General features: G+C 41.2%; 19 protein-coding genes across 29 annotated transcripts; 11 read left to right on the plus strand and 8 right to left on the minus strand.

The window, feature by feature from the left end:
• Window positions 1-3208: 3208 nt before the first annotated feature.
• Window positions 3209-17612, minus strand: LOC122617336 (dual oxidase maturation factor 1). 3 transcript variants are annotated; one of them, XM_043793167.1, is made up of 8 exons: window positions 17578-17612; window positions 13837-13968; window positions 12233-12432; window positions 11624-11681; window positions 11379-11513; window positions 4692-5123; window positions 3962-4553; window positions 3209-3816 (listed from the first exon to the last, which is right to left on the minus strand). In XM_043793167.1, exons 3-8 carry the CDS (start codon window positions 12395-12397, stop codon window positions 3774-3776), a joined length of 1425 nt encoding a protein of 474 aa, XP_043649102.1. In that variant the 5' UTR covers window positions 12398-12432; window positions 13837-13968; window positions 17578-17612; the 3' UTR covers window positions 3209-3773. The 3 variants fall into 3 exon arrangements, with proteins under 3 accessions (XP_043649102.1, XP_043649109.1, XP_043649118.1); XM_043793174.1 differs by having other exon boundaries at window positions 17335-17602; XM_043793183.1 differs by lacking the exon at window positions 17578-17612 and adding an exon at window positions 17548-17566.
• Window positions 17613-25684: 8072 nt separating this feature from the next.
• LOC122623121 (dynactin subunit 5) lies at window positions 25685-26701 on the plus strand. Of its 2 annotated transcripts, none has more exons than XM_043802091.1 (4): window positions 25685-25818; window positions 25903-26202; window positions 26280-26510; window positions 26584-26701. In XM_043802091.1, exons 1-3 carry the CDS (start codon window positions 25771-25773, stop codon window positions 26499-26501), a joined length of 570 nt encoding a protein of 189 aa, XP_043658026.1. In that variant the 5' UTR covers window positions 25685-25770; the 3' UTR covers window positions 26502-26510; window positions 26584-26701. The 2 variants fall into 2 exon arrangements, with proteins under 2 accessions (XP_043658026.1, XP_043658017.1); XM_043802082.1 differs by having other exon boundaries at window positions 26601-26701.
• LOC122623117 (ankyrin repeat domain-containing protein 49) lies at window positions 26558-27518 on the minus strand. Its single transcript, XM_043802069.1, has 2 exons — window positions 27300-27518; window positions 26558-27238 (listed from the first exon to the last, which is right to left on the minus strand). The coding sequence occupies exons 1-2, from the start codon at window positions 27433-27435 to the stop codon at window positions 26727-26729; spliced, it is 648 nt and encodes a 215-aa protein (XP_043658004.1). The 5' UTR covers window positions 27436-27518; the 3' UTR covers window positions 26558-26726.
• A 651-nt stretch (window positions 27519-28169) lies between these two features.
• Window positions 28170-28895, plus strand: LOC122622486 (protein Dr1). The gene has a single exon (XM_043800946.1). The coding sequence runs from the start codon at window positions 28273-28275 to the stop codon at window positions 28822-28824; it is 552 nt and encodes a 183-aa protein (XP_043656881.1). The 5' UTR covers window positions 28170-28272; the 3' UTR covers window positions 28825-28895.
• On the minus strand, window positions 28845-30063 carry LOC122622478 (probable tRNA(His) guanylyltransferase). The gene is made up of 2 exons (XM_043800932.1): window positions 29792-30063; window positions 28845-29737 (listed from the first exon to the last, which is right to left on the minus strand). Exons 1-2 carry the CDS (start codon window positions 30015-30017, stop codon window positions 29022-29024), a joined length of 942 nt encoding a protein of 313 aa, XP_043656867.1. The 5' UTR covers window positions 30018-30063; the 3' UTR covers window positions 28845-29021.
• A 273-nt stretch (window positions 30064-30336) lies between these two features.
• On the plus strand, window positions 30337-32202 carry LOC122623176 (mRNA cap guanine-N7 methyltransferase). Its single transcript, XM_043802164.1, has 2 exons — window positions 30337-31593; window positions 31651-32202. Exons 1-2 carry the CDS (start codon window positions 30393-30395, stop codon window positions 31731-31733), a joined length of 1284 nt encoding a protein of 427 aa, XP_043658099.1. The 5' UTR covers window positions 30337-30392; the 3' UTR covers window positions 31734-32202.
• Window positions 32203-37958: 5756 nt separating this feature from the next.
• Window positions 37959-56146, plus strand: LOC122611917 (gamma-aminobutyric acid type B receptor subunit 1). Its single transcript, XM_043785340.1, has 16 exons — window positions 37959-38915; window positions 42709-42963; window positions 46784-46918; window positions 46994-47164; window positions 47227-47443; window positions 47588-47753; window positions 47816-48059; window positions 48123-48272; window positions 51061-51203; window positions 51263-51386; window positions 51453-51569; window positions 51628-51835; window positions 51894-52150; window positions 52210-52347; window positions 53472-53652; window positions 54140-56146. Exons 2-16 carry the CDS (start codon window positions 42712-42714, stop codon window positions 54160-54162), a joined length of 2526 nt encoding a protein of 841 aa, XP_043641275.1. The 5' UTR covers window positions 37959-38915; window positions 42709-42711; the 3' UTR covers window positions 54163-56146.
• On the plus strand, window positions 48239-51009 carry LOC122611909. Its single transcript, XM_043785328.1, has one exon. The coding sequence runs from the start codon at window positions 48317-48319 to the stop codon at window positions 50969-50971; it is 2655 nt and encodes an 884-aa protein (XP_043641263.1). The 5' UTR covers window positions 48239-48316; the 3' UTR covers window positions 50972-51009.
• Window positions 52397-53145, minus strand: LOC122611927 (angiopoietin-related protein 1). Its single transcript, XM_043785351.1, has 2 exons — window positions 52586-53145; window positions 52397-52520 (listed from the first exon to the last, which is right to left on the minus strand). Exons 1-2 carry the CDS (start codon window positions 53143-53145, stop codon window positions 52397-52399), a joined length of 684 nt encoding a protein of 227 aa, XP_043641286.1.
• Window positions 56147-57006: 860 nt separating the features above from the next.
• LOC122618662 (protein yellow) lies at window positions 57007-59415 on the plus strand. Its single transcript, XM_043795256.1, has 3 exons — window positions 57007-57335; window positions 58163-58568; window positions 58624-59415. The coding sequence occupies exons 1-3, from the start codon at window positions 57103-57105 to the stop codon at window positions 59299-59301; spliced, it is 1317 nt and encodes a 438-aa protein (XP_043651191.1). The 5' UTR covers window positions 57007-57102; the 3' UTR covers window positions 59302-59415.
• On the minus strand, window positions 59330-60443 carry LOC122618675 (anamorsin homolog). Its single transcript, XM_043795257.1, has 3 exons — window positions 60202-60443; window positions 59617-60113; window positions 59330-59558 (listed from the first exon to the last, which is right to left on the minus strand). The coding sequence occupies exons 1-3, from the start codon at window positions 60335-60337 to the stop codon at window positions 59445-59447; spliced, it is 747 nt and encodes a 248-aa protein (XP_043651192.1). The 5' UTR covers window positions 60338-60443; the 3' UTR covers window positions 59330-59444.
• Window positions 60444-61004: 561 nt separating this feature from the next.
• On the plus strand, window positions 61005-64822 carry LOC122618655 (suppressor of hairless protein). Its single transcript, XM_043795243.1, has 4 exons — window positions 61005-61838; window positions 62649-63529; window positions 63588-63795; window positions 63863-64822. The coding sequence occupies exons 1-4, from the start codon at window positions 61455-61457 to the stop codon at window positions 64169-64171; spliced, it is 1782 nt and encodes a 593-aa protein (XP_043651178.1). The 5' UTR covers window positions 61005-61454; the 3' UTR covers window positions 64172-64822.
• Window positions 64823-66567: 1745 nt separating this feature from the next.
• On the minus strand, window positions 66568-79504 carry LOC122615024 (myosin-VIIa). 3 transcript variants are annotated; one of them, XM_043789860.1, is made up of 12 exons: window positions 79316-79504; window positions 75069-75173; window positions 74086-74346; window positions 73397-73746; window positions 73130-73330; window positions 70671-73065; window positions 69164-70614; window positions 68312-69098; window positions 67681-68246; window positions 67475-67621; window positions 67289-67409; window positions 66568-67170 (listed from the first exon to the last, which is right to left on the minus strand). In XM_043789860.1, exons 2-12 carry the CDS (start codon window positions 75084-75086, stop codon window positions 66964-66966), a joined length of 6504 nt encoding a protein of 2167 aa, XP_043645795.1. In that variant the 5' UTR covers window positions 75087-75173; window positions 79316-79504; the 3' UTR covers window positions 66568-66963. The 3 variants fall into 3 exon arrangements, with proteins under 3 accessions (XP_043645795.1, XP_043645808.1, XP_043645803.1); XM_043789873.1 differs by having other exon boundaries at window positions 75069-75170; window positions 79154-79504; XM_043789868.1 differs by having other exon boundaries at window positions 79154-79504.
• Window positions 79505-80002: 498 nt separating this feature from the next.
• On the plus strand, window positions 80003-80570 carry LOC122611385. Its single transcript, XM_043784407.1, has 2 exons — window positions 80003-80368; window positions 80415-80570. Exons 1-2 carry the CDS (start codon window positions 80003-80005, stop codon window positions 80568-80570), a joined length of 522 nt encoding a protein of 173 aa, XP_043640342.1.
• An 857-nt stretch (window positions 80571-81427) lies between these two features.
• LOC122622676 (transcription elongation factor S-II) lies at window positions 81428-82867 on the minus strand. The gene is made up of 2 exons (XM_043801325.1): window positions 82573-82867; window positions 81428-82510 (listed from the first exon to the last, which is right to left on the minus strand). The coding sequence occupies exons 1-2, from the start codon at window positions 82636-82638 to the stop codon at window positions 81635-81637; spliced, it is 942 nt and encodes a 313-aa protein (XP_043657260.1). The 5' UTR covers window positions 82639-82867; the 3' UTR covers window positions 81428-81634.
• A 332-nt stretch (window positions 82868-83199) lies between these two features.
• On the plus strand, window positions 83200-96354 carry LOC122614697 (ATP-dependent RNA helicase vasa). 3 transcript variants are annotated; one of them, XM_043789358.1, is made up of 9 exons: window positions 83200-83299; window positions 87554-87637; window positions 90660-90700; window positions 90755-90986; window positions 94414-94667; window positions 94727-95470; window positions 95526-95739; window positions 95800-96071; window positions 96142-96354. In XM_043789358.1, exons 3-9 carry the CDS (start codon window positions 90680-90682, stop codon window positions 96193-96195), a joined length of 1791 nt encoding a protein of 596 aa, XP_043645293.1. In that variant the 5' UTR covers window positions 83200-83299; window positions 87554-87637; window positions 90660-90679; the 3' UTR covers window positions 96196-96354. The 3 variants fall into 3 exon arrangements, with proteins under 3 accessions (XP_043645293.1, XP_043645445.1, XP_043645369.1); XM_043789434.1 differs by lacking the exon at window positions 83200-83299 and adding an exon at window positions 83795-83813; XM_043789510.1 differs by lacking the exon at window positions 87554-87637 and having other exon boundaries at window positions 83235-83299.
• Window positions 85538-92406, minus strand: LOC122614886 (plasminogen activator inhibitor 1 RNA-binding protein). Of its 2 annotated transcripts, XM_043789641.1 has the most exons (5): window positions 92251-92406; window positions 90358-90469; window positions 89197-89938; window positions 87226-87492; window positions 85538-87007 (listed from the first exon to the last, which is right to left on the minus strand). In XM_043789641.1, exons 3-5 carry the CDS (start codon window positions 89876-89878, stop codon window positions 86493-86495), a joined length of 1464 nt encoding a protein of 487 aa, XP_043645576.1. In that variant the 5' UTR covers window positions 89879-89938; window positions 90358-90469; window positions 92251-92406; the 3' UTR covers window positions 85538-86492. The 2 variants fall into 2 exon arrangements, with proteins under 2 accessions (XP_043645576.1, XP_043645662.1); XM_043789727.1 differs by lacking the exons at window positions 90358-90469; window positions 92251-92406 and adding an exon at window positions 90163-90294.
• LOC122614993 (sister chromatid cohesion protein solo) lies at window positions 91012-94109 on the plus strand. Its single transcript, XM_043789856.1, has 2 exons — window positions 91012-92208; window positions 92510-94109. The coding sequence occupies exons 1-2, from the start codon at window positions 91106-91108 to the stop codon at window positions 94107-94109; spliced, it is 2703 nt and encodes a 900-aa protein (XP_043645791.1). The 5' UTR covers window positions 91012-91105.
• A 517-nt stretch (window positions 96355-96871) lies between the features above and the next one.
• LOC122613089 (anoctamin-8) lies at window positions 96872-119566 on the plus strand. 3 transcript variants are annotated; one of them, XM_043787109.1, is made up of 18 exons: window positions 96872-96940; window positions 97562-97939; window positions 110031-110283; window positions 110404-110774; window positions 110946-111238; window positions 111304-111459; window positions 113819-113954; window positions 114018-114148; window positions 114214-114504; window positions 114576-114905; window positions 115053-115415; window positions 115486-115577; window positions 115831-115968; window positions 116343-116604; window positions 117201-117299; window positions 117749-118283; window positions 118457-118602; window positions 118666-119566. In XM_043787109.1, the coding sequence occupies exons 2-18, from the start codon at window positions 97693-97695 to the stop codon at window positions 118900-118902; spliced, it is 4080 nt and encodes a 1359-aa protein (XP_043643044.1). In that variant the 5' UTR covers window positions 96872-96940; window positions 97562-97692; the 3' UTR covers window positions 118903-119566. The 3 variants fall into 3 exon arrangements, with proteins under 3 accessions (XP_043643044.1, XP_043643026.1, XP_043643035.1); XM_043787091.1 differs by lacking the exon at window positions 115831-115968; XM_043787100.1 differs by lacking the exons at window positions 115831-115968; window positions 117201-117299.
• Window positions 119567-121517: the final 1951 nt, after the last annotated feature.

Consider the following 121517-nt stretch of genomic DNA (forward strand, 5'->3'; position numbering starts at 1 on the left):
AAGCGGCTGAGTAAAGAGAACGAAATGAACTGTAGCTCTCTGCGTTAACAGAATTAAATTATTTAAAATGCAATCACACACTTTTGCTAATATGGCTTAGTTAATTCAAAATGAATTTCATATTGCAAGCACAGAAATGAATAAATAAATCCGTAAAAAACTTATTAGCAAGCTAAAAAAATGATTTATTATTTTCACCAACATAAGCTAAGGAAATAAAATGTATTCTTTAATATTATTTACATTATTACATATGATTTAAAAAAAACCTTTTCTAAAATAGGTATGTATATATTTTATTTATCTATTAATCAGGTATTTTCATGTATCTGTTATCAACCGCCCATTATTTGATCGGTAATTGTGAGATTTGGAAATTATAGATAGGCAAGTAAGAGCACTTTATGTAGTAGCTGAATTAAAAGTTCAATTTAAAATCAAAGAGTAAAACTCTTATACTTTCCCCAATTTTGGTATAAATGCGGTTCCGTGTCTTGGCTAAGTGCGGACTCCATCCACTATGTAAGTATGTAGTGTAAGATGTAGAATGTTGTGTAAAATCTAGTTGCTGCCTATACTAAATAGTTTCCTGAAATTAAAGTTACTTAGGAAGGCTTTTAACAAAAAGGTAAAAAAATTGGTGATGGAATTAATTGCAAAAAAGACAATACAAAATAATTGAACTCCTTTATGTAGCTGAAAGGAATAGCGAGATTTGATTTCGACTTTTTGCTGTAGCTCTTACCATTCCATCCGTCACCAATTACTGATCAAACCCAATCAAAACTACGGACTACCAGCTAATTAACTCCAGACTGACCTCATCCCTTTGCCGCACGGCTCCTTCGAGTTTTATCAACCCTCGCCTTCCTTTTAACTGCAATCACTCAGAGTAAAAATTGTCGTCAAGTTACGTACAAACTCATACAAGACGCGTAAAAAATGGCAAGCGACGGAGGCAGACAGAAAATAAAACCCGAAAATGAATTGCAGCGAAATGTTCAAACACACTCTGCGAAATTGACTTAAATAAATAAATGGCATAAAAACAAAGACAAAACACATGCGCAGCAAGAAAGTGAATCGAGAAGCAGGGGACAGCGGCGCATCATAGAAACAAAGTGCATTCCCAGTAGGAAAATTGGGTGGGAAATTCCGAAAGAAAAGGAGGTGTGGGATGGGGCGTGGCGGGGCCGGGCTTGGTTGTTGTGTTAGCTTGTTGCAACATTTTCATTTCATTTTATTCAGTTTAGTTCAGTCAATGCAATGCAATGCAACGTTCGAATGCAACAATTGCAACGAGTGCAGCAAAGACAACGCTTAGTAGCTCATCCATTTTCATTTGTATTACGCAAAAGGCAAAGGACATGACCAAGTTGCAGAGGAATCTCAATCTCCTCGCGCTTTCCGCTCGCGTGAAATAAAAGCGTTGGCATTACTCAGCAAATACTTGTTTGCTTGTTGCCTTGACAAAAAGTCTATAACCCCCATAACCTCCCATAACCTCCCATAAGCCCCAAAAACCCCCTTCGTTCCACCATTTCATGCTTTCCCCGGGGCTGCTCGTTAGCACAGCTGCCAAGAGAATTTATCTTACTCTCCCACGAATGCAACTCGATTGTATTTTATTTTTTGTATTTACTTTATATTTGCCCTCATTGTTTCTGTGTGGCATATTGGACGTATTGTTAGCCCCACAATGATCGATGCAAATTGATGCGTATTGTTAATGGAATTTCTTCCATGCGCAAAACAGTATGGCGAAAGTATGCAACGCAAATTGGGCGGAAAACAAAGGGAAACCAAGAAAGTATATATTGTCAAGCTCACATTCGGCTTAGTGTGTCATGCAACTCTCTAGCGATTTTGACATTGCCTCGACTTAAAAGACAGAATGTGGGTAAAAACCATTGCATTTAGATTTTCTTGATTTATGTATGCAGCTTTCAAGCATAAAGTTACAGCTTCACTATTTATCCGATTACTTAACCGCCCAAAAATACCGTTCTCACTTCGAATGCTTTAAAGGCAAGTATAGGAAAAAAGGACCTGAGGACGCCGAGGAGGTAAAGGAAAAAATGTCATAAATACGAACGTTTGCAATTTGTTTATATTAAAATTGAGAGTCAAAAAGCATCCTAAGGTGCTGGGTGGCACGGTGTTCTTGTATCCCGTGCCCAGATTCCCATTGCATTTGGCTCTGCCAACTGCTCCATTCCCCCGCTGCTCCTCCCCTTCAGTATCGCCTGCTGTTTTGTGAATTATGCGCCTTCCGTTGCATGCGGCGGCATTTCCCAGCCCGAGCCCAGGCGCAGGGCAGTGCACTGAGAAAAACATGCTGTGCTTTCACTGCAGATAGTTGGAAGTATAAATAGTATCTTCCTTTTTATTGAACGGGTAATTTCAGATACGGATATATTTTAGGGCTCAGATGTTATGGTTTCTGATGAGCAATAAATACCTTTCCTTAGCTAAGTCACTAATATAAGTCATGCCAGCAATGTTACCAAACGGCATTACTCCTTTACAACTCTTGCTTGTTCTCCTGATATTAATTCCTTACTCCTAATCCTCCTCTGCAGTTTGCCGTGTAGCTGTTGCCGCTTCCAAGGCCCAAGTCCAAATAATGGCTTGACGCGCCTGGCTGCATATTTTTGAAGTCAGCGCAGTGGCGGAATGTGTGTGGGAGGAAAGGGGGGCGGGGTGTAGGAGAGCCAGTCCGCCCACAACTAACTGCGCTCGTTTTTGTAATAAAAATGTCATAAATCTTGATTCCTTGAACTCTAAACCGAAAAGCGTGCGATAGCGACACAGGACATCGCTCTGTCCTTCTCGCTCGCTCGCGCTGCAGAAGTGGGTGGTCGAGGTGGGTGGGCAATATAACTGTCTATTTATGCTCGCCTTGCATATGAAGTACATTTTATTTGTTTTTATTTATTTGCACTCGCTCGCAATGCTTTGTCCTTCCCTTTGGCGCTCCGCAGGGCAGGATTCTCTGCTGGGATAATTGATTTATTTGACTAGTTTAAGTGAGAATAAAATCTGGTTAGGCGGGCTTAGAAATGCACACTTAACTCAATTTATGCTATAAAAGCCAAGGGAAATCTAGCAAAACGTTTGCGGTTTTCAGGGAAATCAGAACTTTGGTAACTCCTTCAGATTTCTTCCTTGAAATACTAATCCCCCGGAATAATTAGACTCGAAATGATTTACGTCATCGTGTTTCTTCCAATCTTATCGTTTTTAAACATGGTCAGCTTAAACATTACACTTAAACGGGTTTTTCACATATTGTTGTCATCTTATTCGTCATAGACACTGGCATTGAATTCAAATTACAATTAATAAATTACTTTAAAAATAAACATTATTTTTTGCCATATTTCTCGCTCCTGTAAGTGTCGATTTCAATGTGCGCGTGTGGCAGGATTGTCTTATCACAAATAAACATCACTAAACACATTCTTACATCTAAATTTGATTCGTCGATTGTTGTTACATGGTTAGCTTAACATTTAAAATAATTTAATTAAAAGTACATTTAAGTTTAACATCGCTTTCGTATTTATGTTATCAAAGTTAAAGTATGTGATTTAAAGTATGTCAATTATAAAATATTTGTCATCCTAATTTGTGTTGATTTGTTTTGTTTAAATTAAGAAATTATCACAAATTGTTTTGTTTTAAGTTTTCCTTTAAAATTATTTCCAATTAGTCAAGATTGAATTAAGCCCAATAAAAATATACGATTTTTATGGTTTGTCCAATGGCAATCACCAGTGATCCATGTCACGAATGCGCTCCACGGGGGGATTACTGTAGGCAAAGAAATTAGATATTATATACCAGCTTGTAATTTTTTGCACATATTTACATGTTTTCAAGGTATTAGCCAAGTGAATATATCTATTTATTCCCCCTAATAGTGAAAACGTGATTTTATGTAAAACTGGGAACTTACGGCAACATCCGCGCCAGAGCATGCTTGTGCAGCGGGGAGATTTGCACGGCTGCCGAGGCAATGCTGGATCCTGAATCCTGCGACATGGTGCGCTGCATATGATGCATGGGGTGCTGCACCACAGGGCCGCCCACGAACTGCAGCTGCTGCTGGTGGTGGTGCTGGTGGTGCTGATGGTGCTGCTGCAACGGATGCTGATGCAGTGGATGCGAGTGCTGCTGCGCCGCCAGTTGCTGCGACCTTCGGAAGGGATATCTCCAAGGACTCTTCGGTGCATCCGACTGGAAGCCCTTGTTCTCCACTCCCCCGCTGCTGGACACTCCGGCCGGACTATCGCGTCGCGGTGCCGTGCCCGGTTGCAAGTCCCGTGCCTTGGAGCTGAGGCGACGCAGGATGCGCGAGCCCAGTCCAGGTGGATCCTCCAGGCTGCGGCTGTTGCGCGGCTTGCGATAGCGCACATCGCTGGACTCCTCCAGGATCACATGGCGATCGTATGGCGTGCCGTAGTAAACCTCCAGCACAGTGGAGAAGGTGTGCGGCCAAACCAAGTCAATAATGGAGATCAGAACACCCGCAATAAAGCAGAGAATGCCTAAACAATCAGCGGAATAAATATTAAGAAAGTGTATCTTCAGGGATTACAATTATTTAAACACTCGTTAAACTAAATGAAATTTTTTAAGCACACCCCTTTCCATATTATAAAATCAAATTGATGGCAATTACTCACCTGCCACCAAGACCAGCCAGTAGCACCAGCCGAAATGAAACTCCAGACGTCCGCCTTCGAGGTGAATGGACAAAGGTCTCTTCGGGAGCAGACAATGATAGCCCACCGTGGTGCAGACCAGCAGGGCACCCGTCAAAGCCTTCATATAGGCACCATATCGGGGCACCGCTATCAGCAGCAGGTTCATCAGCAGCCACGAGGCCAGAGAGGCCCAGAGCATTATGCTCGCGAAGTATCCTGCGGCTCGATACTGTCCACCCCACGAGAATCCCTCACGGCCCAGACTAAAGTATTCGGCCACGGTCAGGATGGGAAAGGGGAGTCCCCGCTGGAGGGCGTGGCGGTAGTTGGCACTCATGTCATTGGCTCCCTCCCAGGTGAAGCGCTCGTTGTAGTCGATGTCCGGTGGCGTCCAGTTTCCAATGGGAATCGCTGTTGACAAATGGAAAAAAAAAGAAAACAATTTTTTATACAACATGTAGTCTCAGCTATTATTTTTATTATTTTGAGAAACACAAGAAAAATCAAAAAAAAACATTGGTACACTTTCAGAGAGAAGGGAACGAATATTACATTCGAAGTAAAAACCATTACAGTCCTAAGTCACCAAGGAAATCGTTTACTAATATGCACTTGGACATGACCACTTGACGACCACTCGACAAAAACAAGACAACCATCAACCATTTGACAGTCAGAACCTTTTATTGCAATCGCAAAAGTGACAACACCTTCAAATGGCACTCAATCAAATAACCTTCACAGCAATTACAGGCAGAAAACTGACAGAAAAATAAGCAAAAATCAAATAAACATTTCCTGTTGCAGGCGGAAATGTCTGCTGCAGTTGCGTTCAAGCCCGCGGCACACTGCGTATGCGTAATATGTTGATTTTCATGCCGCTCCTCTCACTCGGCGAGCAATTCATTGTCAATGGCTTAAACGCGCTAACCTTACACAAGCAGCCTCAAGTGAGCGGCTTAAGAGTGCAACGCCAACAGCGAAATCGCATAATCAATGTGCAACAAGTGCACCTTTCCGTCTTTTTTCCTCTGTTTGCATAGTTTATTAGGATTTGTCAAAAATTTTCCGGTTAGCAGCGCACGCGCTTTTGGCCCGTTTTGCATTTTTTTTATTTATTTTGCCCACTCTTGGAAGAGAGTGAGCAAGATAAATGCTTAACAAATACGCAAAATCATTTGCATAATTTATAGACAACTTTGCACACCTCTCGTGCGGCCAAACAACTTAGCCATGTGATTCCGCATTGGTTGATTCCATTATAAAATACAACAACTGCAACCAAATATACACTATACACTATGGTATAGAATTGTGTGACGCATGGGCATATATGTACATACATATGTACGAACCGAGATTTGACTAATGGGCTTTTGTTTGGAATGGTTTGTGAATGGAAGAGAAACTCAAATGTGATTTCCTTTCCAAAATCTATAAAACAATAAAAGGAACGAAATGCTAATTAAAGTGTCTGCCCACCAAAATCGTAGGAATTGGTGACTAAATTCTAAAAGCCTTTTAAACATTTATGCAAAAATCATTAATCTTATATTTTTGCTTTGCTTTGAACAGCCAAAAGGGGTCTTCGTCGGCAAGAAATTAAAAATGATATATGATTGGTATGGCATGGAATTATCAATTGCCAGGGTGTCTGGCACCGACAAACAAATATGCAAAAACAAAAACGTATATATAGTATATAAAATCTTAAGACTAAAGTGGTCTAAGAAGCTGCTCAGCGTTTTTTAATTAGAGGCTAACGAATTAATATGCAAAAACAAGAATATGCAAACAAAGATTATGTTAATTTGTAAAGCTCAATAAAAATGCTTTTACGAATAAAATTACAAATAATTCCATACTTAAGCCCCTTCTTAAATTTTAAAAAGAAAAGATGATAATGACCTCGAAGACTAAAAAAGTAGGGAGTCACATATATATTTTACATACTGTGGCCAATAAATGTTCTCAGTAGTTTAATAATTGGTACGTCTATCGACGTAAGCAACTAAAACCCGATTATTTATACAAACATTCCCACGCTCCATACTATTAAAATAGTTTACCCAACCGAATGACTCACCGGAGAGTTAAGCCGGCAAACGGTCTGAATTTATGCCCAAAGTTGGCTACCTACAGCCGAAGTAAGCTTACAAATTACAAACGCAGCGCCACGAAAAAAAATGTATATAAATTACATAAATCGTCAGAAGTTGTCATATAATATATGCTTTGGGGCTTGGCCTTCGACGCGGGACAAGGTTTTGGCCTGTCCTCCGGCTTCCCCTCTACATCGCGATTAAAACTGCACCGAAAATGGCAACCCCGACCTAAGCCAAGTCCACAAGACAACAAGTCTATGAGTCTACGCACCGTCTACGCACATTGTGGATCGATGGTGGAGTCATTAAACTGACAATCGTTATGATTTCCCAGTTCGCGGTGACCGGACTGACTTGTTTCACCTGGGGTCTGTTGAACGTGGAAATGCTGCGAGTTGGACCGGTTCAATTCATTTTGACCATTTGAAATGGTAATTGCAGAGCTCTTGTGATTTAAACGTTGCTTTATAGTAGCAGAGATAAAGATCTAGCCTAGGGGGAAGTAAGAGTTGCTTTTAAATACTACAACCAATAAAATCCCAGATTGGGCAACGCGGTAATAAAAAATTTGAGATTAGGCATGGGACGTTAAGCAAAAGAATTACGGATATAAACTATTTCACTAAGCTTTATTGTATATGATTTTGGAACAATTTAAAAGTGTCTATTCCGTAGGTGCAAGTTTTCTGTTCATCATACTCGTACTTTATAAGCGAGTATCATCAAACCACTTGGATCGTTAACAACTTACAATGGCCCATTGTTGTTAGCGCCCAGAACGAAAATAAGCTTCCGCAAACTTCAAACTTCGTTAATGGAGCCCAAAGTTGATGTATTGAAAATAAAGCGTTAAAACAACAATAGCAACATTACAACAAACACAAATTACCATATCTACGTATACGAAATTGACGTTTCTCTACGAGATACTTGAGGTGGATGACGATGATGTTGGGTAGCTCGCGCTTAAGTATGGGCATCCGTGGCAGCAACAAAAAATATAAATATGTGTAAGTATTTTTATGCCTTTTCATAATTTTAAGTGATGATTATGCTGATTTTCGTGTTTACTTTGGCACACAGCGTGGACCAGAGAGGAAAAGTGAGGCGTCTTGCTGGGGGTAAAAACAATTTAGCAGCAGTAGCGGCCGCGTTCAGAAAAACCTAAATTAATCATGACTTAACAATAGACAAAGGCACACGACACACAAGACACAGCAGAGAGACAATGAATGAGCTCAACTGTATTTTTTCAAATTGTCTACTCCTCAACCCCATCAACTTCAAGAGCCGCCATGTGTCTGCACGAATATAAATAAATGTTCCATTTCTGTCATGTGCTGTGAACAACGCTGGAGTGATTAGCCCATGTCCATCTTCATTAGGAAATGAGAAGAACTCTCCAAAGGCGAATGAAAATCAAATCACAATTAATCTTGTCTATAAATAGAAAGGATTTGGTATGCAAACATGTATGGGGATGGACCAAAAAGGGTCGGTGACATGTCTTTTTATAATTTGCAGTGTACTTTGTAGGCTCACTATACTCATTAATTCTTTTTGATTTATTTATTAAGCGCTTTTGTAGCTTTTCATCACCCAATACCAATTGTTCTTGATAATACTATAAAGCATAAATAGCCATATCCTATCCAATCAAACGTTTTCAATGAGCTACAGAGAAGCGAGTGCATTGAGAATTAAAACAAAGCTGATACTAACAAAGCCAATCGTAATTGCCTGCAACACCTGGTACCCTTAATTCCCCACTTCAATTGGTTTCTAAGCTTACTGCACACACTCCCACAATAGACATAAATGATTGAGGCATATACATATAACCATAAATACGTAAGCCGTAACCTATTCGAGTCAAATAAATGCCAGACCGCAACGAAGAAAAACTGCAACTCAAATGGCGGTGCACAAAAGTCATAATGATACATAATTAAGTGCACAAAAGTCACCGCAGATTGGGCCAATGCCTACAAAGTATAAAAGAGCACGCCACAAGGCACAAAAAAAGTAATCATTATTATAAAAAGATCATCATCATTGGGTTATTTGATGATTGGGCTGCATAAACCACGGGTACTCAAGCTTTGACACCCGAATTTGACATTTGCCTGACTTTGATTTGGCAATGGAAAATGCTTCAGATCACAATTGAAAAACCGCGTGAAAAGTAACTTTAAGCCATGCTCATAACGAGTGCAACAATTAAGTTGTCAGGCAAAAGACTAAGCCGTACATTCAACTACCACTCACCCATTGACATGCGCAATTATCATATTCAAAATCGAAATTTATACCAGGGAAAAGGCGTATGGCAAGCAAGAAATACTCGTAAAGCAGCAGCTGTCAACTTGGGGCTACATTTGCCCTTTTACCACCAAACACAGCCGCCCACCACCACCAGCTACAATAGGGAATGAAAACACGTGAAACAGTTTTGGCAAACGTCATTGACTTAGCATTTGCTGGGGCGTATGAGTTGGGGGCTGGGGATGGGGCTGTTGCTGGGAAAATGCTACCGAAATAACACTCTCACGAGTCAGGGAAAGGGGCAGACACTCCACAAATCTGTATTAGTCAAAACCAATATGGCAACCGACATAATGCCCACAGCCAACAGTGGAAGGGGCAACAGGGCAAATATATATTAATGCATATACATATGTGTACTTCTCAGAGTATCTGTACACAACTTTTCGTTTACACTGAACACTTTAAAAAATATATCCCTTGAATTCACCCGTGATTTCATAGAAAATAAAATTTTTTTAAATTTAAATGTATAAAATAATAAATATTTTCTTTATCGAATTATGTCAAAATATACGGAAAAGTGTTTATTACTATATGATTAAAGTCATATATGTACATAAGTTTTTGCTGAGACTTTGAGGCTTTTCCGTTTTGGAAGCAGTAATTTGCCAAATTATAAAGAAATATTCCAGAGGTGGAAGTGGAAATTCATGAAACCATATCTTTGGCATCTGAAGAAATTACCAAAGTCCAAACACTTTATAAATCCAATTACCTACGACCAAAGCCAATATTTAGATTTCCATGCCGAAATCACTTGCCCTCAAAGGGCAACATTAAATTTAATCTCCAAATATAGCAAACAAAAAATTATTGCCACCGGGCCAAACAATTTAAACCTGATTTGAATTCGGCGCTTTTGCGCCCGGACTGCTGGCAAGTGGGGGTTAGGATGTGATAGGATTGGATGGCTCGGATTATTCGTGCTCGAGTTGACTTGAAACTGGCATTCCAATTGATTCAGCTGGGGTCTAAGGTAGCCCCGACTCAAACACAAAAGCATTTCACCTTTTCGATGAGCCAAGCAAGTAGTGGGTGAGTGAGTAAAACGAGCAAACAATCAAACAAGCCGGCGAATATATGTTTGGATAGATATGCACATACTACACACACGTACCTACATACATGCGAGTATAGTACGAACATACATACATATGTGTGCACAGAGGCCTCCTCAACGAGCGTTTGCTATTGGAATCGAATATTTCCGCAGGTGTCGAGCTGAGCGCGAGTCGAGTGGCATTTCAATTTGTTGTTGCTGCTGTTGGCCACTATTGTTGCCAAGAATCGTGACATGCAACTTGACTTGGCACTTGGCAGGAGCCAACAAACAAAGCGGCAGCAACACCCGCAGCTGACGTCACCGCCCACGCTGCGTTTGATAGCCAAACAAAAGCGAACGGCACCGAAAACTATCGCAAAAAGATCAACGCCAAAGTTTTGAAATCAATTAGCCAGTAGCTTAAGTCAAGTCGAGCCCTAAGCTCCAACTGCTCCAAAGAACGCACAAAAAGGCAGCGATTCAATAAATTTATATATGTATATATACATCCAGCATTTTTCTGAAATGAAAATTGCTCAATTGTTCACGTTGACGCTCGTTTTTTATCTCCCATCGGAGTTTGCCTCGAAAAATGGGGGCGTGCACGAGCTGCCTCAAAAACTCAAATATCAACAAACAAAACTTAGACGATCGGGGATTATTTTGCTTAACCAATTTAAAACTCAGTTGGACATAAAAAAAATTTAAAAAATTGTCTACAATAGCTATTCAATCAGCGACTCAGAGAAATGCTGGAAAAAGTTATAATTAAAAACTTATTGAACATTAAATAAATAAAGTGATTTGTACGACATTAAAAGAAACCTGATTACTTCAGTTGAATCAAAAAACTTGTTGTACAAAATGTATTAACTTTTATATATTAAAACTGTTTTTAATGTCAATATAAATATCATAAAATCCATCCCCACTTTTGCATTTTAAGTAACGCTTCATTTATTAATTAATTGAAAATTTAGGGAATTCCTATAAACAAAATGAAAATATATTTAACACAAATCTAAAAACCTTTACTGTCGTACGAGAACCTCATCTGTGATGCCAATATAATCAGAGATGACAACCCATTCACCCATGGCACAAGTACCTACTTGTTTGCGGATTGGATTGGATCGGATGGGATCGGATTGTATTGGATGGGTTTGGATTGGATTGGATTGGCAAACTTACCCGTCAGCGTCACATTGACGTGCATGAGGCCAATGTGGGTGCCGATGCGCGCTGGGAGCTTCTCGCGTGAGAAGGCTTTGTATGGCGCGATGATAGTTGCATGTGCCACATGCCACGCGGATCCCAAGCGAGTGACTGTTGGATAAAGACGGGGCACGTTAACGTTTCCCAGGTTGGGCATTGTTGTTGATTTTAATGCAAATCAAATATAATATTGTGCTGATTGAAGGTCACTCTATACTCACTTAGTATGACTAGACCCACAAAAAGGCTCAATGTGACTGTCGAAAACGTTGTGAATTTCTGTGGAGGGGATAATATTTAATACAAATTAAACTTAATCAAGCTACAAGACAAAATGCATTCAGTGTTTGCAAAGCTCTAATAAAACTAACAAATCGATAGAGACCAACGGACAAGAAAAAAGGGCGCGCCTATAGAAAACTGGTTTGCTTTTGACTCTCTCATTAGAGGTTTATATATACATTGCTGTAAGATTTATCTGACTTCTGTTGGAAACGTGCCGGCGATTACGGCGATGCCAAGTAGTTGGCACAATTCAATTAAACAGACCAGCTGGCAACAGCGTGAGAAAATTGCCTCCAGTCTGACTATCAAATGATACGGTAATAAATACTCAATAACTTTGCATTTTCACAATAAAATATATTTATTAATTTGAACTAACGAGCTTTCTTGACTTTTATTAGCCATATTTTACGTCAAACTAAGTTACAATCTACTCTGATATGTACGATAAACAAGAGTGTTGAATTTATTCTTGTCAAGTTAGTCAGATATTAAACGCTATCTTGAAATATGAGCCTTAATGGCTCCTAGCACTCGATACTCACCTGTTTTCTGACACCCGGAAAGATGACTAAAAATGCCACATAAAATGTGGCAAATAGCACTGAGACGGCTACGATTGACACATCTCCGGTGACTGGTGTTCGATTTGAGAAGGAATATAGCGTTGGTCCCCCATCGTCTCGAAACGCGTCGAACCAGCCTTTCATGCTGGTTGCTGTTGCTGATGTCGGGGTTTTGGGATCTATGCGAATAAAAAATGAAGATATTATATAAAAAGTATTGCGGCAAAAAACGCCAAAATTAATTTGACGGATATATGTAGCTGCGTGAGTATTTTGCAAGAGCACTTAATTTAAAAGATTTGCATTGCAAAATCATGCGAGTCTCGGCACAACTGATCTCATCGCATCTTGCAGATACCACGTATCTGCAATTCGTGACTAAGCTTTTAGGTAGCAGATACTTTAACTTCAAGTGGCAGGCCCCTCAATGCAAAATTAGTTTGGTAAACAGACAAAAAAAATATGCAAATATTTTTATTGGGTATAAGTATTTATGAGTACCCGGAAATGTAAAATATTTAAAAGTTAAGTAATCTACACGAGGTACGACATAATGTTCTTTTAAAAACAGAAACAAACCAATTTGACTTGGTCGCTCTACAAAATTGTTTGAAAAGTTAACAAACCAGAAATGAGACCTAGAACCGGATCTAAAGACAAACAAATTACCAATAAAAAGCTACGTCGAAATCTTTAGATGCCATGTGGGATGTGGGGGCTTGAACAATTAAGAAACCAAAACAGCAACTGAAACCGGCGAGAAACCATCATCAGCTTCGACTGCTGATTTCTGCTTCTGAAGCAATGACGTAGGCAAAAGTTATAATTAAGTATCGATAAAATTGAATGGGCTGAACACAATGGCTGCACGGTCGTAGCGATTTATAAATACCCTAGCAAAAGTTAAAAACGTACACTAATGGCGGTCTAGAGAGAAACTCATGTGTCACGAACATATTAGTATATGTTGTCTTGGAATAAATAAATACAAAATTATCAAATAAAGGGAAAATACCCAAGAATGCAATACTAATTTTGCACTTATAGATTATAGATCTGTAACTATTTGTAAGCTGGGTACATTTTTGAACGAGGCATTCCCTACGACTTTAAAGAGCCACGGTATTTCCAAACCCGCTAACACATCTTCATATTTGATAGATAATGATTAGTGTTTCTGAAGTTAATAGTCCCCTCAAAATATCTCTCGATCGAAGGAGTATGGGAATTGCGCATGCGCATCGTGTTACGTGCTTAGGCACGCGGATGTAGGTATCTCATACAGACATTAAGCTGGCCCTCAGTATACTTCAGCTGGGTTTTCCCACTCAGCACGGGTTCTGACTTGTGAAAGTTGAGAGGCTCGAGGGCAAACCAGCACGAGGAATAAGAGAGAGAATTATACACAGATCAATGCCTTGAGGCTATGCAGTTGGCCAGTTCCGCAATGATTCTATTGTTCCTATTTTTAAATTTGTCTGCGAATCATTATTTCTTCATTAGCCGGCGTTTATTGCGGCAACAAATCATCTAACATCATTTTATCATTCAGTCTCATTCATCACGTCTTAAAGTTCACTTACCAAACTTGTCAAGAAGAAACCGGCATACAAAATAATTGTTATTAACTTTTCGTGTTCACTTTGTTATTTATTTTTTGTATAATCCAATTTTGATGCCCAATTTATAGCTTTGACTTAGCCGTTAAGCTGAATCTAAACAATCAAGAAATTTGCATATATGATTAATGAATTAAATAATGTAGCCAGACAAAATTTTAGGCACACACACACACACAATTCGATTATGGTTGTTGAAATATTTTGCCGAATATATTCTTGTTTTCACAGCTGTGAGCATGTATTTAATTATTAGATTTTAAACGGTTTGATTTATTTGATGCAAATTTTTAGAGTTATTCATAAACTTCATGTTTATTAGGATTTTTATTTAAAGCACTTAGTAGATTTATTGCTGAGTTATACACCGACGCTTTTGTTTTTTTGTTTAGATGTATTTTATAGATTCACAAATAAATATTTGTATATTATATTATATTTATATTTATTCTATATTATATTTTAAAAAGTGAAATATTTATGCACATTCACACCACCACCGCCGCCAATATTTCGAATTTATTTAGAAGTTATCCTTTGTTTTACTACTCCTTAATTCTTTAAATTGAAGAAAAATGGTTTTCCTAGCAGTTGCATTTTACTGTTGCTGACTGCACCCCCATTGAGTCAATGGTTCTTTTTTCCATTTTGCACTGCTGCTGCTGGCAGTCAACCGGTTTAACTAGTCAAGTCCGCCGCCACCAGACTTTGCACATAAATTGCATTTTATTTTAAAAACCCGGTAATAAATTGTTTCATTTATAATAAGAATTTTTGCCAAGCTGACAGTCCGCGAAATCATGTTTGAAGGTGCGAACACCAAGCACACACGTATGTATGAAAATCCACTTGCGGGAGTTCTTAACTTTTTTCTTATGGGTTCCATTTTATTGTTGTTGCTGTTGTTGGCGCTGCCTCTGGTTGACCTTCGCATATTTTTCGGACAGGAATTTGTAAGTCGCTACGATTTGCGTCAGTTTATTGGCTCAATTGCCTGCAAAAACAATGAACGTCGGCGTCGGCGATGGACTTGGCACCAAAACGTAAAGCGCGACGCATCGCATGTGGAAATCTTCGAGCACATTACGTTATTATGTTATAAGCGCAAAACAAAAGCGACAGCCAGCAACAATCGGACAATGGGAAAAACAGACATTACAGTTACAAAACGAAACGGAAAATATGCGACGAGTAGCACACAAAAGACGCCGGCGCACAGTGATACAGTAATTAAAATTGCATTACTAATATAATATTAGTACGTTATACTATGCAACACTCAATATATTATTATTCTCAAACGAAATAACACTTTAAACAATAATGAAAACTGACAAAGTGAGAATATATTTGTGTGAGTACAACGACAAATTAATCCTTTAATCTCACAGAACTTAACCCTTCTAAACTTTTTTTATTAGTTGTATTAGACGTCTCATAAATTCAAAGTAATTCCCAAATTTGGAGCAAAACTTGTATTTAAAATGAAATATTACGTATACGACTAGTTAGCTGGTTTATCAAAATATATTAAATATTAAAGATTAGGAACCTTATAAAGCAATAAGTTTATTATCGCAAACCACGGTGCAATAACGCCCCACAAAGCAAGTGACGCATCAGCAGCAGCAGCAGTAGCAGCAGCATCCAAGTACCGTATGCAGCCCACTTGCTGTGCGCACTCTCACTCTCACTTGCTCTCTTTTCCCAGCGCCAACCTCCTCTATCTTGCTCCAATAAGCCCTCTCTCTCGCACTCACCGACACTCCTACTGCAGCTTTTATTTTCAAGTCCAACGAAAGTGAAATTGCTGGCGCACCCCTTTCCGCCCAGTATGCCCCTCTCGCTCACACCTTTGCCGGACGATTGAGGAAATGAAGTAAACATGAAATTGACATAATCAACACGCAGCTGGAAACTCTGCAAATGTCTTTTGACGAGACAGAGACAGCAAGAGAGGCACCAAGAGCTACAACAACAGGTTTCTGTGTCGCCCTGTTGCTTTTGCTTTTGTTGCTGCTGCTGTAATGCAGTCAGAGAAAAGAATTTCATGGAATTGTATGAATCATTTGTTATATGAAAGGTTACGATGTAGTTATATATTATATAAATTAATGCTTTTTATATCAATCAAACTTTGTCCATTCGAACATTTTTCACTAAATATTTAAATAAATGTTAAAAACAATTTTTTCTGTGTAAGCTTTGTTGTTGCTGCTGGCGGCGTGTGTTCAATGAGCGCTGGTGCGTGTAAATATGTAAGAGTTGCCTTCAACCGGCTTTTTCGTGCAACTTTTTTTAGTTTGATTTTAGCTGTAGTTTTTGTTTTCATTTTTGCGCTGGTCAGTTTGGTTTGAATCATCTGGCCATATAGGAAATGAAACGGGAGATGAAGTAATCCCAACGTCTGACATGGAAATTACATAGTCAAAACGCATCACAAAAATCAACCTGATGCACACACGTCATACAAATTCAACGACAACTGAAAGGGCAGGCAGGAAAATGCAGAGAGAAGTGGGGGATATTGAGAGAAATACGACATTTATGTACCCTTTCGCTGACTAGTTAATTTAAGTTCAATATCAAAATAGAATTCACAAATTTTTATAACTATTCATTACTTTAACTAATTCATTACTGACAGTTATATCAATAAAATTGATGACTAAAAGAATGTTTTCATTATTTTTAAATTCAAAGTTAATATTTAAATTAATATTTAAATATGAAGTATCTAGAAAACAACGGTCAACCTTTAATTAATATTAAAGTACTCTCATTAAGGGTATTAAAGCAGTGTGTTGAATAACACCAAAGGGAACATGTGCATTAGAAATTACCAACACGATTTTCCCGCTCCCACCCACACATACACCCATCACACACACACGTGTGGAATGGCGGACTCCCCTTTAGATGTTTGAGAATTCTGTTTTGTTTGCTTTATCAAATTGTATTTTTAGTTCTCGGTTTCTTTTAAGTCTAGGCAATCAGTTTGAAGAATTCTGACATTTTTGTTACCCAACAAAATAAATAATTTATTATCCATTGTTCAGAATTCTATTTTTGCTTTTTACAAGTTTGGGTATGAAAATGAATTATTTATGTTATTATATTTTTAATAATTTGGATTTTGTTATTTTTTAATTTATCTTTCTATGGAGAAACTCCTCTTTGTAAGCCTTCAGCGCAACTTATTTATTTATTATTGTATTGCACTGAATATTTCGCACTTTAGTTGCAAAAAAATAAATTGCAACATTTAATTGCAACCGTGTTGATTAACTTTTTTGTGTTTAGGGCAAAAATTTGCTGGGTTTAATTATATTTTATGTGCCCGCAAATTGTTAAGGTTTTTCGACACTGTTGTTTGTTTTAAGCTTTTTTTATTATTTATGCAGACAACCACGAGGCGCAAAGCATAAATACAAATAACTAGATGAGCTTCAAACTTAATACCGTTATTTGCGTTTTTATAACGCGGCTTTTGCGGTTTCTTTTTGTTTTGGCAAACTTATTTCGGCTTGAATTTTCGATTTTTGATTTTTCTCCACTTTTACGAACACGGTGGTTTTGTGCATGGCATAACACACAGACAAAACAAAAGCAAACAAATAAAAACACAATTCGATTTCGTCTTCGCTGCCTCTCCTTGTTTTTGTTGCAACTGACTTAAAATGCGCATGCGCGGCGGCAACTCACAAATATCTGCGTCCGTTTCGAAAGCTTGCCGTCGATCAACTGAACGCCGAGAGCGGCGAGCGAAAGACAAAACCTTTTGGAGAGCCAAAGCTCCGAAGCGATGGGAGCTTTTGCTCGACCGCTAATTGCAGGCTTAAGTGAGTGTGAATTTATGAAGCATATGTCCGAAAGTAAAGAAATCAAAAACAAATAATAAAATAAAAAATCCAACAAATCCGACTGGGAACTGGCCATATCGCCAGGGCTATTCCTGATCAGGGACCTTGTCCGACTCTAGGCTGCCACACTTTCGAACCGCAAACTGGTTCATCTTGGGCCTGGCCTCACACTAAATTCACAACCGGGCAGCAAATTATAAACTTTAATCAGCCGGTCGAGAATGCAAGGCACCTGTCACGAGGGGAAAAAATATTATGATAATATAAACAGCTGTAATATTAGATCAGAAAATATTAGAGTTGGCATTTTTCACAATGAAAAAAAACTCTGTTAAACGTTCATCATTTGACATTTTAAATAAGTTGTAAAAAGCCACTTAAAATATTGTTGTAGAAATACAATGCTCGGCATTAAAAACAAAACATTTATGTATTGCCTAGTAACTAAAAATGGTCAATTTATGAGTGGCAATTTATATTTAGCAAAAATGCATTGTATGGGCAAAAATAAACTCGTATAAATTTAAAAGATCAGTTAAAATTTTAAATACCACAAAGAACAAATTTTTTTTATTTACCAAATCCCGACCTTACACACAGCATTCTACAATCAAAAAATAAGTCTGCACGCAAAAACAGGTGTTAAGTATTGGATAATAATTAAAATAAATTCCCAGAAACTCCATCTCCTCATCGTTTCAACTTTTTTAGTTATTTGCAGCCGACCAGCTGCTTCTGTTGCTAATTGAATTAGCATAGAGACCCGTCTGGTAATTAATATTTAATTTGCTAATTGAATTTTTACTAGCGACTACCGTGCCACGCACCAACGCCAAGCAAATCACCAAGTTAGCCTCCGTGATCTCTGTTTATGTCCAGTCAATCCATTCAGGGGGCGATCTCATCTCGTGGATCTCGACAGTTGCAAATTTGGCTGGTCAACACTAAAGCCACTTTTCAGCCGCACTGTGCATGATTTTTGCCGTCTTCAGTAGTGTATCTTTTATGGTGTGCAAAATTAGCCATAAAAACAAGCATAAACAAAAAAGTAAATAATGCTGTAAAATCAGTAATTCATTATACGTAAGGCACTAGAAGTTTAGCCGGTGTATTATTTTGTGATTATAAAAGTATTACTCTGTGATTACCAAAAGTTAACGTGTTTAAAGCTGGTTAATAAACTGTTACAGTCGTATAACTGCTTTTACAACGTGCAATTTATAAGGAAAGCACTAAAAAGTACATAAACTACTGAAATATTTATGGTAAAACTGTTATAAAAAAGATTTCTGAAACTGCGGTTAAAAACGATATTTATTAAATCATTTGGCAAACTTATTTGTAGTCTACATTATTTCAATTTAACCCCTATTAACGAATATACTTCCGCTACGCAGTCTAATGATTCATTCCCATTAAAATAAATATCTTGGTGCAAAAAACTCTGTTAACTGTTCTCACAGTAAACTCGGACACATGTTTAGTCACCTCGAGTTCGTCGCCAAAGTCTTTTGTTCTAGCGGCATTTATATGCAAACCTATCACCTTGATGGGCGATAAAAGCCAGAAAACTCTGAAAAACATCATCAGCAGCATCAACAGCATCAACAGCATCCCGGACTTTGCACTGGTCCGGTGCTGACCACAAAGTTGAAATTACCGAAAATTCCCCAGGCAAGGTCAGATCAAAGCGGTCAACGACTGCAGGCCACTCGGGAATGGCCAACATGAAATGCCCTTTTCCGAACAACGAAGATTCTTGTTCGCGCTGATTTGTTGATTGCAAGCAGTTAATAAAAATTATTCAGCAATAAAAGCGATATAAAAAATTAAAATTAATCACCCGACAAGGGAAGATAACTTCTGAGCTACGCATTGAGCAGCTACCGTTTAAGACATCATTACTCACCCAAACCATATTAAATGAACATCAAAAACACACAAAATCCGGATGTGTCGCGAAATCTTCGGAGTTGGACTGCCTAGACCGAGGACGGTCGTTGGTCCCTGAGCAAAGGAATCGCAGACGAAGTAGACCACAAAAACGACGGATACAGTACGTGTCCCATATCAGGAATGCAAACCACGCGGCGGTCACTTTCGGTTGGGCTTGTGTTTTGTTATTGCCGTTTTTGGAACTGCTCGACTGACTCAGTTTCTGCGAACCTCCACTAAAAGCATTCATAACTCAGCTGCCAGCTGTCAGCGGCAGAAAAAAGATACAAAATATCCCGCAGTTCATACCCCGAAAAGGGAAAGGGCAATGTAATGGAAAATATAATGGAAATAAAGCGATTTGCCGTCGAGTGCTGATGCTCTCGGTTACTTTACTTTGCAATCGCCTCAAGTTCAAGGTCGGTTTATTTGCCGTTCAGAGCGATGATAGTGCAGTAAATGCGATGCGATGGGAGATTGTTGTCTGCCGATGGAATGGTAATTGTAGTATAATTATAATGGGTTTAATGGAAGACCCAATGCTTGCGATGGCAAATAAGCAGATTGCTTTTAATTACAATTATTCACTGGATTTGTAGGACCTGTGAATAAGCTATGATAATTAAGGTGTTGCAAACTACATATGCTTACGACTTTCTGATGCTAAAGAGATTCTAGCTGAACAACTTGTTTAATTTAAAATTCTTAATTGGTTTATGTTATTTATAATCGCATTCACGCTCCAAAAGGCCTACCACTGTAAAGCGAACTATGCGTCACTAAAATTGACTTAAAACCAAATAAGGAAGTAATCAACTTGAATGCCAATTACAATTACATACGCACTCAGACATGCGGCGAGTAACAAATGAATCAAGTTGCGCATACGCCGTGTAAGCCGGCCAGTCTCCGAAATTGAATTCAGTTATTCAGTCGATTCAGTCGCCTTGATTTTAGCCCGACAAACTATAAACAAGCGAAATATACGTTACGCACAAATTAAATTCATGAAGTTCAAAATCAGAAATTCCAGCAAAAACAGAGGCTGACGAATTACGCGGCATGCATGCCGCCTTTCTGCCCCCGAATTCCCACATTTTATACATTTCGTTTTTTTTTTTTGTTTTTGGTTCGAACGCTCGCAATGAGGAAGGTCAAGTGCAAGCGCCAAATGTGTTTTATATTGTTTTTCACATTAGTCTCAGCTTTTTGTTTAATTAATTTTTAATACAATTTTGCTCGGTGGCTTGCCTTTTGACGAGCGCGTTGATGATGTGACAGGCGGCACACACACAACTTGGGTGGTTCTGGAGGCTAATTTGGCAGTTGATGGAAAGGGGCACTTAAAAGGTGTTTGGGCGCCACAAGTGCGACCTTGACGAGCTGGCAATGTGAAAGATGTCGGTGTGTTTAATGAGAATTTTAAAATAAATAAGTTCACTGTAACTACAATCTATCCAAACTTCCCTTAAATGATTTTGATTGATAATAACACAAGCACTTATAAATCCAAATAAGGACAATTTAAATTGAAATGTTTATGTAGCAAGCATTATCAGGTAAGAATTAAGTTAAAAATGTAACCTTTTTTATGAAGTAATGCCACATCGTATTCTTAATCGCTTTGATTTTCCCTTACTGATTGACCTCGGCGCGATACCCTTGCAACTAGTTCACAGAACCCCCACAAAATAATTACACACATAGCAACCATTGACCGCCACTCTGGTTGTTATCGAATGGCTGAAATCGAATTTAATTACTTCCACCCACTAACAACTTCCGAGGCACACTTCGTGCGGAAGCCTTGGGTACAATAATAAGCCCAGCCATTGAGCACGCTACCTGTATGGACATACATGCTCACACACTGGGTCTATGGACCTACTGGAGTTTGATTGTCAATCATTGTCAATCAGCCACCGAACAGGGGGCCACCCAGCGAGAAAGCAAACGAATGTGACACTGAGTCTTCGAGAGACCGTTGGAAAACCTTTAGAGTTCAATCAACTGACAGACACAAGAGACTTAATCACCTGTTTTCTGCCAAGTGGGTTGGAGGGCTTATAAGCCGATCCGATACCGATCAGCTATCATATTTTATCGAGCCCGCTGAAAGGCAAAAAGGAAGTGGAAACAAGCCGAGTCACAACAAAGAGCCAAATTGAATCAAATTATACATGTTTAATACCCAAAATCCAGCCCGATCCAAATACGAGACTGAATCTAAATCGCAGCCCGTGGCTCGTGGCTCGTTGCTCATTGCTCGAGGTTAGCCTTGCCCATGGCATACAAAGCTGAGAATTGATTTTGGCTTATTTTTTAGGTCTCTCCTCAGGTTCAAAACTATTAGCGCCCGCATGCAAAAAAAGGTGAGCGAAGTCCAATAGAGCAATCAAAATTGGAACATTGCAATAACGTAAAACAAATAAGCTTCGAGAAATGCATTATGGTATATATATTTTAATTGTACATTATACTCATGTCACTCTTTATGAAACTCTCTGTAATTTTGTAAAATATAAATTTGTTTTCTTTAACAAATGTTTCTAATGAAAGATAAGACCTAGTGGAAATTGCATTCTAGAATTCCTTGTCAAAAATCTGTTTAACACTGATCATTCGAGCCTCTTTAAATTTGTGTTAAATTGTGTACACCTGGTCGGCGGCTGTCATTAGCTGAACAATGTGACTTACAACCATGTTCCACACTGTAGTCGCTGTTGTCAGCAATGTTGTTTCTGCCGTTGTCGTGCGTTGCTTTTTTTGACAGTTAACTCTCTACTGGTTTTGATTTTTTCGTGTACCGAACGGGGGCCACTTGAAATTTGATTATGATCGATTTTGGCAAATAAGAAATACACAACAGCAGCAAAAGCAAAAGCACGGACAATCGTTATTTAATGCGAATTCAGCCTCGGGGCAGAGTTAATGTTTTAATTAGCACAGCTTGGGCAATCTGAGGTCGCTTTGGGGGCACAGCAACAACTTGCAGCATGCCACGCCCATCCGAGCGTATCCAAAGGGGGCTGTGGGTGGGAAATCGGCTATATACGTACCCATAATTTGTATTATAAATATTCGCCACATCCAAAGCGCATTCATTTGCCTGACTCACACAATTTCTCATTGCTATTTGGCTGGTAATTGGCAACTGGCAACTCCGACGGAGTTATGGAAGCCCCCTCCCTCGCAGCCGTTGAGCTACTGTCATTGTCAGACAATCGTCAGTTAGTTCTTGAACTCGGCTTTTGAACTGGCTCTTGGCGCTCAAACTTCGTAGCTAATCGCGAGCTACTCGATTCGCACTGGGGTCTTGACATGAGGAAGCCATTTGGTCACCGCATGGAACTGTAATGACTGCAATTAGTCGCAACCGAAAAGTGTTTGGTCGCGGGAGAGCCAGCACTCCAAATACCTATGGGTAATGGTTCTTAGGAACAACCATAATACATCACGCAATACATTTTTTAAAAGTTGAATGCTTACACGTATGTAAGAAGTCGTTCTGAGAAATGAAACTTATTTCATTTTGGGTTACAGAGAATTGGCTATACAATTATAACTTCAATACTTACAAAATGAGTACTTCAATACTTGAACTTTAATGTAAATTGAAGTACGTCATAATTTATTAATAACTATTCAACATGTTAATTACATCATTAAAGAAGAGAATTTTCCGGGCAGCCTCAAACTTTGGTAACCATTTATAGACAGAAACGTGCATACTCAAAAGATCCTTGAATTGCTCACATTCCGAGAATCTGATAGTCACCTTTGTTCTGTCAATCTGAACATTTGTGAATATATGTATATGAATATGTACACATGTGCAGCATACACTGCAACATAGGCAATTATCTGCGAATTGTCAATAGATACGTTTTATCGATTGAAACAAAAGACTTGAACAAAAAACTCGTTTTACTTGCGGGATTTAATTTTTTCTCTTTTCGTATGTCAACGGGGGGCCTTCATGCAAAAAGTGAAAATGTTATGCAACATTCTCAGCCCAACTCCCTCTTTCACTTTACCTCACCTTGCGCGCAATAAATTCAAGAAATTCTCTCAATTTTGCTAATTGCAATTAATTCCATTTGTCGTTTCACCTTCATTGTTGCATTATTGCAACTCCCCTGTTCTTGGCCATATCACATACTACGAGTATATGTATGAATATATGTAAACCATTTGCAATTATTCAATTAAACATGACTTGACTCTAACTGGATAGCACTGGCATTGTTTTAGTTTCAGCGCAATTTCCATTCAATAATTATGTGATCCAGTGCCGCCGGTTTTGTCTCGGAGAAAACAATTCAAAAATGTTGTGGCCATAAAGCATCAAGATCAATCCGATCGTGAGCGATTGTTTTTGGGGCGGTGGGAAGGGCAGAGGTAGATGGATATCTTCGGAGTGCGTGTTTCTTGATCTTGATTAGCTGGCCATTTAATAATGAGTTCCCAACAACAGCCACTTGATACAACAGAAACCAATTATCAAGGTCGTGGATGAGTTGGCTATTGTAAATATTTACATACACAGCTCGCGGCCCTCCTTCGTGGCTTGCCAAGGTCGAAAAGTGGCAGAAGAGTTTATTCGATCCGATCGCTATTGGATTAGTGTAAGGCAAACACTTGACTACACGTTCTATGGAGTCAAGACCTTTGCGGCCATGGACTTCTAATTGCTGGTAGGGAAAGTTACAAATATTACAAATAGTTACCTTGAGGTTACACAAATAAGTAAGCTGGTTTCAAATGTGATATCTCCCTACCGCTAAGGTATCTTTATTTATCGTTTAGATTTGCTTGATTCAATGATCGAAGCTGCTTAATCAAACACTTAATTAATAACCGATTCATCTCAGTCTCGCCTTGCTGAAAATCACACTCAACAATAGACAGAATTTTAAAGTCCAAAATGAAACAAATTGGAATAATTTGTTTGATCAAGCGATTCAAGCGTTGTTTGTGTGCACAACTCAATTAATTTCCAAACATTATTCAAGTTCAAGTTTATTAACCTTAGGTTCAAAAGTGCAAACACCAAACAGATTAATAGATTTCGATGCGGTTTTTCATGCCGAAGGTTAAACGATTTCTGTTCTTTGCTTTTGGCGGATTCTTCAAAGCTTTCAATGGACTGGCGCAATTGTTTGCAGTAATTGGCATAGAAAAGCAGTAATGGCAAAGTTCAGGTAGTTCAAACTAAGAAGGTCATTTGAAGGAAAATTCATTTTAGCTAAGAACAGTAGTTGATCTCATAAGTTTTATCATAACAAACATTTTCCACACCATTTAACTTAATAATATTGAGTGTATCGTTTAATTTACATTCTGTAAGCATAGTAAATCATATATGGGAGCATACCAAATGCATGGGCTTGCTTCCTTCTGCAAAAGGTGGAGAACCAAACGAAGAAAAACATAAACAAATTAAAAGGCTACCATGAGTAGCCAGAGTTTCCGCCCCCGCCGCGTGGGGGCATTCGAGCGTGCCCCATGAAGGTTAAGCCAATGGGCTGGGTTTCGCGCTTATTAAAGAGCATTAATTGGAACTTCGTTGGAGCGTCGGACAGCGGGAAGTTTGAGATTTTGGAAGGCCAGTGCGCCAGTGGGAGGTGGAGGTGGAGTGGGCTGCGCTTTTCGCCACCAGCTGTGAGTCCAAGTATGCAGATTCTTTACGACCTGCCAGCAGATTTGAGGCTGAAGAGCAGCTGTCTAAATGTGCATCGTGATTGCAGCATTATAGCTAAAAGTTCAGGGTCAGCGTGGGTTAGACACCTGTGGTTTCTATGCACCCTCCAAGGCAGTTTGTAATTTGTAAGACCTCGCGTGCGTCTAATTAATAATTAGATGTAATGCATTGCTCTTCAATGAAAATCAGTAGAATGCAACGAATTTGAATTCAAATTTGGCGGCACTTTGGCCTGCCCAATGCGGTTTACGTCTTGGCTTAACGCGCTATCGGCACTTTTTGGTATTTCACCAACTCCACATTGTGTCCACACACATCAGCTGGTCAAAACATTTTTCCAATTGCAGTTTTTCATTTTATAAACTTTTAAATAGTTAATACAACTGCTGGTTAATCATGGAGATTCCGGATACCTACTACAGCAAAGATGAATACGTAGAGACGGCAAGTGTTTGCAGGACCTCCTGCTTGGCATTCCATTTAACCATAAAGATGACCTCATCATGACCAAAAACCGATTGTTTACAGGCCTCCGGGAACAAAGTTAGTCGCCACACGGTGCTGTGTGGATCGCAAAACATTGTTTTGAATGGCAAAGTGATCGTTCAGAGCGGCGCCATTATACGCGGCGATCTGGCCAACGTGCGGACGGGAAGATTCTGCGTGATTGGCAAGGACTCCGTCATCCGACCGCCGTACAAACAGTTCAGCAAGGGAATCGCCTTCTTCCCCATGCACATCGGGGATCATGTCTTCGTGGGCGAAGGAGCCGTCGTCTCGGCGGCCACCATTGGATCCTGCGTTTACATCGGCAAGAATGCCATTATCGTAAGCTATGCATGTTACTATACTTTTTTATCCCCGTCTGCTAATGCAAGCTCTTTACCGATCTTTTCCCACTTTAGGGTCGTCGCTGTGTCCTAAAGGACTGTTGTGTCATTGAGGATGGGGCTGTCCTGCCACCAGAAACCACTGTGTCCAGCTACATGCACTACACGGCGAGGGGAACCATCGAGGGCGGGCAGGGCAATCCGTACTTCGTGCCCGCCGCCATGCAGGACGAGATGATCAACTACACAAAGTCATTCTACGAGCATTTCGTGCGAGCTCCAGCACCAGCCAGCTGAAAGTCATAGGTATTAATATTGAAGGATGATATGCCCGCATAAACGCTCTTTGCAAATATTGCTAAAATAAGCTAATGCATAGATTCATTGTATTTACAGGAACTGCAGTGTTAACACTGCATGCTGCAGAGGTTCCTGCCAATTCCATCGACAGAAAACATTATTTATGAAATAAACACGTATTAGGTATTCTATAAGTATGCGCATAGTTTGACTATTAAGTGGCTAATCTATCAGTCCCGTTTCGCAGTCGTAGGCTTCCTCTCCGGACTCGAAAATGGGGAAGCTCATGCCGGTGCGGCGGGCGATCACCGAGGCCAGCTCCTCGGAGTTGTTCTCCTTGCGGGGCAGGATGTACCGATCCAGCAGGAGGACCGTCGCCGTATTCCGGCAGTTGGACACGGTGGCGGTTATGTGAAGGGGCGTCTGCTTGCCGTCCGATTCCGCATTCACATCGGCGCCAAACTGCAGCAGCAAATGGGCGCAATCCGCGTTGTTCCACTTGCAGGCGGAGTGCAATGGGGTCCATCCCAGCTCCGTGCGGGCATTGGGATTGGCATGGTACTGCAGTAGCAGCTTGGCCATGTCAACAAAGTTATTATAGGCAGCTCGGTGCAGCGGAGTGTATCCGTCGTTATCCTTGGCGTTCACTGTGTCCGCATCCAGCTGGAGGATTTCCCGCACCTCGCTGATGCGGTTCTCATTCACCGCCCACAGAATCATGCGTTCAATGCTGCCTGGAATAACGAAACAACATAAATTCCTTTAATGAAACTACTTCTTAAGAATGTAAGCTACTTTGTGGGTTCTTGTCCTCCTCGATCAGTTCGTCGGCATCGTCGTCCCAGCCGCTCACGAACATTCCGCGCGGCACTTTTGCGTGCCGCAGCTTCTCCACTTGGGATTTTTCATCATCCGAGTCGTAATCTCCCATTTTATGGCAATATTTCGATAATTAGCCGGAATATTGAGATCTTAGCTTTTTGTTTTCTATTTCGCAGAGTGACCGTTGCTAAGCCGCTTAAGTATTCTTTTGAATAAATACTAAACCATACAGGGTCCGCCATCTAACAATTTTTTTTGAACTAGTGGTTATTTTGATGTTACATCTTATTTGACAGAAAGTTAGTTTTATCCGTCCGCTGAACGAAAATAGTTGTGTATAAGATTGAGGAACGCTTTAAAATAGTGCAGTTTTACTTTGAAAATTATGGTAATGTTGCAGAATGTGTGCGAAAATGAGCCGTAAAAAAGCACCGTCCGCTCCGTATGTGCGCTTTCTTTTGAAAAAATTGAGAGAAACCGGGAAAATTATTGATAAACCAACGCGTGAGAAACCAAAAACAGTGCGTACAGCCGGTAATATCGCACAATTGGACATTTCCGAGACGTCCCTTAGGCGAATTTTGAAACAAGTCCTTGGTATGACACCGTACAAAGTTATATTCACATATTAAAATATACCAAAACTACCGAAGAGTATTTTAAAATAACAGTACATTTGCTTCTTTTAATTAACAACCATTCAATTTAAAGTGATAAAATCTTCAGTTTATAAAATATATAATTTAAACTACGCCCATAGATACATGATTTATATCAATTAATGATCTTATTTATTTACAAACATAATAATACAGTTTTCCCACATTTTGTTGTTAGCAAGGAACGGTCACTCTAACTTCCACATACTATATGACTTTAACATCGCGGAGTCAAAAGAAAAACAACTGAAGCCAACTTTGTTTACGTTCCTTCAAACCAGGGCGCAATGTCGAATCCGCAGGAAGAACTGCTGCCACCCAGCGCCGAGGACGACGAGCTGACCCTCCCGCGGGCCAGCATCAACAAGATCATCAAGGAGCTGGTGCCCACGGTACGGGTGGCCAACGAGAGTCGCGAGCTGATTCTCAACTGCTGCTCGGAGTTCATTCATCTGATCAGTTCGGAGGCCAACGAGGTGTGCAACATGCGCAACAAGAAGACGATCAATGCGGAACACGTCCTGGAGGCGTTGGAACGGTTGGGTTTCCACGACTACAAACAGGAGGCGGAGGCCGTTCTGCACGACTGCAAGGAAGTGGCCGCCAAGCGACGACGCCAGAGCACGCGCCTGGAGAACTTGGGCATTCCGGAGGAGGAGCTGCTGCGCCAGCAGCAAGAGCTGTTCGCCAAGGCACGCGAGGAGCAGGCACGCGAAGAGCAGCAGCAGTGGATGAGCATGCAGGCGGCGGCCATGGTGCAGCGACCCCCGCTGGCCGACGGCTCCGTTGCGAGCAAGCCAAGTGAGGATGACGAGGACGAGGACGACGACGACTACTAGTAGAAAAGTGTCTTTCTATGAGCTTAGTGTAGATTTAATCTTAAAATATATGCCATAAGTTGAACTTTCAACTATTAGCTACTCTCCATTACTGATCATCCGATTGTCCTTTAATCCAGCAGCGTGAGCATCGCATCCTCATTGTCCAAAACGACTTCCTTAGATGTATCGTAAAAGCAATGCTTTTAGTCATTATATCAGCTGGTACCGGCCAGATTTTGTGGCTCCTCCGCCTCATCGTCCAGTTGCTTGGCATTTAGTTGCATCTCCACCAATCTCGGCAATGTTTGTGGTGCTTTGTACGTGCCAGGCACGTATTTTCCCAATATCTCGGTGTGTTCTTTCCAGAACTGCGAAGATATGAGATCCTCGTGCAGCGGCACCACGGCCTGTCTGTTCTTGTCACACAATATCACTCGCTTTCTAAGCAGGATCGTTCCCTTTCTGTACATAGCCGGCAGATTGTTGTAGTTTATGCCGAATTCCTGGAACAGCAACTCATTTTTGTCCGCCGAGAAGGTTCCACGGAGTTTCGCCTCGGCTTCCTGGTTTGTCAGACCCTTTTCCAAAACCAGTTTCCAAAAGGCGGTGTTGTACAGGTTGTTTACATGCACATCGGCCTGTCGCCAGCTGAGATAGTCCTTCAGGTTCTGCTCCGAAGGATACAGAACCACGCGACCATCGAAACAGGGAGCATATGCCAATGGCAGATTCATCCACTTGGACCATTGCATCACATAGCTCGAGGAGAACAAACTGGTGACGTAGGTGAGGAGTTTGGCAGATCTTCGCTTGAAGGCGGCCGTCTCTTTGCGAAAAACAAAGGAGTACTCATCACTTTGGCCGTAGGCCACGACAATATCCCGAAACTCCTGCATCACCGCCGTGGCAGCAGCATTCATCACATTGAGAGCTAAAGCGAATATTTAGTAAGATCATTAAGTATTATAAAGTGTGCTTTTATTACCATTTTCATCGTTGGGTTTTTCGAAATCGTGCGTCTTGGAGAACTTGTGGAACTTTTTGCCGTCTATTCGTATGACTATCCACACATTGGGCAGTATGCTGTCGTCCTGCTCAAAGGATTTAACGTACTCGAATCTGCTGCAGGCCATGCTGCGTTTTGGAAAATCCCGGGAAAGGGTATAATTCAATAATTTACAAAATTTATCCAAAGTTCCAAGCAACCGCATTTAAATGTTTATGTTCAAGAAAGCATGAGTTGGAAACAGCTGATAGCTGTTGTCCATTCTGTTAACTAGCTCTGTTAACTAGTGCTCGCCTAGAGATGATACTTTATAACTTATTACGCTTTATGTAAAAAATAGCTTTATACGATACGGCAAAGAATATGAACTTTAACAGGAACCAATTTATAAGTAAAATAAATTGAAATCCAACATTTAATTTTTTATTTTATTGTTTTATAATATTTCCTGCTCGAATACTTTTCGCGCGAAATAACAGCGAGTGCCGATAGTACTCGTCCACTCATTCCTAACTGACCCGATAACTTCGATAGACAACGACTGTTCTGTCATCCCGCAAACAGAAAATTAGTAGAAATTATGAGCCTTAATTACGAACAAAATGCGGCAGACGAGCAGTTCGCCCGCTCACACAAGGCAGTCAGCCTGTCGGACGACGAGGAGAGCGAGGGTGGAGCGGAGTCCACGTCTGCCCGAAATCAGGAGCCGCACGCCAGTAAATCACCCAGGGAGTACTACGATGAGCCTGGCGGGAAGGCTGAAGGCAGTGGGGGAGATGACCAGGAGGAGCAGGAAACGGAAGCTGCCGCCGGAGCGGCCAACACACATGTGGTGGCACACCACTACAACGAGCTGAAGGAGGCGGGCCGCAAGGATCGTCAGAAGTCAAAGATCTTCTTCATGAGGAACTTTAACAACTGGATCAAAAGTCAGCTGATCAACGAGTACATGTCGCAGATCAAGCAGAACAAACGCATGGGTGACGCTCTCAGAGTGCTGGACATGTGCTGCGGCAAGGGCGGTGACCTGCTCAAATGGGAGAAGGCCGCCATCTCCCACCTCATTTGCACGGACATCGCCGAGGTGTCGGTGGAGCAGTGCCAGCGGCGGTATCAGGACATCCTGCAGCGAGCGGAGAAGTCAAAGTTTGCGAATAAGTTTACCGCGGAGTTCTTTGCCTGCGACTCCACCTTGGTGCGCCTGCGGGAACGGTATAAGGATCCTTCGCTTCAGCTGAACCTCGTGTCCTGCCAGTTTGCCTTTCACTATTGCTTCGAGTCAATGGCGCAGGCGGACTGCATGATGCGGAATGCAGCCGAGTGTCTGAAACCGGGTGGCTTCTTCATAGCCACAATGCCGGATGCCTACGAGATCATACGGAGACTTAGGGCAGCCGGTCCGGATGCCCGGCGTTTCGGTAACGATGTGTACAGCATTGAATTTGACTGCGAGACGGATCCATTGCCCCTTTTTGGAGCCAAGTACCAGTTCCACTTGGAGGGCGTCGTCGATTGTCCCGAGTTCCTGGTGCATTTCCCCACGCTGGTCAAGCTGGGCAGGAAATACGGTCTGCAGCTATTGAGGCGCTCCACATTTGCGGATTACTACAAGGAAAGTCTCCCCCACGGTCGACATCTGTTGCAGCGAATGTCCGGCTTGGAGTCGGTGCAGCCGCAGCGCTGCGAGAATGATGAACAGTTCACCCACGTGCGGAACTTCCAGGGATCACAGCGAGGCCGGACGCTGGGAACCCTTTCAAAATCGGAGTGGGAAGCAGCAAGTGAGTTTACTCCAAATCGATTTCTGAATTCCGTTACTAAAGGGTTCTTCATTTCAGCTCTTTATCTGGTTTGTGCCTTTAAGAAATGCAAAAACACCTGGGACACCAATGGCAAACCATTGTTTGAATTTGACGACTGATTATTGCCAAATAATTTCACGTTATAGATTATTTTTCTGTATCCGTGGCCTAGCACTTTTAAAGTTTATACTCGAAATCATGAACAGATTTTTATTTCTGAACAGATTAGCTCGTAAGTTAAATTTTGTAAAACTAAGGGTATGTTTGTTTGTGTTCATAGGTTTCAATTTAAACATTGTCCAGTCTAAGAGATATTTAACAAGTATATAGAAGAAACAGTTTAACGATTGTTTGCAACAGCCACCCATCTACGAAATTGAATTTAAATCGAGAATGTCAAGATCAATCATAAAGCTTTTGCATTTTTTAACTTTTGAGTCAGTACTATAGTTAGAAGAAACGTATTTATAGACATTCTCCTTATACATTGTACACGCATATAAATTCCTAGGCAAGCAGATTTACTGTTTACGCAATATTTCATAGGCAAATCAGTTGAACAAAAATAAACTAATTTCAATTGAAAAACGGATCATTCGATTTTTGCAAAGACACTTACTATGGAATGTTTATGTGACTATACAAGTGTGTGGCTTGTGGTAAATGACTCAAGGCAACTGGCTAACTTTCGAATGGCCCTCGCTTGAGCCGCCTTCAATCCGCCTATTTCGAAAGCTTTGATAAGAGGGCTTTGGCCAAGTTCGAAACTGGAAGGGAGATATCGAAGGAAGCTTCGCAGGACGAAGCTCGCTGGCCGAGAGAGAGCGAGAGAGAGAGAGCGCACAGCTGTTGCTTTCACAGCGACGGCGCCTTTGAAGGACATCGGGCAAAGGTTAGTCCTGACGTTTACGTTGCCGGGTCGTGCCCGCCAGCGACCCAACCTGTTCAGCTCAGCTCTGGAGCGACCCCAACCAGTCGGAGGCGGTGAAAAGAGAAAGCGTGTCGTGCCAGGCGCTCGATGCATCAATGAATTATTGTAGCTGAAGTGTAAATAAATATTTAATAACGGGCCGAAAGTGGGGGGATGGTGGCCTGGTTCGGTTTTGGTATGCTGATGTGCGATGGGGCTGGTGGATGCATGGGGCTTGGAGAAAATAGCGGCATAAATTACACCATTGATTGGTTTCGAAGCGACTGCAAACTTTATATTGGCCCAATCAGTTAGCTCGTTCTTTCATTATCGCTTAGGGGCTGAGCACTTTGGCCTGGTCCTACTCTTCCGTGGCTTTTCCTTGGCCTCGTCTCTTGGCAACTTCTTGTCTTGTCAGATAATTCCATTATTTAAAGTTTCGCTCATAAAAATCAACTTTGGGTGTAAAGTTTAAATTTGTTTTGCACACACTGACGCACAACAGTGAGGACGGCAGGACGGCAGGACAGGCACGTGTACGTGGGTGGATGGGATAGGGATCCGGAATGGGCGACTCCGCTTTTGTTTAAAGTAGAGCGTGCGTATTTATAAGGCAAACAACGGAGCCAGGGCTGCCCGAGCTGTTTACGTTTACACACACGGCTTGGCCCGAACCACCTCAGCCCACCAGAAACGTACTGAAACGTTCTGAAACTACCTGAACCACCCGACCGTCAACCCGCCGCTTTTGGCCAGGTCCTCTCCGCATGTCCTTCGCCACGACTCGCTTTGCACTGATTGGCCCTAATGAATCTTTTTGTTACCTTCTCCATGCGGCCGCCTGCGCATTGTACCATGCGGTCTATGTAAATTAGTTCACTTTTAACCCAAACATTGGGGATTGGCAGATATCCCGCCCCAGAGCATCAAATTAACATTTTAAACTTTCATGCGACTCAATTCAAAAGTTTTTGCAGTCTCTAGGAATATTTCGTAACTCATTGGATTTGTGCAATTGAATAAAGCAAATCTTACTCTGCCAATTTTATTTTATTTAAATAAAATATACTTTGTTTAAAATAAAATATTAAAGATTTTAAGTTATTTAACAAAAAATATATTTATTTTAACATCAAAGGTAGATTTTCTGATAAGTACATTCGTACTCGGCCTTCGCCCTTTGCAAAAAGCGATCCATCATGCAGTGGGAAACTATTCCCTTGCGATCTAAATAAGATCTCAGAGCGTCATCAAATGCATCTTTTGTTGAGACTGATGTACTTCGCATTTTGTTCAGCATTTGGTTAGCATCTCGCTCTATTTCTCGATCGAATTCCGCAATCTCTGCATTGCTTTCCGATTTGTAAGCGTTGTAGATACTTCTGTATTCGGGATTGCTGTTATATTGTCTATTGCATAGAATCATTTTCTTGAAGTTGCAACGGAAACGCAAAAGAAACTTGATTTGGCTTATGGGATCTGCGGAATACATGAAAACGCGTTTGCCAGTTATGAACTCTCTAAAGCTTGAACTGCTGTCTAGCATTTTCGAGACTTTTAGACCGACATGTATAGCTTTATGTGTTAAAGAGTTGGCCAAAAACATTCGTTTATCCTCCACTCCTTCAAGGAAGCCGCAGAATTTTTGCTTGTCTGCTTCAGTCGCCGATCCTCTGGCTAAGCCCTTTAATAAATTGTTTATATTTTTTGCTTCGTAATATTTTTAAAGGCGTAACTTACCACAAGAGCCAAAGTCAAAGCAGCTAGTAAAGAAAAACGCATTTTGATCAGCAGTTGAAGTCGTACTGAAGCTTTCTCTACTGTTTTTCGCTTTTTATAGGACCGCTTTTCCTACGCTTTATAAGTGGGTTTCTTATCAGTGGCAAAAGGCTGCGCTCGTATGATTCATTGAATATTCTTGGTTATCAAATTCAATTCATATTTCTATATCTGAAAATAACTAGCTTATTATTGTATATATTTAAACGGAAATGACGACTGTTACTGATTACAAGTAATGGCGATTAAGTTTAATTATTGCCTATATTGCGTTTTATATTTCTTGGTATCATTTCTATTTGTATCAATTTAAATACAAAACTGCTTATGTGGTAAAACAAATTAATAATATACAAATTCGAATTATAAGATCTTTCGCATTTGGGATCTATGTGAAATTATTGAAATGCTGTCCTAAAAAGTATGCTACATAATCATATTTCAAATAAGAAATTTCATAAGATCTACTTACGTACACCTTTGGATTTAGTTTTAGTGCATTAAATTAATTTGGAAGCTTAACATAGTACGAATAATTATTTTTACGATCCGGCGATGGATACTGAAATCTGCCAGCTGATCAAGGGTTAAGGACTCTGCCACAACTGCTGTCCAGGCCGAGCTGAGTAATGTGCATACGTGACTGCAATGTGTTCGTGTGGAAGGCACTGTGTCAGTGTGTTGGTGCTGCTGGGCACTGGCAAAGCGCAGGTAGGAAATGTAAGGACCATAGTACGTATACGCAGTGTGTGCAAACAGAAAACATGCCGCAATGTTTGTTTTGTAAGCCTGTCGAGGCAAGCGAGCGAATAAGTGTCTCTGCCTCTCTCTGCCCCTCTTTCCCCATCTCTCCCTCTCTCCGTCGCTCTCTTTCTCTCTTGGTCCTATTTGTGCAGATCATAAAATGCACGAGTGTGTGTGCATGTGTGTTTGTGTGCATGTGTGCGTGCCTTTTGACGGTATGTGCGTCTGTGTGCGCGCCTCTGTTTATTCAACCGCATGAAACAATGTGAAAAACGCATGCCAGGCGTGCGACAGTGTTGGTGGCTCTGTGTGAATGACTGCGAGCATGTCTGCGTGCGCCTTCTGCTATGCTAAACTTTTTACAAGGATTGCCCCCGAAGCTGGTTGGCTTGGTTAACGCAACAATTTAACACAAAACCAAAAGAAGGTAGAGCGAAACAAGAGAAGAAAAGTTGAGCGCAGGGGAAAGGAACAAATAATAAGAGATGTATAAAAAATGAAACGTTCCACACATATTTGTGCATACCACACATATGTACATACATATACATATGTGCCCAAGGACTTAGCGGCGCCCATTGAAAGGATGTGAAGATGATGAGCTGCAGCTCATCGCTCGGTAATCTTTTGTGGTTCTTTCCTGGCCAAAGAGAAACTTGAACCCTGCTCCTCAATGCCTGAGTGTTGCCACATTCGTTCTGGTAGTTACTCTTGGCTCGGTCGGATGCATTTGTGCAGCCACGGCAGTGGGACATCTACATAGCCAACTTGGGGCCGAATGTTGGCTCAGTAATTACATTTAATTCTATGGCTTGGCACGGGTTTTGCTTGGGAATTCTATGCAGATTCATTGAATGCAAATGTCAAGCCAATATGAATGGGTTGTCCCGCAGTTACTTCCGTAATCTTATGCCTATTTAATGCATTTCATTACAGTATCTCCTTTTTAAAATAAATATATTTTTATATATATACAATAATATCTATTCTTTGTTGTAAGATAATAAGTATTACTTGGAAATCAATCTCAAGGCACATAGAAAAACCCCAAGGCAAATGCCTATTTATTTTATAAACATGTAACTTGACAAGTACAATCTCCGCAATTAACATTATTACGCTTTTTCATGTCGATTGCTGATTTTGTTTGAGCTGTGGTAGCAAATGTTTTGCATCACCCATTTAATAATCATTTTCAGTTTGTGTGGATTGCCATAATACAAAAAATAGGTCTATTCAAAACAAATGCCATAAATACTTTAGTGAAAACAAGCAACAATGAATAACATTTATAATTTTAAGTAATTAAAACGCGAATTTGGGGTGAACTAGCAATCGAAATCTGAGCTTCACAATAATGGCTTGTTTGTGCCCAAAATTACATTGTAATAAAGCAAATTCATTAATTATCCATTTTTCAATGCATTACAATTGCTTTGGAGTGGATTTGGTTTAATTAGTGCCGTTTCTGCTCTAACTGGCTACGAAATCAATTCAAATAACGAACAATAAATGCGTTCTGTAACGTTTTCGGCAATGCAAACACGAGTATAGGCCATAACCCATGCCCTTGCATTCACACATCTGAAAGTTATTTAATCCGCTCAGCAGTTTCGGTTACAATTTGTTCACTGGCAGAGTTCAAGACAAGTGCATTTCAGCATGCCTGAATTCCACATGCGGACATAAATATTTGAGTAATTGATTTCCCCAGTCGACAATGGGAAAACTTCCAATTTCTTGGCTTGACTACTTTTGGGCCAATGCAAATAGTTTATTTTCGACCGCAGAATCCTTCGACTTGAGCGGACAGTTGAGGTTCTCAAACTAATTGCACAATTGTCAATGATTTATTCAGCTGGCAATTAAGGTGCCAACTAACGGTGTGGCACGGCTATATCGATTTGAAAATATTCAATAATCCCGGAGCCTTGATAAGCTCATCAAACATGCACATGGCCATCCGCTGGGGGGCAAGTTTGTATTTAGAGCCCAGTGTGGGGTTGGGGTAAGCGGTGTACTTCAGGGTTTCCCTCTTTTTCGAGCGGCCTGGGGGCTTTCGAGGGGACACCAAAGTACAAGTTGCTATGGATCAAGCTCAAGGCGTGGCAGTTGGGCATTAGCTGTGTAGTGGAGCACGACAACCAAGCGAACAAAGGTCAACTCGACAAGTGAGTTAAATGACAAGGACCTCACCTTGCCTTCCTTGGGCTTGCGCCCGTGCGTGTTTGCATGTTTGGCTCGATGAAGCGAGGCGAGGCAAGGCGAGGGGCGGCAGGGGAGGCAGGGGAGGCAGGGGGACGACGCGACCCCAAAAATGAAACTCAACTTTGGCTTTGACTGCGGCTCTGGATTGTGGCGTGCAAGCATTATGGCCTTTCGCTTTCAAAACAATGCCCCTCCTGTTACCCGGTTAGCCTAGTGGCACGTTCTTGTTGTTTTTGCATTGCCCTTGGCCAATTGCGAGTGAATTTTGATGTTTTGACTGGCCATTCCTGGGGCCATTTGACAACTCTATAAAACCGGTGTCCTTAAGCCCGCCCTCGTCCTTGCGCCCAGCCCCCAATTACCCCCAACTACCAACTACCACCCCCTACAACCCCCACCCCGGCTACACCACCCACAAAGTAACCGTAATTGCCCGGAGAGTTTCGCGACTTTCGACTTGGCCAGCAAACTGAAAAAGCGAAACTTCAAAAAACCCGACTTGACTTGGCAACTGGAAAAGCGGAAAAGCGGAAGCGCGAGCTTTCCCCCCAAAAAGCTCTCGCGATTTAAGCTTTCGTCCTGGCGAGGCGAAAACGTAAATGTCAGTCATGGAGTTCCAGTCGTCGGATACATGTGGAACACAACGAACACAGCAGGAGCCTCTCGCGTCTCATCCCCCGAATACAATGCGAAAAAGTCTGTACAAAAAATAGACAAATACAGAGCAGGAGCGAAAACACCACTCTGTGCATAAAATATAACTCCCGGAGAACTGAATACCTGCAAAAAATACGCGTTAAATGGAATTACGGTGCGGGAATTGATAAAGTGAAGTGTGTTACAGCTACAGAGCAAGTGAAACAAAACGAATACATTAATAATTCATGCCCCTCAGCGTCAGAGTCAGAAGCTTACTAGTTTGATAAGGAATTCAACGTAAATCTGATATAATGTAGAAAAGTGGTACAAAGAAATATACACAGCATATAGCATATAGCATACAGCACAGAACTCTGAACATAGAACATAGAACACACCGCAAACTCAAACAAAGTTGACAAAAAAAGCTCACGCCCCTCACGTCTCAGTTTTTTCTCGGATTATTTGTGAAAGTGCAACAAACACATATAAAAAACAGGGAGGAGAGGGCACAGCAAAAAAAAGCAGTGACGGCAGGACCTGCAAAGGAATTGCCATCATTTGGGGATTACGGAATTATCGGGATCCGTTCTCATTAAAATGGATTTAAGGCAATGCCGATGTGCTGAGCTGCATTTGTGCATGGGATTGGGATTATCGATTGTAATGCGCAGTCATCAAATTATGTTTGAACAACGCCGCCGCAACAGCGATAATAGCAACAACATCAACAACCAAATCAACAACAAACACTGAATTGGCCCCTGACCCCCTTTGTCAGCCCCCCCTCCATCCAGCACCCCCTACGCCCCTGCCCACGCAAAAGGAGCAGCGAAAGAGAAGAAGCGTCTTATGAAACAATTGAAGCACCGGCCAAAGGAGCAAAGGAGCAGACAAAGACAGAGACAAAAACAACGGCAAAGGATAAAGCGGAGACCGAGAAGAAGAGGAAGCAGTAGTAGCAAAGCAGGAAACAACAACAACAACCGCAACATCGCATTTTTAAACGGCAATACGCAAAGTAAGTGAAGTGTAAAGTGAGCGAGATGGCAATAGAAAGGTGTAGAGTGCCGCGAAGAGAGGCGGAGAGAATACACTTGAAGAAATCGAGCAGCCAATTGCAAGGGATGCTCAAAATCTAAGTTGGCAGCCCACATTGTTCAAGATTCTGGGAGATGGATAGGCAAAGAATAGAGAGAGGATACAAATGATTAACACCAATTGAAATAAAAACTGGTTGAGAAGTAAAATAGAAAATAAAATATTTAGATAAAAGAAGATTCTCCCATACAACTCAGTTTTCTACTGGTTATGGTTGCCATTTTGATTTGTTCTCGTACAAAAAGTAAAAGGTAAAATAATCCTGATTGGTGATCATTTCAATGATCGTACCATAAACCGCTTTCTAGTTCATATTTAATTGTTAAAGTTATCTTATAAAATAAAGATATACGTTCAAAATCATAGAAATTAAAATAGCTTGTATACCTTGTTTTTTCTTGGTTATTAGAAAAACAAAGCGATCCTCATCTAAGATCACTTCTTTTTGTTTTTGTTTTGTTCTGTGTAGGGATGAAGAGCAGGTGAGAAGGCAGTGAAGTGAAGTGAAGCATTTGTCGCATTTGTGCAGAATTCTCGACGTAATTAATGTTTCAAGTCTGTGTGTGTGTGTGTGAGTGCGAAGGTTTGTAAACTAGGTCACTAGGAAGTTAGCCCCTTGACGACCATCCCCTCTCATCAGTGCCTCTTCAGCGGCAACTCTACGTCAAAGGTGTCAACTCGCCAAATCTGCAACCACACCTTAGTTAAATGAGCCACCCTGTAGCCACCAAACCACCCACCAAACCACCCACCGCACCACCTTTTATTCGTCCTTAACACACCGCCATGATTAACGCGCCTCACTGCGATTAACTGGCAAACAAATTTGGAGTGGTGCTGCGGTGGTGTTTGTTTGTGCTACGCCGACAGCATTTCCATTCAATAACACACGCCGCTCGTATGCAAACACTGTAAAAAGGTTTTATGCAAAAAACCCTCCGTATTTGTGCATGAAAAACTGTCATTCATCATCCGACCAACACAAATAACCGGTAATGGCATCGCCACATTATGGCTTTGTATTTTTTACATCCTCACAAAACTTTAGTTGATTTCTGACTTGCATCGCATTCATCACTCACTACAGCCTTAAAATACGTATACGCAATATTGGATCAGTTGATTAATAGGCTAATTACGATGGAACCTGAAAAGACATACTAAATAAATCCTTTAACAAATTAGCATCTATACGTTTTTATGCTATTGAAAAAATGTAATATTCGTTTAAATTTGTATTAAAAGCATGCAAATGAACCACTCAAATCCACTCGAACTATGCTTTGCCTAATTATTTATTTTATGTTTTATAACTATAAAGGACCGAATTTACATTTTTTACACAATTGTGAAAGCTAAATGGTTGAAGGTACCTTTCAGAAGTACGTATGTACATATATACTATCTATTTTATATTCACTTACAGGCAGATTTCAATCAGGACCTTTCTTTAATGGGATATATTATGTCTAGAACAGCCGAGCCGAGCAGCAACTCTTAAATTAAATATTTTAGTACCCTAATAAATTATGAAACGTGCTGACGGTAAAATATATAATACAATTCATACTTTAAGTTATTTTTTGTTGCCCTATATGGTTTACGTATCGGTGTGTATGTACGTAACTCGCACACGCAGGACACGGAGATAAAAAGGCTTCGCCTACATAAAAGTTCTATTCTTTTTTATAGAAAAATATTGCTGGCAGGAGTTTAGAACATTGCCAAAGGGGATGCGGACAGATGGAGCGGGGGTGTGGCGAGTAAAAGCCATAAAACTCAGGCGCCGAAGCGCAAAATGTCCTTGCCCTGTGCAAAAAGAAGAAATTGAACAGCAACAACCAACTGAGGGCAGAAAAAAGGAGAACAACAGCAAATAAAATACAAACTGCTTATTTATTTATTTGTTTCGACAAATCTCAATTGAAACAAAGCTTAAAAGCTTCGAAATCAAAACTTAAATAGAAACCACACAGACATCCAGACATCCAGACGAATAAAACGAAAACGATAGAGCGCGAGACAAAGAGACAATCACTATTAAATCCAAACCCAAGTTCAATTCGGTCCGCAAACAATTGAATTTGTTGCAGATTTGATTTGGCTTCATGTGGATTGCGATAACTATTTCCTGGGATTAGTATGGGATTGGATTCATTGGCCCGACCGCAGTTTGCTTCCTAATGAGATTTGGATAATTAAATGAAATTCCATAATTGAATTCCAATGAATTTAAATGTTAGGGAAGCTCTCATTCGACTTTTGTGGTTCGGCATTATTGGCATTAAGGTGGAGGGACATAAAAAGCATTTGGCATTCGATTGGATGTTTTTATTTCGTTTGATTGGTCAGCAAGGTCACATCGAAACTGACCTAAGCTAATGCAAATTGACTTTTCCTGTCAATCCAATTTAGATTCGTGTTTTCAACATTCCACATTCTTTTCACTATCACCGCCATATCGTGTATAATCACAGTACCCATTAAAGCATATCACCAACCAAGTTAAGCGAAAAGAACAATAAAATGCAACTCATTTGGATTTGCTGGCGGTCTTATTTTGTTTCAAATTTGGTATTTTCTTTAGAAATGTTTGCATACATTAAGACGAACACAAAAACATGCTTTGGCTCAAGCTCTTAAACCTTTAAAACGTTATACGCACATATTTATGCAGGAACAAATGAAGGAAAATCTCCTTTCGCCTAATTCCGAATTAATCTACAAGGAAACACATAACGCAGAAGTATGCAACAGAAATAAAATTTAAATCAGCACGTTTATGAAGTGGATTATTAGGACTGAAATGCTTATTCAACATTATTAGACAGGATTTATTGTCAGGAAAGCATTTGAATTTGCTTTTTATTCAGGCTACTCAAGTATTGGCAACTATGTATGTATGTATATCAAGCAAACCAGTTATCCTTCTTGCAAAATAAACATTGCAGACAAATAGTCTAACCTGGCTTAGTATCAATCAAAATCAACTTTAATTATCATCTAATGTCTTTGCACAACGTATACTAAGTGCAGTTGCGATAGTTGTTCAAGGCGCCAATGAACAAACAGGCAATATGTATGAATGAATGGAAAAAATATTTATAAAAATAAGTGGCTTGCAATGGTTTTCAGATTCTTATCAATATAATGCAATATTTAATACATCCCATTAAAAAAAACACTCTTAGAACATAATAATAATTTGTAATAAATCCAATCAAAGCATTGACAGGTTAAAAGGTTTTTTCCTTATCTTACCTTAGTAACATTAATTTACCTATATGTATTTCATAATTTTATTGTCCTCCAACGCCGCATAATATCTCGTATACCCCAAAGGCAGGAACATACCAAAGTGTATAAATTGCTTACGTTTGCCCATGTAGTCATAAAAATTGCTTTGGCACATAAAACGAAGCTTGACGCTCGCTTTTGGTTTTGGTTTTGGTTTTGGTCTGGTTTGGTTTGGTTTCATTTCGCCCCTTGCCATTTTTGTTTCGTTTGGTTTCCATCGCTGGTGGGCTTGTTTTTTGCGAGGGTCCTGGCCGTGTCCTTCTTATATTTCTATTTCTATTTGTATTTGTATTTGTATTCCCCGATTTGTCCGCTCGCCAATTCGGTAATCACATTTCAAGCGTTTTATTCGTCCTGATTCCATTGCCCAGTGCTGATTCATGTTTCTGTTTCTGTTTGTGGTCCCTGTCTTGCAGGATATGACAAGTGATGGTGCTGTTACGTTTTGGATATTTTTGCTTTGTTTGATCGCCTCGCCGCACCTGCAAGGGGGCGTGGCCGGGAGGCCCGATGAGCTGCACATCGGCGGCATCTTTCCGATAGCCGGCAAAGGAGGATGGCAGGGCGGACAGGCGTGCATGCCTGCCGCAAGACTGGCGTTGGATGATGTCAACAAGCAGCCGAATCTGCTGCCGGGCTTCAAGCTCATCCTGCACAGCAACGACAGCGAGGTGAGTAGTCACTACACCGAGAAAATTACCTTATCATATACTATACCAAGTTACCATCAAATGTAGTTCCAACTGACACTGACACGGCAAATGTTTTAATCATACTCATACACTCTTGATGAAGGTTCTGTTTGAGCCACCCCTTGAAAGGGCATATTCGCGCAGTGCATTTGTAAGTTGGAAAGCGATAAGCCCTACTTATATGCAGCCCGGCAGTCTCCTCTGGTGCCCTGTCACATACCCTTGGGTGCCACTTATTTTGTTTCGTTTTTGTTTCTGCTCACTGATGAGTGGAGTGCTGGCTGGGCGCTGAGCACTGGCATTCATTAGCATATTTCTCCAGGGGATCAGGGGATCGGGGGGCAGGGCTGGGTTCTGTTAACAAAGGACAAACAGTTTTATTATGCCGCATTAAAGGGTATTGCTACGCATGTGTTCCACAAATTGAATTCGCCGCACAATCCGCCATGTCCAACAATATTTGGCAATGCCTCGGCTTAATGACCGCACATAAATTGCGATTGAGATTCGACTGAAGCACGTTCGAACGTTGCCAGCAGCAATTATATTGGCTGAGTTCGGTTAATCGGGCTTTTATGTGCGTGATTCGTAATTGATAAAGGGTATTTAACATTAAGAAAAATGTGTGTATATTTCGAAGTTCGAACAAGGTCGGCCAATAAATGTCGCTTGGTGTTCATTAAATCTTAAATAAATTTACTTTACTCTTGTAGTTCAACGCTGTAAGTGTAATTATTTCAACTCGAATCAGTCTGTCTTTACGCGAAAATCTTTATATTCCCTGAAAGTTTCTGGGAGATCAATAAGTGAAAGTTTTCCTATATACTTTGAACTTGCTTTTTGCAATCAAAAGTTTTACGCATTTTATCGCTAATGGCAGCAGCACGAATTAAACTTCTGTCCCAAGCTTTTCTTGGAAAAATCACTATAATCCATATAAACAGTATTGATCCCTTCGCTTTTATTGATCATAATTTAAAACAGGCAAATGTTTCCTTTTAAGAGCTCAGTATATGTGGTTCCATTCTTTATAGCTGGCATATTCGCACTAAATAGAAAAAATAGAGAATGAAAGGCGAAATTTAAAAGGAACAGCCAATAAATCAAATTTTCAATAGTATCCATTTCTGTGGATTCTGTAACTTCTGTTGGCTTTTAGCGAACCAGCTATTAAACAAATACCCGCCCTCCGAATGGTCATGCATCATAATAAATGGCCAGTAACCGATGTAGTTTCCGTTTTCCAGTTCCCCTTTTAAGTTGCGCTATCAATGCCCCTTGGCGCGTATCTAATACATATAAAATAAAACAAAAAGAACTATCCTTATTCATTTTCATGTTTTGCACATATTTTTTGTGGATTTCCCATTTTAAGGGTCTGCGGTACAGTTGTTGCGGTTTCCACTACTTCGGCGGCTGTTTTGGGCCTGCCTATTTTTAAGCGCGAACCTCATTAGTTTTAAGTGAGCGAAAGCTTAACTACTTGTTTTGAGTTTTGAATGAGGTCACTTTGCCCCGGCCGAGCCGTAGCTCATCATTTGAGTTATTTTTATTCAAGGCTGCCAGGAGGGACAGACACTACTATATCCTAGGCCACATACAAACCTACATACGTACGTAAATACACGCCCATTTACGGGCCAGATACGGACATATAGATAGGAACAGAGCCGGAGAGGTAAACCGAGTCCTGTGCCTGGTCATATCTGCTCGTATCTGTTCATATCTGGTCTGGGTGGTCTTTTCTGTTCTGGTCTGGTGTCGTCTGTATAGTTGAGTTCAGTTCAGTTCAGTTCGCTTCGCTGGACTGAGCCAGGCGCGTTATGTTTGTGGCTTAGGCAAACAGCTTCCGTTAAATGCTGCATAATTAGTTGCCATCTCCAGGTCCCACAGCCACCTTCTCCCCCTCCACACTCACTCCCACCGCCTCACCCACATCCACGTCACTTGGCAAGCGACAAGGGGCAAAGGTCGCACGCAATGTTTGCCTTTGCTTTTGCCTTTGCCGCTGCCTTTTGCTTGACCTACTTTGATGTGTGAAATGTCCCAAAGAATCCTCCACAAAAGCGCCGAGAAGAGAACAACAGAAGTATAAACTAGGCAGGATGGTTATCCCTTGATAAGCGAAGCCCCTGGTCGGCATAAGTCCAAAATCACACAGAACTAGTGCATAAATTTCAGCGAATTGCAAATCTAGCTTTGATTTTATAATGCCCACATAAGGTCTGAAAAATCGCATTATTTCACTTGCAAATCTGTCACTTTCTATCGGCTAAGTGCCTTCATGCGAACCGCTGAAATGGCTTAAACCGGTTGTCAAGCCGGAAATTGATTTAGTAGCGGTGTTTTCTTTTTGAATTAATGTTTAATTAAAAAAAACAAAGCATGCAATTGTTTTTATTCAACTAGAAATAAGAAAAAACACACATTATCAATTGAATTTCAACGCTCAAAAGGTAAACATAATGGTATAGGTAATAAAATAAACAGAATCTGCGAGTTTGAATTTAAATTGGATATTTATTTATGCACTATGTAATATATTCCTTTAAAGTTTTTGCACCATAGTAGGGAAAAATGAAATTAGCAATCATTTAGATATCTTTTTGTTAATCTTAAAAGTATTATAAACAAGTATATAAGATGTACACATGCTGCTTAGTTAATCTAAAAAAGGGGCTTGGGTCTGCCAGCGAAAGCGAAAAGGGAAACTATTTAACTAGAGCGGAGGCTCACATTGTGGCATGCCTCGCGACCCTAAGCCCACACCTAAATCCAAATAGATGGAGTAGTATGAACAGGATAATACTTATGCATAAACAGGGACTGGACATGAAAAGGAAAAGAAAGAAAAAACCAATTAGAATGCTTGTTTACACGCAAGCCGAGTAAGAAATATGAAAATTGTCGTCAGCAGCAGGAAGACAAGGGGGTTTGGGCCAAAGTAAAGGAAACGCCGAACAGAGAAACGAGTTTGCCATGTAAATGAATGAATGCGAGAATGAATAACTGAATGAATGAATCATTTATATGGCCAACGTGGATACACGTATGCACACGTATGTATATCACAACTTCAGCACCAGGGAAAAGTGCCGCCGAAGGGGCACACCCTCCTGAATTATTCATTGTCATGAATGAATCTTGTTTAATTGATAAATGCTATGACATGGGGATTAATAAAAGGCATAATGGAAAAATATCAACCAGGTGCGACATAAATTAGCAAGGACTTGAATATGGAAATTTAACTAACCATATTACTTTAAATTAGTTTAATAAATCACGCTTAGCTGGGCTTGATCGCTTTTAAAATATCCAATTATTATGCATTGATTGATTATAATTTGTTAGTTTCTCTGTTAGCGAGGTTTTAGAACCTGCCAAGTGCAGTATAGTTTTTAATGAGCACCACCTTGATTAATGTGCGTTTTTAATCATATTGGCGATAATTGGGCGATAATGCAATCTCCTTCTGGGCCAGTTTTGTTCATTAAATTCAATTCAAATGCCAGAGCAATGTCAAAAACGCCTCGCATAAATCACAAAGCCAATTAATCATTTCAATAATTATATTCCAATGAAGACAGACACATAAATAACAGGAAACTCGCTATTAATAACTCCTGAAGGGTCGTTGCTTAGCATAATCATAATCAATACTTCGCGATGGCCATCAAGCGAAGCCCACATGCTTATGTATATGAATATTTACCCAAGACTGACGGGAAGTAAAATTTTCTTGGCAACTGGCTAATTCCGCTTTCCCCCTCCCAAATCCCCCCGCTTTCATCCACAGTGTGAGCCCGGTTTGGGCGCCAGCGTGATGTACAATCTGCTCTACAATAAACCGCAAAAGCTGATGCTGCTGGCAGGATGCAGCACGGTCTGCACCACTGTAGCCGAGGCTGCCAAAATGTGGAATCTAATTGTGGTAAGTGAAATTTGCATAACGCCAGCATGGCATCGCCTGAATTTCGAGATACTTTACCTATTGCACTGCCCACAGCTCTGCTACGGGGCCTCGAGTCCGGCTCTGTCGGATCGCAAGCGGTTTCCCACTTTATTCCGCACCCATCCATCGGCCACGGTGCACAATCCCACGCGCATCAAGTTGATGAAGAAGTTCGGCTGGTCCCGGGTGGCCATTCTACAACAGGCCGAGGAGGTCTTTATATCGGTAGGATACAACTTAAGCTCCTTAGTCCATTTCAATATTAATGAAATTTACAATACAAACAGACCGTGGAGGATCTCGAGAATCGATGCATGGAGGCTGGCGTTGAAATCGTAACTAGACAATCATTTCTATCCGATCCAACAGACGCCGTGCGCAATTTGCGACGCCAGGATGCACGCATCATTGTGGGACTCTTCTACGTGGTGGCCGCCAGGAGGGTTCTCTGCGAAATGTACAAGCAGCAGCTGTATGGCCGAGCTCATGTATGGTTCTTCATTGGTGAGTCCAAACCAGATACTAGTTAAATAGATAAGCACTGTAGGACTTATGTCTATGCATTTAAAGGTTTATGCCTATACTCTTTATAGAGTTTAGTCTAGAGTCTGTTCCTCTTTTGACTCTCTTTTATTATTTATTGTTCAGGCTGGTACGAAGACAACTGGTACGAGGTCAACCTGAAAGCAGAGGGCATCACCTGCACTGTGGAGCAAATGCGCATAGCTGCCGAGGGACATCTGACGACAGAAGCTCTCATGTGGAATCAGAACAATCAGACAACTATATCCGGAATGACTGCAGAGGAATTTCGGTAAGTACTCCTCGAGCCTTTGCTATTTCCTTATTGCTTCAATATGCCCTCCTCTCACACAGACATCGACTGAATCAGGCGCTAATCGAAGAGGGTTACGACATCAATCACGATCGCTATCCGGAGGGCTACCAGGAGGCACCCCTAGCCTACGATGCAGTGTGGAGTGTGGCTTTGGCCTTCAACAAAACCATGGAACGCTTGACGACCGGAAAGAAATCCCTGAGGGACTTTACCTATACGGACAAGGAAATTGCCGATGAAATATACGCTGCCATGAACTCCACACAGTTTCTGGGTGTATCGGTACGTTTGTAGATCTTGTTTCCTAACTCTCATAACTTTACCATGCAAAATGTTTTCTTCAAGGGCGTGGTGGCATTCAGTTCTCAGGGCGATCGTATTGCTCTGACTCAGATCGAACAGATGATAGACGGCAAGTACGAGAAATTGGGATACTACGACACTCAGTTGGACAACCTATCCTGGTTGAATACTGAACAGTGGATTGGTGGCAAGGTAAGCATGTCAGTTAGCTTGGGAAAATCAATCCTAAAACCAAAATGTCGGACGATGAAAAAAAGCCAGAAGACAGAAAGCATGTATCGACTGATCCGGAAAAGAACAGAATTGCCGCAAATGACGGAACTGATACGGGAAGATCAATAACGAGCTTTAGTCAGAAAGATGATGAACCCAGAGAGCCATTATCATCTGCAAGTCTAAAGCAAGGTCCCAAGATAGCACCAAAACCGAAAAAGTCTACGATAATATCGTCAACTTCGCATACTGGTAAAGACGCAGTGCCCCAGAAAGATGCAGACAATGAAGAGCCCGGCTTTTCTAAGTCATTCAGAAAAGAATCTTTTAATACGCAAGCAAATAGAAACAGTACTGCATCAAAAGAAGATCAGATGATATTAATAAAGACCGTTCCCGGAAAATCCCTCCTTAAAGATTCCGACGATGAAAATGCGGAGGCATCCAGCCGGACCAAAAATTACCCAGTAGCAAAAAAAGTTGAGGGATCTTCCACGAGGCGAGTTCGCGAGCCATTTGATTCATTTAATAGGGAAAAGTACCTGGCTGAACTGGTCGATTATGATCGATCGTCCGAAGAAAAGGAAGCAGCTTCTGAACCAGACAGTACTCTTCGACGTCGTTTTCTCAGAAGTAATGAATTCAATTCTACATCAAGTCTTGAAGGTGAGGAGGAAGAGTTGGATCTGGATTCAGCTGGATCGGCGACAATGCGAGGTAGCTATCGAATGGCACAGAATAACGATGGCGAACGACCTGTTATCCTAGCTGAAATAATCAATATGGGCAAGTTGAAGGAGCTTAAGGACCAGCGCGAGTCAAATAAAGGATTTCTTAGCAACTATAGAGATGATAAGACCATTGATGAGGTGAAAGGTTCCAAGACCACAGGAACCAGCAGAAGCCACGTGGAAGAAGTTAAATATAAGGACACCGCAAGTGATGCTGAGGACAATAATGCACTAGTGAAACACATAGGCACAATCACAAAAATATTCAGTATTGCTCAAAGAGTGGAACAGAAGAAAACCGCCAAAGAAAGTGAGGAAAGTAAGGACGAAACAAGTAATGATGAAATAAATAAAGAAGAAATAAATAAAGATGAAATAAATAAAGGCGGAATAAATACAGCCGATGAACAGAAACCTCCCCTAGAACCAGAAGTCCAATTGGAGGCAAAGAAAGCTTGGACTTTTCCGATCACAGATGCATCGCCTGATATCCCTGGAGAGGATCAGCCCCTGCAAGAATACCAAAGGGTTAAAATTGGAAAGAGAAATAGGAAGTTCAGAAATATAGGAATAAATACGGATATAAGCAGAAAATCCAAAATTAAAACACTTCCCAGCAAGTCTGAAAGTGGTGACTTGGAAGCATACCATGCAGGTGGAAGATTGCGAGATATAGGGATATCTACTGAAAATCAGCGGAAGAAGTATAAACAAAGAATAGAGCCAGACGATGTTCCCGTTGATATAGCACACAGCGATGAACGGGTAAGAGAGGTTGGAGTGAATACTAAGGTCCTTCCAAAAACCATAGTTCCACCGATTTCCGAGATGCTCGAGCACAAAAGTGGTCAATTAAGGGACGTTGGGGCCAACACAGATAAGCCATTTTGGCCAATCGACGACGGCACCGATGTGACCTACATGCGACCGATAAAAACTAATATGAACGAATTGAATAAACTGATTGTGGATCCGCCACCGGATAATGGGCCCTACAAGATGCCCACCAAAGAAGAAAGTCGAGGTTACTACAAAGGCTGTGAATATCATTTTCCGGGCAGAACTCAGTGGCGCAGGCTTTTCTACAATAGAACCCATGGAAATTATGAATTGCGCCGTCCAAGTCATTGGTTCTACACACTAGTTTTTTCCGTTCTATATATTTCGTTTGTCATTCTTTTCTCGATGGCCTGGTTCGATATTATCAAAGATGACGCACCCAGGAAGGCGCCCGTGATAAAGATGACTCAACCATATATTAGTTTCACTCCTTTCGGACCACGAACCAATCCCAAGGCGGTGTCATTCGATCCTAGAAACAGCACGGAAATCATGGAAAAGTATGCTGGGATAATGGCTCTCCTGGAAAAATATGGCGACCATGGCCAGAACCCGCGTTTTGGATCTTGTACTGCCGATGAAAAGTTTGGATATCCAAGCGGCGAACCGTGTGTTTTTCTAAAAGTAAATCGGATTATTGGATTTAAGACCGAACCCTACACCAATTCCGATGAGCTCGTCAGTGCTAAAATCAACGATGTTGAGTTTACGGCCCTAAAAAGGTTACTAGAAAACACCACTTCAGAGGAGGCTCGTCTGAATCGCACTTGGATTACCTGCCGCGCGGATAAAAATAATGTTTTGATTGAGTTCCATCCAGAGCCGGCGATAAGAACGGAGTACACCGATATTGAAGAGAAAATTGAGTATGTCGCGAATGAGGGTAAAAAGTCATTCTTCGGCCCAAACGATCTGAATCGCATAGTGGCTCTCAGGATCAAAAATCTAAAGGCAAACGAGCGTGTTCACATAAATTGCAAAATGTGGGCTCGTAATATCCATCATAAGAAGGAGGGTTATGGTCAAGTTTCGTTTTTTGTGTTATTGGCCACAAACGAAAACCGCGAAAGGGTGGAAAAATTGCTCCGACACGGCGACTCATTATAAATAATGTTTTTTTATAAAATTTTCTAATTAAATGTTGAGATGGCAGAATAGTATAGTTTCAATTGATATTTATTACATCCATAATCTAGGTTCCTCAAGATCGCACAATTGTCACCCATGTTCTACGCACTGTGTCCTTGCCATTATTTGTGTGTATGTGCACAATATCCAGTTGTGGCATATTCGTTGCCTTCGCCTTGATCATCTTTAATATATGGAATAAGCATAGAAGGTAGTCTCACTTTTAAAGTAGTGCCCATACAGAATTGACAATGGTTATAACAATTTCAGAGTAATACAATCCTCGCATCCCGTTTGCAATACGATCATGTTATTTGGTGTCATCATCTGTCTAATATCTGTCATCTTACTGGGTATCGACGGACGCTTTGTCAGCCCCGAGGAATATCCACAGGTGGGAGGGAGTATATCTATATCTATATTTCGATATCTAACTTATACCTTATCAATATTCCATTAGATATGTCAAGCGCGGGCTTGGTTACTATCCACCGGTTTTACACTAGCATACGGTGCTATGTTCAGCAAGGTCTGGCGTGTGCATCGCTTTACAACAAAAGCAAAAACTGACCCGAAGGTGCGTTAATATGAAATAAATACATATTCAGTTGGTAATCACCTTTGTGTAATTGCAGAAAAAAGTGGAACCTTGGAAGCTATACACCATGGTTTCGGGGCTCTTATCAATAGATTTAGTGATATTACTCTCATGGCAGATCTTTGATCCGCTGCAGCGTTATCTCGAAACATTCCCACTCGAAGATCCAGTATCTACTACTGATGATATTAAAATACGTCCAGAGCTTGAGCATTGTGAAAGTCAGCGCAACTCCATGTGGTTGGGTATGTAGCAAAATGGGCACATTGAGAACACATACTATATTTATATTATTTTTTTCAGGTCTTGTGTACGGCTTCAAGGGGCTAATCCTGGTGTTTGGTCTGTTTTTGGCCTACGAGACGCGCTCCATTAAAGTGAAACAGATCAACGATTCGCGTTATGTGGGCATGAGCATCTACAACGTGGTGGTCCTCTGCCTGATAACAGCTCCGGTGGGCATGGTCATTGCATCGCAACAGGACGCGTCCTTTGCCTTCGTTGCTCTAGCTGTGATATTCTGTTGTTTCCTAAGCATGCTGCTGATATTTGTGCCAAAGGTCAGCACCTTCCTATGCTAAAAGTAGTCGCACATTTGTAATGCTCTGTATTCGCTTAGGTCATTGAGGTCATACGTCATCCCAAGGACAAGGCCGAATCGAAATACAATCCCGATTCAGCCATTTCGAAGGAGGACGAAGAACGCTATCAGAAACTTGTTACAGAAAACGAGGAATTGCAACGATTAATAACACAGGTATGCTAAATCATGGTAGATTATCTTTATAAGATGTATCTTCTAAATTCTAAAAGAATTTTGGTCTTATCATCATTTGAACAAAAGTTAGGGAGTGGAATTTCCAGCGGCCCCAGTGAATTCCATTAAGAATGACGGTTTCACCTTCTCTAAAATAAAGTCCATTTAGCGAGCTGTAATGTGAAGTATTATAAAGTAGAAACTTCTCATAAATCCAATTTTGATTTCATATCTTTACCTTGACAAACAAGAGTGAAACCACCAACCACCGCCATGGTTGGCTGCACAATTCTTACTAGACTCGTCATTATCACGATCAAAAGTAGAGAACCTTTTGCTTATGTGGTTTTTAAGGGAGTCCCCAGCAGTTCCAGAATATTGTCCCACCCGTTCCAGTTTATATAACTCATTTTCACTGCCCACTTGAAAGTCATCAAAGTGCGCGTATTCTGTAACGCCAGTGCCATGCTTTAGTTGAATGAAAAGTTCGTGTGGTTGTTCTCTAGTCATCAGATAAAGCTTCTGGAGACCGATGAAAAATTCTCCATTCGGATTGCCAAATCCATCCTTGTAATTAATCCACGATTGGTTGAAGTTAACACTTCCATCTAGGCGTCTTTGAATGACAATCCAATCTCTTGTGGTTGTTTTGCACTGGGTCACTTGAAAAGGTTCTTCTCCTGGCAGCTTCAGCTGGTAAATTCCATCTGGACTGCCACTAGGACAGGTGTGTGGTGAACTCTGACCCATTTGGAACTGCAAAATCCATAAAAGAAACACAACAAACCACGACCTCATTTTGCTCAACATGCGTTCTGATACCCGGTCGGCGGTTTACTGAAATATATTTAGACTTATCTACTATTTAAATGGGAACTTTTAAAACGCAGTTTTGTGGTTTTAAATAGAAACTCAATTTACAGCCTTTGACCGCATTGCTTGATATACATTTATTCTACTTGGGTCGCCATTTAAGCAAATGGATTCAATTTTTTGTTTAGAATGCAAGGAAAAGAACAACTTTTTAAGTGTTTATTTGTTTATTTTTGGCTTTATTGCTACTTTTTATAAGCAACCTTGGCATTTGGTCAAACCTTTAATTAATTAAGTGTTTCCCCTTGCAGAAGGAGGAAAAGATTCGAGTCCTGCGACAGCGGCTGGTGGAGCGGGGCGACGCCAAGGGCACAGAACTGAATGGTGCAACAGGTGCCGCCCCCGCCGCCGTGGCGACCACTTCGCAGCCCGCCTCCCTCATCAACTCATCCGCACATGCCACGCCTGCAGCCACACTCGCAATCACACAAGGTGAGTACACGGTGGAGGTATGCACCCCAAATGCCCCTAGCCAGTTGCATGTGGTACTCGATGCTAGTATCGTTGGTGTAGCTTGACGTTCTTAATCGTAATGTTCTCGATTTTAACTAGAAATCTTAGCTCTATTCGTGGGCATTGACACAATTGATTAGGAACAACCAATAAATGGAGTTCAAAGGTTATTTGCTTATGCTAACGCAATGTAAACTCTTTTTCGCACATCAACAAACGTTTTTCGTTTTGTCAACATGAAAACAAAGGCTATTTATCAGTTTCTGGAATGTCTATAGCTTTTCTACATATGTACCTTCAGCACTATTGTCCTGCAGTTTTGAGCTTATTTATATTATCAGCACTACTGCACTATATAAAAACTCCGCACCTTTTTCACATTTAGCAAGATGATTCCAATCACATTCTTAAAAATGTTAAACATCGTGAAATTTATAAGTATTAATCCTAAATATTTATTTTGCAGATACTCATGAGCATCGTACATGAAAAAACTTGTCAATTTCCTTTGCGTGATAGGTGAATTATACAAAAGATATGAAATGCAAATAATGATGCTAAAGGAAGATGGATTTAAACAAACACGTACTTAAAGAACTTTGTATCAACTTTAAGCTGAGCTAAATAAGTGAATTGGTAGCAGCAATTTTGTAGAATAATGAAATATGTATTGTACCTTAAACGTGTTTAGCATTAACATTGAAAACGAAGTAATTTTAACTTAAAAGAAAACACAAAATCGACATTAGCATCTAAACTAAGCGAATTGTTAGGCTTTAAAGTTGCAACTCAGAAACCAAAAACTCTAGCAAATCAAGAAAATCCTGTAAAAAACGATCGTGTTAAAGTTAGTCATTTTTAAATGCAGGAAGGAATAATTGTTGTCTTTTTTTTTTTTGTTTAGTAAATACTGTCTTTGGGTTAGACGAATTATCTTTTTGAACCTCATTTGCTCAGCGCTGTCTCCTAGAGCTCTCTATACTATACTTAATTATAATAAATCTGCATAGATGAAAATTCCCCAAAAGGCGGCCTTCTCCTGATTCTTAGTTTTTAGTTTTTATTTACTTGTCTTTTCTGAACCAGGTCGCGGCAATACAAACCAAACTCCTAGACTCCGGGAATCAAACCACGGAACTCTGTCCTTCTCGACAGGATAATCGGTTTGGTTCCCAATATGTTAGCTAAGTTAGCTTTAGGCACTTTGAATAGATCCATGTGTGTATGTGAGGTGTAAATGTGCACTCGATAAAAGTTTTAATAGTTTACATTTCAGCAAATCGTAAAAAGCACAAATCGAATGACAAGTCTAGCAAATATTAGATAATGAAGGGATATGTATACATTTAGCTTAGACTAGTGTAGCATCAAAAGTTAATATATTACATTATGGATGGGTTGAGTGCTCAAGAAACGTTTTAATTTTTATGTACTGTTATACATAGACAAATTAAATGGTAATGAGAAATTTTTGAACCTACTGTAAGTTCTAAAATCGCATTTATAAAGTATATATATTATACACAGGAACCGAGGAGAGACCGAGCATAATTGAGGACGTCGTTATATAGGAATTGACTTTATTTAAACTAATACTAAACTGAACCCTATTGACAAAAGATTAACTTACTCACTTGCATAACATACTATCACTCACTCACCCTTCAACGAAATCGAATCTTTTCAATTCAACTCAACTCAATTCAAACTCACTCACATCCAAGTAAAACGGAATTATATAAAAAAGAAAACCATCACAAAAAGTGCTATAAGAAACATACATAGACAACATCAAATTCCTACGAAATGAAAGACTTTAAAATCTAAGCCGTTAAAAAAATGGAAAACCAAGCAAAAGAAATGAATACTATACACGCGATAAACCATGATTATATATAAATATTGAAATATATATATGAAATTTACACATGGCAAAGAACATCTCTAGTACATTGATATTTGTTAAGAGTCGTTGGAATTTGTAGTTTAATTGGATTGTATTTCATACACATATAGGGAACGCTGTTAGGGTAGACGTGTAACTCGAGATCATGTATATTGTATATAGAGCATTTAGCTGCGCCTCCTAAACACAGAAACATAGAAGAGCCACAACGGCAACCAAGTCTACAAATGCAACAAGTAATCGACATTTATTTTCGAATCCGAATCAATTATTTGCTTTTGTCCTCAAATCACAGCCGAAAGAAGAACTTCTAGCAAAGTAAGACACAGTTTAGCCAAGCTAATTGTTGTATAAATACGAGTAAATAGAAAAAGCAAAGGTTAAATAAATCCAGAATTATTTCAAAGGAAAACACAAGAAAGTGAAATTCTACTGTTAGTGACAAAATAAATATGAACCACGACAAATGGTAGCAATATGCAGGAAAAACAAAAGGTCAAAGTAATGAAAAACTCGGTATGTTCTTATGAATGTAACACTAACGAATTAATTTAAAGTTTAATAAAACGGAATAAATGAGAATTTTACTGAATAAAAAACACAAAACAGAATTGAACAAAAAATTACTGTTATTTATTGGGCTGGGTCGTTAATTCACAATTTACAGGCAAATTAAAAAAAATTTCAATGAAAAAGTAAACAGTTTTCTTATCTACCACATAAGCAAATAGGCCATCTGAGTCCACTTTTGCTTTATTTAATGTGCCTTTAAAGAAATGAAATATTTTAGGCTTTAATTAAAGGCAACATTTTAAAATTTCAAGTTCATTTGCTTTCAAAATTTGAGACTTAATAATTATCGTCCACAAATTTGTTTCTTGAAATGCAAATCGTTCTTAAAAGCAAACATTTACTTCGCACCCCACCCGTGCTGCATTTTAAATGAGGGAATCAATAACCTTTATTCATAAATCAGAGCTTGAATTGTTTATGCAGTTTGGTAATAATCATATGAAAATTCTTAAGATTGTTTTAAATATGTAAATGCTTTAGCAACTCATTTATAAATCAGTTCAATGTTTTTTATATCAATTCCATCAGTGCCAAACATTTTATTAAGTTCCTTTTATATAAAAATGCCACAATTGACCCATTAGTTACTAACTGAAAACGAGGTTCACTGTTCGATTGATTATCGAGGTGGGCTTAAAAGGTATTTATAAAGTATTACCAAGTAAATTCCAGATCTTCCTTCCGGCTATGTTGCTAATTTTAAGTCCCAGCCCATCGCAATATCCATTAACGTGCAGCTGGGCATTTGGTATAACAGATTATAACACCACGGAATCCGATCTCTGAGTTCTGAGCTTAAAGCTCAGCTTGTTTTGGATCCAAGCCAGCATATTAAGCCTGACTCCGGACTAAGCTCTTGCAGTTAGCGCACTCAACTCGAAGTGAACGGAGGTCCCAAAAAAGAAACGAGCAATCCACAAACACGATCTATTGAAAGCCACAGCTCCGAAATGAACCCACTAGGAATGGTGAGCCTGGGCTTAATGCTGTGCCTTTTCGGCGGCTTAAGCCGGATTGCATCGGCCAAGCTGGAGGAGAAGTTCTCGTGGAAACAGCTGGCCTTCGATTGGCCCACTCCGGAGGCCGAGGCGGAGGCCAAGTCGAATGGCCACTACATCGAGGAGAACAACCTGCCGCTGGGCGTGGAGCGTTGGCAAAACAGAATCTTTGTCACTGTGCCAAGGTAAGTTAGCAAATTCAAAACCGAAAAAAGACATCAAATTTACGAAAACGTGTAGTTAAATTTTCTTTTTTCTTATTATTTACCTTTTTTGTTGGCTTGGTTTGTAATTAAATGTCAAGCTAGACTTGCAAAATCATCGAGCGTCAAAAGGGGAAACCGGTTTTCTTGCTGGCTAGTTAACTTTATCATTTTTTTCTTTTGTGTATGTCCATTTTGCATTTTAAATCGTGGTTTCTAAATGCAAATCGTAACATGAAGTCAATTATAAAATTAATAAGAGAAAACACATGATCGGAAAATTCTGTGGAATATTACAGATCCCATTAAAGGCTAACTCGATAACTAGTAAACAAAATCATTGTGACGTCACCTTTTTGGGGTTTACCACCGATGCGCTTATTGGCCAAAAAGCCCCGAAAACCATTCTGATTTTCGGGAGCTATGAATAACCAAAACAAGATTCAGTTTACTGTTCACTTAAATGGAACAACATTCTATAATAAAAACATTCCAAAATATATGCTACATATTTTTGATGTCCGTTGAAAAACTAAAATGATTTCATTTTTGTTGATCCCCATCAATGTAATTTTTTCATGTAAATCAGTGTAATTATACAAACTATAATTGCCGGCTTTGTTTTACCTGATAGGACCAAGATATAAATTAAAGCTGTATTCATAATTATTGCGGATGTACTTGGCATTTTTTAATTTAATTAATTATTGATGCCAATGTCTTAGGATTACATAAAATTAATAAACTATGATGTCTAATATGTAAATTCGTGTAAATTATAATTTATTATCTACTTTCCATTTATGTAGATGGAAGGCTGGTGTTGCTGCCACTCTCAACTACATCGATATCAACTCGACGGAGAAGTCGCCAAAGCTGCACCCGTATCCCAGTTGGGAGGCCAACAAGCTGCCCATCGAGGTGCAGCCGCAGGACCAAAAGACACCATCCGGTGGAAGTCTGGATGCCGATAAGGCTCAAGATGCCGGCATCCAGCTGAAGGACAACTCCACTGTCATTTCCACCTTCCGAATTCAAGTGGACGTATGCGATCGCCTGTGGGTGCTCGATACTGGCTTGGCGGACATCCTGGGCAGTCCCAAGCAGATCACACCCAACTCTATCCTGGTATTCGACTTGAAAACGGACACCTTACTGCGCCGTTTCACCATTCCCGCTGATCAGACCAAAGAGGACTCGTTCTTTGCAAATATTGTGAGTATTCAAAGCGCATTTGTCAAATTCTAATCTGATTCTAATCAATATTTAGGTTGTGGATGCAGACCGCTCGGAGTGCCAAGACGCCTTTGCTTACATCCCGGATTTGGGTGCCTACGGCGTGATTGTGTACTCCCTGAGGAACGACAAGTCCTATCGCGTCAAGCACAACTTCTTCCACTTTGATCCGCTGCAGGGAGATTTCAATGTTGGCGGCGTGAACTTCCAGTGGACGGATGGCGTTTTCGGCTTGGCCGTGGGTCCAATGAACCCAGATCACTCTAAGGACATTTACTTCCATGCTTTGGCCAGTACCAAGGAGTTCAAGGTTTCGAACCGAGTGCTGCAGAACGAATCGCACGTGACCAGTGGCGATTCGTACTACGATTTTAAATACGTTGGTGACCGTGGCATGAATGGCCAGTCCACCGCCGAGGTCTTTGATCCCGAGACCGGAGTCATCTTCTATACGCAGGTGAACAAAGACGCCATCGCATGTTGGAACATCAAGCGTCCATACACTCCGGACACCCAGGGGCTAATCGATTCCGATTCGCACACTCTGGTCTTTCCTAATGACATGAAAATCGACAATGAGGGCACTATTTGGGTGCTGTCCGACAAGATGCCCACATATTTGTACAAGGAACTCGATCCCTCGGCCGTCAACTATCGTATTTTGATGGGCCAGAACCGCGATCTCATCAAGGGTACACCATGCGAAATGTGATCACTTGGATATTTAAATCTACATGCTGTGTTTGTGACGCGGTGCATTTTTGTATTTACATTATGACATTATTGTTTGTTAGTAAGTCAGCTTAATAAACTATTTGAAATGTGATTGATTGGGTGTATCATGGTGAGCGTAAGTTAAATGTCAGATTTCAGAAGGTTGTCGCCCAGTTGCACCTTCTCACCAGGCTTAAAGGCGGGCATGCCCAAATAGGGGCAAGTGGAGCAGCGGAAGGCGTCTCCCAGATAACACTGTACATAAAAAAATCAGTTAAAATCACAAATATTGAAAATTTATAAAAGAACTTACATTTCCACAGCTAGACTTGGCAGTCTCGGTGGCCTTCTGGCTCTGTTTTTCAGTCTCTAATTCCTCGGCCAAGCCGCACGAACAGTTTTTGCATGCCTTGCGCTTGCCCGTGGTGCTGCAGACACGTAGACCAGCCGGATCCGGCTTTTGTTTGTCCTCCTCGTCCAGCAGCTCCTCCTCATCGATCAGTTCCTCGTCGTCACCGCTGATCTTCCACACATTGACTGCACTGGCGTTCTTCTTTGCGAAAGACAGCCTCGCTGAGGATCCCGTCTCGTAGCCAGGCTTCTCGGCGGTCAAAGCATCTGGAGAGTCCTCGCGACAGTTTATGAATCCGGACAACTTGATCTCCTGCAGCAAACTACCCGCCGGTCCGATGAAGGACACCAAATGCAGTTTGCCACTCGGTTTTAGCATGTGCAGCAATTTTACGTAACTGTCGGTCAGCTGCGCGCACTCGATCACAATCAGGTCGAAACTGGAGTTGGCATAGGAGGCTGGAATGCATAAACACCATTGATTTCGATCTGCTGACTCACTAGCTAGACAAAACAGCACACACACACCGCATCGCACGCAACTTACAAAACGACAGGCGGTGCACATTTTCCAGGGCCACATCGCCGCCGGTGGCCGACTTTAGTTGCTCCACACGCTTGTCCAAATCGGCGCTGTCCGTCCATATATACAGGGATTTCTGCAGACCCTTGAAGTTCTCCATTGTGGCGGTGTTTCTAGAATATCTTAAAAGTTCAAGCACCGAACGGAACCGATTTTTGATTTCACAAGTTAGATATGGCAGTACAGCGAAAATATAGAGGTGATATCGATTGTACTTGTCTATCGACTTTAAAGTGATATTCAGTGATTTTAGATTTTGACAAGAAAAAATCACTTTTAAATGTATAGCGCTTCGTTTTTTAATGAGTTTCTGCTTGCATACTGATATATAATTTACAGCTTTGGTTGCTAAGTGCGTAGATCTGCCAATTAACTGTACTCAAACGTTACATATAAGCTCGACGTCGCGAATTGTCTCTAGGATTCATCAATGTGCATATTCCCACGACCCGTTTTAAAAATGCATGGGCCGTTAAGACAAGGTAGGTAGCTTGTACCTTGAATTTAAATGGTAGAAAATCGATACCTGCTGCATGCACGGCAATAAACAGTATTGAAAACCGTATTAAACAAAATAATTGGAGGAAATTCTTTTATGATAATGTGATGGGAATATATATATATAAACGTATTCAGAATTAGAAACTAAATATATTAGCTACGTCAAGTTGGCTATAATATAGCCAAGTGCCCATTGCAATTCAGAACCCGCATCAGTGCTGCGAAGCGCCGAACATATCGCCGGTAGGCAGCGACTATCATAAATAAGCGTCTATCGGACTATCGATACAACATCAACATCCTCAGTCGCTTTTTTAGTTGTAGCATATTATAAATATAACTCGAGCGCTAGTTGCAGCCTTAAACAGAAGCCAGCTGCTACTACCGCTAGTCGCTAGTCAAGATCTGCCCAAAACGCTGAAATATGTGTGATTAGTCGTGAACCGCAGCTAGCCGCAAATCCAGCCAGAGCTACAACAACAAAGCCAATCCGCGATTAAGAGGAAGAGAGTGCGTGAGAGAAACGACAGCTGCTCTGCGTGTGTGTTGGTGCAGCAGGATAACAAAATAGAAAACATACAGCAGCAGCAACAACAACAACAGCAGCGAACAGTGTATAAAGTGCCAAACGAATTTGCCAAATAGCCAAAAACGAAATAATATAAAAGATATAAACAAAATTCCAATCAGTCCAACGCTAGGAGACATGTGCATAAATGAAGAGCTACAGCCAATTTAATTTAAACGCCGCCGCCGCCCCACCCGCCATTGCCTACGATACTACGGTTGTAAATCCCAACGGTTCGCCCCTCGATCCTCACCAGCAGCAGCAACAACAACAGAGCCAGGATATGCCGCACTTTGGACTGCCCGGTCCCCAGCCGCCGTCGTCGCAGCAGCAGCAGCAACAACAACTGCAAGTGCACCACCAACAGCAGCAGCAGCAACAACAACAACAGCAGCACCAACAACAAATGCAGATGTCCTTGCTGCCGGGTCCTTATCGGCCACACATCGAGGAGAAGAAGCTCACGCGGGACGCCATGGAGAAGTACATGCGCGAGCGCAACGACATGGTCATCGTTATCCTGCATGCAAAGGTACGAAAGGACTCACTCTTTTAAGCCTGTGTTACCAGGTGCTTGGGCTAGAATTATTATTCAAGCTATTGTAGAACAAATAATTATAATAATTCGAAAAGTCTTGATTCGATTATTCGACGTTTGATACATTTTTAATCATTACTAAGAACATTTAAAACCAAAAGGTAGAAATATAGGATTTAAATAATAATCAACTTAAGTGGCTTCTTTTAGGAACTTGGTCAGTAACATTTTGCAATTCGATTTGCTTGACTTAAAAATAATTGATTTTTAAAAGACATTTATTAAATGCCGATTAGCACAAAAGATGCAAGTTTAATTTTTCTATTAAAAATCTAACGATGTGCCCCTTTCTTGAAGGTCCTACCAATCCTTGACAGCTCAGTTCTTTAAAAAATAATTCTTATTTTAATTGAATTCTTAACTAATCGGTCAGTTCGCACCGCAAACCACACCCACTATTAAATAGGGCTAGTGTTTCTATTGTCCACTTTAAAGTGTTACATTTTTGCGGTTTTTGACGAAGGCAGACTTAAAAATGGAATCAAATTGTCGCGGTTGCTTTTAGCGGTGGCGATCTTCAAGCGGCGACTGCCGCCAAATGCGAATCCTTCACACTCGACTGCCCGCAAATTGAGCAACGCGAGCCCGGTCCAGTCCGCAATGAAAATAATTGAAATTAATTACAGAAAATTAACAAAGCTGCATTGCTTGCGGTTTTGATATGATTTTCCGATAATCTGGATGGCAATTTGTACTAATTGAATTTTCACTGCACCACCGTGCCTCTGCCTGTGTGAATTCCAGGTGGCCCAAAAGTCCTATGGCAATGAGAAGCGATTCTTTTGCCCACCGCCGTGCATTTATCTGTTCGGAAGTGGCTGGCGCCGGCGGTACGAGGAGATGTTGCAGCAGGGCGAAGGCGAACAAGGAGCTCAACTATGCGCCTTCATCGGAATCGGGAGCAGTGACCAGGACATGCAGCAGCTGGATCTCAATGGCAAGCAGTACTGTGCGGCCAAAACGCTCTTCATCTCGGACTCGGACAAGCGAAAACACTTTATGCTGTCGGTGAAGATGTTTTACGGAAATGGTCATGACATCGGCGTCTTTAACTCGAAACGGATTAAGGTGATATCGAAGCCGTCCAAAAAGAAACAGTCGCTGAAGAATGCCGACCTGTGCATAGCCAGCGGCACCAATGTAGCCCTGTTCAATCGCCTGCGTTCCCAGACCGTCTCCACCCGTTATCTTCACGTGGAGAACGGACACTTTCACGCGTCGTCAACACAATGGGGAGCTTTTACGATACACCTGCTGGACGACAATGAGTCCGAGTCGGAGGAGTTTCAGGTGCGCGATGGTTACATTCATTACGGAGCTACGGTCAAACTGGTATGCTCTGTTACGGGCATGGCCTTGCCACGTCTGATCATCCGGAAGGTGGACAAGCAGATGGCCCTGCTGGAAGCCGACGATCCCGTTTCCCAGCTGCACAAATGCGCCTTCTACATGAAGGACACGGACCGGATGTATCTCTGTTTGTCGCAGGAGAAAATCATACAGTTCCAGGCCACGCCCTGCCCCAAGGAGCCCAACAAAGAGATGATCAATGACGGAGCCTGCTGGACCATCATATCCACCGACAAGGCTGAGTACCAGTTCTACGAAGGCATGGGTCCTGTGGCGTAAGTATAGCTTACTTACAACTCGATGGATTAGTTTTCACGACGTGCTTCCTTTTAGATCCCCAGTCACTCCAGTGCCAATCGTTAATTCCCTTAATCTCAATGGCGGCGGAGATGTGGCCATGCTAGAGCTCAGTGGCGACAACTTTACGCCTCATCTGCAGGTGTGGTTTGGCGATGTGGAGGCGGAAACCATGTACCGCTGCACGGAGACATTGCTATGTGTGGTGCCTGAGATTTCGCAGTTTCGAGGCGAATGGCTTTGGGTAGGTTTTTACCAATGTAAATCGTTGAAATACATGCTATAAATTGTACTTTTAATGCTCCTTGCAGGTACGTCAACCCACGCAGGTGCCCATTTCGCTGGTGCGCAACGATGGAATAATTTATGCCACCGGTCTGACCTTCACGTATACACCTGAACCAGGTCCTCGGCCACACTGCAACACACAGGCCGAGGATGTGATGCGAGCGCGACAGAACAATAACAATAATAACATCACTAGCATTAGCAACAATAATAACAGCAACAATGCGGGGTCGCCGGGCGGCGGTGGCTTGCAGCAACAACAGCAGCAGCATCAGGCTCTGCCCTCAATCTCAGAAGTGCAATGGAATAGCCATGGTAGCGGCTTATCCTGAGTGCAGGATTATTGCATCGCACGTATATGTATCCTAAGTTATTTATAGTTTTTATTGAAGTCCTTAGTTTGTAGATTGACAATTTTTCTCATACTAATTTTTCACCCCTCATGACGTAAACCAAAATGTGTCCCCTCCTCTCTAAAATGAATCATCCCATATACATGTATCTAGTGCTAGTTTGGAACCAATAGATTTGTAAATGCCACATAAAACTCTGTACATAACTCGAAAAGCTCACTGACATATATACATTTGTATGTGCATGAATATACCTTTACACAAAACATGTAATTCTAGTTAAATATACAATTGATGTAAGCTTATAGACGATTTTTAGATGCGGTTGAAATATTTATGATTTTCTTTGCTATGAATTTCCAAAGACTTAAATGAAAAAAATACTGCGAAATACATCAGAAATCTTAATGATACAAAAGCCAGTAGCCACGCTACAAATACATTCCATTTCCCCCTTTAACTTTCTAAAAAGTCGAAGACAAAGTCAAAAGGGAACATTTTCTTTCTGTATATACAGTTTTGTTGAATTTTTTTTTAATAACCAACTCCTTGGAAATTCGTAGCATTAAAGATCCTGAAAAAATATTTTGTAAAATAAAATCGCAACAAGACAAAGCAGCGATTTGTTTTAGTGTAAGCGAAATGCCTAACATAAATAAAAAAGAAATCCGAAATTATGACAAAGAAAAATCAAATCATGTCATTTTATGTTTTTGGCTTAGCGTGATTCTTCGAGTTCAGCATTTCTTGTTGGGTCTGAAGTGGAGCGCTGGGGAGGATTGGTCGCCTTAAATTGCTGTGGGAATATTGCCCAGTATCGTGTGAATATTTTTAAACAAAACAAGTGCAGCTCTTCCCACGTTGGCTTGCCTCAACCCCCTTGGACGGGCCGACTTTAATTATAGTTTGGTCTGGAATTGCTGAACGCGAAGCCAAGAAGCAAATATACATACGTAGATATATAACACTATTGTTTCCGTTTTGGCCAAGCTAAGGAGCAGAATATTCTCACAGCCCAAAAAGCCGCTGCTGAGCTGCTGTGAGAATTTTTAGTGCCTTTGTTGAATATTTATGCAGTCGTCGTTGCTGCTGTCTTTACAGATTTACAAATTAAGATTCGCAGTTTTGAATTAATTATCGCTTACTTCCGCTCGACGGAATCAGAAGGTGAGCGCTGGCCAAGCATTTAATCTCATCTTGCACTTAGGAGACACATTTCTTATCAGAGTCAGCCAATAGGAACTGGGCAGCAACCCCTAAGATTTTACTGCACCAGGCGATGGGAACGAAAGACTCAAACAACGAACTTAGATTGCGTGAGGAAAACGTGCCTGTTCATTATGATGGAAAACCACCACCAAAAGTTCTGGCTGTGGCAATTGGAACTGCAACCTCTTAAGGTCGTCGCCGTCTTATAAGAAGCTGAATATGAAATTAGTTTGGAATTTTTAATGAACAATTCCTTCACATTTCCCCAGGCCTCTTTCTCCCCCACAGTTTGGATAGGTGAGTGCGATGATTGTGGTCGTTTTTAGAAAGGGGGAGACAGCAATTTCTAAAAGTTCTCAGGACTGCTACACAACTTCATACCGTCTACTAAAAAAGTTAATTATCTTGAAAAATCTAAGTCTACCTGCCGTCTTCAGTCGCTCGCCTGCCGACTGCTGCTGTTTTTCACACGCTGGGGAAAAATGGAAATTCTCGCAAAATACAATGCGTGGGAAATCGGTGGCGTGGGAGTCAGCCAAGAAAATCAAGGGAAACTATATAATCCAGTACTATAAAAATTAGTATTCACAAGTCTTTGGACACGTACTCCGTTCCGTGCATGGTAAATCCAAAACCGTAGGTCAAGATTGGTTTATTGACTGCAAAATATGTGGGGTGACCTGAACTATTTTCAAAGTTTATAAATCGGTCGTAACCGACAATTGAACTTGTTTAATTCTATTGTTATGACCTAACAAAGATACGACTAATTACATAATTACATAAGACTAATATATTTTTAATGACTTTAATGAATTATCAACGCTTGTAATTACACACCATTTTTTGTCTAAAATAGATTTTACGTTAAATATGTTACGCTAACGCCATGAAAAGTATAACTCTTGCAATAGTAAATTATTTATGAAACTAGGCTGACACATTATTCTGTACGAACCAACTTGGGACTAAGTGTGCAAAGTTCATGGGTTTGCTAACTTTAACTACTTGCACCCCTGTCCGTAGTTTACTATTCCGACCTATTGATATCGCTTTAATTCAGGTCATTGGAATTACCTGTCCGCCCATCCCATTCAACACCATTTAACACGAAATAATTTGTATATAATTTATTAAATAATTGAACATTTCTATGTATTTGATACAAAACGTCATCAGTACAGATATGCAGTTAGGATATACAAAGAGATAGATGCAAAATGTGTAGATACAAATGCTTATCTAAAAATATGTAAGACCTTTTCTTCATACAAAACATTGTATTAAATATTTAACCGGAATGTGCCATAAGAATACCTAAAAGTGTAATTGCAAAATTTATACAAATACAAATACTAAAAACAAAAGTTGTAAGTTGGTTTGGTATAATCGATAGCTGAACAAGACCAAAATTGGAATGAGTTCTCTGGAAAGGAATGCCATTAGAATAAAGGGAGGTGGGTATTAAGTATGATTTAAGTCTATAAAGTACTAGGCTTTTATAAGTTATTGCAATCGTAATTTATAATTATTATAAATATTTGCGGTATGTGTAGGTTTTACTAGTTGGCTCGAATGGTTCGATTTTTGTTCATATTGGTCAACATCAACGAGATATATGAAGTCAGCAGATCGTCCATCTTGTAGCCGAGCGACGTTTCGCATAACAGTTTCGAGCCCCTTACCAGATTTCCGATGGTCATGTGGAAATATGTATTGCCCGATGACCAATTCGAGATGCGTGTAAACGGATGCGTGACCAAAATGTCCTGCAAATAATCATAATATTAAAATGTGATCAAGTTTAAAATGTATAATGTGAGCAAAAGTATGTGTAAAGGTTATAATCTTCTTAGTTTCTATAGTAATAAATTTATTAAGTCTTACCTTGGTCACTGGATGTATGAGACTCACGCCGTGCTTGTTAATGGCTATCAAAAGCATTTCGGGATAGTTCGGTTCGGTGGTTTGTTTCACCTCAAAGAAAGCGGATCCAAAAGTTGGCCACCTGAGCGAATATATTCAAATGTAAAAAGCACGTTTATGATGATTTGATTACGATGAGAAACCCACCTATATACAATCTTCAAGAAGGCCACCTTCGCGTCTTCGGAAGTCATGCCGCCATCCTGGTTATAAGATGCAACAATCGATCGCTTCCATTCGCTAGTGCTCTGCATTTTCATAATATCCGACGGAATAAGTTCTCTCAGCATTTGCCTGAAAAATGTTTTTATGTTTTATGATATTTTCTCAGTAGTAGAATAATCTGTACTTACGGTATGGCCTGCAGTTCCTGTTTATTTTCACCAAAGCGCACACGGAAGACTAGAGCAGCTAGCTTGGCCGCCTCCTCCCTGGAACACTTGTGATAGCCACGCAACAGCTTGGGCAACTCCTGATGATAGTGGAATATAAGATCGGCATTCCGATCCTTGCCTGGCACTGTGTTCGTCCACAGTTTCTTCATGAAGAAGACCTGGTAAGTGAACTGCGGATTGGCTCCATCTCGTATGGGACGCGCTTTTTTTATCCAGTCGGTCAAATGGCGTACGAAATCGAAGAAGAAATCGCCTTCGGGAACAGAAATGACCTTATCGGCAATCTTCACAAACAAGGAGAAGCCCTCGCTGGTGCGCAGCGATAGGCGCTGCGAGATGTTGTTGCAGAAATCCTTCGCCCGAGTGGAGCTGTCCACTTCGAAGGCCTCGTCTGTGTCGTCCGGGAAGTAGACCTTGTGGAAGATCTGTGTGGTTTTGTGCTGTATGGCTTCCACCTCCACCTGATGCGGCGGATATTTGCGCTGTCCATGGCGTATAGTTTTTTGTAGTCGATGCATTGAGTCCTGAGAGGTTAGTTAAGAGTAGTATTAAATGAAACTATGTATAAGATTTATATCAGTAGTGTTACCTGTGAAATGGGATGACGCCTGGTGCGCAGGAATAATAGCAATTCCTTGAGCAATCCCTGCGAACAGGCAAACAGTCCCGTGGCCAACCACATAAGCTCCCAGCCCCGCTCCTCGGACATTCGGTTGCGGTTGTCCGTTAGCTGCTTCATCAGTTGACAGTAGATCTCGTCGCGCAGAATTTCGTGCTTCAGGGGTCCATCAAATATGTGGTCCGTGATTTCATTGCCCATCCGGGGACGCTTGGAGGGCAGATCTCCCATATACTTCAGTATGGCGGCAAAGGCGAAACAGGCCTCCTCGGCAAACTCTTCCTTGCTTTGCAACTTGCGTAGCAGCGGTGCCTTAATGGGATCCCGGGAGTAGCGCCACAGTTCCTCACTCCGTTTTGAACTCAGAGTGAGTGTTTTCGACATTGTTCGTTTTGGTGGCAAACGGAAGTGATCCAGGGCATACTCCATCAGCGTATGAGGTCGATCCCTTGGCTCCACAGCACCACCATTGGAGGCCATGCTCAGGCGTCGTCCATGATGCGCCTCCTCGATGTTGAACAGGGCCAAAATATCCTGAGGCGGTTTGCTAAGGGTAGGCAGCACGTACACGGTTTCGGCGGGGAAGTCTCCTCGCTCCTGGGAACGATCGCAGCGTCCTATGCACCAGCCGTTGTTCAGTACTGATTCCCCACAGGATTCGTCCTCCAGTATAATCAGATCTCCCTTAAAGAAAGACAGAAAGCTGGTTCCATCTGAAGGCGCACGATAGTCCTGCAAGGCTATGACATATTTCGAGCTGAAAACAAAGTTAAATATTATTAATTAAAGTTCGTACATATTGGATCTTCGGGAGCTCCTCACCGTTTCTTCAGGCCATCCAAGAAGTAGACAACCAGATCTCGGATATCCTCCGCATTGGGACTCTGGAAGGTGAACTCCTCACCTCGAACAGTGGAAAGACTGAAAGTCTGGGTGAACACTTTGTTGGTCTTCTGACTGGACACGGCAGTAATCTCGGGGAAGCTCAGTTCCAACAGGACCTGCTCCTGATCGTCCACCACATACACGCCGGTCCAGTTCACCGCAATGATGACATCGTTTTTGGGCAGATTCGGACCGGAGTTTCGATATGCTTCGTAGAAACGAGAAAAGAGCAGGGGCCACTTGTACTTGGCGTAGCTGACAATATCCTCCTTAATTTTCAGGGGTGCAATTTTGTCCTTGACGTAATAGGATTTCTTATAGGCCTGCAGAACCAAAGCAGCCCAACGTTCGATGGCTTTGTCCACACCGCTGAGACAAAAGTCGGGTATGAAGTTTGGCAGAAGAGTAAACAGCCTCTCCATAGACATATCGGTCGAGTATTCGATGAAATATTGCTGCGCAGCTATCATGGCCAAGTCTTCCTCCTTATCGCAGCGGTATTCGCCAAACTTAACGCCTCTCACCACCTGCTGGTAAATAAGGTTGGTGGCCACCTGATCGTGTGTGGGTTCGTGCCAAGGGGCAAAGATTTCCTTGCGGAAGAAAAGACGCCACGGGGCATTTCGCTCCTGGGCGCCCTGCTCCTTTGCATACTGCTCACACTGTGAGATGGCGTCCATCACGTGGTCCCCGCCACTTCCCAAAGAACTGACTTTGTCGAACAGAGCTATGTACAGCGAAAAACCAAACTGATCTTTGAGACTTATCTTGTCTGACAGTTGATTGCAAAGTTCCCGGGCCGTGGTGGCGGAATCAGCCAACAGAGTCTTTGTGTTTCCATCCATAAAAGTAATGGGCAGCATGATGGGCTTTTTGGATTTGGTGGCCTGCAACTCCAGCCACGAAGGCGGTTGATTGCGAGTGCCATTGTTGAACGTTCGCTTCAGTCGCTCCTCGCAGTACGGTGCATATCCAGGAGGACCCTCACGGATAAAGGCCCTTAAGTAGTTAACAAACTTTTCCGATGGAGCAAAACATCCAACGCACAGGGATAACAGAATCCAACCTCTGGCATGTGAGGATTTCAGAGGATTGTTCGTCAGCTGCTTGCAAATCTGACAGTATATTTCGTCGCGGAGCTCCGCCCGCAGGATACCATGGCCAATGATAAAATGCAGCTTTTCAAGGTTGGAGGTTGGACGGGATTGGAGCCACGATTGGTAGCTGTCCGCCGTGTATTCATCATCTTGAAGTCGCCGACGCACATCTTCGCCCAATTTGTTCTTCCGCTTCAACGTCAAGGATACGAGCTTGTGGCGGATCGATCGTGGCTTTTGCTTCAAGAAAGCATCTGGATCCAGGCCCATAAGCTGGGCCTCTTGGAATTCCTGAAAGAATAAAAGTGAAGCGAACCACTAAAGTGCGGCTTAAAGTTTAAACTCACCTTACTCCTGATGAAATTGCGTCCCAATGTCGCTGTGACCTTTGACATGACGGAAGTGGTGTCCATTCGATCCATTGTGTGGTACTTTGGCTCGGGCATATCACCTGTAAACCTCAGAATGGTAATCCACAATGCCTGGGCAGCAAGTTGATCGCCTTGCGTGTGGAGCGGAAGTAGGGGATGCTTTAAAGCTTTCTTCGCATACTGATGATTCACATTTCCTTGGAAGTAGGTGGCGGCGAATTTTTGGAACTTGAACTCCGATAGATCCTCCTCATCCTCGGATATGTGTATGGGTGCAATGATATCGTCCTGGTTGACGTTTTGCGCGTGAGGCAGATCGTTGAACACGGACGTTTCACGTCCACCATGCGGAGTAGGGGCATCGCTACTGGAGTCGGGAAGGAAGTCAAACATGGCCTCCACCAGTTTGCCATCGTCCACCGGCTCCTCCTGCTTGCGGGCGGCATCATTGATAATATTCATATTGACCTCCACTCGACGACGATTCTCCAATTGCTCCTGAATTTCCCTACGCTCCAGCTCGTGCAATCGATCTCGATAATGCTGCTCGGCGATTTCTCGGGCATGCTTATTGCCGCGATGTAGCAGTTCCTGCTCCTCCAGTTTGCGCAGCTGAAGAACCTCGGCAAACTGTTTATGCTCCAAGCGAAGTTTCCGGTACCGACGCATGGCAATCATTCGCCGCACATGAGACTGGATCTTAATAACGGCCCACATCTTGTGACCATACTCCCGCCTCACCAAGTATCCTCGGGCATGAGCTTGCAGACCGACAATGTGACCCCGTAGATGGCGGAAACGATGTGACAGAACCCTAGAACGGATCAACGCTTGCAAACGCATGTAGCCCACTCTCATGTTTCTGTATCGTTTACGTTGAGCATAGCCCTTCCAAAACCTCTGCACAGTGATAGCAGCAGCTCTCAGGCGTAGAAACCTTCGTCGGTACACCCAACCTCGAATGCTGCGCTGCAGGATGAGGATTTTTCGCGTCAGCACGCGATCTCTCTCCTGCTCCAAAAACAGATCGTGGGCATCTTTGAGAAAGACCTTGGTGTGGCCCAGCTGATAGTCGGACTTGCCCAGAACCACGGCACAAATCCTCGAAGTGGCCGCCTGGCAATCCGTGCGATGAGCTGGTGGAACTCCCGGTATCAGGAAGCGATAACGCTCGACGAACTCTCTGAACCCATGCCGAATGGGATATCCAGCGCGACGAATTCGAATCGTTTCCATCATGCCGGAGTATCGCAGCTGTCGGCAACACAAGCCACGGTCAAACATCATTGGCTTCTTTAGCTCGTTTGGTTTGATACAACGAATAAAGAATGGCTGACAACTGCAGAGCGTCTTCATAAGCGCATCTAAGGATTTTCGAAACTGTGTGGAAAGTGTGGGAGTCCGCTTGCGCGTTTCTGCACCCATCTCTATGTCCTGAGCAAAGATTTGTCGGAGGAACTTGTTAGTACTCTGGCTAACCAAATGCAATAGATCGGGACTGAAGGTGTCCCGATTTTTGTCTAGAAATCCTCGTGTGTCGTAGAACACCACGCCGGCAAAGTGATTCAGTCCGAAGCTGGTGTTGATATCCGACTTGGGCTTCAAATAGTTCTTGTGCGATCCATGGGTTTTGTGTAGCTTGGCCAGCATCGTCTGATCGGTGCCCTTGGGAAAGCGGGCCTCCTCATCGATTAAAGCCATAATATTGAGCTGCTTAATAGCTATCAAATCGAGTGCATCCTGGTTGTCTACGAACTCAATGTGTTGCCAGTTGATGGCCTCGTGGTTATACTCTTCCTGCTCAAGCTTGAATATATGCTGCACGAAGAACTGCTGCAGATTCTCATTGGCATAGTTAATGCAAAACTGCTCAAAGCTATTCTGATCGAAGTTCTCAAATCCAAAGATGTCTAGAACTCCGATGGCGTTTCGGGATGTGCCGCGCGGCTTGAAAATAGCCGTATTGATCTTTCGAACGATGTGCACGAACATACGTCCGTATATGCCCTTCACAAAGGCATCGCGCACATCCACGGATTGATCGCGAGAAAGAGTGGACACCACGGTTTCTCCATGAGCAAAAAGCGTTCGCCTGGTTAGAGCATCAATTAGCGGCTGAATGGGAAGTCCAAGTAGACCGGCAACACGCTCCACATTTATGTGTTCCGGTATTTCGGTAGCATCCAGATTATCCACCACCGTCGCCTTATATTTGATGTTGCCGCAATGGAGAAGGGCAGCCAGGAGCTTAATAATCTCCCAGATTTCTTGATCAGAGAAGAGCAAAACCTTCATGGCAGATCGAATGTCGGAGAACTCGGCGGCATCATCGCGTCCCTCGCATGTTATGCTATTGCCACCAGTAAGGTATCTATCATGCGGTAAATGAAATCCAAATCAATAATGGTTTTTATAAGATGAAGTCAATAACTCACTTGTAATCAGCAGCCATGCCAAGATCAAGGCGGCTCTTCTCATCGGACGATAGCCCTGCCAAAATGCAGTAAAAGACATGATAATTGCGTTCGCTATGATTTTGGGAAACAATTCGCGACTTCTCCAGCAGGTATTGCTCTATTTTGGCTCCCTCGATCACGCCATTAGCACTGAAGTGTATATCTATGTATTTGCCAAAGCTGCAAATGAATTAATTTGATTATTGACAGATCAGGTGATGAAGATTCTTTGCATATAGTAGTTACCGCGATGAATTGTCATTGCGAATGGTTTTCGCATTTCCGAAAGCTTCCAAAATGGGATTCGCCTCGAGGATTTGCTGTTCGATCCATGAGTGTTTGCCACTAATCGCAGCCAGATACTGCAGGATTAACTTTGTGCTCTCCGTTTTTCCAGCTCCCGACTCTCCGGAAATGACGATACACTGGTCCTGGCGATATCGTTTCATATGCGCATACGCATTGTCGCCAATCGCAAAGATGTGCGGCGGTAGCTCTCCGATCTTTCGTTCCTTATAGAGCTTGATCTGATCGCCCGTGTAGATGGGCAGAATCTGGTAGGGATTAACAGCAACCAGTATAGAGCCGGTGTAAGTCTGAAATAATGAAATTTATAAACGTTAAATCTCATTTCGTGGTACATATTTATGTTATTAGAAAGATAACGCCTGCCGCCGATTTGATTACTTTATTCTTTCGATTTCTTATTAATGGGGCACGATAAGAAATTGGAAGCAAAAACTGAAAAACACTCAATTTTAAATGGGTAACGATGACGCAACATAATTGGATCTTAACGAGCTCATTTCCTTATGTTTACCCTAAATAGTTTTAAGAAACATTTTTCTTTCTAGTGGTTAACTCTGAATTGGTACAGGTAAAAGCAATTAAAGTACCTAAATGCCTTTGAATGCAATTCATATAGATCAACTTACGTATATCAGATTCTCCTTGTAGCGGATGAGCAGATTCCGCAAGATGCCAGCCTCGTGCAGATCACCCAGGGATATCATGTCCTCCACTCCCTGGACGGAGGACGCGTGCATGGCCTTGATGCGGCGCTCGGGGGCCAGCCACACCTCGTCGCCATCGTCATCGCGCACCTGGATGCGACGACCCTCAGCGGAGACGACACGTGCTCCAATGGCCACATCGAATTCTCGCCCAGAGGCGGGCTCTATCCAGATGTAGTCACCCTGTCGATTAGAGGCGTATTTACAAATTTACCATTTTCAACCAATTTACGATTTTACAATTTGACATTCAGTTCTTTACGAGGCTGCCGCATTCGGTTGCCATGGACATGGGTGCCATAAAGACTATGGGCTGTTTGTTGTAAGAGTCACTTGAGCGGAACGCAACAAAAAAAAAAGTAATACCAGGGACAGATATGGGCAATGCACAGTGGTGGGCGCATTTGGATGAATATGCAAAGGTTTTCCGTAAAAACCTTATAGAGAAGGTCTCGAACAGGGAAGTTATTATCACACTGATAGATAGCCAATTATCTCAGAACAATTGAAACCAATATGAATTTCATTATGGATATTAATTAAAAAGGTTGAAGATCGGGATGCGTATAAAAAATATAATGATTAACAAATAGATGGGAAGAGAGCAAATTAGTTGAAGAACTAAACAGAACAAAAATGGAGAAGTATTTTGATAGGATTCCAATGATTTCTAAAATACGTTGAAACCATCAACCTGTTGCTCTACCCCATTCAAATATTTCCATCCACCACTGTTGAAGAGTAATGGGAGTTGAAGTGAGCCATGGCGTGGAACTTCCGCTTTTTGCTTCTGTTAGCTGGTGCTGGTGCTCATGGCGCAGGGAAAGGTGAGATAGATGAAGTACCTCGATAAGGAGTGATACCCCCACTGCGGGCTGAGGAGTGCTAGGTAGTGAGATACTTACACGTGTTACGATCACCATGTTCGTCGTCCTTCATTTACTGATCCTGGGTTGGCATCCAGGGACTAAGGCCCGTTCCTCTTCGCTGCTGCCGCTTGGGTTATTCTTCTGTGCCGAAAGAGAACAAGTGGAAGAGTTGGCCGTGAACAACAATAACAAAATACGAGTTAGCGCCTGTGGCAACAGAAACCGGCTTCGAATAGGAAAAAATTAAGGTGAAGTTTACGGTAAATTGAAAGAATTCACAACTTGTCGCTGTCTTCGTTTGTGGTCCGTCGTCTCTTTTTGTTGTTGTTCTTGCTATCAAATCGCTTTCCTAGCTCGAGGTAAACGTCTTTCTTTCCTCGATTTGGCCAACACAGCCAACACACTCTGGCTCCCCGAGTCGCCAGCAAAAGTGGCAACTCATTAACAGCACAAAATCAACAGCGAATTAGTCATCAGACTTAAACGCATCCATAAAACTCATACTTTCGATACTTCTTTTCTTCTCAAACTAAGGGAAACCAACCCGACCCAAACGAACCGATACGTGACCGAAAATCCTATAAAAAAGTAAATAAACCTTAACACCTTTATACCTTTAGACATGCAAAAAAGGCCATCGAGCTATTTTCACTTTTTAGCCCCAGTCGCTGCGAACAATCAGCTTTGGCCACGAGAACCACCTGAAAAGAGGGTCTAACCGAAATCGAAGGTCTCAATGAGCTGCGTTTGTTATGCAAATTACTTGCTTTTCATTGAAAAAATTTACTTTCATTACTTTGTACGGCTCGACAGTAGTTTAACAATGTTTTCGATTTAAGGCGATAGAAAACTGAGCCATCTTCAATTAGATGTTTACGAAAAGAAAAAAGAAAGGTGCTGATACTGACAAGTGGTTGTTGGGGAAAATGGAAACTTTATACATATATGATGTTTAGAACTAAAGATAATGAATAGTACAATTATTATAACCAGTTTTACTGACTTTAAAGTAATGGAAAACACGGCTTATAAGCAAGCAAATGTGAGCTGATTATAGAGCCTGATTACAACTATTAATCTTTAGATTAATCATCTAAGCTTGAGAATTCGCACACTGATCAGATTGACTGAAGCCCCGGGAAAACTCATCCAATCAAGTTGTAGATCGGCTTTTTAAGCGAACTACTTAATTTTCCAAGCCAGCCATGATTCAGAATTTCAAACTGGCGTCATTTCCCATTTCCCAGTCGGTTACCATCGAAACCGCCTTTCAATTGGACACCCCATCCATCATTTAGCACATGGACCAACTAACGGCTGCCTCCGCACAGGTATGGTGTGGCATGGTATCAGCCGTGGTGTAGTTACTCATTGGGAGGCGTCTCTCCGCTCCACGGTAATTGCAACATGCCAGACAAAAAAGCAGCAACAGCTACGGAGCAACCAAATTTAGTGGCACACGGCGGCACGTATACTCATACTCGTACACATACCAGTCTGGTTACGCTCTGCCGGTCAAAATACAAGTCTGGTGCACATAGGGAACCCATCTATCCGCGATCCACACTCGAACACAACCATATAGCAACCTGAATCGGCTTGTCGGCTGGAGTTCAAGCGTTTATCTGAGACTTATGTACATATATTGAATAATATTGCTCAATACTCGTTGTCCTGTTATCAGCACCCAATTTAATAGTTTAATGCCCTCATTGCCATCTAAATCCCCACTATCCTCAATTACTTAACTGTAGAACCCGGAAAAGATTCGATATTCATTTTATTCGAAACTCTTTTAGGATTGCCTTTGGGATTGATTTTTAAGCAAATGTTGTTAAGAGGCGACTACATCGACTCGTACTTTACTTTTCATTTTCTGCAATGAACTGCTTTCCAAGTGAAGAGAGCACTTAAACTAAGCACAGTCATGGTCGAATTATTTAAAAACGATTGCCTAATTGTCGTACCTGCTGTTATCAGAATTTCCCTGCAGTGCAAGCACAGATAAGCAGCGAAACATCAAACAAGGTGTAAATCGAGGTGTGAGGCAGACGTATCTCTGGGCATGACCAAAAACGATTAAAACCATAGGAATCGCGCAAAGAGCGTCTAAGAATTTCCGGCTTCGCAGATTTAGCATCGAGTGGTGATAGTGCCCTCAGTGACGAACGACTGGCACGTATCTAAGTGCATATATTGCAACCGTGTGTACATATATACACATATGTATGACTGTTTATATATGAGTAAGAGAGTGCGTTTTTAGTAGACTGAGTTGTGAGTGATCCAAAAGTTCATCGAGAGTCATTAGTGAAAGTTCGTGTGTGGCAGCCACGTACAATTACGGTTTATGCCATCTACTCTACATACAGACACTCGGCCATATATTATCTACAAACATATACAAATGTATGGCTTTAATGCCAATTGTTTAATATAACCACTTTTTTATTCACTTTGACTTTGACACTTGACATCATGTTGTCACTTTTGAGCAACCTGTGGCATAGAAACATTTCCTACCACAAAAATTCATGTTTGTCTTATTTAACAATAGAGCAATATGATCCTATGTGTTGTACCTTATTTATACGTTTATTGGAGCAATGTAGTTAAGTCCTTATTGTTTTATTGACCTTTGAATTAGATCTCTCGAGATAAGATGGCTAATAATAAATCCATAGTAAAGTTCAATCTATGAAATATGAATAGGATTCATAAATTATCAAGCTAATGCACTTTTTCATTATATTGACTACACAGTAATAGTATTTTTTTTTAAATTTTTGTTTAACAAAATAGTAGACTTCTTTAGGCTTTAGAATTCTTTTTCGCAAAGCGAAGTTTTCTCACACAATTTGCTTCTGGTTTAACAACTGAGATCTACAAATTTTAACGACTCACCAGCGACAGCAACAAAAAAATGGGCAAAGTATTATGTTCGTTTTTTTTATTATGTATTTAGAGAAGACCTTAAAAAAGTTTCACCAAACAAACAGAAAGTCGCTGCGTGCGCGAAAGCCCCCAGCAACAGCAACAACAACAATAAAAACCCAACAACCCAAATGGAAACGCAAAAAAGGTTGAGATGGAGAGAAGAAACAAAAACCGGCTAATGAAAAGCGTTTATTTGAAAAAGGGTTTTCCAATTGTCCACACACGAAATGTCCCGTTGTGCAACAGCAAGAACAACAAACCGGACAAACAAGTGTGCCTGCGTTTTTGTTGTTATTGTCAATTATAGAACTCTTGACCGCTGCACTGGCAGAAAAAGCATGCGCTTTGTGATCAATTTGCATATATGCAAATTGAACTGTGATATGAATGTAATTTACTTAATGATTTACAATTTATGAAACAGCAGAAATGATAGACAGCTACAAATAATACAACTTGCTGTTTAGATTAGATGTTAGAATATTTTCAGAAATCTGAGGCATATATAGTTTTCATAATTATAATCATGATAGATAATAAAAGAAACCGTTTTCAACTGATATACAAACATATATGCAAAACACACTTTGTCACTGTTTTAGGGGTTGGCCACGAACTTCTATAAGAGACTTTTCAAAAATTAATGAAATGCAGTCTTTTTGATTTGACATCGTTTTTCTCAGTGCTGAAGCCTGGTTCAAGCTCAAGGAGAAAGAGAGGGAGAGAGCGCACTGGTAAGAGCGGTGGGTAAAGGGTCGTGGCAGAGGGGGGAGCGGGAGCAGCACCCATGAATGTGTTGCACTGTGAGCCGCTCTTTACGCATCTCTCCCTCTCGCTCGCTCTGCAGTTCTTCGGCAGGTGTACCTGTCCGTGTGTGCGTGCGAGAGAGTGGGGCTGCGCTTGTAGTGTGCATGTTAGTACCGTTCTAGCCAACGAAACCTGAAGCGTAGCTATTTAATTTGGTCACTCGCCTAAAGTAATAAAAATGCAATGCAGCCACGTCTCCGTCTTGAAATGCAATAAAATCGATGATGTTACACTGAACCGATGCTGTGACCCTTGTCATTTTCCCCACTGGCTTTTCTAGCCACAACCAGACACACATTTACACACACCGATTGACAGGGTTAATGCACTCTTTTCTTTTCGTTTCGTTTCTTTTCTGTTTTCCAATCACTCTCTACCTTAATTGCCGCCTCAGAATTTGCACTCTCCGCTTTTCGGTCACCGAATTCGAATTCTAATTGGAATCGCTCTCGCCACAACCGTTTAATTAACACTTTTCCGGACCCGTCGAAAGCGGGATATGCTTTTTCAAAAACAGGTTACATAAATAGGTCACGCACCAGCAGTCGCAGGAAAAGAGCAGCGCGCCGAAAGTCCGCTTTTCCAGCACAGTTAAGCCGAGCAACAGGTGGATCCCAGTCCTACAGACCACTGATCATTTTGGGGCTGTGCGATTTGTTTATTGTTTTTTGCCGAGGAGACAAGACTTGAAGCGAAAAATAACAACCGATAAACTGATCAATAAGAGTGACCAGGTGGTGGGGCCAGTTCCGCATGGCCTAAAAAATCCGCGGGTAACTAATCTTGTTATACTAACAAGTTAACATTAACAGGGAAATTGGAAAACTGCGTATCTGGCCACACTGTCGCATTATCAGTCCGATCGATAGGCATTCGGTAGCATCGATATCAATGCACGAAAATCTAGCTTATTTATCGGAAATCCTATTTCTGGCGCGAATTTCAAAATGTATGCCACAAACTTTTTAATTTAGCAAGACAACTTTTTTTTTATTTCAATAAATTGAAAATGTCGTCAACAACGTTTAGTAGCTTGTTGAAACGGTTTGTTGATTACCTAATTATTTATACGTATTGCGAAAAGTGGTCAGTATATCAATGTTTTATTATATTGTAATTAGAATCTAATTACGCCTCATCAATAATTGCATTTTGGGTCACTAGTACTCCATTATAATGGATCACAATTACATAAATTGGTTAGTGCATTCAGAATATCAGCCCCGATGAAGTACATCTTGTGGATCTGCTTCCTTTTGATTGGGGAAACCCACGGATACGTGCGCCTCACAAACCTGGTGTGCGAAAGCTATGACAAAACATTCATTGACTTTCCCGAATGCCGGCTGAAAGTGCTTGGCAGGGGAATCATCGGGGCCAACATCCATGTGAAGTTTCTAAGACTGCCAATAAATAGGATGGCCGTGAGATTCACTGTTTATCGGAAGCTATCCGGATACCATCCGTTTCTATTTAATGTAACCGAGGAATTCTGTCGCGTCCTGAAGTATCCCAATCGCCTGAGGGTCTTCTACTACTTCTACACCGCCTTTTTGCCCTTTTCCAATCTTAATCATACATGTCCTTACAATGTGAGTACTTTATATCATATCGTATTTATATTAATATATTTTTTAGGGTGACGTTTTCATAAGGAACTGCACCTTGAATGACCGCATGTTTGCAAAGGTTCCATTGCCAAAAGGCATCTACAAGTTGACCCTCGAGATGGATGATGGAGTCGTGAACTGGGTGTCCATCATAAACGTGTACTTTGAAATTAATGTTGACTAAACACAGAAACAGAGGCGCATTCTATATGGCAATACATGATGTTTTAAAACTTGAATTGCATGTGGTAAATTTACATACATATATGTATGTATCTACTCGATATCAAAATGATTGGCTGTAACACAAAAGAGCTCATTTTATTTTCCCAAAGAGCCGTTTTAAAGATATATACTTATATGCACACATTAACCAGAAGTGAAGTTTAACAAGCCGAAGTTTGTATACTCTTCCAGTAGTTATATTACTATAACTATATTGCTATAACAACTGATGTTAATTGAATAAGAACACTTTATGATCAAAACCAACGAATTATAATTTCTTCTCCTTTATTTTTAATTTATTTTACTGTTCATATGGCAGCTATTTGACATAATAGTCCGCCTATTTTAATCAAAATAAACTTGAAATTATATATCACCTAAAAACTGCACTATACCAAACTAGAATACTTTATTACCAAATACAACAAAGACATATTTATTTTCCATTATTTTTTTTATTCGTTCTATGGCAGCTATATGATATAATGGTCCGATTCGACTTATATACTACCTGCTATAACCTTCTATTCTTTAAGGACAGTTTAATGCAGATAGCCTAAAAACATGGATAGCTAATACTGATCAAGAATATATATACCGTATATGGTTTTCTTCACTGCGTTGCTAACTCCAGACTGAAGTCAATGTGCCTTCTGCAAGGGTATAAAAATAAGTGTCAGTCCACACTGAGTTATACTCTTAATATTTAATTAGCTCAATGCTCAATTCTTCGCCCCGTAAGTAGTGGCGTTATCAGCCACATGGCTGTTATCACCGGCTTTCTCAAAAAACTGATTGCGGCGACAAGACGTCTTCGTTTTATCAATAGTTAATGTTTATTGAAATTTCTTTTCTTCTCGTTCAGGTTTAGGTGGTCAGAGTAAGCGCTCCACAGTTGGGCAGCAGATACAAAATGTGTTCTCGCGTGTCGTGTCTTTACAATGTTTCATTTAAGAATATGAAGGATGTGTGGTGTGTGCTGTTTTGGGACTGATTTATTATTTGGAACAATCTTGGGAGTTAGCAGAACTTCCATCGGTTGCCGCACTCGTTGCACATGACGAAGGTGGTCATAGGTTCATCGGCGGAACGCGTCTGCAGCTGGTTGTAGGTGCAGTTGCGCTTCTTGCACTTGGCGCACTTGAGGAGATCGGTCTTGGTGCCCTGCACGGTGGCCAGCTGGGCATCGTTGATGGCCTCCTTGACGAACTTCTCGCGCAGCTTCTTCATCTCGTCGCTGGCCATCTCCTCGGGCGTCATTTTGGCCAGCTGCTTGGCAGTGACGGCGCCGCACATGAAGTTCCCGCGCAATCCCGGATTCTTGGGGTCCTTCAGATTGGCCACGCGCGACCTAATGCGATTCTTGTACTTCATATCCGTGTTCTTGAACTCGGAGTAAATGGCATCCTCCAGCTCGGCGGCCATTTCCTCAGGCTCCCCGCATCCCTCAGGCACTTCGCCAATCTTCAGTGCGGCGGCCAGCATTTCGCGGCACTTGATGCGAACCGCATCTGTCATGCCGCCGGAGGGAAACGAGGACTGTGACGAGGACGACGAGCCTTTCTTCTCCTTATCCTTGGATGAGCTGGATGAACTGGACTTGTCCTTGCTGGAGGATGACGACGACGACTTGGCGCCGCTCGTTGACTTCGAGGCACTGCTGTTGTTGGAGGAGCCCTCCTTCGTGGAGCTGTGGTTCGGAGTGGTGGGCGCCGGGCTGGCCAGGAAGCGCTTCCAGTTCTTGATCAGGGTTTTGGCCAGAGCGATCACCTCGTCGTCCTTGCTACTCTTACGCAGCTCGTTCACAGTCATGCCGATGCGCGTTTTGGTCAGAATGTCCAGGTTGATGTTCAGCGTTTGCAGGGCCTTCAGCAGGTCCAGGGCCTGATCCTGTCCCTGTGTGGCGAATATACGTTTGTGACATGATGTGCGGAATGTTGGCTTATCTTGATACTCACTGTGCCGTCGCTGGCCATCTTGCTCATCTTCTTTTGGATCCGAAACACTTCCTCCTCCACGCTCATTTTGGGACACTCAATCTGATCAGAGGTTAGGTTAACTGACGTCGGCTACCGGCTATGGTCAGTGCTGAGGGTCTGCGACAGATGTTTATGGGGAAGCCGGCCTATTACCTTTTTTCCCTCCAATAAAAGTTGTTTACTATTTTTTCGTTTCTGTATTCGCAGAACGAGTTGCAAGAATACCCTAACGCGTTTTAGTGGTACCGGGCGGCGGCTTGTCAAGAAATACCTTCCCATGGCTACTGCAAACAATTTCCAACTGGAAGTAGTGTGAGTTTCATAAGCCATCAGCGTTACCGTATTTTGAAATACATATGGATTTTAAGCGAGTACACACACCATTACACTGTTCTTGAATCTTGCACTGCTTGCATGCAGTGCTCTTTCGAATTGCTATGTAAGAACAGCGCTCTTAAACTGAACGTTTTTGAATTAATATTAAACTGTGTAAACATTAACAGCTAAATTAGAATACTGCCAGTGGAAAACAGTATACAGAGACTATCGATATTTTAAAAGTGAGCCGATAGTCCTATTATTCCACCGCTAGCTCTCACGTTCACGCTTCTTTCAGATCCTTTTTAGTTTTGCGTTTGCGCCAAGTGCTGTTCGAAGTTGAATTTTTAAAGTGGTTCCTAGCTCACAAAGCATCTAGAAGAGTTAGGTAAGTAGCAAGACGACTATCTTATTAATATGCTATGGGTTTTAAACTTTTTTTTTATTATTTTGGGAGTTTAAAATAAAGTAAACTAAAACTTTTCGATTCATTTATAAGTTTCCCAAAGTGCTTTTCTAATTATAATAATTCTTATTTTCTAATACTAGCCACATTTAAATTTTACTCCCATTTACGTTTTACATTCTCTTTACACTTAATGCTCTTATTAAGCTCCTTTTGACTTCATTCGTCCATTTTCGGATTTTCTTGTGTCAGTCGCCGTTACGTTTCAGGGCTGTCGAAGCGCCCTGAATTTCTGTCTATTTGACTGAAGCAATTCCCTAGCTTGGCTACCCTGAAGCATAAATTCTTCATTTCGTTTCCTTTTTGTGTTCAATTCTAACGTTGATCTTAAAACGGGATCTCAAAAGGTCAAATATAAAAAAGAATTCCGCGTGTGAAAAGTCTATTCAGGTTAATTTCGCCATTTCTAGTTCGTGGGATCTTATCTTTGTTTAATGTGCGTATTTTGATTTTCGCTTTGAAAATGTTTTCCTGTTAAGCTTATTCATTTTAACCAACCAGGTTTAAAGAGAGAGATTTTCTGCTATTCTGCTTTTTTGTGCGTGTTCGTGTATTTGTTCGGTTTTCTTTTTTTCTGTCTATTCTTTTTTAAGGCGTCGTTCGTCTGACATTTCTGTGGAACTCTGTTTTAGGTGCTTTTGCAATTCATCCTAGACATTTACATTCAAAGTATTAAAACAAGTACAACAAACACTTCATTCATTATAGGGTCCCCTGGATCAAATTTAATAATGCTTAATTTGGGTGTCCTTTTTTTCGGCTTTGTTTTTAAACACTTTTTATACACCTAATAAATTGCTTTTATTAAGCTCCTTTTGACTTCATTCGTCCATTTTCGGATTTCCTTTCTTTCTTTTCTTGCGTCAGTCGCCGTTATGTTTCAGGGTTGTCGACGCGCCATTATGTAGTTGCTCCGGAATTTCCTTCTATTTGACTGAAGCAATTCGCGAGCTTGGCAACCCTGAAGCATGAATTTCGTTTCCATTTTGCGTCCAATTCTAACGGGATCTCAAAAGGTCAAAAATAAAAAAGAAGTCGGCGTGTGAAGTGTATTCATTTTAATCAGAGTTTTTTCATGTTCGTTTTTTGATTTACACTTTGAAAATGTTATCCTGTTTAGCTTTTTATTTTGGCCGACCAAGTGTTCGTATATTTATTCGGTCTTCTATTCTGTCTATTCCCTTTTGAGGCATCGTTCGTATGACGTTCCTGTGGAACTCTGCTTTAAGTGCGCTTATACTTTTGCAATTCATCTTAAACATTTCCATTCAAAGTACTACATTGTAGGGTGAGTTCCCTGAATAAATCTGAATAATATTTACGTTAGGTTTCGTATTCAACACTTTTCCCAAGATCAGATTTCCACGATCTGCTCATGATTTTCGTCCCTTTGGCTCATATTTTGATTTTTTTTTTTTTTTGATTTTGAAAATCTCAAGAGGAAGCATTTGTTTTCATGCTTACTCCAAAAAATCTTGTTATGCACCGTAATTCTTTTCGTTTGTCGTCAATTACCATACGCTATTTGATCTTTTATGTGCAACTCCTCCAAGTACTCGCTCTTTCATGAATTTTCATTCTCCTTTGCCCCAAAATTCTCAAACTGACAGGTGTTGTTTTCTTTGTTTCTTTATTTTTATCAAATAAATGTTCTTGTTTTATGTTTAAACGAGTTGCTCAACATTTGTTGAATGGTTTCTTTGGGTCAAAATACAATACAATATTTCAAAAAATGTATTTTTCATCTACGATTTCCTTCATATTCTTCATTTGCTCTTTAATTTCTTTGCTTTGTGTGTTTGTTTTGCCCTCATAAAATTGATTTTACCATGTACGAATATATATATCTCATATAATTTATACAGTTTCTAGTTAATAGAGGCAAACGATTTTACAGGGATCTTCAAATTAGCGTTTTCGGGATTGGTTTTCTCATCTGACTCGAAATGGGTTTCTTCGAAAGTTTCCCTCCAACTATAATCTACTTATTAAAGGTTTCTAATTTGCTCCAATAGTTAATCAATATTTTTTGTTTTTATTTCTTTAATAATGCTTAAATTAATATTGTTTTGTTTTTGTATTTCAGTGTGTGTGTGTGTGTTCAGTTAGGTATTTATAATTAAAAGTAGTATATATGATGCATAGTCCGCTTTATAATTATTAAATTTAAATGTTTAATCATAGAATTTGCATCCAAGAAACACAGTTACAAAGGTTTTAACACTTACTATTCTTTCGGTTTTGGGTTTCTTTCTCTCGAACTACTGATTTTAATATTTCTCCATTTTGTTTTTCTTTATTTTAAATAAAAGTTAACATAGTAAAAAATAATAAAACGTACATTTCGCTACGAAAATGTGATTCGTTATTGAACAAAAAATTATGAGTAATGAAAATGCTTTTACTGTTCTCTCGATGAAAACAAACTATTGTAATGTATTTAGTGTATTTTGCTTCTTTTCGTAGAAGATTTTATCAGGCCGTGATGTTGTATATTATATATTTTATCTTTAGTTTATTTTATTCGCCTTGTTCACTGGTTAGCGACTGCATTTTGTTTTTATAAGGTAGGATGATTTTTTGATTAAGTGAGTGGTAATAACATAAAAAAAAAAACAACTACATCAGGTTTCGGTTGATGCAATAAAACAATTTCTATGACCGCCCCTGCCGTTTTAGAAAAAATCTCGTATCGTGAACAGTTACTAGATATAAAATCCATAATGCGGATGACTTAGCCTGACACTGACTAGTTTACACGAGGTCACTTGCTTGATCGCGATTTTATCGGGTAAAATCTGATTAGTTGGCCGCGTATAAACTAAAATTGCTTTTCGTGTGTTCTCTTTTCATATATTTTTAAACATATGTATAATTTATTATCCATTTTTTGCTTAGCTTGTTGGTTGGTATTTTTGTTGCTTTTGGCTTATATGGCGGCTACAATTGTTTTGTAATTTCCCCTTTTTGTTTTAGGTTTTAAAAAGTTTCTTGTCTGTGATATACGTAATTTATAAGATTTCATTTTGGTAACTTGCTGCTTGCTTGCTTTCATTCTTCATCGTCAGTCACCAAAACTGCAATTTGAGGAACTACTCCTGCTCAAACAATCGATTTAAGCCAGAGTGGGGAACTGACGCTCATCGTTGACCTTGGGAGCGGTGTTCTGTTGTCGCTCAAAACGCTTGTTCTGCCCTGGACCGCTGTTCTGATTGTTGTTTTGGTTGTTTCCCGGACCACGACGGTCGATGGGTGGCCTCTGGTTTTGAGCGGAGGGAGCACCGCCCTCGTTATTATGCTGCTGGCCATCCCGTGGGCCACGGTTTCCACCCTCACGGTTGTCTCGGCCACCCTCACGGTTGCCGCCATCACGGTTGCCTCCCTCGCTGCGCGGTCCGCCTCCAAATCCGCCGGGTCTGGGACCTCCACGGCCACCGCGTCCTCCGAAACCGCCTGGTCCGCCACGGCGACCATCATTGAAGTTAAACTGAATGTCCAGGACGCGCTGCTGCCTGCCCACACGCTGTGGATAAAGGGCAGGATCGTACTCGAGCTCCTCTTCGCTGTCGTTCTCCTTCTTCTTGTTGCTAGTTAAGACGACCATTTTCTTCCATTGTGTGGTGTCCTCACCTGCGGGAAAAATGCATTGTAGATTGTTTTGTAGCTAACTTTAGTTTACTATTGTTGAGCTAAGATCCGTTTAAAATCTAAGGAGTTTCCTGTGATTTTTACTCTTGCTATATAAGCGGATTTTAGCTAACATGATTCCAAAGTATAATTGATGGTTAGACGAAAAGGATTCTTTCCGTGATATCGAATTTAAATGATTACTATAGAAAATTACGCACCTTCTCCAGCCTTGCGGATGTTAAAGGTCGGCTTGATGCGCTGTCCTTGCTGTGCCTTCCACTCGTCCAAGGTCAGCTCTTTGGCCTCCTCCTCGGCAACAGCCTGCTCGCTCTGTGGTTCAGTGCCAGGCTCTTCAGTCTTGGCGCCACCCTCAGCATTGGTCACATTGGTCTCGCTTTCGTTCTTGTTCACATCATCAATAGCCTCTTTGACCGATCCCCAGTTGTGGGAACCAGCTCCATCGCGTTTGTCAATTGACTTCACACCTGTGGATATAGTATGAAATTTTGCGTTAATTAATATTGACCTACTTCTACTTAATTTCAGAAACGCCAACTGAAACGAAAAGCGGAGCTTCTATACGTGCAAATTGTCGCGAAAGCTACATTGCAACTTGCGTCCAAGTGGAAAGTAAGTTTTTCTACTTAATTTAATCAATCTATTTAATATTAGGTTATTAGACAGGTATAAAAGTATTTCCAAGCCAAATGGACTCTATTCTAGCAGTAGCAACTATATCAATACCCCACTAATTAGGTCAGTTGTAGTGCCCATTGAAGTCTAACCACGATAGGACTTTTCACTGCCCTCGCTCGCATAGTGACAGATAAGCCGACAGCACCCGTTCACTGTAATCAGATTTAGCGGGGGAACTACTCCGTCCCCTCTTCCCCAATGAGCATGCCTGCAAAGGCCTCCTACAAGCACTTGCGTTAGACGGGAATGCCGCCAAGAAGATGGGCGAACTATTTTTAACACATTTTCTCTGTCGATTTGTGCCGTAGTGCTTCTTGTTTCTGTTGCTGCCGCTGTGATTATAATTTTGGATATTCCAAAAACGAAGCGGTCTAAGAAGCAGGCAGCAAGAAAGCAGGCAGCAAGAAAGCAGGCGGAAAATGCGAGGAAATAGATTTCATTCAAGGGAGAGAAGTGTGTGCTGTTGTGCTTGTTGAATGTTTTGTCCGACCATTAGTATTGATTTGACTGATCCCCCCACGTGAGTGGGAGATTTGCCTGCGTCGTTTGACTATTGCTTGGCCATAAGCTTACCGCTCTTTTCTTATATTTGTACTAGCATATACCACATCTTACTATCAAATCATTTGAAAGCGTTTATAATCCAACTATTTAAATATAGCTATCTTTTAAATATATTTGCAATCGACCAACAGCAGTTTGGTCTTTGCAGACTAATAAATATTAATATAAAATGTTTCGTTATAGTTTGACATTTAGTCAATGACCTTGATTAGATGTATGAATCTTATTGTTATTGCATCAATCGATGAAAAGTTCACGTTAGTTATTTAAAGGAATTCTATTTCAGATACCTAATTCGAATTATTTTTCTTCAAATATTTGTTGGGTGGGGTACACAGAAGATTTGAATCATGTTGCCTAAAGGCGGCTAATAATTCCTCGTGACTATAAACATGGTAATTGGTTACGAGTAAACTGTGGATGGAATGTGTTTTTCCTGCGTCGCCTGCTGAGTTTGAATTTCTGGTTGTCATGGAGTGTTGTTTTTGGTTTATTTGTTCATTTGTTCATTTTTTCTTATGGGTGGGCGGGCGCGTTCTTTTTGTGGTTATGTCTCCCGTTCCCCTTGGTGGTAGTTCAACGCTAGATTCGATCTGATCAACAGAAACGTTTTAGCATTTTCAAATGCTCGAATGAGAATAATGGATTGAGGTAAAAACGTTTACGTTCATTGTCCAGAGATGGGATGCAAAACCATTCTCATAATTTGGGTAGACTTACTCCCAAAATTCCATCTTCTCAAACTTTTTAACTGAAAACACTTTACTTTGCTATGAGAGAATGTAGAGACAATTGAATAGCTCGAACCCTTAGAAATACGAACTGATCCGGAGTTAGGGGTCTAATCTGTATCTATTTGATCTGAACTAAACTCTTTCCATCTGCTGTTTTGCATTAACGACTTGACTTAATGCAATAACCACACTCACCAGTTCTATCGGAACCCGACTGGCGATCGAACTCGCGCTTCCTGTTCTGGCCATCGTAGTTGCGGTTCTGACGCTGGGGACGATCTCCGCCAGCACCTTGACCACCGCCTGGGCCGCGGTATGGTCGCGACTGCTGGCCATCGGGTGCTCCGCCGTTTTCGCGGACATTGCGGCGATTGTTGCGCTGCTCACGGGTCTCGGCATTGCCATTCTGTTGACGGAAGTTTACGCTGCGCTGCTGCTGGCTACCTTGTCCTTGTCCTTGACCCTGTCCTTGACCGCTGCCAAACTCACGTGTTCGGTTGGCGCCACCTCCTTGCCGTGGAGCACCTTGTTGTTTGTTGTTGCTGGCGTTGTTGTTGAACTGTTTGTCGGCTGATGGGGTGAACTTCTTGCCATCGGGCTTGTTTAAAGCATTGTTGGGCTTGTTTTCCTTCTCGGCCTGGTTTGGTTTCTTGGCATTGGGTCCACCGATATTGGATCCTGCGGTCGCCTTGTTATTGTTGTTGGCCACCTTGGCGGTCGTTTTGGTGGCCGCTGCAGCAGCTGACGGCTGCTTCTTCTTGCCAGCTGCTGCTGCTGCGGCAGAGGCGGCCGTCGGCGCCACAAGATTATCTAATGGATCGCTGACATCGTCGTCCATGAACAAAAGTTCATAACGATTTTTACCGGCGCTGTCCATGATTTTGTGGGTGGGTGTGTTTTTCGTTGCTAGCTGGCTGCCGCTTTAATTGCCTTTTTTCTGTAAAAAGAAATATTTACACACAGTTTTAGTGGGAATTGATTGATTTTCCTTTTTCGCCCGCCGCCTCACACCCTTTGATATTCGATAGGATTTCTTTTTCGTGTCACAAACTATGCTCTAATGTGCCCCATATTCGCTGAATTTGTGGTTTACGACATAAACTCTAGGACTAACGTGAATTTTCGCAATTTATTTAAGCCTTTTGGGGGGATTTTTCTTACTTTTCTGCTGGCTGTTTGGTGGCTGCTGCTCTCTAACCTTAATTTTCAGTGTTTCTTCTTCGCCTCGCTGCTAGTATTACCTACACACACTGCCTCACGCGATTCCACACGCACATGGGCCAAATCACGCACACAGCCAGCACGAACAGAGCGCCCACATGTGTTCTTGGTATACATAGAAAAACAGAAACTCACGTTTTTCCACGCGTTTCGCTGCGAATGTCGAAAATCGATTCGAATGGCAGCTGTGTTTAGCGGGCTCTCGATTTGGCGGGTACTTTTTAGTTTGAACCAGTCATGGCATCGGCTGGAAAACATGGAGAAAACGGATAATATTAAATGAAGAGGGACCAAATACGTTATATATTTTTAAAATTCTAATTTGAATACTTCAGAAGTGGCCAGATTCAGTCAGTGGATGTTTACTGGTGCCTTTGTACGCATAAAAATACATTCATTCAATATTTATTTATAAATTATAAATTTGTTTATTTCAGCGTAATAAAATACCATCAATATGTCGGACTGGGAGGATTCGGTTCGTATTGCTTCGTAAAAATGTATATATGCTTACTAAACTCAACTATTTTAGCCCTCTGCTCAAACTAGCGGTGGAGCCTCGTCTAGTAAGCCCGAGAAAGAAGCACCCGGATGGAGCGATGATGAGGACAAGGGCAGGAGCTTCGGCGGCGGCGGCAGAGGAGGTGAAGGTGGAGGCTATCGAGGAGGAAATCGCGGCGGTGATGGAGATGGGTTTGGTTTCCGAGGAGGACGTCGCGAAGGAGGCGGCGGCTTTCGAGGTCGTCGCGACGACAACGAGGATGGTAAGTGAATCATATGCAGGCACGGTAGTTAAAGTTTGGGTTATGGTCATTTAAGTCATTACTGCTGTAATCTATGTTGTGCATTGTTTTGTCATGTAGTTTGTTTTTTCGTTTTGTCTATGCGTATTTGCCCGATTCGTGGCAAATTGGTCAACATTTTAGTTATGGAACTGCCGCCGATCCCATCAAGTTGTGATAAGGATGAGGTTGGTGCATTCATCGATCAGCTGGACCTGAGCAAATACACGACCAGCCTACCATTGATTCGGAAATTGCGTGACTACTTGCTAACTGCCTTTAAGACATTGGTCAACCAAGCATGGGCTTCTCTCGAGAAACTAGCTCAAGAAAAGCGTGATCAAAAGGCGCATCAGATACGCGAAACAGCTGATATGATGAATGGCCTTATGGACGACGTGAACCGATTGCTTTGTGAAGGCGAACATGAGGAAGCGAATGGGATTGGACAGTTTCAAAACATTGGTGCGGATTGTAGAGCTGATTTGCCGCAGTTGAGGAACTTACAGCAAATTGTAGTACCGCAACCTTCAGAGGTCGGAGATAGACAAATAAACAGAACCAGCAGGACTGGGAGCGCTCGATCAAGAGGTTTAACAGAAGTCGACGACGTAACCGAAATACAAAGCGCTGCTTACAACGTGTATCAGGTTTTTAACCAAGGTTATCAAACAGGTCGACGGCTATATGATGATAATCAAGGTGTCTTGAGAGATGCTTCTATTCCAACAGAAGACCAAGAAGAACATGCAGGAAATAATCAAGTGGAGGGATCTACTTATGCCGTGGCTAGATTTCCGCACTGGTTAAGTGAGCACTTCGTCTCTCGACATGAAATAAGGGCAGTGCGTTTTGGCATTCCCCATATGGTTTTTCAATCCTATGCCTGGCCAGATGCTCTAAAGCTACCTATTTCGACGGTCCATCAAAGAAGGATTTCTTATTGTCGACCATTAATTAGGACACGCATAATATCGACTGTTGCGACCGAGCCAAACCAATCGAGTAGTGTTCAGGTCAGTAGTATGGTAAACTTGGCACGACACCAGCGGTCGCAAAATCAGGAAACGCCAGATGGAGTTTACGTTAGTCGATACAATGCAACTGGTGATGAGGGGACTCCCTGTTCCGCAACTGGCGTCCCCGGCAGAGCAATGGCTACGCGTGCTTCGAGCACCCCAAATGAACATAACAGCGATCCAGGGTACTTAAACCAAATATCTAGTACTTCGCCTCTCTTCCTTACCACCTAGGAATCCTCTTTAGTTCATTTTCCCAATTAGCGGTTGTGTAGAAAGACAGGCTTAAACATTTTAAGCTTACAAAAACAACACCAAATTTAGCCAGTCACCAAAACATTTAATTCGAAATTTGATTTGAGAGTAAACTAATCCAATATAATGTCAGCTTACTTTTCTATATGTTTTTCCAATCCCATCGCTTACTTTCGTTTCCTTCTCTTCACTTTAAATGAATACATAAGCTAAGTAATGTCCGTTTCACAGCTTGTCTTTTATACCCAATTTGACCTACGAAGATGGAACCATACCATTATTGGCAACAGGCGGCGCTGCATCGACACCGTCGGGTCCATCACTGCCAGCAGAGCATTCATTGGGGTTAGAAATGGATAGTGGCACATTGGTACTCCCTGCTGATGCAGATGAAACCCGCTTAGTCGGACTCCCTGGATCAACGGTGGTGCGTTCGCGGCTTGGGGGCGCTCCAGCATCAACTCCTTTACTATCATTCCGGCCTAGACTGCCGGTCATTGACGAAGAACATCATCTACGTCTCACCAGGGTGTCACGCGAGCTGCAGTTGAGTATTGCTGTCCCTCCGGAAGAAACCACACTAATCCAGCAACGTGAGTGGGGCTCGATTTTCCGTCCACGTGATCAAATGATTAGGTACGCCGAAGGTGGTCCCCCTCCTCGGCAGGCACAGAGGGTCCGTCGTCGCAGACGAGGTCCCCGTAACGCTTCAGTCGCCAGTCCGCTACTAACACCGGAACGGATTATCCGTCGCGAGGAAGCATTAAGAAGCAGCCGGCACATTGCATCCACTTTTATGTCTAGCTTGCTACAAAACGCAGCTGGAGAAGTGGCGACTTCACATCTCACTGCAGCTCGTTCAGTGGAAGAGATAACAGCTTCAATCGATATCAGCCGCATTGGACTACCGCAGATACAACTGACCACAGCAGCAACCACCTCTCTAGAAGTTGCTCAGGCACCAAGATTTTCGGATTCTGGCGCTTATACGCAATCTGCAGCTTTCTTGCAAGACCTTGCAATAGCTCACTCGGACATTTCTACAATTGCACCAATTGATCAAGCATCATTTGATCAAGCTTTGGCTATATTACCGCCAATAAATTCCACTCCAATAAGTCAGCATCCAATTGCTGTATTTGGACCTAAAAGCGGTCTTGAAAATAAACCAGAAATAATGGACAACTCTGATATAATGAATACTTCGGTTCCACCTATGCCAATGGAAGTTGACGAGGTCCCAGTGGAGGTTTCAAACCCTTTGGCTAATATTAGCGATCACGCTTATGTGACTGATGTACAGGTACTACCGACGTTGCAAATTAATTTTTCGAATTCTGCTAGCACAGATATTACCAGCAGTGCTGTAAATCTCGCTCCACCGACGTCAACAAATGATTTGCAAACGGTTAATAAGCGCAGAACATCAATGCAAAATCAACTGTATCGAGTGTCGATGAACGATTTGGGATACATTTCACAACACGCTAATGTGGTTCGCCTAATGGTAGATCGTCAAGAGGATCTCGGTGTACAGGGCCACTCCCTGGGACATGTTAGGGAAAATAGGCGAGGCTCATTAAATTATAGTACTATGCCCGCTGTGAAAGTGTACGATCCACAGATAATTCAGAACATCCAGAAGGACAAGATAAGAATAGTTCATGGGCTGTTTGGAGCTCTCATCAGGCAGTCCCAGGTGGACATGCACAATGCTCCTTTCATCCGTAATCGCATAGATGCGATAATGGCATATCGCTTTTTACTTGAGCTCAAGACTGCAAATATTATAAGTCTGAGCCCGGACGGTAGATTCTTCGCTCTTCTCTAAATAAAATGAGAAGCATATTAACTTAAGGAATATGATAATCTGTTAATAATAGTTTCCTTAAATTTTCGAATTTGTACGTGTTATTTTAATCATCCCATATTAATTATTCGAATCCCTTGTTGAAACAACAGTATTTAATCTTTATATTGTTCGTGAATAAAATACATTATGAAATTGAATTTTGGCTTTGATTAATAAATATTACTAACTGTATTTTGTCTTCAGATTTGTGTGTTGATCACCATGATTTAAGCGGTTAGAATTGTAAAAATACATGTTTATCAAAAATCAACATATTTTCTAGGTGAAGAACGTCGTGGCGGACGCGGAGGCTTCAATCGGGAGCGCGGTGAACGTGGCGAAAAAGGAGAAGGTGGTTTTGAGAGGCGCCGTCGAAATGATGACGATGTTAATAATAACAATGATATAGTCGAAGACGGCGAGAAGAAGCGAGAATTTTACATTCCGCCAGAGCCTACTAACGATGCAACTGAGATCTTCAGCAGTGGCATTACTTCAGGCATTAACTTTTCAAAATATGACAACATTCCCGTTAAGGTAACAAAATGCAATTTTAGCTAAAAGATTTTCAATTGGTATATAACTTAATTCTTTAGGTGAGCGGCGAGGATGTTCCCAAAGCCATTAGGAACTTTGAACATGCCGAATTGCGTGATATTATCAGAGAGAATGTTACCAAATCGGGCTACACGGTTCCGACTCCAATTCAAAAAGTTTCTATACCGGTGATTGCCGCTGGCCGTGATTTAATGGCTTGTGCCCAGACTGGATCTGGAAAAACCGCTGCTTTTTTGGTGCCGATCCTCAGCAAACTGTTGGATGATCCCCAAGATCTGGAATTCGGAAAACCGCAGGCAGTGATTGTATCCCCAACTAGGGAGCTGGCAATTCAGATCTTTAGCGAAGCGAGGAAGTTTGCTTTCGAGTCATATCTAAAGATCAGTATTGTTTACGGAGGCACCTCTTTCAAGCATCAAAACGAGTGCATAACCAAAGGCTGCCATGTGCTAATCGCGACTCCTGGACGACTGCTGGACTTTGTTGACCGCACTTTCATTACCTTTGAAGATACTCGTTTCGTAGTATTGGACGAGGCCGATCGAATGCTGGACATGGGCTTCTCGGAAAGCATGCGGAAATTTATGACCCATCCCACAATGCGTCCGGAACACCAAACCTTGATGTTCTCCGCCACGTTTCCCGAGGAAATCCAGCGCCTGGCAGGCGAATTCTTGAAGAGCTATGTCTTCGTGACTATTGGCGTAGTGGGAGGAGCTTGCTCAGATGTACAGCAGACCATTTTCGAAGTTAATAAATTCGCCAAGCGATCGAAGCTAATGGTAAGTGGACCTCATAATTAAAGCGTATAATTATTTTTTTTTTTCTTTACTTTAGGAAATCCTTCGCGAGCAAGCGGATGGCACCATTGTGTTCGTAGAGACGAAGCGTGGCGCAGACTTTTTAGCTTCGTTTCTGTCGGAAACAGAATTTCCGACGACCTCTATTCATGGCGATCGGCTCCAAAGTCAACGCGAGCAGGCCTTGCGAGACTTTAAGAACGGCTCTATGAAGGTACTCATTGCTACTTCAGTGGCGGCTCGTGGTCTTGGTAAGGAGAACACTTACTTTCCTAAACTAAATTTCCTACAGTTGTGTTTCATCTTGCTAGATATCAAGAACATCAAGCATGTGGTCAACTTTGACATGCCCAACAACATCGATGACTACGTACATCGCATTGGACGCACAGGTCGTGTAGGCAACAATGGCCGGGCCACATCTTTCTTTGATCCTGACCAGGATCAAGCTCTTGCAGGAGACTTGATAAAAATCTTGGAGGGATCTGGCCAGACCGTTCCGGATTTCCTACGCGACTTAGGTGGCGGCGGCGGTGGTGGTTACTCCAACAAGAAGTTTGGTGGCGTGGATGTGCGTGGTAGGGTAAGTAAACTTAAAACACATCTGTTTCTTTCGTACTTTCAACTTACTGAATTAATATTTTTTCATTCAGGGAAATGCCGTGGTTGAGCCAACCTACGCTGAGGATGACGAGGAGTGGGATTAATAAAAACCTTTGGACACAGATGTTTAAATACTATAACCTTAGCAACTAGGATTGACAGAGTTCTTTGTCTTGTTTAAGTTCGAACTCCATAGGCGATATATAAAAACTATATAATAGCCTAATAAAACGCATCTTTATAGGATGCAAGCTTAAAAACAATCCGTCTGAATTTTCTAATTTAAATTTCCTTTTGCGAAGCAATTTCTAAAAGTTTGATTTAAAGAAAATGTTCTTGTTTATTATTATTGTAATTAGTTTAGCATTTTGCATTACTATGAATGTACTAGTTAATTGCTTTTAATAATAAGCGGTTGCTGGTAATTTGCAATATTTAACAGAAACTTGTAGTTTGACCTCATCTAATACCATGTACTACCATGTGTTTGGTTTTAAGTACTCATCCTTCGTGTTCCGTTGTTTGTTGTTTGCCTTGCTGTCCCCTTGCCTCTTACGCTCTCTCGCTCTCCGTTGGAGCCGGCTTTTTGAATGCATGCCTCGCCCTGCGCGCGCCCAGTCCTCCCCCAAAAAGCATACCGACCAACAAATGTTGCCCTTTTGCGTTTGCTGTCTTTGCAGAAGCAAAATCAATAACTGAGAAACCCACCACACTGCTGCTCTCCGTGTTGGATTTTCAACTTCCGCAGCCAAGTGAAAGACATTTCAGTCTCTGACGGCATTTCGCAGCGCGCAAACACTTTCTTCGCATCGCGCCTCGCATGACACATTTCCAAATAAGAGGAAAAAGGTGTAAAAGTAATTCTGGTTAATTGTTATAAGTAAAACGAATTATTATTGAGATTAAAGCGTATGGTTTCGTGGCGTACGAGTGTGTGTTTTCGATTAGTGATAAATGAAACAGTGCTCTTGTCAATCTACAGATTGTTAACCTAAATGCAAAAAGCGATTATGAAATAAGAAAGCCATTTGGGTTTTGTCTTTGTTTTCACAAGGGTTATTCGATTCATTCCTGTTCACGCGATTTGTCTGCGAAACCGCCTTAGTAGTTTCGCTTTCGAAACGCATTTTGGATCGGTCTTGGGGTTGTGCGTAATGTCTGAACCCACCCCATTTCACTCGGCAATGCTCCAACACCGACCAACCCACTTTTACTAGCCACCACATACAGCAGCAGTAGCAACAACAAAAGCGTCATTTTAGCCGGCAACGTCTTGGCATTCTTTCTTTTTTTACACATTTCTCTGGGAATGGCGTGATGCTCCTGTGCACCATAACTTTTTCCTCGAATCACGCACTAAATTTAAGCATTAACTTATTCGCGATTGTAGTAAAGATCTTGTGCCATATCAAATATGCTTTTCTGTTGCCTACTTTTTTGGGTCATCGGATTAATTTCATTTTATTGTAGTTCATGAGTAAACATGCTAAGCCTGTTATCGTGTGCCAATTGGTAAACAAAAAACATTGAGAGCGCCGAAACAATCAAGCAAAGTAAACTAATTGAATATAAAATAAATCACCAACGGATTTTGGCACAGAATGAGCCAAACTTTTAAAACTTTAATGCACGGCATCGACGGAGACAGAGATGGAGTTTCGCAGCAGTCGTCGGAGGATGTACCGGACTCCACAGCGACAACCACGGCGACTTCGACAGCCGGCGACGTTGGAGGCGGACCAAGGGATGGCGGCGAGGATGACTTCACCGATGACAACAATTTCGAATCAAATTTGCGACGTCGCAAAGGCAAAATAATTTCCTGTGCCAAGGAGACCATCGAGAATGGTGAGTGCCAAATGCAGAACGAAAACCCAACTCCACAAATTCGTTTTCGATATATACATATTTGAAGTTGTGACCCACAGCTTTGTCTATTTGTATACGATTGCCAAGCTCCGGCAGATGAATATTTGAGTTTACCGCCTTTCCGCCGTAGACATGTGAAAAACAAACTTTCAACCTGTTCATTTGTCATTGGTAGACAATTGGAAAATGCTGGTTGTGAAATGAATAGAAACTTAAAAGGCATCTGTGAAAGTGGAAACTTGCTCGTGACTGTTTGTAAGGATTATAAAGCAGGCTCTAAAAATTTTGATACTATTATTTTTATTGATTTGCCAAGGTAAAAATTTGGTTTTTCAGTAGAGTTGTTTTGCTTAATGCCATAATATTACAGCCAAACAAAACTGGTTTATATATGTATATATTTTTCAAATGATCAATCCGCTTAAATTGTAATTTTGGATTCTTCATAACAATTCAAAGCCACATGTTATGTGAAAGTTTGCTATTATTACTAGAATGCGAGATAGATTTTCCACTATGCTTAATCGTGTGCAAGTCGGTTAATAATTTAACATTTCCGTGCGTTTGTTCTCCCTTGGGACTGACATAAAAGTTTTTAAATGGGCTGCGTTTTCGCACGACCCAAGCAACTATCCAATTACGCTGAAATTACTTTCAGATTGGCGCACATCCTGTCAGCAATAGACAAATAAAAGAAACTTTTGCATGCATTTTACTCAGACGTCGGCGTGCATGTAAATGGAGGAGGGGAGGGCAAAGGAGGCTCATTGCCATTGTCCCACTTGAGTCCTTTGTGCAGCGGAGCTATTGAAAAGCGTCGCCGTCTGAGGGAAGGCGCTATTTGCATTATTTATGCGAAGCTGACAAAGGAAATGCGCTTCGAGCCTTGCACATCAACGCCGACTGAACTGTAGGGTATTCCCCAATGGATAACTCTTTAATTGATTGGGCGCCGCACTGGCTAATTTGGCACCAGCCTATCCCCATATCGATTGTCTTTTCCTTGGTTGTCGCACTACATTAGAAGCCACCAGAGTGTCGACTGGATAACCTAGTCTAGTTCAAGTGCTTGCCTTTATTGCCCCGCATATAGAGAGTTATTCGCTTATGTTTACTTGCGGTGACTTGCTTGAGGGTAGTTAATTAAATTCATTAGCTTTTATGGGTCAAGGTTGCGTGTGTACAGTATATGGGGTGTCTATATTGGATTGATGGCTGAACGAAATTTGTTATGACAAATAGAATGGGAATTGCTGCAATATCGGCTAGTATAAGGGTTGATTTTATATGTAAATGTTATCATTTCGTGACTTCTGACAAGCATTTGAGAAATTAAGTTAAGAAAATGGAGTTATACTATTTAATTTGTAACACGTAAAGTATTTTGCTTAAAGCTATTGCTTTGACTTGATCATAGATAGGCATTACATTTTCTTTAAACTTATGTAATCATCAATCTTGTGAAATATTTCTTGCAATTTGCTGCGCTAACAAGTACCATGTCCGTTTGAATTTCTAATGGAATCACACGGTCTCCCACTTCGTTAGCTGTGAAAATTGCACAACAAATTTAGCAGCATGTTGTGGCGTTTTTCGCGTAAGCTCATGGAGACTATCCCTACCTCCCCCGATTCCTGGCCTCGATTGGCTGCTCATCAGCCACCCACTTGGCTCGCTGGTGTTGGGGTTCAGGAAGTGCGCGGATTTACGTGTTGCCAAAATGTCAGACCTGACTTTTAAACTTTACTGGCAATCTGGGACGACCGAGTGACGTGGCCAACTCACTCACGCCAGTGCCAGTGTTCCATTAGCCGACGAACCATTTCACTGAAAATGCATTGCGTGCGCTAGGAATTAAAAGAAAATTTGGCCAACTTCGCTGGGAGTTCATCGATTTTATTACGAGTCCACTGTGCTGCAAAGCGTCTCCTAATGGAATTGAATCATACTCACTCGTATCTAACGTTGACTTTTGTGTTCCCCATTTCTTTGCTCTTGGCTCCATTGTCTAACTGTCTGTATTTGTATTCCCCTTTTTGTTTGCCTCTGCTAAAGATTGTTTTGTTGTCATTTTTATTTGCGTTAGCTTCAGGGCATTGCCTGCAAATTTGTTGGTCTGGCTGCCATCGGCATTGACAGCTCCCCCGAATGCTGGGGGCATGGAGTTGGTGGTTCTCAATAGATGCGCCATGATTCTGACAGTTAACCCCTTTTATGGCATTGTTGTCAGGGGTTCAAGTGGGAATTACATTTGTTGTGCCCGCCGTCGTTTTCAAATTATTGTAAGATATTTATTTTATTTGTATGTTCTAAAATTTTGCGAAAGGTATATTCTTTTTTTTGCGGTTTGCAATTTGAATGAAATTGTAGACTTCGTTTGTAAACTGCATCCATTCACTTTTGGTTATAAAGGCAGTTACAGTTTTTATTTAACAGTTTTAAATTAACGCTTTAGTAAGAACTAAAATTTCTACGACTGTTTACACATTTTAGATGTATATTTCGAGCCAAACAGCAGCATATAAACAAAAACCTGGCTAATGTTTGTTTAGTCGACTTTTTCTAGGGTTATCCTTCGACTTTATATTAATGTTTTTTTTTGTAAGGAAGCTTATGGCTCAGCAAGAAGCACATACACTAAGCCATGGATATAAAAGCTTTATTTGTGTCAGATTTGCAGTTCACTTTTTTGCGTTTGCTAAAAGAAACGCTAAAGAGGAATAAAGACATTCTTTGTTCTCGCTTCCAGTTGCACTTGAACTTTGTGGGATATTCGTATTCAAAAGAGAGGTCGTTGCAAGCCGGAGAAAACGAGACCTTCCATAAAGCTTACAACATGCTGAACCATTATTTTTCCATTTACTTTGTCAAGATGGGAAAACTGATTTCTAAAATCAAAATAAAAATTTAATGACATTTTCATTGTTTGTGTTGCGCACTTCATGGGGCTTAAGTGCGCATTGCACCAAAATTCTCCTTCTTCCGTTTCCTCTGAAAAATGGATGGTTCTTCCTTTTGGTACACTAAAGAAATTAAGTAGAACAGAGTGCTTAAGATAAATATGTTTCTTGTGTGTTTTTTTCTTAAAGAGTGTAAATGGCTTTTTATATATACAAGCATTTGAAAACTTGTTGTTAAATGTCTACTGTTGAGAACTCTTCCTCGACAACTTTGCTAACCTTAAAGCAAATTTGCAAACTACCTATCAGCCATATCTGCTATTGTAGTTTGTTTCTAGCAAAACCACAGTTTAGCAGAAAATCTTGATATGTAAGTGCGTTGCAAGATGTGTGCACTTGTAGCAACTGAGCTACATACAGCCATTTACCAACCGGGTTCTCCTGGTTCTTGCCTGCCGGCTGTCTGCCGTTTTCCCGGGCGATGCAAGTTACAGGCAACCGGATGTTTCTGGGTATGTTTCCATCCGATGCAAGGCTAAAATATGCTTTGGCAAATCCTGCCTAAAAAGCAGTTGACTGACACCTGATGTGGGATTCTTACAGGTAAAGAAGCTGAGCTTCCATTCGCCGGCAATCCCAGCCATAATTCGGTTTGGACCTGTGTGTGAAGATGTTTTAAATTGTTGAATTCATCGTGGGCAAACATCATCAGGGCTTCTGTTACGATGGCATCGAGAGCAGCTTAATTTCCGTGGAAATCCCCTGTGCAACCCCACACGTCGTTTGGCTTGATTTTCAGCTGAATCGGGTAGCATTTTCATTTGCGTAGCAGTGCCCCGGTTATGGCATATAGCCTTGATTGGCTGCTAATCTGATTGGTTTCTGTCAACTTTTTTTTTCTTTTATCCAGAACGAGCTTTCAAGTTTTTATAACAATAGCTTTGGTTTTAAACAGAAATTTATTTTTAAAAATTGTTTAGTCGGGTTAGTCAGAAATGTATGTGTTATAGGTTAGAGGAGCAGTTCTGGTCCCTAGTAAAACATATCTATGGGTGATTTCTTTTTAGTAAAACTGCTTCTATTCAATCTAGGAGCGACTTATAATTTACATTTTCTGCTCAGACCACACCATGACCCAAGCATTGACCAAACGTTGGTTTCAAACAAGACCTGAAAATGAGGGAGTTGGCATACATAGGTGGGCTGACTGAAAAGCCAGACAATCTGACAATCTTACCTGCATTCCCGTTGCGCATAACATTGTTGTCTTGATGATGCTCATGTCCGGATGGCTTAGCCGAAGCCGTAACCTGCTTTGCAGGAAACAATCGACGGTATACAGTGCACAAAACCCAATTCCATGGCAAAGGAAGTCGCTCCTGCTCCAGCTCCATTCCGACAGACCTTCCTAGCACCTCTTCGACCGACGTGCTTCCGTCCACGTTGGGCTGAATCGCCCAAGGTATTGCTCTTTGCTTGCTACTCAGCCAAAAAAGTTCCTTCCAAAAAGGAAAATGAATGTGAAGAAAAAAGGTTGTCTGTATTTATATTGCATGTGGTGGGTTTTCGCCGCGGGACTTGGCTGTAGTCCAATACACACCGCTACCCAAATCCAAATGCACGTCACTTGACATGTGCTCCCCAAATCCGAAAGATTTCCAAAAACCACTTCTATGTTCGAAAGAGCGCCATTAACACATCCCACTAACTCACATTGAAACACTTCATAATTGTGTATATTAAGTACACATTTATTTAGCTTAGTGAAAATTGTTCGCAGTGTAGATATATACGTACATATATATACAAGTCGTGCCGCAAGTGCACTTTGAAATTCTGCCGAAAACGGCTAAAATAGAAATTGAAAAATCAATGAGGGCAAGTGGAAGTTGAATGTGTTTACTGTCTGCGGGAGAACTTTATTAGATCCAGTTCGAAACTATAAGAAGCCTTTAATATTGGCATTTGGGTTATTTTCGTTTTTTATTTATTGAGCCGAGGGAAGTTTGAATGTAATGTGTAGGTTCAATACACTCTTAAATTATCTCGTTATATCTCGTCATACCATGGACCCTAATAAGTATGCTTTAATTTCAATCAACTTATTGCTTAAAAACGAATAAATATTGTTATACACCCTATTTATTGAAACTTTATCGCGTTTATGCGAATTTCAATATATTTAATTTAATTTCCGTTATATTGCCAGCTTGAAAATTATGGTAAAATGCATTTTCATACTCTTATCAGTTTTGTTGATGTGCGCATTTTAGTTATTTAATTTACATCAGTGCAAAATCAATTTCAGTTTGCTGTGAGTACGCAGGGCAGGCGAAGAAGCGGAAAATTGCTGTCAGAGTCAGGCAAGCCATAATGTTTATTTAATAAATGACGGATAGTTTCAGACAGTTATGAGGATTCTCTACAGTGCACTATAGTAGAAGTGAGAGACAACTTTCAAATAAAATTCCATTTGTATAAAAGACAAATAATATAAGAAGAAAAATAAAGAAATTTTATATAATTGACCGGAATCAACTTATCCATATCCATGACTGTCCGTCTATTTGTCCGTATAAACGTCTTCTTCTCGAAAACTAAAAGGACTAGAGAAAATGTGTAGAGCTACTAATATTTCATTCCTAAAGACAAAACGTTTCTTACGAAGTTTCACTGTACGAGTGTGTTTTCTCTTTATCAGCCATCGACTGCTCCTTAAGTGGTTTGTCTTTGCATGTTCTCGTCATACATCTTGTTTGCCTTTTTGCTGTTTAGCAGATGTCCAACTACCAGTAAATCAATTATGTTGGTAGAACTCGGAAGTAAATATATTATCTTATCACAGATTTCCGTTGGCCTACCTTAAGTGCTTGGGGTAAAAGCAGGTATCCTGTCCGTATCGTTCAACAAAACTCTTTTAATGGGTTTTTATATTGTTGGGGCTTTTGGCCAGTGTTTTGTACGTGTGTGGCTAACCTGCAAAATTTGATTTTAGGTATGCAATTCTCTCAATTTTCATGACTCTAAATAAATAAAACTAAGCAAGCAAACTTTTGCCCTTCTCTATGCACGTTTTATGGTCGTTAAAAGCCGCAATCAATCACATTTATCCATTTTACCAGCACTTATTTTCATTTCTCATATAAAGAAGTTATGGAAAACATGTCAAACATGAAAATTTATGTCATGTTCAGCAATTAATCAAAAAACTTCAACGTGGGTTTTAAGTCGTTTGAAAAGAAGGCGTCTATTATTATAAGGATTTATATCGCCATTAGTTTTACTTACAAACGCGTCCTCAAACTCAACTATTTTCTAGTTCACTTTCAAAGATTAAATTACGCACTACTTCGTCATAGCTCCCCATTTTAAGATTTTTATACTCGTTACTTGAAGAGGAAAGGGTATACTAGATTCTTTAAAAAGTATGTAGCTGGTAGAAGGAAGCCTTTTCAACCTAATAAAGTTTATATGTATATTCTTGATCAAGTCGATTAAGTCATTTGTCCGTATGATCGTCGATATCTATATAGCTACACAGTTTAGATTAGACATCCATATTCCAGAGACATAGACGCTGCGCAAGTTTGCTTCCTGATGTTGCCACGCCCTATAAGGCCCACAAACAGCACAAAACTACCACCATATTTGAAAACATGTTGAAATTTTATTATTGATTTTATTAATATTCCTATTTTTTTTTTTTTCCAATTTTTTATTTATTTTGTTTCAGCAAATTTCTATCGATATGGCAAAAAAAAATTTATACTTCCTCGTTCACACTTACATTAGCTGAGTAACGGGTATCTGATAGTCGAGGAACTCGAGTGTAGCGTTTTCTTTTGATTTCTTCTGTCAAGGGGGCTATTAACAGAAAGCATACATCATTACAATGTTCTAAGCCTCAAGAGAAAAATTACGCTATCGTACTCACAATTTACAGCCAATTACAAGCAAATACAAATTTTCCCGGCCTCAATTTAGTTTAAGCCAATTAAAATTATTAAAGTCACGACAAGTGCTTGTTGCATCTTTAGAAGAGCCATTAAAATGTTGCATATTATCCTGACAGCTTGTCCGTTTTAATGTGTATGTGGATGGGTCTTCGCGTAATAACATGGCAGCGCTGACAACCAAACAGTGTTCGACATAAGGAAACCCCGCCTCCCTCCCACTCACGCGTCCTTGGAATTTCCTGGTTGTCTGGCTTTCTGCCTGCTTGCCGTTGCTATCTCGCATCCGCCATTTTCGTCCTTGCCTGATTTTGGTTTGACCTAAGTGGGTTTTCATTATAAACGTAAGAAAGATTTATTATTTAATTATCTTACTTAATGTGTAATTATGTCCGCAAGCATTTACTTTTGGCAACACTTGCACCCTATTAGCGATATAATTAAACTGGCACCAAAGAGGAACATCAACATTTAGGACCTTGTTTAACCTAAATTCAAGTATGTGTTTCTTATAAAATGTAGGAACTCTCTGCTAAATAGGAACAATTAAATTGTTGAGTTCTCAAAATACATATTAGATTCCTTCTCTTCCAAAATGCGTTCACAGTTGTCAATTAAGTCTTAAGGGAATGGGAAAAGTAAGTTGGGAACTTTTCAAGTTGTCGCCGTTAGCCCTCATTAAGTTTTTCCTCAGCCAACTGAGTGGAACACAAGGTTTTTACTGTGATATCCTTTAGCTATTTCTCTTCAAGTCTGACATATTTAAACCGAAAACTTGTAACTTAAATGGTATATTAGGTTTATCTAAATATATTTCTTATTGAATAGAGGGAAACAGAATTGGGACTCAATGTTGCCACTCACTTATTTTAATAAATTATGCTTTGCCTCTGTCGAAACGTTTTGATTTTGAACCGGATGCTTTCCATTATATATGCAGATTCAATCAATATAGTCAAAGCCCGCTCAAGAGCTCGTTTCGCTGAAGAGTCCCTAACATTTATCCCCTTTTTTCTTTTCCCTCTTGTCGTTTTGGGAGGTCATTTTGACAGTTTGAGTGGTATTGGTTGTCAGTTATAGCATTTGAGACTAGCAAAAAGGACTGCAAAAGCTTGTCAAAAAAAATCCTCTTGCATTTAAAATTATCACAGACTGTATGGGAAATATAGAGAGATAGATTATGTCTGCGAGTGATCTTGTATATATCTTTTTGAAGCCTTTTAGTTGTGAGAGAGCTTCTGAATTGAAAATGCAAGCCAACATAACAGTGAGCCGCTTGGTGGCTTATTGCATTAGATTGATAACTGACCACTTTTACTTAACATGATTAAAACTCAATTAAGGACTTTGCACTGGAGCCCAAAGGACACACATCCATGCCGATAACGTTCTACTGCCTTTACTACTATATATGGCTCCTTGTCTACCATACACAAATGCAATTAATTTATGCTGACCAAGCTTGTGTCCTTGAACGTTCACTGTCCTGTCAACCACTTTGGCAGCAAAAGTTGCAGATTAACAACCCAAAGGGAGGCGGCTGGATAAATGGAGGCTGTCGGAAAGAGAGTGGGCACGATTAAGAGGAACTCAGTTTGGGAACATTAATCACTCGGAAGGACTCGGTGCATCAATAAAAATGTGTCCCACAAAACATGGACACATCCTGTTGTGCAGCAGGATATAGTACCACTTAAACCTCAAACGGGAAAAAACATTTCGGACAATCGATTCCTGGTGCGGCGGTGTGTTAAATTCCCGCTATTAAATATTTTATAACAAAGGATTTAACCAAGCACGCGTATGTCAGGCATATTAACTCTATTTAAGCGTATGTCATTAAGAGCAATTTGATGCGGGTGGAATGTACAATTGAAGTGCATATTGAAGAGAATCAATTCGGGGTCATTAAGCATTTGCCTGCAGCCTGATCTTCAATGCAATTAGGTGGGTAATTGCAGAGAATATTCCGAAAATACATAGTAAGTACAACTAGTACTTATATTTATGCTACGCAAACATACGAAATTCAACATGTTTTCTCCAAAGTTTAATGAGGAAACTTTCATCTAGGACTTGGTTCACTTCCTTTGATTACCTTTAAAGCCAAGCTAACCATATATAGCACATCTCACATGCGGTGGATGGACATCGTGTCAACTATAACAGTGTATAAAGTGTTTACTCCCTCAAGCGGCTACCTGACGGAACTCAGTGATGATTAGATGATGGTGGTGATGAAGGCAGGATGTGCTCCCTTTGCGATGAGGCGGCAAAATTGATGGAATGGTGGGATGGCGGGATGGTGGGTCATCATCAAAATAACATCATCTAGTTTCAATTAGACGCAATTCAAGCTGGAGCCAATTAAGTCAAGCATTTAGCTGTGAGTGCTGAAGGTTTGCTAATGAGCTTTTCCAGCTCCAATCGCGGGCTGTCGGGCTCTTTGGCTCTCGTCACCATCAAGGTTAATTAAAACATAAACTGTTTTAACTGAATGCTCGTTGGGAATGGCGCAGGCGAGGCTGCAGCCATCAGACACGAATCTGCTGATTAAATGTAAGCCATCACACTCCTTCATCCCGCTTATGCAACAAATTATGCGTTGCTGTGGTTCTCGGTGGGTCCTGGCTTCATTTTGGCGCCCAGCAGAAGGCTGTGTGTGGTGGGTGGTGCGCCCAAAGCCGATTTCATTAATTATTCAAGGCACAGTCCGTCCCTTAAGGGGTCCCAGTGCTGCTGATTTAACAGCCGAAAGCATTAGTTGGCACTTCCTTCTCCGACTTGATGTGCTCCTCCAAGAGGAGTCGTCCTCGTCCTCGTCGGTGTCAACTTAAGCATGTGCGGACTGTATAATGAATTGTGTGGTTCATGCTGATGGAGGAGACTTCTGCTGGCCTGCTCTTGACGTCGTGTATTACTCACCAAAATTGGTTTGGTTTGTATTGGATTGGATTAGGAAGTGTGGCTTGATTGCACTTTTTCTTACTTTTGTTTGCTATAATGAATGGGGAACATTTATTTATATTTACACAGTGAATTTACTTCGGAAGGCTATTAATGTGACTAATAAACATAGCAGTGCTTACATACTAAAGGTTTTTAAATAATTTTTATATTATATATTAGGCTCAGGTGCTATAGATTTTTTATAGATTTTCAAGACCGCCTTCGCTCTTTATTAAGCCAAATCACGTGAACCGAACATTAAAGTAGCCAACAAATTTACTCCTCTAAGGACGCTCAATTTTTTATGGTGTGTAACCCTTATTAGCATATGCCGCCCCTGACCGGCAATAAAGTGATTTCCAGCCCCAAGCTAGCTCTTTATTTACTCGCGATGCTTTAGATTTATTCCCAAACCCAAATCCCTCAGTATACTGCGACTATGCACAACGCGTGCTCTTTTTGCAGAGGTCCTTCCGGCTGCGATCCATTCTTTTGTCACAATTTTATGAGCAGCGCGTGAGGGTACGATGTCTAAACACATTTGTGTGTTTAGCATATTAAACTGGCAATCGTACAGCGGTTACATTGATTGCGTATGAGTTTATATTCCACCGGGTCGTTGCTATTTCGGTTATGGGGGAGTGGTTTTCGCTGAATTTTACCACAGACAAATTCACAGCTCATTTGCAATGCAACAGCATCCCATTCGATCCATTCGGCGCTGGTTGAAGGTTTGGATTTGCGTTGTTCCTGTTTTATTTATGGAATTAATTACGAAATTCCGCATTACGTGATTTACCCTGTTGCCCAAATATGCAGACATCAGTTCGAGCTGCTCCTGCGGTTTGTTCATGTCGCTTATAATTAGTTTTATACGAGTATCGACATACAAGCGTTCCAAATATATATTTACAATTTTCCTGCTCTAAGCCTTGCTCCTCGCGTGCACCCTAATTAAGTTCGCTTTTGTTGCCAAATCGGGGAAAAGCTGTAAGCGGAGTTTAAGCTGTATAATCGAGTTTGTTACATAAATATCTAAATATTCTAATGAGTGCGGATAGAGGCTTAGTAAAATGTTGCGATGAGTAATTAATGATGAGAAATTTCGCTTGTGCAAAACCAAGCTGAATAACTCATTGCGAAATGTGGTCTTTTTGAGTTGACGAAAGCTTTTTGCGAATTAAGGGATTTTGGGTCTTACAGTTTAATTCAATTCAATTACAATATTTATACTGACGACCGTAACGCTTATTCAAGTCTTAATGAAAATGGGTTTGGTTATGTCCCCATTACATTTAAACCGAATTTGTAATAACCGTATATCTTTTGCGAGAAAATATTCAGGGAGAAGTCATCCAAAGTACTTTTTCACAACCTTATCGTTTAATGGCGAAAACATTGTGACCTTCGTAATGAGCTCGGCGAACTTAGAACGAAGCAGCCATTATTATTACTCTTATCGAAGGAAAACATTGGCAAGGAACCAACCCAGCGCTTGAGGTCACTGCAAGTGGCATTTGTCATTAGCCAAATTTCAGTGAAAGCTGTTGATAGTCACAAGGACATTAATGGTGGCAGAATGTCCGTCCTCGTTTGCTATCAATTTTAGTGCAGCTTTGACTGTTCCTTTTTGCTCCATGCTATTTTGGCTACTCATTGAAATATTACTTTTCCCAGGGCGTAAATAAGTTTATCATTAATTACGACCCTAGAAACTGTTCGAAAACTTTGGAAACTATAAACAACATAATATATTATTCAATTGTTTTATTTATAAACTAATATTGGATATAGTAGTAAAACACTTAAATAATTGAAAGCTTTTATCAAGCTAGTTTCAATTAAGGTTTAAATTTTCAGTAAAGTTTATTCAGTTGTAGAAAATATTAAGTTTCTTATTATTTAGAGAGTCGTTTTCACCCGATATTTTGTTTATTTCTGGGAGAAATTTCTGGTCTGCATTCCCCTTTCACCCGTCGGCTTTCTCATTGGTTGCTGTGGCTATCTTTTCTAATTAAAAGTTCCGACAGTGTTGGTTGTCCATGTTTTAGCCATGTCAGGTTATTTGCGGTTCGTATTCTTTTTCTTTGAGGTGCTCTGGTCTGTGTTGATTTCATTCCCCTCATTTTTCCCTATGGTGCAATGTTAAGCAATCCATTTTTGTACAACTTTATTTAGGATAGAGCGGATTATTCTCAACTAGTCTGTAAATTGAATATGACTAAGATTTCAAGGGGATTCTCAACTACTTTGCATTACTTCTTCCAGCTTCCCGCCAATTACGCCGCAAAGTGCCCTACGCAGGTCATTTGATGACTCCTCGTCGCCTTTGGCTCAATAAAATTCCCACACAATGTGATGTGGTCATTGAATTTCCTGAGGATGCACCAGACGAAGCGCTCCGCTGGCTCCTGGCCCGCATCCGCTCGCAGCCGCCGGCTGGTCTGGGTCTTTTGGTCCAGGTCAAGGCGCACGAGAGTACGCGGCGCAACGCCTTCTATGTCAGTGCTCCCGTTAATGTGTAAGTGGAAACCATTTTCTATTTCCCCTTTGTTTAAATTATTATAACATTGCCATGAATAACAAGGGGGGACAATATAATATCTCTGAAAGTTGTAAGCAAACTCGAACTTGTTTTCAGACTGTTCAAAGCCGCCGAAGAAGCCCGCCTGCCAAAACGCCTGCGTCCGGATCTGGGCGGTGCTTTGAGGGAGTTCACCACCCGCGAGAGCCATTGTTTCCAACAGTTGCGCGGCGACGTGGGAAGCACGGCACTATTCACCTCCCAGGAGCGCCAGTGGCTGGTCCTCCAGGTGCTGCAGGGCCTGCGTGCCGGCTGCAGTGACATCGATGCCCTTCATGGACGAGCGGCTGTCGCCGAGGGGCAGAGCATCGTGGCCACCTGGCAGGAGTCCGGCCTGATCACCCAGGTCTTTCCGCTGCACGAGCCCAGTTCGCTGACGCAGCTCCAGACGCACTGGGTCAAGCAGATATTTGCACCACAACCCCTGGGTAAGATTCATTCTCTCCCCCAGTATCATCACACTATCCGCATACTATCTCATTATTAATGCTCTTTGTATGCCACTGAGCAGCCTTATCCTAAGTACTATGCTTGCTCTTTGTACAGCTGTAAAACGTTAAATCGAAACAAAAGTCAAAAGGCAAATATTCTCTTTTCAGATGACATTGCGGCCTATTTCGGCGTTAAGGTTGCCTTGTACTTTGCCTGGCTGGGTCATTACACCTGCGCCTTGGGCGTTCCCGCTGTGTTTGGTACCATACTCTACTGCATTCTGTGGGGCAAGGGTCAAACGGCCCAGGACATGGGCCACGTGCTCTTCTCCCTGTTTAATGTCGCCTGGGCTTCACTGTATCTGGAGGCCTGGAAGCGCTATTCCGTGGAGTTGGCCTTCCGATGGGGCACTCTATCAACGCCGCCAGAACTTTTGGAACCACCTAGGCCCCTGTATAAGGTAGGCGTCACAGAAGTTATTGACAATTTCCTTGATTAATCGTATATCTCGGATCATTGCTCCAGGGTCCTTTGGAGGAGAACAACGTGACGGGTCGTCTGGAGCCCAAGGAGGCGCCTGCATGGCAGCGTCGCGCGTTTCGCTATCTGGTCAGCTTTCCCATAATCGGATGTTGTCTGTGTGTGGTCTTTGCTGTGATGTTCCTCATGCTGCGTTTTCAGGTGAGGATTGGCCTAAAAATCGTTTCTGTAGTACAAGTCCCCAAATGCGTTTGCCTAAAAAATAGCAGAATGGCCTTACAAATATCGAGCTTTGTGGAAAGAAAAATTTGCCAGAATCTAATTGGTTTTATGCTTTACTGAACATTAAAATATCCATCCTTATTACTATTTGCATTTCAACACTATTTGCTATTATTTACTACTATTACTATCACGACATTCGTATACTTAACGTCGATGTCACGTTTAGCGTGATGCGTGATGATTTGATTTCGCACGTGTGAATGAGGTTGTGTGTCTGCTTATCAGTTTGTATGATTTTAGCCGTTTCCTAGACGCTTTACAATAATCATATCAAGCTTATTTCGACTGTCTTGCAAACACACATATACATTGCCCGGTTTCCGGCTGACCCAGTTAAGCCGTTCAGTATTCTAACTTTGGTCTTAATTCTTTAAGATTTTTTTCGCAACTAAAACATTCAAATAGATAAGGCCAAAGTAAAATAAGTCTATCAACCACCACACATCATTGAATTGTTTTCACATTTTCCTTTTCATTTATGCTTTCGTTTTATGTTGTTTTTTCTATTTTTGTATACTTCACAGGATTGGCTGGATCACCATAACATACCAGATAAAGGAATTGCTCAATGCATGTATAATTTGCACAAGGTTCTTATTCATTTTTCAATTGCATTTAAATAATTTAGTATGAGTAATGTATGATCGAACAATCCACGCATTTGTGTTGTAGTTATCATTTGCCATCATTCAAACACGGAAATATCGCAATAATATTAAATTCTAGGTACTGGTTAAATAATTAAATATAATAAAAATTTTGTATTTTATCAAAACAGTTTCGATAGAAGGTCGGGGATGTTTTTGAGTAGTGATGAATTGAGGAACTGCAGGGTGGCTAACCAAGTGTTTTTTTCATTAAAAGTTCTTCACACATCTGCACTTTGGTAGAAGTATTTTTGCAGTGGCTTCGGGCCATCATTTTGCATACGCAATTTTTTGTATTTTGCCGTCCCAGACTGACGTTAATTAAAATGCTCAGCTGGCGATAAAAAACCGCCTTTGAAAACTGAAAATAGATACAAAAAGGGGAAAAGAAAGAGCGCTGGCGAACGCAACCTCGACGTTGATAAAATACTTGTACTGTAAAACTTTGGTTGACGCTAGAAAATGGAACGCATAATTGAAAGTCTTGACTACATAATAACTTTTTTCCTGAAATTAACTTAAATCGATTCTTCGATGGCTATAAGTATCCGCCTTAAATGGTAATTTCCAAGTCAGATTGAATTGCTTAAACAGATTTAATTAATTTCTCATGCTCGACACATAATGAGTTACTCTGGTGATAGTTGACAGAAGTTAACTACTGAAAAGCTCGTTGCTTGCCTGTTGATAAAACTGTTTAACCTTTGCCAGCGGCTATTTACCTTCTCCCATCTGCTCGTGTCATTAAAAAGTTCAAAAGCTGCCAGCGCAGTGGACAAGCTCCACACATCGCACTAATCTGAGAATGGACCACTTGGTAGTTGCTGCTTGGCTGTCGGCCACCATTCGGTGTTTGCAGGTAGTTCATGTGGCTTAATCTGCGCCAGGAGCCACAGGACAATAGCATTTTTGGTTCGGCTCTCTTTAGTGTTCAACCGAGCAACTAAATGTTGTCGTAATGAAGCGTGCAGGCGAGGTGGGACTCATATCGTGTGCTTATATGTTTCGGTGCGGCTGTTTGTCAAAAGCACACTTTTGTGGTTAAAGGACTACCTGCTTAGCTGGATTATAATAATATTCAATGCTTTAAATGGGTTAAGAAACTGGTCAACTGTTTATCCATCCCACATGTTACTTTAATTAGTTAAGCAGCATAAGCGGAAAAGTTAAACATAAAAATTGACCAACTACCAAATTAATTTACTGCTCCGATATATGGTTAATTAGGTAAAATGTACAGCATAAACAAATGTTTATATACGATAAAAAAGTGCACGTTATATGCGATACAAAGGGGAATTGACGGGTAATGTTGCAAATGTATGGCAGGACAACTGCCAGATCGTCGACAAAATTGCAGTTAATGTTCGGAAATGATTTTTAATTTAATCAAAGCGCGTAAGCACTCAATGAGCTCTTCATTAGCAGGGAAGAGGTGGTTGAGGTTGGCAACAGGTCACTGGAGAAATGAGTAATAATGACGGGTTAATTAAGGGAAAGCGAACATTGATGGAAAACTCGAGTAAGAGTGGGCTTTGCTATTTAATATTGATGTTATGCGTGTGTCAGCTATTAACAAACTATTTACTATACATTTATTACAACTCTGTGTGTATTTACCCCTACAGGACTGGTGGGACTCCAAGTTGCCCGAGGAAAGTGTATTGTGTTGTCTGAGTGTTATACCGAAAGTCCTGCTGGCGGGAGCCATTACCTTGATGGACGAGGCGTATTTTAAGTTGGCCGTTTGGTTGAACGACCGCGGTAAAGTGGATGAATATAATCAGATATTGTTTAAATCTCTAACATCACTTATTTCTTATACAGAAAACTACCGCCTGCAGTCGAAATATGAGAACCACTTGATAGCCAAAGTGGCTCTTTTCCAGTTTGTTAACTCCTTCCTTTCGCTCTTTTATATCGCATTCTATTTGAGGGATGAGGAGAAACTTAAAGAGGTAAGTAACTTGATTATTATATATATAAATAGATTTTGTGAAAATAGCTCTTTATATTTCGGCAGCAACTGGCTGGTCTACTCATCTCGCGCCAAATCATTGGAAATCTCAGGGAGTCTGCGATTCCCTACTTCCTTGAACAATGGAAACTGGCCAAGTTGAGCTTCAACATGTGGGGTGCTCTTAGCCCTACCCAAAATGTGACCCGCAGTCTAGCCGAGGAGCTGGCCACTGCGGAAGCGGAACTGAAGGCAGAGTCCACAGGGACGACAGGAACGCCCACCAAATCCCACCAGCCGGAATCGGCGAGTAAAAGGAATATTGGACAGGCTGAAATAGAGAGCTCGTTGTACAAGGTGATTGACACATTTCACGTAGTGAATTCTCTGTGAACGACCGTTCCATTTCCATTTATACTGCCCCACAGTACGATGGCACTTTTTCTGACCACTTGGAGATGCTCGTTCAAATGGGCTATGTGGTCCTCTTTTCGGCCGCCTTTCCCCTAGCCGGAGTTTGTGCTCTGATCAATAACCTGATGGAGATTCGTTCGGATGCCTTCAAGCTGGCCCATGTTCATCAGCGGCCCTTTGGGCAACGAGTGGCCAACATTGGAACCTGGCAAAATGCCCTCAGCATCCTGTCGCTCGCCGCCGTCATAGTGAACTGCGCCCTGATTGGCCTCTCTGGACAGGTGTCGAGGCTATGGCCAGGATTGACCACCGCACAGACAATTATTCTAATTGTTACCCTGGAGGTGAGTTTTGTGCACTTCTAATTGCGAAATTGCCATAGAGACACATACATTGGCTGCCGCTGTCGTATGATGTTTACTATATATATTTACCTATTAATTAGCGTATTACTAGTTGAAACCTATGAAAATACATTGTTGCCTTCGCAGCACATAATGCTGGGTCTGCGGCAAGCACTCACCTGGCTCCTGCCGGAGTTGCCCTCGTGGTTGGCAGCGGAAATCGCACGCGCCGAGCACTGCCGCCGGGAAATGCAGTGCAAGGGCACCTCGCCGCGGCCCACGCCACCTACTCCGCAGTCGACCACGTCCACGCAGCCGGAACAGGAGGGCCCGGGCGGATCGCAGATGGAGAGCGGAACGAGCACCACACGAGACCAGTCCATCGAGAGCCAGGTGGCCGAGGATATACTTCTCTACGGACAGGAGTTCGCGGGCTTCGGGCGTAGCATCGAGGCGGATGTCAATATTTATGAGAATCGTGATTCATCGCCCGATTCGCCGCCCTCGCAGGTGAGCTGAGCTAATGAGCTGTATAGGTGTGTACTCCATATGCAACTACGTTTTGTACTCCACTTTGTAGACCAGCACCATACTGATTAGACCGCTGCATGAGTCAACGCCACCGCATGGTGGCGCCTCCCTAGCCAGTCTGCACCAGGACGGTAATGGCGGGTGAGTGCCTTTTCCATTAAAATAATAATAAAGGAGTAAGGGACAGGAAAACTTAAGTATTTCGCACACGCCAGAGGGCCGGGGAAATCCCTAATGGCCTTGCATCGCCCCATGAACTTTATGAACATGCACCGAACATACTTTTTACATTCGATTTATCTCTTTACTTTATATGAATATGTTTCCTTTTTTAAATTTCCCAAAAATCCTTTTGGTCTCTTAAATTAAGCTAAATAAATTTGTATTTTAATAGTGCTTATCAGAGTTGTGTTAAAAAGTCGAAAATGTTTATACCGGAAATTCCACCATACCTGGGATATTCAGTGCGAAATTTAACAACTTTCGCTGGTGGCAAGCCAAAAATGCAACAACGCCTGAAGCTGCAGAGCGGGTAAATTATGGATGGATAGTTAGTTGGATGGATAGATCGATGTGTGTTTCGAAACATGTTTTAAATGCTTTCGACGCTGTACATTTATGGGACTAATTCTGACTGCAGATTGCTCACTCAAGTTTATTATTAAATTTTCTCGCAATTAAATTGTTTTTATGCAACGAGCAGCTGGAATCAGCATTAGGTGTGCTTTCTTTACTTTCCTCATGTTTCCCAGCTTCCAACATTTTTGCAATGAAACCTTCTCAAATTGGCTGACCTGCTCTATCTTAGTGACCTACTTAGCATAAGAAAACAATTTCTACATCTTTTTACTCCTTATTCTTACACCTATTACTTCTTGTACTTCTCGCTTTTTGTGCGCCACACAGAGCTTCCGCCAGCACGCTAGCGCTGAACGCGGCGGCATATGCAGCTCGCATGCAATCAATGCATATCCAAGAAATACCGCCGTTCCGAAAGAAATCAACCGACTCAGCCGATCACACCGGCAGCAGCGCCAGCAGCAGTCCCCAGCGAACCACGATGCGGCAACTATCGGCGCAACGGGAGCCGCAGCAGACGATCCCTGAGATACCGCCGTTCAAGACGCGCAAGATATCCGCGGAGAGTGCCATGCATCTGAATATGAGCGTAAGATCTGGGGGTGGACTGTGTAGTCGCATACCTTATAAACAGGAACTTACCCCACTCACAAGAATTTCCCTAGTTCTCCAAATGACCCACTGTGTCTCTGTAGCTGCTCAATGTATTTATTGTGTCCGTAGACTCTTGCATCAACTATCAAAAGCCAAAAGCCTCGATACTGGTTACTTACAACTTACTAACAACTCGTAGATCCACCAAATCACCGGCCTACCTAACTACCTGACCTCCTAACTATCAACACTTCAGAGACTTGAGATTACAGAACATTACAGTTGCTGAGAAGTTTGCTTTATAATTGTCACGCTGCCTGGGTATCCAAATTCGAGCTCGTATTTTATAGCAGCGTACTTAACTTAAACACAGTTTTAAATAAAGCCTTATTTTCTTGATAAAGTATAGGAGACATACACATCGAGTATATTAGTTAATGTGCAAGGAATACAATTTGTTAATAATATTGGAAACATTTAGCACTGGCCCTTTCCCCCCCACGAAAGAGTTTATACCACTTTTAACCAAACCGAATAGCAAATAAAATACTCACCTAACCTACAACCTCGCTCGAATTTCGCCTTTTAAAGGACAAGCTACACATAAAACTTCATGCACCAGAATGGATGTCACGTTTGAAAGTCAACGACAATGCTAATCTGCATAGAAGCATAGATTGTATTTCAAAGGTAGTGGATAGATAAATACTATATATACCATATACTCGTATATCAAACCGGAAGCATATACCTAAGAATAATGTGTTTGTTACTCAATGTGTGTGTTGTTGGTGTTTTATTCTTGAACATCGCAGGATCTGTAGAAATGTACACCATAGTAGTAAATCACCCGTGTTAACCCGTGTTAAATATCGCTTTTATTGGAGTTCCAGTTGGGCAAAGGGAGAATGAAATACCAAATTTGATTGGCATGGCAGAAGCTTTCGTACACACAAATCCACGCTGGCTTCTCTATCACTCACATATCCCACTCACAAACAGATGGCATGGATTACTAGCATCATACATAGATCATAGCGTAATCCCCATAAGCTTTTGGTGTTGATAGATCTTAAATATCGTTTTCTTTTCCAAAATACAATGCTAATAATATTGGTTTCTTTTCGATACAACTTAAGGAACTCGGAAACACCGCAGATACAGCAGACATCTTAAAGCCAGCCCCATCCTGGTGCAATGTGGCCATGCGGTCGGGAGCACCTGGCAGCAATTTGGCCACGCCACCAGCTTCTCAGCACCAGCAGCAAATAGTGGCTTCCTCATCCTCGTCCTCCGGCGGCGGTGGCAGCGTCTTTAGCCCCAGTGGCCCTGGACCAGCTGGAGCTTCCGGTGGCGGCATCAGCAATTCCCAGTCAAGACCTAGTGTCGGCGCACTATCGAACTCTTCATCTGGCTCATCCCATAAACAGCAATTGAAGCAGCAGGCCAAGGAGGAAAAGGAGCGGGTCAAGGAGGAAAAGGAGCGGGCTAAGGAGGAAAAGGAGCGGGTTAAGGAGAAGGAGAAGGAAAAGGAGAAGGAGCGACTGAAGGAAAAGGAAATCGAAAAGGCAAAGGAGAAGGAGAAGGAAAAGGAAAAAGAGAAAGAGAAAGAAAAGGATGCTCAGGGAGCAGCAGCATCCACATCTACGGTTCCCACTGAAGACGAGGCTAAGGGTAAGCTTTAGGCATTGCATCATAGAATAGTTCGATTTGTGGACAGAAATTTCAAGTATTTTGAGCTATAAATGTTGTTTTAGACCATATAATACATCATAAACCGTGCTAATTATTCCTCGTTACATGTAATAAGTTTCCCTTTGCTGATAGTATTTTCCATTCCTTTGAAGCTGCCGAACTGGCCGCCAAGAAGTCTCGTCTTAAGCAGAAGCTGGTGAAGAGTGCGAGGTCAGTGGCAATCTTCTCGCTGAAGCTCAAGGAGCGAAGACAACGGGAGGCGGAGAAGGCAGCCACCATAGCAGTGGAGCATGCCAAGGTAGGTCTCAGGTCTAAGGATGGTAGAGCCAAGTGATAATTCTTGCTAACTTCGTCTTTGCAGGCTCTGGCAAAGCTGCCGATGCCGCAGCCAGTGGGCGGCGAATTGTCTCTTATACCCATCGAACAACTCATACAAATTGAGGATATCATACCTGCGATGAAAGCTGCAAGCTCCTCGGCTGCACCCACATCGTCCAGTCAAGCCGGCCCCTCGACGTATCATCAACAGCAGCAGCTGCAACATTACCACCCACCTTCGCATCCACATCCTCATCCACATCCGCACACGGATAATTAGGCTTATAAATATCAAGATTGATGGCCACCCCTTCGCACACTTTGTAAATAGTTTTCTATGCACCCGCCCCCATCAAGCCGAGATTTTATCAAAGTTACTGATGGTATATGAGCAAATTTGCTGAATGTGTGTCTTGTCCAGAGTTGGAAGAAACTAATTAACTATACATAGTGGTTACCATATAGAGAACTAAGTTACTCAAACAATAGGTCGACAAGATTGGAACTTTATTTGGTTCAGCGCTAAACGATACAGAACTTAAAACAAATTTACCTGCAGATTAATAACGATAGTAATCTACAGGCCAATTCCATTAAGATTTTCTAACGTTTAGTCTTCGTCTGCTGCTTGGTTTCCCAGTGTAACCCAAGCAAATTATTCCAAAGCCATTTCATATACAAGTTTATCAAGTTTTGTATGAAAACAAACTGAATAATGTTTTTGGCTATTTAGCTTTTCGGGTACAGTGCAATAGAAATGCATCAATAGAATTTGTAGTAAGCAAAGAAATAATAATTTTTAAGAGTTGTGAAACGAATTTTGTGTTAGCGTTTTAGCTGTTAATGTGTTTTCGTAGTCATTGTTGCTTAGCGTTTAGTCGTTTAGTCACTTTGCACTATGGGGCGAACGACCACTTTTTGTGGAATTAATTAATAACTCGAGAACGAAGCAACATATTTAAGTTCTGTTTTTTGATTTATGTTCATGATAAAAATAGTAATATAATTGAGGAAAAATGGGCGTGGTTTTGCCTCCAAACAAAAAAAAACAAGACAAATTTTTTTTCAGTGTACAGAAATAAATTTTTTGATCTAAAAAATTTAAAATATAATCTTAAAATAAACCAATAAAGTAACAATTGGAAGTTGATTATCTTGTTTTTAAAAAATATTGAAGTTTTTCTTCTTGCCTCACAGTTTTGTTTCTAAAAATAGCATAAATATGTTTGTAAAACTTATGTTTCCCATAAAATGTAAAATTTACGGAACTAGAATTTTATTGTTATAAATATATTTATGTTTCACACCTATCGTTCATCCAAAGACATTAGAATTCTAATGTCTTTGGTTCATCGTCATCCACGAATTAAAGCTTTGAAACAATTAAAAATGACGTTATTTTTTGCATTACTCGTCGTCTTTTTTTTCTATTTCTCAAACAATTTGCTGTTTTTCACTTTGAGGTTAGTCCCTTAAAAGTTAAATTTTGGAGAAAGTGTGCAAAAGTGTGCATTTATACTAATAGCATATACTAAGAATTGATAACTCTACAACATATAACAGGTTTTAGAGCCGGAGAGAGCCGGACTCACTTTGTTGCTCTATTTAAAAATTAGAATACACTACAAAAGTTGTGTTTTATTAGGGTTAGAACATACAGAAGATTATTGGGACACCACAATTAATTTCAACATTTGACGATCACAAACACATATTACAAACCACAAGGATTGGATTTCATGTTATAAGTAACAATTTTGATAATTGTTTATGCACTTTTTGTCACTTCAAACTTGCAAGATTTTTCAGCGATTAACAAAAATGCGGTTATCGGTGTGGCAGCGCAAACGAAACAGCTGACTAAACAGCTGTTCACTAAACAGTGGCGCCCTCTTTTAAAATTTCATGTACGTAACATGATAGATTGAAGTTTTTTGAATACATTTCAATTTACAAAACAATTTTTTAACGACTTTTAAAAAATGGGTTTATTCCACTTAAAGTGGTCGTTCGCCCCATAGTGCTTTGTTACATACAAAATGTTGAAAATGTTAAATTTGCATTTATGTTGCCAGTGAACGAATACTAAAATAATTACGTAATTGCAAACACTTTCACACGAAAATCGAAATCACTCAAAACAACGACACGCATAACTGTGAGATAATATCGTCCATTGTTCCTTCCATATAAAGGATAACGCCTTCGCACTCGCTTTTAGCTATGGTACAACAGATCTGATGGAAACTATTACTAAATGCAGCTTGCTATTAACGCTGAAAACTACATATTACTTGCTGCAAAGTTCCCCCTCGTTTTTCTAAGTGTGGTCCTAGCTTGATCAAAGACAAAACGAAAAAAGTTGCACACTTTATCGACTCTATCCACAGTCTAGTCAGAAGATCTACACTTTAACATAGATGCACCCAAACACAACTGCTATTTGTAAATAAATTGTAGGCTTAAGTGTAATTTAAATGAGGTATACAAATTATATTAATGTAATAATTAAACGTGCTCTTGTGTTAAAGAAAAATTTCAAGTAAAGCCATTCCATAAATAGATTGTATTTAACTGGATGGGATGGGTGCTAAACTTTGCTAAACATCGTGGAAATATTAAGAAGCATACTTTCCGGATGAACGTTTAATTTGCGGGGATGAAAATGGAATTTTAGCTTGAGGCAAGCGGATGTATTTGCTGCGAGCCTCATCGAGTCCTTCCAGCCATACGAGGTTGCAGAAACTCAGGATCAGCTGACCCAAGCGATTCAGATGGACCTGCCTAGAGAGGTAGCTGTTCTCATAGCACGCCAGAACAGCAACAGAGCACCAGGCCACTATGTCATCTGCAATGCCATTTAAAAGGCACTAGAGGATCGTGCGATTCTCTACA

The sequence above is a fragment of the Drosophila teissieri genome, chromosome 2L (genome assembly GCF_016746235.2).
Source record: "Drosophila teissieri strain GT53w chromosome 2L, Prin_Dtei_1.1, whole genome shotgun sequence".
In the NCBI taxonomy this organism is placed as follows: domain Eukaryota; kingdom Metazoa; phylum Arthropoda; class Insecta; order Diptera; family Drosophilidae; genus Drosophila; species Drosophila teissieri.

What these genes read in the sequence shown, in the direction of transcription:
- LOC122617336 (XM_043793167.1), bottom strand. Translation starts at nt 12,397, where the DNA reads ATGAAAGGCTGGTTCGACGCGTTTCGAGACGATGGGGGACCAACGCTA. An exon ending in TTCCGGGTGTCAGAAAACAG is followed by an intron (nt 11,682 to 12,232) that starts GTGAGTATCGAG and finishes TCCCCTCCACAG; the next exon opens with AAATTCACAACGTTTTCGAC. An exon ending in GCTCTGGCGCGGATGTTGCC is followed by an intron (nt 3,817 to 3,961) that starts GTAAGTTCCCAG and finishes CTTTGCCTACAG; the next exon opens with TAATCCCCCCGTGGAGCGCA.
- LOC122623121 (XM_043802091.1), top strand. Translation starts at nt 25,771, where the DNA reads ATGGAGATTCCGGATACCTACTACAGCAAAGATGAATACGTAGAGACG. An exon ending in AAGATGAATACGTAGAGACG is followed by an intron (nt 25,819 to 25,902) that starts GCAAGTGTTTGC and finishes GATTGTTTACAG; the next exon opens with GCCTCCGGGAACAAAGTTAG. An exon ending in TCGGCAAGAATGCCATTATC is followed by an intron (nt 26,203 to 26,279) that starts GTAAGCTATGCA and finishes TTCCCACTTTAG; the next exon opens with GGTCGTCGCTGTGTCCTAAA.
- LOC122623117 (XM_043802069.1), bottom strand. Translation starts at nt 27,435, where the DNA reads ATGGGAGATTACGACTCGGATGATGAAAAATCCCAAGTGGAGAAGCTG. An exon ending in GGAGGACAAGAACCCACAAA is followed by an intron (nt 27,239 to 27,299) that starts GTAGCTTACATT and finishes TCGTTATTCCAG; the next exon opens with GCAGCATTGAACGCATGATT.
- LOC122622486 (XM_043800946.1), top strand. Translation starts at nt 28,273, where the DNA reads ATGTCGAATCCGCAGGAAGAACTGCTGCCACCCAGCGCCGAGGACGAC.
- LOC122622478 (XM_043800932.1), bottom strand. Translation starts at nt 30,017, where the DNA reads ATGCGGTTGCTTGGAACTTTGGATAAATTTTGTAAATTATTGAATTAT. An exon ending in AAAACCCAACGATGAAAATG is followed by an intron (nt 29,738 to 29,791) that starts GTAATAAAAGCA and finishes TATTCGCTTTAG; the next exon opens with CTCTCAATGTGATGAATGCT.
- LOC122623176 (XM_043802164.1), top strand. Translation starts at nt 30,393, where the DNA reads ATGAGCCTTAATTACGAACAAAATGCGGCAGACGAGCAGTTCGCCCGC. An exon ending in ATCGGAGTGGGAAGCAGCAA is followed by an intron (nt 31,594 to 31,650) that starts GTGAGTTTACTC and finishes TCTTCATTTCAG; the next exon opens with CTCTTTATCTGGTTTGTGCC.
- LOC122611917 (XM_043785340.1), top strand. Translation starts at nt 42,712, where the DNA reads ATGACAAGTGATGGTGCTGTTACGTTTTGGATATTTTTGCTTTGTTTG. An exon ending in ATGACTGCAGAGGAATTTCG is followed by an intron (nt 47,754 to 47,815) that starts GTAAGTACTCCT and finishes CCTCTCACACAG; the next exon opens with ACATCGACTGAATCAGGCGC. An exon ending in GCGCAACTCCATGTGGTTGG is followed by an intron (nt 51,836 to 51,893) that starts GTATGTAGCAAA and finishes TATTTTTTTCAG; the next exon opens with GTCTTGTGTACGGCTTCAAG.
- LOC122611909 (XM_043785328.1), top strand. Translation starts at nt 48,317, where the DNA reads ATGTCGGACGATGAAAAAAAGCCAGAAGACAGAAAGCATGTATCGACT.
- LOC122611927 (XM_043785351.1), bottom strand. Translation starts at nt 53,145, where the DNA reads ATGAGGTCGTGGTTTGTTGTGTTTCTTTTATGGATTTTGCAGTTCCAA. An exon ending in TTTCACTCTTGTTTGTCAAG is followed by an intron (nt 52,521 to 52,585) that starts GTAAAGATATGA and finishes TTCACATTACAG; the next exon opens with CTCGCTAAATGGACTTTATT.
- LOC122618662 (XM_043795256.1), top strand. Translation starts at nt 57,103, where the DNA reads ATGAACCCACTAGGAATGGTGAGCCTGGGCTTAATGCTGTGCCTTTTC. An exon ending in ATCTTTGTCACTGTGCCAAG is followed by an intron (nt 57,336 to 58,162) that starts GTAAGTTAGCAA and finishes CCATTTATGTAG; the next exon opens with ATGGAAGGCTGGTGTTGCTG. An exon ending in ACTCGTTCTTTGCAAATATT is followed by an intron (nt 58,569 to 58,623) that starts GTGAGTATTCAA and finishes ATCAATATTTAG; the next exon opens with GTTGTGGATGCAGACCGCTC.
- LOC122618675 (XM_043795257.1), bottom strand. Translation starts at nt 60,337, where the DNA reads ATGGAGAACTTCAAGGGTCTGCAGAAATCCCTGTATATATGGACGGAC. An exon ending in TGTGCACCGCCTGTCGTTTT is followed by an intron (nt 60,114 to 60,201) that starts GTAAGTTGCGTG and finishes TATGCATTCCAG; the next exon opens with CCTCCTATGCCAACTCCAGT. An exon ending in CCAAGTCTAGCTGTGGAAAT is followed by an intron (nt 59,559 to 59,616) that starts GTAAGTTCTTTT and finishes TTTTATGTACAG; the next exon opens with TGTTATCTGGGAGACGCCTT.
- LOC122618655 (XM_043795243.1), top strand. Translation starts at nt 61,455, where the DNA reads ATGAAGAGCTACAGCCAATTTAATTTAAACGCCGCCGCCGCCCCACCC. An exon ending in TCGTTATCCTGCATGCAAAG is followed by an intron (nt 61,839 to 62,648) that starts GTACGAAAGGAC and finishes TGTGAATTCCAG; the next exon opens with GTGGCCCAAAAGTCCTATGG. An exon ending in TTCGAGGCGAATGGCTTTGG is followed by an intron (nt 63,796 to 63,862) that starts GTAGGTTTTTAC and finishes TGCTCCTTGCAG; the next exon opens with GTACGTCAACCCACGCAGGT.
- LOC122615024 (XM_043789860.1), bottom strand. An exon ending in ACAAGGAGAATCTGATATAC is followed by an intron (nt 73,747 to 74,085) that starts GTAAGTTGATCT and finishes TCATTATTTCAG; the next exon opens with ACTTACACCGGCTCTATACT. An exon ending in GGCGTCATCCCATTTCACAG is followed by an intron (nt 68,247 to 68,311) that starts GTAACACTACTG and finishes CTAACCTCTCAG; the next exon opens with GACTCAATGCATCGACTACA.
- LOC122611385 (XM_043784407.1), top strand. Translation starts at nt 80,003, where the DNA reads ATGAAGTACATCTTGTGGATCTGCTTCCTTTTGATTGGGGAAACCCAC. An exon ending in ATCATACATGTCCTTACAAT is followed by an intron (nt 80,369 to 80,414) that starts GTGAGTACTTTA and finishes TATATTTTTTAG; the next exon opens with GGTGACGTTTTCATAAGGAA.
- LOC122622676 (XM_043801325.1), bottom strand. Translation starts at nt 82,638, where the DNA reads ATGAGCGTGGAGGAGGAAGTGTTTCGGATCCAAAAGAAGATGAGCAAG. An exon ending in AGATGGCCAGCGACGGCACA is followed by an intron (nt 82,511 to 82,572) that starts GTGAGTATCAAG and finishes TTCGCCACACAG; the next exon opens with GGACAGGATCAGGCCCTGGA.
- LOC122614886 (XM_043789641.1), bottom strand. Translation starts at nt 89,878, where the DNA reads ATGGACAGCGCCGGTAAAAATCGTTATGAACTTTTGTTCATGGACGAC. An exon ending in GTCGGGTTCCGATAGAACTG is followed by an intron (nt 87,493 to 89,196) that starts GTGAGTGTGGTT and finishes CTATATCCACAG; the next exon opens with GTGTGAAGTCAATTGACAAA. An exon ending in CATCCGCAAGGCTGGAGAAG is followed by an intron (nt 87,008 to 87,225) that starts GTGCGTAATTTT and finishes TTTTTCCCGCAG; the next exon opens with GTGAGGACACCACACAATGG.
- LOC122614697 (XM_043789358.1), top strand. Translation starts at nt 90,680, where the DNA reads ATGTCGGACTGGGAGGATTCG. An exon ending in TGTCGGACTGGGAGGATTCG is followed by an intron (nt 90,701 to 90,754) that starts GTTCGTATTGCT and finishes CAACTATTTTAG; the next exon opens with CCCTCTGCTCAAACTAGCGG. An exon ending in AGTGGCGGCTCGTGGTCTTG is followed by an intron (nt 95,740 to 95,799) that starts GTAAGGAGAACA and finishes TCATCTTGCTAG; the next exon opens with ATATCAAGAACATCAAGCAT.
- LOC122614993 (XM_043789856.1), top strand. Translation starts at nt 91,106, where the DNA reads ATGCGTATTTGCCCGATTCGTGGCAAATTGGTCAACATTTTAGTTATG. An exon ending in GAACATAACAGCGATCCAGG is followed by an intron (nt 92,209 to 92,509) that starts GTACTTAAACCA and finishes TCCGTTTCACAG; the next exon opens with CTTGTCTTTTATACCCAATT.
- LOC122613089 (XM_043787109.1), top strand. Translation starts at nt 97,693, where the DNA reads ATGAGCCAAACTTTTAAAACTTTAATGCACGGCATCGACGGAGACAGA. An exon ending in CAAGGAGACCATCGAGAATG is followed by an intron (nt 97,940 to 110,030) that starts GTGAGTGCCAAA and finishes TACTTCTTCCAG; the next exon opens with CTTCCCGCCAATTACGCCGC. An exon ending in CACCAGGACGGTAATGGCGG is followed by an intron (nt 115,578 to 115,830) that starts GTGAGTGCCTTT and finishes GTATTTTAATAG; the next exon opens with TGCTTATCAGAGTTGTGTTA.